Raw genomic sequence first — 122,526 nt, forward strand, 5'->3', positions numbered from 1 at the left:
TTCCCTTCAAAAACATACACATGGGGGCTCCTGAGTGGCTCAGTCGGTTAAGCATCCGATTTCAGCTCAGGTCATGATCTCACAGTTTGTGAGTTCGAGCCCCGCGTCAGGCTCTGTGCTGACAGCTCGGAACCTGGAGCCTGCTTCGGATTCTGTGTCTCATTCTCTTTCTGCCCCTCCCCCACTTGTGTTCTGTCTCTCTCTGTCTTCAAAAATAAATAAAAAATGTAAAAAATAAAAATAAAAAAAAAACATATGCATGGCCAATAAGCACATGAGAAGGTGCTCTCAGTCGTTAGCCATTAGGGAAATGCAAATCAAAACTACCATCAGGGGCGCCCGGATGGCTCAGTCAGTTGGGTGTCCGACGTTGCCTCAGGTCATGATCTCACCGCCCGTGGGTTCGAGCCCCATATTGGGTTCTGTGCTGACAGCTCAGAGCCTGGAGCCTGCTTCAGATTCTAGGTCTCCCTCTCTCTCTGCCCCTCGCCCACGCATGCTCTGTCTCTCAAAAAGAAAAAGAAACATTAAAAATGTTTTAAAAAAATAAAAAATTAAATTTAAAAATAAATCAGTAAACAAATAGCATGCATATTTGAAAAAATATACATATACTCTTTGATCAAGGTTGAAAAAAGAATGAGTGTAGACTGAGAAATTCACGGAGGGAGCTTGAGCCACTCCAGTATCGAGAGTCCAGAGAAATGAGAACTTACAAAGACGAAGGACAAGGAATGGCTAGTGAAGTAGGATAATTAAAGCAAAGCATTGTCTTGAAAGTCAAACGAAGAAAGGGTTTCAAGGAGGGAGTGATCAAACTAGGTGAGTTCTAGACTTGACTTTTTTTTTTTTTTTCATTTCAGTAGGCGTCACACCCAAGCACCGAGCCCGGTGCCGAGCTTGAACTCTGAGATCAAGACGTGCGCTGAGATCAAGAGTCGGATGCTTAACCCGCTAAACTACCCAGACACCCCTAGACTTGACTTCCTAGACTTGACTTCTGAATGGAGCAGCCTACAGGCCATTGGTGAATTTTGCAAGAGAAATTCAGTGGATCCCCGGGTGTGAAAGCTGACGGGGGGGGGGGGGGGTGGGTTTAAGAACATAGTGCTTTGTCACCGTTTCATCTGGCTGTTTAACTAAAACTTGCTTTGAAAATTGGCAATGAAAGAAAAATAAATGGGCATTTATCTTGTCTTTCAAGTAGGAAATGGATTTTAGGAGAGTCAAACAGACCAGCTGATAAGCAAAAACTTTATTGAATAACCTAGAACTTGAACATCATCACTTTGCAAATCCTCTGAAATTAAGATTCAAGCAAGGATTGGTTTGAAACCATCGGGAGAACCGGAAGACAGGAAATCGAACATTCACGTAGTGCCAAAGCCACAACATAATGATAGATTACTTTCCAGGCACAAGAGGGGAGTGTTATTTACAAGGGGCAGATCATGCTGTCCTCACCTTGACCCTGGGTCCACCAGTGTTGTCATAAGTGGTGTCCCCAGAGGCTGTGTGAGATGAGACTCAGTATGGAGTATACGTCATTGATCATGTATCTACTCAGAGTCATTTATCTGGAAACGGTTAAGTCTTTACCTCTAACTTTCGGTTTATAAGAAATCCGGGTGATAGAGGAACGAGTTAAAAAGTACCACAAGGGAGCAACCAGACCCATCCAGAAGACAGGACCTGTGGGCTAATGCCTTCAACAAGTTAGTGTCCTGAAAAAGGGAGATTGTGCTGGCAGAGCAGAAGCAACGTGTGGCCATGGTTTGAATCCTGATATGGACACACCAGGTATAAGAGACGTTTCGCGGGCTGCCTGGGGGGCTCAGTTGAGTGTCCGACTTCAGCCCAGGTCATGATCTCTCAGTTCGTGAGTTCAAGCCCCACGTCAGGCTCGCTGCTGTCAGCACGGAGTCCGCTTCAGATACTCTGTCCTCCTCTCTCTGCCCCTCCTCTGCTCTCTCTCTAAAATAAACATGGAAAAGAAATCTTTAAAAATATTTTTTTAAAAATAAAATGCATTTGGGGGATTATTGGAAATTTTTTTATTATGGTTTAGCTATGAGATGGGATGCAAAATGTTTGATTTGGAAAGGCAGAGATGACTGATTAATAAAAAAAGAGGTTATAAGATAGTATGTATGGTATGATCTCATGTTAACAAACCCATACATTAAAAAAATATATAAGTATCTAAAAGATCCAGGTATACTGGAGTACCAAATGATTAACACGGGTACTCTCAGTGTGGTTGGAATATGTTTCCATTTTGTACTATTATTACTTTTTGAAGTGTATTCATGCATTTTTGAGAGAGGGTGGCAGGGGCAGACAGAGAAAGGGAGAGAGAGAAAATCCCCTTCTCTCTGTTAGGGCGGAGTCCAGAGTGGGGTCGTGGGACTCGATCTCATGAACCGTGAGATCATGACCCTAGGCGAAACCAAGAGTTGGACGCCCAACCCACGGAACCACCCGGGTGCTCCTCCATTTTATTATTTTTGCTTACCTACATTTTCTAATTTTCTGCGATGCTCATGTGCGTCTTTTGAAATAGGAGCAGGTTATTTTAAGACACAACACTGAGCATAAAACACCAAAAAAATTGAAAATGAGAAAAATAAGTGAATGGGGAGAGAGGACTACATACCCTTTTTTTTACCGGAAAAGGGAAGAGAGAAATGAGGCTGTAGCTAGTGGAAGAAGTGAGGCCAACTGACTTTTCTTTAAGATAGAAAAAATAGCAGGGACGCCCGGGTGGCTCAGTTGGTTAAGCGTCCGGTTTCGGCTCAGGTCATGATCTCATGGTTCGTGGGTTCGCGCCCCATATCGGGCTCTGTGCTGACAGCTCAGAGTCTGGAACCAGCTTCAGATTCTGTGTCTCCCTCTCTCTCTGCCCCTCCCCTACTCGCACTCTGTGTCTCTCTCTCTCTCTCTCTTAAAAATAAATAAAGATTGGGGCGCCTGGGTGGCTCAGTCGGTTAGGCGTCCGACTTCAGCTCAGGTCATGATCTCGTGGTCTGTGAGTTCAAGCCCCGCGTCAGGCTCTGTGCTGACTGCTCAGAGCCTGGAGCCTGTTTCGGATTCTGTGTCTCCCTCTCTCTCTGACCCTCCCCCATTCATGCTCTGTCTCTCTCTGTCTCAAAAATAAATAAACGTTAAGAAAAAAAATTTAAAAAAATAAATAAAGATTAAAAAAAATTTTTTTTAAAGATAGAAAAAATAGCACCATGACTTTATGCTGATTGGAATAAACCAACAGAGATGCAAAAAAAAAAAAAAAAAATTGATGATGGGGCGCCTGGGTGGCTCAGTCAGTTAAGCGTCCAATTCTTGATTTCAGCTCAGGTCATGAACTCAGGGTTCGTGAGTTCGAGCCCCGCATGGGGCTCTGCGCTGACAGTGTGGCGTCTGCTTGGGATTCCCTCACCCTCTCCCTCTGCCCCTCCCCAGCTCACGGTCTTTCTCTCTCTCTTTCTCTCAAAATAAATAAACAAACATTTAAAAGAGAAAACAAACTGTATGCATCTAATAATATGCAGGTAATGTGACCACTGACAGAATTATAGGAAGAAGCTCAGAAATTCATCGGTATGGTGGGGGACTTACCACGTCTCTATAATAGACACATCTAACAGACCCGTAATCAACTAAGGATAAGAAGGTTTGGGGGCGCCTGGGTGGCTCTGTCGGTTGAGCGTCCGACTTCGGCTCAGGTCATGATCTCACGGTCCGTGAGTTCGAGCCCTGCGTCGGGCTCTGTGCTGACAGCTCAGAGCCTGGAGCCTGTTTTGGATTCTGTGTCTCCCTCTCTCTCTGCCCCTCCACTGTTCATGCTCTGTCTCTCTCTGTCTCAAAAATAAATAAACGTTAAAAAAAAAAAAAAAGAAGAAGGTTTGAATGCACGATTAACTGCCTTCAGTTATTCAATTTACAAAGAACTCTGCCCTCAGTGATCAGAGAGCATGCAATCTTTGCGAGCATGCGTGGAAAACTTATAAAAAATTCGACCCCCTACTGAGCCACAAAATAAGCTTCCATAAAATACCAAAGAGTCAATATCACACAGACCACATTCTCAGACCGCAGGGAATTACCGCAGGTAATTAAATAAGAAGTCAAGACATTAAAATCTATGCATGTAGACATTAAAAAAACCCCGCCACTCTCAAATATGACTTGGAGTCATACCAAGAATTAAAGGGTAACATCTAGAAAAGGGTAAGAGAACACCCATAACCAGGGACGACACCCGCAACGGGCTCCACTCTATTCCAGGCCATGTTGTCTAGGGCATGTGTGCATTTTTGTGCGAACACACACACACATCTTTCTCCCAGTATAGCTTGAGATGAGGCCACTAAGCATGACCCCATCCCCTCAAGGACAACAGCAACTTATCATTTTCCCAAAGTTACAATCATCCACATCCAGGTAATTTACAAAGCAACACCGTGAGGCAGCTAGCCCCAGGAAAACTTTGCCCCTCCCTTAACGACCCTAGAAGAATCTAAACTGGAGATCTTTCCCAGGATCAGGGTTATTAGCAGAGATGAACGTTATCTGAGGAACCCATCTGTCTGCCAGGGCAAACATTTGTTTACCAAGCATTTACCCTTCTTTACCTTCCCGGGAAGTCCCAGATCCTCACCCCTACCCCTTGGTTTGGAGTGACATATACACCTCACTTTGCCTGACTTTCTTTGGAATTTCCATGTCTGTGTGGATTCCCCACGCATACCCTGCCAAACTTGATTTTCTCCTCTTAATCTGTCTCATGTCAATTTGATTCTTAGTCCAGCTAGAGGGACGCTTGAAGGGGACAAGAATTCTTGCTCTTGGACATTCACTTGGGCTTCCTTCCGTGCAGTGAGGCTCTCCCCTGGCGCAAGGATCAGGACAGACTCATGGACACTTGGTTCATTTGTGCAGGCATAGTGCCAAGACCTTTTGAAGCACCTGGCTTTATTGTATTTTGTTTTAGCCACAACTTACCTCTTCGTCAGTCATTACCTTTGCGGAGACTTCTTCTGAGTTCCAGCTCAGTTCCTCCCTCTCTTATGATTTAAAAAAGGTCAGATGGTACAATCTATGTCTAAATCAGTTTTGCATCTCCGGAGCGCCTGGGTGGCTCAGTCGGTTGAGCGTCCGACTTCGGCTCAGATCATGGTCTCACGGACCGTGGGTTCCAGCCCCGCGTCAGGCTCTGTGCTGACAGCTCGGAGCCTGGAACCTGCTTCAGATTCTGTGTCTCCCTCTCTCTCTGCCCGCTCGTGCCCTCTCTCTCAAAAATAAATAAAAACATTACAAAAAAAACTTTTTAAATCAGTTTTGCCTCTCCCAGCATGTGGCTGATGAAGACACGTTCATCTGATTTTTTTTGAAAAGAATTTACTGTGTTAAAATACATGTAACATAAAATTTACCACGTTGGGGCGCCTGGTGGCTCAGTCAGTTAAACATCTGACTCTTGATTTCGGCTGAGGTCATGAGCTCATGGTTGTGAGATTGAGCCCCACGTGGGGCTCTTCCTGGAGTGTAGAGTCTGCTTGGGATTCTCTCTCTCTCTCTCTCTCTCTTTCTCTGCCCCTCCTGTGGCTGCATCTCTCTCTCTCTCTCTCAAAATAAAATAAAACTTAAAAAAGTTTACCATCTTAACCATTTTTTAGTGTATTTATTTATTTTGAGAGAGAGAATAACACCTACCCTTAGGGAAAGCGTTTCGTGGGAAGGGTCTATGAAAGCACCGTACTTGGCCATTGGTCCAGAGGCTGTGCTGTATCTTGCTGAACGAGTCCATACAGGCAAATGACAGAACCAGCAAAAATCACGGGTGCCGTCGTGTAACTAACTCTCTGGGCAGTGGAGTGAATTCCTCGGTCCCTGTGATCTACCTGCTTGGATGACTGCTCTTGTACAGCCGGCGTCCTTCAAGGCTGTCCCAAAGAAGACCAGTGGGTAGGGGCTCCTACGTAAACATTGGTTTACGGGGATTTGTTCAGACTGAGCCCTGAAGTCTCAGGGTACCGTTTTTTACCATTTTTACGTGGATGGAGCCTTCCAGCAACATTGGTTTAGGAAGATCTCAGGTCTCTATTTGCCAGAATGATATATTTTTTCTGGTGCTACAATTTGCATAGAAACCTTGCTGGCCCGAGCATCCTATTTGTGGGTGTCTGATATGAAGCCCAAACCAGAAATCTTATCTTTCTTTGACTATTCCCAGGCCTGGTAAAGAGTCAGGAGTAAGCTTGCCTCGGGTGCTCTGCTCATCTATTTCAATTCCTCTCCAGTTAAGGGTCTTGGCGCCAGGGTGTGAACGGTGAGTACTGGGGGGTGGGAGGGCCTGATGGGAGCACTGCTCCTCTAATCGGCCTTGGAAGGTTAACCCAGCGCTTTTGCATTCCACAGCTCTGTGGCCTTTAAAAATTTTTAAGTGTTTATTTATTTATTTATTTATTTTTTTGAGAGACAGAGCATGAGCAGGGGAGGGGCAGAGAGAGAGAGAGGGAGACACAGAATCCAAAGCAGGCTCCAGGCTCTGAGCTGTCAGCATAGACCCCAAGGCGGGGCTCGAATTCATGAACCGCGAGATCATGACCCCAGCCGAAGTCGGACGCTTAACCGACTGAACCACCCAGGCGCCCCTCTGTGGCCTTTTAAAAAGGAGGCAATTTCAGGAGAGCCTGGTTAGCTCAGTTGGCTAAGCGTCCAACTCTGGATTTCCGCTCAGCTCGTGATCTCCTGGTTCGTGGGATCGAGCCCCGTGTTGGGTTCCGTGCTCACAGCGCCGTTAGTACGGAGCCTGCTTGGGATTCACTCTCTCTGTCTTTCTATTCCTCTGCCTCTCTCTGCCCTGCTTGCTCTCTCTCCAAATAAATAAACTAAACTAAAAAAAAAAAAAAAAAAAAGGACTAAAAGGGAGGCAATTTCACATCTGTCCAGCAGAGGGGGCTCAATGGAAGCTACTTCAGAGACACCTGAGGTTTAGGGGTTTTTTTTTTTGCTTTTTTGTTTTTTTAATATTTATTTATTTTTTGAGAGCAAGAGATAGGGAGAGGATCCCAAGCAGGCTCTGAGCTGTCGGCTCAGGTCCGGACATGGGGCTTGATCCCACAAAATGTGAGATCATGACCTGAACCCAAACCAAGAGTCCGATGCTTAACTAACCGAGCCACCCAGGCGTTCCTGTTTCTATTTCCTTGCTTCCTTATCATAAATCCCCCACCCCCCCAGCAGCCCCAGAGATCCTTTCAAGATACAGGTTCATTATGTCACTCCTCTGCTCAAAATCCCACGATGGCTTCCCATTTCTTTCAGAACTTGGTCCGCCATGACCTGCCTGACCTCTCCTACGACTCTCCCCCTAGCGCTTCCCTCCTGTTGCTCGACCATCCTGGGCACGTTCTTGCTCTGCCCCGTTATGTCCACGGAGCTCGCTCCCTGGTGTTTGGTTTTCCGCGTCTCTGTTCCAAGCTTGCCTTTTCCATGACTCTTGCCCTGAGCATCGCATTGAAAATTGCAATCCTTACTTCCCACTCTCCCCAAACTCCTTACCTGGTTCCATTAGTTCCTTTATAGGACTCAGCACCTTCTGACACACTGTTCTATTCTGACCGCAACGAATTGTAGCCGTCGTGGTAACAGACAGCGAGTTGTTTGTGCTGTTTCCTGTTTATCGCCTCTCACCTTCCTATGGTTGGAGCTCCTCGAGGGCGGGGACCTTGGTGTGCCTGTTGGGTTCACGGCGCCGTTCAAAGGAAACCCACAGGCCCAAAATGGCGTTCCTTGGGCCAAGCCAAGTCACCAACCCAGGCCTTCATATTTAGTCTCGTGGCAGCTTCAACCTCCCTCAGAAATGTCAGTCAGGAATTTTCTGATAGCACCAATGAGGTCATTTGGTACGGAGGGGCCTTCCCCATCCCCCAGAGGAACAGAAAGTCATGTGCATAAGACCCTTTGTGCGTCCCACTGAGGGAAAGTGACCTTGCCCTGGAACAGTCCTTTTTTTTTTTTTTTTTTTTTTTTTTTTTTGCTTTTGCTTGTACCTTCCTCACCCCGCCCTCCTTCTATAAAGACCTTCGATTTTGTACCGCTGTTTGGAGTGGCCCCCTCCTGGCGAGGTGGATGCTGGCACAATCGTGAATCGTTTAACAAAGTCAACTTAGACCTTCAAATTTACTTGGTTTATTTTATTTTATTTTTTGTTTATTTTATTAAAAAAAACTTTAATGTTTATTTATTTTTGAGAGACAGAGAAAGGCAGAGCGTGAGTAGGGGAGGGGCAGAGGGAGAGGGAGAGAGAGAATCCCAAGCAGGCTCCACGCTGTCAACCCAGGGCCCAACGCAGGGCTCCATCCCTCGATCATGACCTGAGCTGAAATCAAGAATCAGACACTCCACCGACTGAGCCGCCCAGGCACCCCAACGATTTAAAAAGTTTCTTTAAGGGGCGCCTGGGTGGCTCAGTTGGTTAAGTGTCTGACTTCGGCTCAGGTCATGATCTCACGGTCCGTGAGTTCCAGCCCCGCGTCAGGCTCTGTGCTGACAGCTCAGAGCCTGGAGCCTGCTTCGGATTCTGTGTCTCCCTCTCTCTGACCCTCCCCCGTTCATGCTCTGTCTCTCTCTGTCTCAAAAATAAACATTGAAAAAAATAATAATAAATAAAAAATAAATAAAAAGTTTCTTTAAGATGTTTCTTTACTTTTGAGAGAGAGTGTGCATACAAGCAGGGGAGGGGCAGAGAGAGAGGGGGACGGACGATCCGAAGCAGGCTCTGTGCTGACAGCCGAGAACCCACAAACCGTGAGATCGTGACCTGAGCCAAACTCGGTCACTTAACCAGCTGAGCCCCCCAGGTGTCCCAGGATTTTTTTTTTTTTTAAGTAATCTCTACACCCAACACGGGGCTCAAACTTACAATCCCGAGATCGAGTCACATGCTCTGAGATCTGAGCCAGCCAGACGCCCCAACGTTTACAGTTTGTGCCAAATAACTATGACTCCCAGCTGAGCCATGTAGTTTATCAGGATGACATTTCTTTTCTCCTGCACTTTTCTGTGTTGCCTGGAATTAGTCGTCTCATTTCTTCACTTGTTTCATTTTCTTTGTAGCTGCGACTAACCCTCCCCTCCCCTCCAATGACTCTTCATCGTGCTTCTCCCCAAGGGCAAGCCTGTCCTCCCAGAAGCCCTTCACCTGCCTGCTGCATCTAGCCGGGGGCTCTGCTGTCGCACTGTCGTCTTCACTCTCCTGTGTCACCCTCCTGTGTAGAACGCCCCGCCCCCTGCTCCTCTTTGCGGCAGAGTACTTCCCTTACCCAAAAGGAAGGTTTTTACACGTACACACTCTTTTGCACTTTGCTTTTTTCACTGACTACGTCCTGGCCGTTGCTGTATATCAGTTCAGCGCAAACGTCCTCTGTCTTTTGTTACCGCTGCACAGGACTCCACTGTTATGGATGTGCTGTGATTTCCCTTTTTTTTTTTTTAATTTTTTTTTTTTTAACGTTTATTTATTTTTGAGACAGAGCATGAACGGGGGAGGAGCAGAGAGAGAGGGAGATACAGAATCGGAAGCAGGCTCCAGGCTCTGAGCCATCAGCCCAGAGCCCGACGCGGGGCTCGAACTCACGGACCGTGAGATCGTGACCTGAGCTGAAGTTGGACGCTTAACCGACTGAGCCACCCAGGCGCCCCTCCCTGTTTTTGTTTTTGAGACAGAGAGAGAGAGCACGAGCAAGGGAGAGGGGCAGAGGGAGAGAGAGAGAGAGAGAGAGAGAGAGAGAGAGAATCTTAAGCAGGCTCCATGCCTAGAGCAGAGCCCGACTTGGAGCTCCATCCCACCACCGTGAGACCTTGACCTGAGCTGAAATCAAGAGCCGGATGCTTAACCGATTGAGACCCCCAGGTGCCCCTGTTCTGTGATTTCTTTAGCCAGTCTCCCATGTTTGGGCATTTACGTTGTTTCTAAAACTTTGCTACTATAAATGATGCCAGAAAGCCTTGTGTGTATGTTTTTTCCCATATTGTTGGGGAGGGTGATATTCGTGGGAAATTCTAGAAGTGGGATTGCCAGGTCTTGTTTGTTGGGCATTTCCCAGTCCTTCAACACAGGGGCCATTTTGGACTTCCAACAGTTAGGCGAAAACTTTCCTCTACTCACTTCTGACCCCAAACGTGCTGGAATGTTCCCCACAGCAACCAATTCTCCAAGTCTCTGTTCACCGACGAAGTGTCCTACCACTCACATCTGTTCTGACCCCAACTCCCCAGTTCGTGCGGACCCCACGGGTTGAAGGCTCAATCCCACAAAACTAGCCCCCCCCCCTTCAGATACCCATCCTTAGTTCAGGCCTCCCACCCTGCTGACCCAGCCAGCTGTATATTGGGGATTCCCAATCCTCAGGTTTGATAATTTCCTAGAAGGGCTCATAGAACTCAGGGAAATACAACCCTTAGTACCGCTGGTTTATTATAAAGGATACAACGCAGGAGCGGTTAGATGGGGGGGTACGGGGCAAAGCATGTGGGAAGAGGGGTGAAGCTTCCACACCCTCTCCAGGCTCAGCCGGCCCCTCCGTGTGTTCCCCAACCTGGAAGTTCCCCAAACCCCTCTGTTTAGGGTTTTAATGCAGCTTCCGTTACACAGGCACCGTCCGTTAAATCACGGGCCATTGGTGATTAATTTAATCCCCACACTAGGCTCTCTCCCCAGACGTAGGGGTGGGTGGGATTCCATCCTGAGGTTGGTCCCTCCGACAGTCAATCCCATCCTCCCAAGAGTCACCTCACCAGCATAAACTCAGCACAAACTCCTTTCACACCTCCCGCTCGGGAAATTCCCAGGGTTTTAGGAGCTCAGGGTTCAGAACCTGCGGCAGAGACCAAATATATATTTCTCATTATGTCACATCAGCAACGTGTGAGAGGACCTGTTTCCTTCCCGCAGAGCCTCGCCAACAGACTACGGGTCAAGCCTTTGAATTTCTGCCAGTCTGATAAATGAGGACTGTGATGACGGCGGGCGTTTAATTTGCATTTCTCAATGCGTGGATTGAACGTATTTTCAGATCTTTAAAGGCCATTTGCAGATCCTTTTTGGTGTGTGAGTCAAGCGTGTCCTCGTGCCTTTGTGCGCTTTTCTTTTCTTTTCTTTTTTTTTAGTTTCAATTTTAATTTTTAAAAATTTACATCCAAATTAGCATATCGTGCCACAATGATTTCAGGAGTAGGTTCCTTAATGCCTCTTCCCCATGGAGCCCATCCCCCCTCCCACATCCCCTCCAGGAACCCTCTGTCTGTTCTCCATATTTATGAGTCTCTTCCGTTTTGTCCCCCTCCCTGTTTTTATATGATTTTTGTTTCCCTTCCCTTATGTTCCTCTGTTTTGTCTCTTCAAGTCCGCACACGGGCGAAGTCATATGATTTTTGTCTTTTCTCTGACTGACTAATGTCACTCAGCATAATCCCCTCCGGTTCCATCCACGCAGTTGCCCATGGCAAGATTTCATTCTTTTTGATTGCTGAGTAATACTCCATTGTATAGATATACACCTTCTTTATCCATTCATCCATCGATGGACATTTGGGCTCCTTCCATACTTTGGCTATTGTGGATGGTGCTGCTATAAACATGGGGGGGCACGTGTCCCTTCGAAACAGCACACCTGTATCCCTTGGATAAGTGCCTAGTAGTGCTATTGCTGGGTCGTAGGGTAGTTCTATTTTTAGTTCTTTGAGGCACCTCCGTACTGTTTTCCAGAGTGGCTGCACCAGCTCGCATTCCCAGTGCCCTTTTCTAACAGGGAAGGATCGTGGCAGAAAAAGATGCTGTCTAGGGGCCCATGTACCCTAATGTTTATAGCAGTGCTTTCTTTTTTTTAACGTTTTATTTATTTTTGAGACAGGGAGAGACAGAGCATGAACAGGGGAGGGTCAGAGAGAGGGAGACACAGAATCGGAAACAGGCTCCAGGCTCTGAGCCGTCAGCACAGAGCCCGACGCGGGGCTCGAACTCACGGACCGCGAGATTGTGACCTGAGCCGAAGTCGGCCGCTTAACCGACTGAGCCACCCAGGCGCCCCAGGCAGTGCTTTCAACAATAGCCAAATTATGGAAAGAGCCTAAGTGTCCATCAAGTGATGAATGGAGAAAGAAGATGTGGTTTATATGCACAATGGAATACTACTTGGCAATGAGAGAGAATGAAATCCGGCCATTTGTAGCAACGTGGATGAAACTGGAGGGTATTATGCTACGTGAAATAAGTCAGTCAGAGAAGGACAGATATCATATGTTTACACTCATATGTGGATCTTGAGAAACTTAACAGAAGACCATGGGGGGAGGGAAGGGGAAAAAAATAGTTACAAAGAGAGAGGGAGGGAGGCAAACCATAAGAGATTTTAAATACAGAGAACAAACTGAAGGTTGATGGGGAGTGGGGGAGAGAAAGGAAAGTGGGTGATGGGCATTGAGGAAGACACTTGTTGGGATGAACACTGGGTGTCTTATGGAAGCCAATTTGACAATAAATTACAGTAAAAAAAAAAAAAAAGACGCTGTCTTTGTTAAAGGTCTTTGCTAAAAGGCTCAGCTGCTTTAACAAAGAGGCCCACAGCATAGCGGTGTAGTCAGACCAAGATCATTTCTTTCTCTCTCTCTCTCTCTTAATCTGCCCCCTGATATATGAAATGACTAGTATGCTATTATTATAGAAAGGACACTGGGGTAGAGAGCAGTCAGTTAATTTGTCTGGAATCTCCCAGGCAATAATGATGGAGCCAGGACAGCCTGTTTCTGAGCAATACTCTTAAGTCGCTATTTTATTCTGCTTTCTGGATCATGTTTAGGTATTTTGAGATCTTGTTTTGCTTTCTGAGACCAGAATTGCCTTTCCTCTACCACATAAATCTGTTTTTCAACTTTCAGACATATGACGCTCATACACTTTTACAGAAATGTTGTCATGTTTCCCAGTAAAGGACTGCCTTCCCGCAGAGGCAGTCTTATGGACCACTCAGTCACCTTCCAGTTCCCACACGGCCTGGCCGTTTGGTGGCTGATACTCCTGTCCTCCTCCCTTCCCTGTGCGTCCTGATAATAACCCCCACTACCCAAGTAACTTCAGTGTGGCTCAGGTCCTCGATACTTGCAAGATCCAGAGCTCACCTCCTTGTGTGTGAGGCTGGGAGTCTGGCCTTTGTCTCGTGCATGTTGATGTGCCATGAAGTGATCTGGGCTGGGGGAAGCCAGGAGCAGCCCCGTGACTTAGAAGCATCCTTAGGTAGCAGGCGGAAGAGAGGAGAAATAAGGAGGCCCATGCGAGACCTTAAGAGTGGGAGGAGGCAGCAGATTCTAGGGATGTTTGGGAATTTGGGAAGTGACAGGTCACAAGAGAGTGGAGAGAAGTCTAGGGTGGCCTTCGGGTTTCCTGGGTGGGTTGGATGGTGTCATCAGTCAAGTTAGAGAGACGGGATGCCAGGGCGGAGCAGAGAAGACATTCTTTGTGGGGTGCTGGATTTAGGCTCCTGAAGCACCTCTGGGTGCAGGTGTCTCACGGGCAGCTGTGTGTGAGCTTGTGAAGCTCAGACGAGAGAGGTCTAGAGGCAGATTTGGGAGGCATGGGGTATGGGGGAGAGCCACGACTAAGAAGTGGGAGTTAATGTGGAAGTTGAGAGGGTCAAGAATGGAATTGTAGGAGGGGCGCGCGCGTGGCTTAGTCGGCGGCTCAGCGGGTTAAGCGTCTGACTCTTGGTTTCGGTTCAGGTCATGATCTTGCAGTTCATGGGATCGAGCCCCAAGTCGGGTGACAGCGTGAAGGCTGCTTGAGATTCTCTCTCTCTGCCCCTCCTCAGCTCACACGTGTGCACTTGCTCTCTCTCTCTCTCTCTCAAAATAAATAAATAAACATTAAAAAAAGAAAAAAAGTGAACTCTTGGGACCTCATCAAAATAAAAAGCTTCTGCACAGCAAAGGAAACAATCAGCCAAACTAAAAGGCAACCAAAGGAAGGGGAGAAGATATGTGCAAATGACATATCAGGTAAAGGGTTAGTCTCCAAAATCTATAAAGAACTTATCAAACTCAACACCCAAAAAACAAATAATCTGGTGGAGAAATGGGCAAAAGGCATGAACAGACACTTCTCCAAAGAAGACATCCAGATGACTAACAGACACATGAAAAGATGTTCAACATCACTCATCATCAGGGAAAATACAAATCAAAACCACAATGAGATACCACCTCGCACCTGTCAGAATGGCTCACATTGACAACTCAGGCAACAACAGATATTGGCGAGGATGTGGAAAAAGAGGATGTCTTTTGCATCGTTGGTGCCAATGCAAGCTGGGGCAGCCGCTCTGGAAAACAGTATGGAGGCTCCTCAAAAAACTAAAAATAGAACTACCCTACGACCCAGCAATTGCACTACTAGGCATTTATCCACGGGATACAGGTGTGCTGTTTCGAAGGGACACATGCACCCCAATGTTTATAGCAGCACTATCAACAATAGCCAAAGTATGGAAAGAGCCCAAATGTCCATCGATGGATGAAGAGATAAAGAAGATGTGGTATATATACACAATGGAATACTACTTGGCAGTGAAAAAGAATGAAATCTTGCCGTTTGCCACACGTGGATGCAACTAGAGTATGTTATGCTAAGCGAAATAAGTCAGAGAAAAACAAATATCATGTGACTTTGCTCATATGTGGAATTCAAGGTACACAACAGATGAACATAAGGGAAGGGAAGCAAAATTAATTTTAAAAAAAGAGAGAGAGGGAGACAAACCATACCTAAGAGACTCTGAAATACAGAGCACAAGCTGAGGGTTGTTGTGGCGGGGGGGGGGGGATGGGCTAAATGGGCCATTGGCGACAGGAGGGCCTTTGTTGGGATGAACACTGGGTGTTATAAGTAAGTGATGAATCAGTAAATTCTATTCCTGAAAAGAAGAAGAAGGAGAAGGAGAAGGAGAAGGAGAAGGAGAAGGAGAAGGAGGAGGAGAAGAAGAAGAAGAAAGAAGAAGAAGAAGAAGAAGAAGAAGAAGAAGAAAAGTCGGTCAAGAATGGAATTGTGGGAGGGGCACCCGGGTGGCTCAGTCAGTTAAGAATCCAACTCTTGATGTTGGCTCAGGTCGTGATCGCACAGTTCGTGAGCTCGAGTCCTGGGTTGAGCTCTGAGCCTGGGAGTCTGCTTGGGATTCTCTCTCTGCCCTTCCCCCCCTTGTTGTCTCTTTCTCTCTCAAAATAAATAAATGCACTTAAAAAAAAGGGTGGAATTGTGGGAACTCGCTGACCTTTACTGAGTTTCTGCCAGGTGCCAGGCACCAAGTTAAGGACGTCCTTTTTATGCCTTCATGTCCTTTAATCCTCAAACAACTCCAGTAGGTGGTATTGTTATGATATGTGGTATTAATCATACCCTGATACGGGTGTTATTATCATAGTCCCCTTTTCAGGATGAGCACACAGGTTCTGCCTCATTAAGTGACTTGCTCGAAGTCTCGAAACAACCTGGTGGCAGAACCGATCACCTGCCAGTCCATTTGTACGTAGTTTACACACAAATTACACTTAGGTGGGAGGTGCCCAGAGGACAGAGGGGCTCTGCTTTCCTTGTCTCACCCCTGCTCCCCTGGACCTCGCCCCTTCCATTGGCTCAGCGCCGTCCCTTTGAGACACAGCTGCTGTGTCTAAGTATCTGATGTCATGGTCCTGGGTATGTGTGACTCCCCCGGACGTTGGGGCCGTTTGTGCGGCTGGGTCAGGCCTCCCTCTGGTTTGGCCAGAGCATCACATTTTTGTTTTTCGAATGGGAGTTTCTTCGCCATCTGCCCCACCTGCCTCTCCAGATGGGTCTTGGGCTGTTCGCCCTTTGCTCATGCGCCCAGAATCCCTTTCCTCCCGGTGCTGCCTGGAAACCTCTTGCTCACCCTTCAAGGCCCAAGGTAAATGTCACCTCATCTGTGATGCCTTCCCCTGTGGTTCCAGACTTCTTCCCGTTCCCCCTGTGCTCCCACAGAAGTCGGTACACACAGCTATTAGGGTAGTCATTGTAGTCATTGCCCCCAGCTGTAATTGCGTGTTATGTGTGTGCAGCAGCCGCTCCAAAATGGGGGTTGCCCATTTGTACCCTCTTTGTGTCACCCTTTGTTCCGAGAGCGTGTGCATGGTGTCTGGGACGGGTGGGGGCTCAGTGAATGCCAGTGAAGGAGCGGTGGGGTGGGCTAATCGCACAGGCAGGGGCCTCCCCACCTGCACCTTCCGGGCACAACCTCTAGAGGGCAGTCTCACACCACGCGCCGCTTCTCCAGCTCCTGCCCAATGGCTGCCTTCCCATCCTTGGCAACTGGACAGGCGCAGGTGCCCACCGCTTGTCCAAAGCCATCAGGCCACTTTGCTCTTACAAAAGACCTTTATAAGTACCTGTTTTCACTCACTGAGAGAAACCCAAAGGGTATCTTTGCTTTTATGAAAACAAGTGAAAACAGCACTCGCCCAGCGTTAGTTTTGCGGTGAGCTGAGAGTCTGTGGAGGCAGCGAGCACCCCCAGCAGCAGAGTGGCCCCGCCAAGCTCCCCGGTCCCTCCCAACCACCCTCAGCGTCCCAACACCGAGCCTCCAGAGCTCTGCCCTGACTGTGGGGATCTGCGCTTTATCTCCATTTGTTTTGTGCCTCCATTTGCAAGAAGTGCCCTAAGGTATCAGAAAGGCTGAAATTCTCCATATAAATTACTGCTAAGGGCGTCTTCACTTTATGCCATTTTGGCTTACAGAAGGTTTCATAGGATCGTTCCACTTTTGGATAGTGGGGAGAAACCTGTAGATAGATAGATGACAGATAGATAGATAGATACATGATAGATAGACAGATAGATGATAGATAGATGATAAATAGATGATAGATAATAGATAGACAGACAGATAGATGATAGATAGATAGATAGATGATAGATAGATAGATGATAGATAGATAGATGATAGATAGATGATAGATAGATAGATAGATAGATGATAGATAGATAGATAGATGATAGATAGATAGATAGATAGATGATAGATAGACAGATAGATGATAGATAGATAGATGATAGATAGATAGATAGATAGATAGATGATAGATAGACAGGTAGATGATAGATAGATAGATGATAGATAGATGATAGATAGATAGATGATAGATGATAGATAGATAGATAGATAGATAGATGATAGATAGATAGATGATAGATAGATAGATAGATGATAGATAGATGATAGATAATAGATAGATGATAGATAGATAGATGATAGATACATAGACAGATACATAGATAGATGATAGATAAATAGATGATAGATAGATATATAGATGATAAGTGATAGATAGATAGATGTTAGGTAATAGATAGATGATAGATGATAGATAGATAATAGATAAACAGATAGATAGATGATAGATAGATAGATAGATGATAGATACATAGATAGATAGATAGGAAGATGATAGATAGATAGATGATAGATAGACAGATAGATGATAGATAGATGATAGATAGATAGATAGATGATAGACAGATAGATGATAGATAGATAGATAGATAGATAGATGATAGATAGGTGAAAGATGATAGATAGATGGTAGATAGATGATAGATACATAGATACATAGATAGATGATAGATAAATAGATGATAGATAGATAGATAGATGATAGATAATAGATAGACAGATAGATGATAGATGATAGATAATAGATAGATAAACAGATAGATAGATGATAGATAGGTAGATAGATAAATAGATGATAGATAGATAGATAGAGGATAGATAGATGATAGATAAATAGATAGATAGATAGATGATAGATACATAGATAGATAGATAGATGATAGATAAATAGATACACAGATACATAGATAGATAGATGAAAGGTGGAAAGACCAATAAGACGCATGTGGTCCAGATGGGCTCTGGAGTTGACAAGCTCTGGGACCCAGGATCTAACCAACCTGGTTTAGGCACTGGAGACACCGCCGCCCATCCCTTAGGCTTAGGCTTCGGCCGAGCGACTAGGGGTAAAGCACGGGAAAATGCGATTGATTTCAAAATGAAAAGAGGAAATTGCAAAACGGAAACTCATAAATAGTTAAGCAAATGGCTGCAAAACAAATGGCCACAGAACACCAACCGATCAACTGCAACCCCACTTGTACAGAGTGTGGAGATAAACCCATCTCACGTGGGATGTGTGAGGGCATCTTAATATTCTTGACATGAGGGAGGCGTTCCTGAAGTGTCAAGGGCCCTCCATGCCCTCGAAAAGGCCCCGGGGAGGGAGTAAACCCAACGGAGTGTTCTGCGGAGGCCCAGACTGCCCGCCAGAGGGCTCCGGGGGCTGTTCGTGAGCTCAGCCGCCGAGTGGCCGGCCGGGCCGGGGTCCCCTCTTCCTGCGAGGGCTCTACCGCCAAGCCCCGGAAGATAAGGGTCAGGAACAACGGCTGCCCCCCACTCCCATCTTGCTTGGTCTTGAGGTAAGATTTAAGAGGGGTGGTATTTCCTGCACTTAAAAGTTCTTCCGCTGGGGAGATGCCAAACAGGAAGAGGTGCTGTCCCTTCAGCCTTCAAGGGGCAGAAGGGACAGGAGACAAGAACAGAACTGAGGGTCTAGGAATTCGAGTCTGAACCGGTCGGCGTCGGGTAGGGGACACAGGTAGGCTTCTGGGAAGAGGCAGCATTTTGAGTGGGCCTTGCCGGCCGAGTCAGCATCCCACAGGCAGTAGGTGGGATGGAGCAGGACGGAGGGAAAGGGAAACCCCAAGGCATGTCCTTCGGGCCTTACAGAATTCCTGCGGTGTTTTGGCCTCCAATTTATACACGAGGGGACTTCGTGTGTTTTTGACAGACAGAGTGGTAGCAGGGTGGCAGGGGAGGGGCAGAGAGAGAGGGAGACACGGAATCCGAAGCAGCGTCCAGGCTCTGGGCTGTCAGCACAGAGCCCGACGTGAGGCTTGAACTCGTGAGCCGCAAGATCATGACCTGAGCCCGAGTGGGATGCGTAACTGACTGAGCCACCCAGGTGCCCCCACAAGGGCCACTTACTGAGCGTTCACCTCCAATGACACCCTGTGCTAAGTCCCTTACCCATATTGTCTCATTTAATCCTCTCAAGAACCCTAATGAGAGGGAGATGTTGTTGGATTCGTTTTACAGACAGGGAAACTGAAGTTCAGAGAGGTTAAGGAAGTTGCTGAAAGTCAGGATTCAAGGCTGACTTCAAACCCATGCTCTTTATGCTCTAAATGCTTTACACATGTCAACTCATCGAGCTGAAGCAAAGACTGTCACGACCATTGCCAAAGGGGGACACCAAGGTAACTTGCCTAAGACTGTGGCCGGGAGGTCTGGTTCCAGGGTCTGGGCTCTGGACCACGAAGCTCTGCTGGCCCCAGTGCTCTCTGGAGACACAGGTATAGGGTTGTCAAAACTCAGGGCCAGTGACAGACCCCGTGGGGTACAGAAGGGACGGGACAGATGTGGCCGTGTAGGAGGTAGGGAGAGGAGGTAGGAGCCGAAGGACAGACCGACCACAGGAGACACGAGGTGTTTTCCTCTGCAGTTTGCTCGCTAGGAATTCAATGCTGAGTTCCCATCAACACTACTGAATGCATAATTCCCCCCAAATATGTCTTCCTTAAAAGGTCTTTTGCTGGGGCACCTGGGTGGCTCCGTCCATCCATCGAATGTCTGACTTCTCCTTTCCGCTCAGGTCACGATCTCGAGGTTCGTGGGCTCGAGCCCCGCGTCAGGCTCTGTGGTGATGGCGTGCAGCCTGCTTGGGACCCTCTGTCTCCCTCTCTTTCTGCCCCTCTCCCCTGCTCTCTCTCTCGCTCTCAAAAAAAATAAAAATAAAAATAAATAAAGGCATTTTGTTGAAGTGCTTTTTAATTAGCAAATACAGCCACGTTGAAATAGGGGCTCCTTTGTCTAGGGCCACACCACCCTAAACGTGCCAGATCTCGTCTGAAACAGGGGCTCCTTTTTCCCTTGTGACCAGGGCTGCTGGTTCTCTGGAGCTTTCCTGAATGGCTCTCACGGTCCCCCAGTTCCGGTTAGGAAACCTCTTTGTTGAGAGGGACGAGAGCAGGGCAGGGCTGTCCAGGGGCAGTGGCTGGTGTGGACGCGGTCAGAGATTGAATTGAGTGATGGGGAGGAAACCTTCCTTGGCTCTGGCTCTAAAATATGTGTTTGGGTTCTTCGGGACCCGTTGTAGGTTTCCTGGGTCAAAGGGGAATAAAGGCGGGTTTATGGAGGTGAAAACTGCAGGGAGACGCAAAGCGTTAATAATTAAGCACGGGGGCTCTCAAGTTGGACTGTCTGAACTCAGATCCCAACTCCGTTACTGTATGACGTTGGGCAATTGACTCAACCTCTCTCAGCCTGGATGTCCCGTCTGTAAAATGGGTACATTAATGATCTCTTTAATCATTAATTGTTCATATGTTAACGATTCGTGGTTTGTTGTGGGGATTGAAACGACCAAATACAAAGTGCTCAACACAGTGCTTACCATGCACGCTTTCGAAGCCCACGATTTTGTTCAAATCAAAAGGAAATATTATACGGTAGATGGGGAACAACAACAAAAACAGCCCCATTGTGCGGGATGTATTAACAGAGACGGATGTCGGATGTCGGCTACAGGAGGAATTTCCCGACAACAAAGGATGTGAAGCCCCGAGCAAACAGTAAAAGCTCCTTAGTTTCTTCCCAAGGGCGATTTTTCATCTCAGGGGTGGTCACTTCTGGAGGCAGGGGACTGGAGGGGTTGCCCTGGTGACGGGCGCTTCCTGAATCCGCGGCAGTTGATAAACAGACGCTCCGTTTGGCAATCGCCCGGGGTTTACACGCAGGAGACGGAGCGCTGGCCTTGCCAAGATGCCCATTTATAGCAGTTTCCTAGACCCGAGTGCGTTTCTGTTTTACAAGTACTCTTTGCCGCCCTGCCTAAGTCTCCCCACTGCTTAACAGTAACAGTTGATTTTCTGGGGCCGAGTGGAGGCTGTGAGCTGCAAAAACTCCCAGAAGGCAGATGGGAAGGAAGGGAGAGGTGGGGTTGGGTGGGACGGCAGGATGGGTCCCCCTGATGGGGATGGCGGACCCGGATCTGGGCGACTGTAGGAGGATTTGTCCTGACTTGAAGGTAGGCTGGAAAGCCTGGCAAAGAAAGAGTTACGGGGCGGGGAGGGGGTGGGGGGGGGAGAGACATGGTGAGGGGAGGCCCCCCCTCTGGCCAAGCAGTTCTTATCTTTGGGAAAGTTTCAGGGTCATTGTCATTTGCAGGGAATTTCCTGGACTATGAACTTTTATTGCAGAAAGGACGGAATGGCTGGTGAGAGGAAGTTAGGCTCAGCTCCACACCCAGCCCTCCCCCTCTCCCACAGCGGGGATTTGCTGTTTCCCCAAACAGGATAGTGTTACAAACCTAAACCCTGGTTCTAGCCCCGCCCTCAGCCACCCGCTGTGTCACCTCCCCACCCCCCCCACCCCCCCCCCCACCCCCGCCCCAATCCTCATCCTCATTAAGCCTTGGCTCCCTCCGCTATAAAAAGGGATAGATAGAGGCACCTGGGCAGCTCAGTCAGTTGAGCGTTCAGACTCCTGATTTCTGCTCAGGTCACGAGTTCGAGCCCAGCGTCTGGTTCTGCGCTGACCGCACAGAGCCTGCTTGGGATTCTCTTGCCCTCTCTCTCTCTCTCTCTGCCCCTCCCCTTCCCCCCTCTCAAAATAAATAAACTCTAAAATAAGATAAAAAGGGCTTACAGGACTTACTTACAGGAAACACTCAATGTGTGTCGGTTTTAAATAATGTCATAATAATAAACGAGGCGTCCTGGGGTCACAGATTAGCACAGAGGGGACAGAACAGACTGGCAGAGTCTGTCCCTGTTCTTGGAAGCTGATTAGAGCAATTGGAAAATACCTTTGCCAGCCAATGTGGGGAGCAAAAACACAAATATTGGGAACGATTCCTAGTTAGGCTTTGCACTGTATTTCGTCACATTTCTGCATTGGTTTTTCTCTTCCTCATCTATTTTGAGATGCTGTTCAGTTGAAGATGTGTCTCCCAGGGCTCCTTCATGGTGACGGTGGGAAGCAGCTAGTCGGGAAGCAGAGGGCGGCAAGCCAGACATTTGGCTAGACTCTGGGCCCACTGACGGATACCGGGGGAATTGACCATTTACATCCAAAAGCACAGAGGGACCCGCGGGGATTGGATTGTGCCGGCCGGAGGCTGGGCAGGATCACTGAATTCAACACAAGGCGGCCAGCGTTGACCGGGTACCCGAGTGTTCAGCAATCCGGGAAGGCTTCCAGGTGGAGGCGGTTCTCCTTGTAATTTAAGAGAGTTTATTAGCTCAGGCAGAAGCTAGAGGATTTAAAAAGGAAAAGAGGATACATGCTGAGCAGCATTGAGGAGGAAGCGCCTCTGCCCTGGGGGCTTGTAGAGAGCCTCTTTTGGGGGGGGCATGGGTGGGGGGGAGACCATGAGGGGGTCCGAAGTGGGAGGGCAGAGACAACACCTCCCTCCCGGAGCAGATGTTGAGGTTGGATGACCACGGATGTGAAATATTGACCCGGGGAAAAGCGCCTGGTGTTTGTCCAGGTCAAACAGGTGCAGCAGCTTCCGTGGGAGGAGGTGAGGAAAAGTGTCCCTGGTCAGGAGGGTCACATTCCCACAGGCTTGCAGGGGGAGGGGGGGGGTGGTAGCCTCACCGAGGTCCGGAACTCAGGCCCCCCAGCTGGGGACAGGCCCTCAGGGAGGACTGGGAGAAGGATACTTACGACGGGAATCAAGGCAGGTGCCTACACGCATCCATGTGGACACACATGTGAATGAACGGTCTTTTTTTTTTTTTTCTTTTAAGCTCATGGAAAAAACCGGATGGAAATGTGAGTGATTGTGTTTGCTTCATAGAACTATACTTGAACTTCTTAAAATGTGATTTGTTTTTTAATGTTTATTTATTAAAAAAATTTTTTTTAAATGTTTATTTTTGAGAGGGAGACAGAGTGCGAGCTGGGGAGGGGCAGACGCAGAATCCGAAGCAGGCTCCGGGCTCCGAGCGGTCAGCACAGAGCCCGACGCGGGGCTCGAACCCACGAACTGGGGGATCATGCCCTGAGCCGAAGTCGGACGCTCAACCGACTGAGCCACCAGAGCATATGTGGGTTTTTTAAACGGGAGAAAGTAGACGTGTTTGCATGTCTGTTCAATTCCCAGTCAAAGGTGTCTTTCCAGCCCTACCCTCCTAGTATTTAACACTATTGGGTGAATTCCTTTTCTGAAGCTGTTTTCTCGCTGGCCTTTCAGCCTGCCACTTCTCTCCCGGCTTTTCTTCCCGTCTTGGATGACTGCCCACCCCCTACGGTTGATGTTTTTCGGGGTCTGTCCCCACCGTTTCCATCTCCCCTGCCCAGGCTAGTGCCCTCGCCGTGCGGTTTCAGCGAGACTGCCCTATGTCAACAATGACTTTCGTCTCCGGCCCAGCCCTTTGCCGACACATTTCTCCCACTGCCTACTGACTGTCCCCACGAGTCCCTCAGAGTCAGCATGCTTAAAGCTGAAATTCCCTCCCCGCAAGCCCCTCTTTCTTCTGTGTTGTCTACCTTGGTGGCCTGGGTCAGAACCCTAGTACTTATCCTTCCCTACCTTCCGGGAGTGGGTTGAATGGTGCCCCCTCCCCCGAAAAGAGACGTCCATGGCCCAGAACCTGTGACTGTTACCTTATATAGCTAGAGAGCACCGCCTTATATGACAAAAGATGTGATTATCTTTTATCTTGGATTATCCAGGTGCCCCCTAAATCCAGTGACAAGTGTCCTTAAGACACGGGCAGAGCACACACACTGAGGAGGTATTGTGACCACGGAGGCAGAGATCGGAGTGAAGCCACAAGTCAAGGAATGCCAACAGCCACTGAAAGAACGGACTGTCTCCTACAGCCTCTGGGAGGAGCATGGCCCTGCCCACGCCACCTTGGGTTTGCACATCTGAGGGCTTCCAGAACCTGAACTATGAGAGAATAACTTTCTGTTGCTTGAAGGCACCCGATTCGCGTTCATTTGTTACGGCGGCCCTAGCAAATTAATATGCCCTCATTCTTTGGCATCTAATGGGTCACAAAAATCCTGCTGGTTTCAACTCCTTAAATAGCTCTAGTTTGGGGGGCGCCTGGGTGGCTCAGTGGGTTAAGCATCTGATTTCATATCGGGTCATGATCTCGCCGTTTGTGAGTTCGAGCCCCGCGTCGGGCTCAGTGAGGACAGCTCGGAGCCTGGAGCCTGCTTCCGATTCTGTGTCTCCCTCTTTCTCTGCCCCTCCCCGCTTGTGCTCTGTCTCTGTCTCAAAAATAAATAAAACATTAAAAAAAAATAGTTCTGTTGTTTTTTTTTTTTCCTCCCATGTCTATCTCCAATCTGGTCCAGGCCTTGACTGCTCTCTTGAACCACTGCGGTGGGTGGTCTCCTGCAAAAATAGAGATTAAAAAGAATAATAAAAATTAAAAAAAAATAACAGAGTAGCTGAAAAACCCAGGCCTGCAGATAGCCACCATTCTACATTATGCTGTCCGGGCGGCAGAGTCAGCTTCTAGAATGAACGAGAAGTGTGGAGTCAGAGGCAGAGGAGCAGGATAAGCTGATAAGGGAAGTTAGTTCTGGGCCGCCTAGAGCTCCAGCCCCGGATGCTGGGAGTCCCGAAGCCTGGGATTCTGAGACACTCCTATACCCTTCTAGCCACCGTGCTCCCCCCACCCTCACTCCTGTCTCCTGAGCTCCGATGAGCGTGTTAGACATGATCCACCTAGATTACAGTCTTCTGGGACAGAGGCTGGTCCCTTTTTATATTCTAGTGCTTTTGGTTCAGAGTCCTTTGCATTCTGGGCCCCTTCTCTGACTTCCCTTCTCCCTCGCCCTGTTTAGAGACCCTCAGAATACAATCCGGGTTTTGCCTGCCACTTCTGTCCCTCAACCTCTTAGAAGACATCACTAACTTAGGCTTCGATCACCCCTTCATGAACACTCTGGTCCCGCAGCCCTTACTTACGTCCTTACGTTGCTGCGATGGCTTCCCTTTTTTTCCTGTCCTGAAATTGCTTTTGGGGGTGGCCGTCTCTTTTCCCCGTCAGATTAGGAGACCCCTGAAACCTGAGACCCTCCGCCAGCAGTTGAAAGGGTTCCCCGAGGACAGAGGGAATGTCTTCATTAATCTCGTAGATGCCTCAAGGGAAGAACTTTTCTATTTTTTAAAATCCTGGCCCTGTGCTAGTTCTGCCCACCGTGGGTGCTCAATAAATGTTGATTGACTGAGTCAACAATAGACTGAGTCCCCAGAGTGCCATATGCTTTCTTTCCACAGGGAGAAAGTAATAACATTAGGCAGAGCAGGCTGGATCCCTTAATATGATTATCTGAAATTTGTGGCTGGTGACTCTCTCCCCCAACTTTATTGGGGACATTCATTTCCACAGAATAGATATTCCCAGAGACCACTAATGCTGCCGGCCAAATGGTGGGCCACTATTAAATGCCCTGACCCCGTTCATCTTGATTCCATCACCACCAAAGCTGCTGCCTGCCTCCGGCCCAAGGTGGGGGGAGAACCCAATACCGTTGTGGCAGCGGGTGGTACCGAAATAAGCATACTTCGAACCAAGTTCAATAATGTGGACCCAGCTCCCTAGCTGTACTCAAGATATTCTACTGTGAACCCGCGGATGACCTTCGCAAGCTTTTTGACCTTTTAAGAATACAACAGCTTGAGACAGAATTCGTAGAGCACACAATTCACCCATTTAGAGTGTGTGATTCAGGGGCTCCTGGGTGGCTCGGTCGGTGAAGCGTCCGACTTAGGCTCAGGTCATGATCTCGAGGTTCGTGGGTTCTGGCCCCGCGTCAGGCTCTGGGCTGACAGCTCGGAGCCTGGAGCCTGCTTCGGATTCTGGGTTTCCCTCTCGCTCTCTCCGCCCCTCCCCTACTCTCATTCTGTCTTTCTCTCTCTCTTAAAAAATAAACATTAAAAAAAATAATAAAGTAATTCAATAAAATAAAGTGTGTAATTGTGCCACTATCTGCACAATAAATTGTATTATTTCAGAGAGAGGGAGAGAGTGCAGGGGAGACGAGCAGGAGGAGAGGGAGAGAAAGGATCCCAAGCAGGCTCCACACTCAACACAGAGCCCGACGTGGGGGCTTGATCTCGTGACGCTGGGTTCATGACCTGAGCTGAAATCAACAGCGGGACGCTCAACCGACTGAGCCACCCAGGCGCCCCTTAAATTTTATTCTATTAATTAATTTTAATGTTTTATTTTTATGTTTGAGACAGAGAGAGACAGAGCATGAACGGGGGAGGGTCAGAGAGAGAGGGAGACACAGACTCTGAAGCGGGCTCCAGGCTCTGAGCTGTCAGCACAGAGCCCGACGCGGGGCTCGAACTCACGAACTGTGAGAGGACGACCTGAGCCGAAGTCGGTCGCTCAACCGCCTGAGCCCCCGCCAGGCGCCCCTTAAATTTTATTTTTAAGTAATCTCTATACTCAATGTGGGGCTCAAGCTTCCAACCCCGAGATCCAGAATCGCGTGCTTTACCGACCGAGCCAGCCAGGTGCCCCTCAATTCCTTTTTGCTCCCAAATAATATCTCGTCCCCTAGACAGGCCGTTATTTCATTCGCCCACTCATCAACCGATGGGCATTTGGGTTGTTTCCACGATGGGCAAGTTATGGCTCCACGTTTCAACTTCTTCCTCTACAAAACTGGGAGTTCAGAGCCGTTTCAGAGATAACTGAAAGTCTGCGTGGAATACACGAACGCGGTCCAAACGATAAACCGCTACATGCAGGTAAAGACAATTATATTAATATTTATAGGAGGTCAACTAAGGAGAGCGCTGGGGCTCGCCTAACTTCCCCGAGCGTGTGGCCCCCTGTTGGTCGCCTCAGGGGAATTAGGTGAGTGTCTCTTTGGGTTTGATCCCCACGGAGAGTCCACTTTGCGTCTTTTTTTTTTCTACGAGGGGGACTGCAATCGCTCAGCCGGGGCGGCTCATCGCATTGCCATTTGTTGCTAGGAGACCAGCTTAGAGCGGGCTCGGCTCGGTGCAGTCCCACGGCCACTGCAGAAAACCACCCGAAATCATAGAATGATATTTAAACATCAGGGCAGTTTCATTTCATCCCAGGGCACAGGGCTGAAGCTACAGGTGTTCTTAGGGCCCCAGGCTCTCGGACTGCCTTGCCGACACTCACGTCCCGGATTTTCACTAGCTCTCTCTTACCACGCTCTCGCACACACGTGTGCCGGGTGACGGAAGCGTGCTAAATAGTGCAAAAACACCTTCATATTAAGACCAAGAGCAAGTGAGTTAGGAGGGGAAACTGGTTGCCATGATGGGTACGATTCTAAAACCCAGTTGGGCTCTAGATACCGTTTGCCCCCGTTAACTTCCTGCTATTTTTTTGCGGGGTATTTTACGGCTCTAAAACGAGTGGGTGCAAGGAGGTGAGAGGGGAAAGGCTGGGGTAAGGAGTGGGTTATAGGAGAATGATTGTTTCCTTTCACCAGGAGCCGCCTGGAGCATAATTTCCCCTTCAAATCCTTGGTAAGAGCAGCTGGGGATAACGAACAGTGGTTAAAGATGCTTTGTTTTACGTCCAGCAAAAAAAGGATCATTAGCACCTTTTTTTTTTTTTTTTGGTATTCACTGATTTGGATCATGTGCACCACTGCTCTTCGCCATTCATGTGCTTAATTAAGAGCTGATGAGTGCAAAATAAAGGAAACTGCAGCTCTCCACTGGAACTATCTGGGGAGCGGCAGAATTTCTGCAGCGAGGAAAGGGATCTGCCAGGAAAACGGTGTTACCACCTCCCCGTTACGTTTCTCTGCCAGAGCTCCTCTTAATGTCACATCGGAACCTTAAGGGGCGAAAGGCTGGGCGTCCAAGAGACAGCTCGTTGAAATGCTGATAGGGGAGGAGGAGAAGCAGGAGTACAGTTTCATGTTCGTTTTATCAAAGGAGAAATAAAGACAAGGAGCGGTGACCGGGGCAATATAGCTGGTCTAGGGCCGAACTCCAATCACGTAGGGAAAACCCCGGAAGGAGGCTGGCTCAACCTGATTCGTGACATCATGTCTTACATCATTCTGAGGTTTTTGTACAAGTCTCTATGGTGACCCGCTGGTGGCCTGCCTGAGAGTCCTTTCCATTTGTTCCGTCCCTGGAGGGGGAGAGAAAATGGAATTGCTTTCTTGTAGTTCAATTAGGCAAATCTGGATGGAGGGACTAGAACCTGGTTCGCGAAGAGTCCACACTGTTCCCTTTCAAAAAGTGCACGGAAAGCTGGAACAAGAAGAGCCCTAGATTTCTCAAACTAATGCTCCGTCACCTTGCTCTCCGTCTCAAGACAAGGGCCGGGACACTTTTGTTGACTAGTTCAGACAAATGAAGGGAAATCGCTGCTGGGGCCTACAAGTCCCACAGGCCTCTTGGTTACCCTTTTCTCCTAAGCTTAGAAATAAAAGACCGCAAACTCAAATTACCAAATTGAAGTTACCCACGTCCCTGAAACAGAGGACTAGTTTATTTTTAGTATTAAAGAGATTAATAGCTCTCATTATTCTGACTTCTCCATATTCAAAACTCACCTGCTCAGAAAGTTGCAAACCCAGTTTCTAACAGGTCCTACTAATCATTACGAAAGGACTTACAACACTAAAAGTTACGTGCATAGGAAAGATCGAAGAGTAGAAAATGCCAAACAGAGGTATCCAGAGAGAGAGAAGGCCTGTGATTGAAATACTATTTTGTGTCCAGGGTTCAGGAATAAGATGCTTCTGCTGGGAGCTGTGAAACCTTTGGTCTCCAAATTGGATGACTGAGTTCTCTGCAGTGACATTTTTGCCCAGTTTAATGCCATCAGTGGGAGGAAGGGACCTGAGGAGGAGGAGGAGGAGGAGGAGGAAGAAATTCTCAACCGCTGCTCAATCACCAGCCGCAGGCTTAAGACTCAGAACTGAGGGCAAAACCACTCAAGGCCTGACCTTGAAGGGCGCTGGGACAACTCAGAAAACGAATCACTTAGCACTCGAGTCAAGCCGGTCAGTTCCGTCCCAGGGCCCTTGTGCTGGAGACCCTCGGAAGGCTGGGCGCCAGAGGGGAGAGCAGGCCACGGCTAGTTATGGGATTTAAAAAGTAGTTGTAACCCACAAGGATGGAAGTAACAGCCCTCACCACATAATCAGCATGACTCCACCCTTAGGGCAGCAGGACTGAGTAAACCCCTAATAATTTCACGTTAGGCAGGGTCTTGGGTCATAACTCCAAGTAGAAGCTATAGGTTCTACCCTATCAAAATCTATGTACGGTATAGATCCAAGAGGCCGGAACACTCAGAGACTGTGGCAGAACACGTGGTCTTCGAAGATCTGCTTCTCTTTTGCTGGGAAGGTCTTGTCACAAATCGGACAACTCAAACAGAGGGGCTGTGGGCGTTGCTGCTCCGAGGTGAAATCAAGAATGTCGCCAGCGAAGTCGGATTTGCAGGTGGGGCACTTCTTGACGGCGAGCTGGGAGGAAGGGCAAAGAGGTCAGCACAGAGGCAAGCTCTAGGTAACAGGGGCCACGTCCCGTGTTCTACGAGATTCTCAGCACGGAGCATAATGCTCGGCCCATGGCAGGTGCTCAGGAAACGGATGACGAACGAACCGAATTCACGTTTGGAGGCCCTCCCCGGGGCTTTCTCTACCCCAGGGGTGAAAGGATCCACTAGTGCTAAAGCGGTCAAAGAGCTTCCAGCCCAGGAGGGACACGGGACATGCCCTGTTGGACCGGCTGCCTTGTTCGTATCTCCTCCCTAGTTCCGGTACCTCCGTTCACAGGTGGAGATCTACCCACCAGAAAGCTGGCGGACGGACCGGGCTTTCCTCTCCCTGCCTCGACAGGCTCACTCGGCTTCGGGTTTTGACCCAATCGATCCAGCTGACTTCCGGAATTATCACAACGAACCAGGCTCCCTACTTCTCCCATGAACTTGAGCAGGGGGGGACATTTCTCAAGGATTTGATGTGGGCACTCTCGTGATTCACGTACTTACCAGGCTTGGGGCAGAACTTTCCTGGATACCTGAGGATAATAACAAAGATTTCGTTCAGTGAAAGAAATACCATCCCTAAGGTTCTCCAACCGTGATGCAGCAGCTGTTTTCTGTAACTCTCTTTGTTCCCCTTTCTCCCCACTGCGTCTCTTTCTCTCGCCCATGTACCATTAACTTCTGACAGAGGGGATCCAGGTCGACGATAAAGGGAAAAGAGGAAAAAAATAACGAAGTGGCGTTTGTGATAGCCATGCATATTTCTATACAGTCAGAAAAAACAAATAAACCTCAGTATGGGCAAGACGAGATTTTAACAAAAACAGCCACGATTTGGGAAGGACACAACTTGAGAATAGGTTTGAAGACTGAATCCGTGCAAACAGGTATTTTTAAAGGAAAGGCTTAGAAAACAGTTTTTAAAGAGGAAAACAAAGGCATACCCCTGCCTGCTGTAAAGATTTGACTGGGGCTCTTAAGGGAACACGGCTGCTTTAAACTGCCCAAGAAAAGGCAATGAGGTCTTCTATTGCTTTTGGAGACAAAGGAGGAGAAGTTCCCTGTTCCCTCGTGCCTGGCAAGGGCACTCTGACCCTTCAGTCCTTGAGTGACAAGACTGGCTTTCACCCCCACTTCTGTCCTCCAAACCACCCCGGGGTCTCTGTGGTGCACGTTCCTGCCACCCTCGGTCAGGCCATCGAGGTGGCCGCCATAACTGCCCATTCCTGGGTGGCGTACCCCACCTCGTGTGCTTCCATTTCCAAACCTTAATTAGCTTCCTCGGCTTTGTGTGTGTATATCTTCTACACAGAGACATTTCTCTGATTTATATATTTGGAATATAGCCACGGGACTCAATTTGTGTCTGCTGCCTCTAGGCGCATGATCTGATTTGCGTCTTCTAGATTCAGATTTATTTCTCAATTAACACTTCTCGCCTGGCAATCCTTCTATTGGGGGTCCTCAGCTTCTGCCCAGCAAGTCTTAACAATGAGACTGGTCTTAATTAGCATCGCAGGCCAAAAAGAATCTTAGTGGGGGGAAAAGGATGCGGGCAGGGGGCCTTCGGGCTCAAACGGCAGTCGTCTCTTACCGGAATAGGGGTTTCCATAGACAAGGGCCGGGTTTTGTCCCGCACCTCCTTGATCTGAAGTCGGCGCTTGGTATGGCAAGGAGTCAAAATCCAGACCCATGTAACTCAGCAGTCTGCTGTTCTCCCTCTTCAAAAGCTAGGGACAGAACGTTGGAGAGACAGACATATTGAAAGACGACGACAAAGAATGGCCACAAGCAAGTGGAGAGGGGATTGCCCGCTTGGCAAGGTGGGAAGGCGGGAAAGAGGTAGCTCTCGATGAACAGCGGGGCCCTGGGGGGTCCCGGGAAATGATCATTTGTAATTCTTCTCCAGAGAAAGCAGCGGCCTCAACACCCTGAAGATCTCAGTTCTTTAGACCTGAATTGAAATATACGCTGCATTTTGTTTAGATGAACTCAAAAAAAGAATTTAAGCCTCTAAGTTACACACCAGCTGAGGTGGGGTACAAAAGTTGGGTGTCTACAGGAGGGCGGCAGGAGCTATATTAAGGTTGAAGCTGTTGGATGCTATTGAGGGTAAAATGGTTCTTTTAGTCTCCGTCCCACCTTCCCAGAACGATTTTCTTACACAGTGTGAATACTCATCTGATATGACTTTCCCGTCTTCATGTTTTATCCTTTCAGATGGATACACCAATAGAGAGAGAGAAAGAAGGAAGGGAGGGAGGGAGGGAGGGAGGGAGGGAGGGAGGGAATAATGGGAAGAATGAGAGAGAAGCTACGAGGAGGACAGACAGCGTTTAAAGCTCTTATAATTAGTAAACTGCCCCTTGACATCTTAAAAGGGCTTTACTATTGGTTCTTAAGAAAACTTTCAAATATCAGATCTTGGGGTGCCTGGCTGGCTCAGTTGGAAGAGCACGGGACTCTTGATCTCAGGGTTGTGGGTTCGAGCCCCACTATGGGGGAAGAGATTACTTAAAAAAAAAAAAAAATCTTAGAAGAAAAAAAAATCAGATCTTTTTCCCTGTTGCAAATTGTGTGTCGTCCCTTCTTCCCATGAGCCTACATGGGAAAACAGAGACTGCAAAGTCAAGGTGTATTCCTCTAAATCAAGAGGATGAGAATAACAAGACCGGAAACAGACTCCAAAGGTCCCTACAGTACTGAAAGGGGCATAAATGGCATAATCAAAGCCAGAAAAGATCACTTGGAGGCACAGCCCGGGAGGGTTTCGGAGAGGGGAAAGATGGAGAACCACGGGAGGTGTGGATCCAGGAGTAGAAGCCAGAATGCACCGACACCTTTGATGCAAGAGCAGGAAAGTGCCTTTGTGTGCAGCTTCTTTTAAAAAAAAAAGTTTTGGGGCGCCTGGGTGGCTCAGTCGGTTGAGCGTCCGACTTCGGCTCAGGTCATGATCTCGCGGTCCGTGAGTTCGAGCCCCGTGTCGGGCTCTGTGCTGATGGCTCGGAGCCTAGAGCCTGTTTCAGATTCTGTGTCTCCCTCTCTCCCTGCCCCTCCCCCGCTCATGCTCTGTCTCTCTCTCTCTCTCTCTCTCTCTCTCTGTCAAAAATAAACATTAAAAAAAATTTTTTTTAAATAAAAAAAAGTTTTAACTTACTGTTTTTAATAATCTCTACACCTACGGCGGGGCTCGAACTCACAACCCCGAGATCACGAGTCCCATGCTCCTCCGACTGAGACATCCAGGCGCCCCCAAGTGCAGTTTCTTTATTTAGGGCCATCATCCTCAATCAACAATAACTTGTGTTTAACCCACAGCAGAAAATAAATGTTGGTTGAATGAATGAAAGAATGAATGGATGAATGAATGAGGGCGCGAATGAATGCACAGCATTTTCTTAAGGGCCCACCAAGGGTCCAGCGATAGTACAGACCATCACTTCTGCCCTGGTTTAGTGGCAGAAAAAAAGGAGAAAGTTGTGGCGAAGGAAAGGGGTCCCTCAACTAGCACAAAAAGGACGTAGGATATGATTCCTCAAAGACAATACCTACAATAGGTATGAAGTTAAGAGTAAAATTAATTTAGATCTTGATCAAGGCTGTTCGTTTCTTGTTGATTCCTGCCACACCAAGCAAGTTTCGGTTGGGGAACCAAGAGAGAGTTCATGGGAGGTGAGGAAACCAGACTAAATTTGCTCTCAGGAGCAATGGTCTCACCCACTGTCCCAGAAAGGGCTCTTTTATTTACCTCTTGGTCACCACATCTCCGGGTCACCCTGCTCCCTCCCCTTAAAACCTTGAGGTTTTCGCCCTCCGTACACACTCACATCATTTTCTCTTTCCAATCTCTCTTTCTCTTTCTGCAGAGCATCATATATAATCTTGTTCTCACTCAGTTTTTTTGACAGGCCAGCGTTCTCGTCCTATCGGTAATAAAAAACAATTAGGGTTAGGATCACATGCTGTCATCTGGATCCCAAGTGGGGGAAAGCGAGGGGCCTGTAGAGGACCTGCTTTCCCAAACTGGTGGGACTCGGGGGTGGGGGGGCAAGGGAGCTGGGGCGCAGAGGAGGAGACGCGGGCGGTGTCGGCTTACAGAGAAGTGACTTAACAAGATGCTGGGAGGCCTGGGCCGGCATCGAGATGCCGATTTCTTTTGGGTTAGTGGCAGTGTAAGCGACCAAAGATGGAAAGGGCGACAAGCTTGGGAAGAGCCTCCAGACGGACGTATCAGGATGAGGGCTAAACGGAACCTTGTTCGACCGCACCCAGCCACGGAAATGAGCGTCTCTGTCTCGAATGAACATCTCGCTCAAGGCGGCGCGGGGCGCTTAGGCTGGCGTGACCCCCTCCCAGGGAGGAAGGGCCTCTGGGCTCAAGTAACACGGAGGACGGAGGAACCCTGGAAGGCATTCCTCCGCGGCCACCGGGAACCCAGGCTGAGGTCCTGGGCTTCCCAGGATGATGACCTATGTTCAAACACCCCACAACGGGTAGGCTTGCTCCCACCTCCTGCCTCCACACACACACACACACACATGCACACGCCTCACAAAGACACTTAAGCTAGTCCTATCAGTTGCGTTTTTGGTTTTGGTTTTTTTTTTTTTCCAAGATTTTTTTATTTGAATGCTGGTGCCCGGACTGCCGTGTGCTTCTAGCCAGCCCTGAGGTAGTAATGCGGGAGGGACTACCCGACGACAGTGCTCACTGCTGGCTCCTGGCTCCCCATCCCCATGGGCTCTTGCTGGCTCTTCTGATCCTGCTTCACTTCCTCAAAAGGCAGAAATAAGAAAGGACTATCTGAGTCTACGCAGACACCTGCTCGGTGGTTACAAAATCCTTCCCTGAGATCTGTGCCGGGGGCCGAGATTTCGGGGGGGTCCCCAGACTGGTTTCTGGCCGTCCACGCCTCTTTTTAGCAGGAGATTTTTTTTTTTTTTTTTTAGAAATGTCTCTCCTGAACAAGGATGGACAGTCCTCTGGGCTCTGGGCTTGGTCTAAGCACCACAAACCTTCACACCCCTTGCTGCCTGGGCCCCTTATTTCCGTCACCTACCAGCGCAGCAGCCCTGAGTTGCCTGATCTGTTTGTGGAGTCGTTGACACTCTTTGTACTTCTCTAAGAAACAGGCTTTCCCGGCCTCTACCTTTGCCTGGAGGCGCTCCACGTCTTGTTCCTAGGCTCCTGAAGCATAAGATACGTGGTCCTCATAGCTGGGGTTCCTTGGGATAGGTGGGGAATGAAGAATGGAGCGCCTGGGTCTTGGAAAACACTCCACGAAAACCCAGGGAACCCACACCCGCCACAAGGACGTTCAGACCCCTGAATGGCCACGGGTCATTTAAACGAGCGATTCCTGGGGCGCCTGGGTGGCTCAGTCGGTTGGGCGTCCGACTTCGGCTCAGGTCATGATCTCGCGGTTCGTGAGTTCGAGCCCCGCGTCGGGCTCTGTGCTCAGAGCCTGGAGCCTGCTTTATATTCTGTGTCTCCTCCTCTCTCTGCCCCTCCCATGCTCATGCTCTGTCTCTCTCTCTCTCTCTGTCTCTCAATAACAAATAAACGTTAAAAAAAATTTTTTTAAGTGGGAAATATTCCCATGTTGAGTGGTTGGTCACCAATTCAATTTCTGAAAAACATCAGTGTGGCCAAATAAAACATTTCTCTGGGCGGCCGATTTGGTTCGGGAACAGAGTTCAGAGAACTTTGTTTTCCTCCTTAGCATGCGAAAATATATGGTCTCTCATATATACTGGGACTCCATAGTTGACCAAGTAATGACTGAGTGAATGCATGATGCCTGTGTGATAGGATTTATAAACCCAGCAGCTGGATACCCTCCAGACATCAGGGTTTCTCATACCCTTCTAGCAATTGAGAAAATGGGGCTTCTTGGTACCTGTCATCACCACGAGGCCTCTTTTCCAACATTCTATTCTACTATAGGAAAAGATCAGACGGTTAGGCTTTCATTACTATATTATTATAGCTCAGAATAATTTAGAATGCTAATTGCTAATATTATAGTTACAACAAAATCTGTTTTGACTGCTGCCATATCCTCTAACCGTACAGCTTAGCGCTACAATTGTTAATTTGTCTGCCCCCATAAGAACTCTTTAAGGAGGGAGTCGGGTTACTCTGGGTCGTAACCTAGTCCAAGGTTGTGTTTACCACAACCTGTCATGTGGTTTCACTTTCGGTATCGCTCTGCCATTCACCACACCGCAGAAACGGCCACCTCTCTGAGACGTTTTGTAAACGACAGATTCTCTGTCCTCTTCTGGGTCGAGAGCAAAACATCCGGAGGCGACCGCTATCCCCTTTTTTGTCCTTTCCGTCACCTGAAAACAGACCCTTCCCCTTCCTTCCCGTAGGCTCCCTCCCCCGAAAGCCATCCGAAGACAGACATGCCTTTAACGCTTGCTGTTTCTTCAGGGTGGTTGTTTCTTCCTGCTTCAGCTTCTCCTCTACCGTCTGCTCCAGCTTCTTCTGGCGCTCCTTCTGCACGGAAATAGATTTCAGTACCGCCGCTGCGGAAACACGGGCACACGCGCACTGGGGAAGGGCCCGCTGAGCCGATGAGCGAGCCAGGATGCAGAGACAGAGGGGAGTCTGCCCTTGCTGGCTTCTGAGAACAGCCACGAGGCCCCTCATTTCAGGTGGCTTCCTCCGAGGCCTTTCCCGGAGCCGGCGATAACCCAGGTATACGACAGAGTAAAGAAAGAACATACGCTTTCCCGCGAGGGCCTAAAAATGTTAGTTTCGTCTGTGACTCTACCTGCTGGGTTAGAGTGAGAAGAAGCTGGCTGTTTTCCTTGTTCAGTCGCTCCAACTGCTCTGTCTTATCTTGATCTCCCTGGACGAGCTTCTCCATTTCCTTCTCTCGAGTTGACAGCTGGGCCTAAAGCAAGATGAGTGAATATAACCAAGATATGAAGGGACCACCGAAGAGGGAGACAGTGCTAGTTAATGAACGCTAACACAAAGGGGTGTGTGTTCCGTAGCAACTCCCAACTGTCAGCCAGACACCCCTGGAACGTTTTCTCTTCAGCTCTGCCTTACACCCTCAGTAGCCGAGACTCGAATGAGGACAATTCAACCAGCCGCTCTTTAAGGTACAGCTTCCTCAAAACAAGAGTGATTCAGCTGCTATCTGCTTTACGTTCTAGGCTTTTGAGAAAGACTTGGCTTGCAAGGATTTTATAGCTAAAAGAAAAAAGTCTGGAAACCACTGGGAGAGCTGACAGTCCCCCATCTTTAAAAAAAAAAAAAATATATATATATATATATTTTTTTACATTTGTTTATTTTTGAGAGACGGAAAGACAGAGCACAAGAGGGGAAGGGGCAGAGAGAGAAGGAGACACAGAATCCGAAGCAGGCTCCAGGCTCCGAGCTGTCAGCACAGAGCCCGACGCGGGGCTCGAACCCACAAACTGCGAGATCGTGACCTGAGCCGAAGTTGGATGCTTAACTGACTAAGCCACCCAGGCACCCCCCAGTTTTTTTTTTAACGTTTATTTTTGAGACAGAGAGAGAGAGAGAGCACACGTGAGCAGGGGAGGGGCAGAAAGAGAGGGAGACACAGAATCTGAAGCAGGCTCCAGGCTCTGAGCTGTCAGCACAGAGGCCGAAGCGGGGCTCGAACCCACGAACTGTGAGATCATGACCTGAGCTGAAGCTGGACGCTTAACCGACTGAGCCGTCCAGGCGCCCCTAGTCTGATGTTTTGAAAGGCACGCTTCGGGCACTCACTACGGTGCAACGTAGCTTTCTCTCTCTGGGCCGCCAGGCAGGCATGGTGGCAAGGGGAGGACAACGCACTCTGGCAAAGGTCCGGCATCACCTACCTGGAGCTGCTCCACCCTGACTCCCATCTTCTCGTTTTCTGAGGACATCTTCTGGTTTTGTTCTTTCAGTCTGCGGAGGTGAAAAACACGCCGATCGCGGGTCAGATCCCCCAGGCCTTCAATGATTTAAGGCCGCCTTGGCCCTAGGGCCGCGGAGTGAGTTTAAGATCCACTCCTCTTCCGTCCCGTTTCGGCTTCCTGACCTCAAACTGCCTGCATTCGACAACTTTCACGTTAATACTGGACTTCAGGTCGTGTCTCCTTACCATTCAGATCCTGTCTAACCTAGAATCATTCCTATCACTGTCCTGATGGCAGGACTGTTTTCTAGGGAGTTCTGGAGAACTGATCAGAGCCCGGCCAAGGGTGTCTACAACACGCAGCTCCTCCCGGCCGGGAACCACACTTACTGAAGCAGCTCCGTCTCCCAGCCGTCCTTCTGTGCCTTCGCTTCCTGTTCCAGCTTCTGAGCGGTGCTCTTTAGAATTTCTAGCTCCTCCTGCAGAACGTCAAAGGAACCGACCATTTCTAAGCCATTTTTTAGTATCTCAGGCATCCAACAAATATTCACAGGACACTTACTACGTGGTAGGCACTTGCTATGTGTCATGACACAACAGTGAATGAAACGTCCGAGTAAGGGGATTTCTGGATTAACATGTTCTCAATCTGTTCTTTCCCCAAAACGTACGCACCGTAACTTCTCTTCCCCTGGAGCTTGTATCTGTCCATTAATTCACTAAGCAAATGTTCAGTGACTGCCTAGGAAGCACTGTTCCTGCACTGCGGACACGGCAGTGGGTGAAATAAAGTGGCTTTTCTCTTTGAAAGGTGCTATCCAATACATTCATGAATGCTGCACACGTAATTAAGAGTCAAGTAGCCACATTCAAAAAAGTAAAAAGAAACAGATACAATTAATTTTATTAACGGCATATTTAACCCAATAGGCCTAAAATATTGTTTCAATACGTAAATAAAAAGGAAATATTTTACTTTTTTTTTCATACGAAGCCTTCAAAATCTGTTATATACTTTATGCTGCCAGAGTATCACAATATGCCCTGTTTCAAGTGTTCAATAGCCACCTGCGGCTAGTGGCCACCGTACTGGTCCCAGACATTTGTTTTTTCTTCCCCAACTTCATTTTGCACTGAAGCCAAGCCAGCGTATCAATAATAACTCGCTGCTTTTATTTTTTTAATTACTTTTTGCCTCGCTGCTTTTAGCTCCAAGACTTACAAATGCATAGTCTTTTAAAAAAATAATTTATGTTTATTATCTATTTTTGAGAAAGAGAGGCAGACAGAGCAGGAGCAGGGGAGGGGCAGCGAGAGAGGACGACACAGAATCTGAAGCAGGCTCCAGGCTCTGAGCTGTCAGCACAGAGCCCGACACGGGGCTTGAACCCATGAACGGAGATCATGACCTGAGCTGAAGTCGGACACTTAACTGACTGAGCCACCCAGGCGCCCCATTTTTCTTTTTAATGTTTTATTCACTTATTTTGAGAGAGCGTGAGTGCATGCAAGTGGGGGAGGGGCAGAGAAAGAAAGAGAGAGAGAGAGAGAGAGAGAGAGAGAGAAGAATCCCAAGCAGAGACTCTCCTAACAGCACAGAGCCCAGTGCAGGGCTTGATCTCACGAACTGTGAGATCATGACCTGAGCCGAAATCAAGGGCTGGACGCTTAACTGACTGATCCACACTCACACGCCCCTGAGCTGCCGGGTCATTTTAAGGAGTAAGTGAAGCGATAGGCTTAATTACAGTGGCACACAGTAGGTGTTGAATATTGGCTTGTGTTATCATTACAACTGGTAGCAAGTAGGTAGGCGAGCTAACCCAAGAACCCAGACCTTCTGATTCCTTGGCTAGAACCTGGCGGGTGAGCTCCTGGCCAGACGCTGATGGTCAACAGAGAGCTTGTGAATTATATACCTATGCCACCCCTGTTACCTCACTGCCTACGATTGGCCAGATCTGTATCTTGGACCTGTCATCCACACTTCTATACCAGCCCAGGGCCGAGGACATCATGGGCACTTGTGTGACAGCAAGGTATAAAGAACGGTCTGTCTGGGAGCGAAGAGAAGTGGGTTCTAACCCAGTGGGATCACTAAATTGACCTCTTCCTCTCTCCTTTGGGCCTCGGGTTCCTCACCTGTAGATCAAGGGCTCTACAGATGGTGACTGCCAACGTCTGCGTGTTCTGGAAACTTCTAAGACATGACCTCAGGGTAATTAAGTTTATAGTCTTTAGAGAAGATTCTCCTCTTTAGCTCCTTGCATGCTCAACTCTCATTTACCACCTGCTGTTTTGAAGGATGTTTCAAAAGAGAAGCAGCCAGGACTTAGGAGAACTTGCAACCTTGCCTCCATCCTCTCTTCTCCCTCGATGTCCGGATCCAGCTAATCAGAGAAAATACTTTATATTCTCCGTACGAACTAGGAAGACGCCACACCGCCTGAGTTTGAATCCTGGCTCCACCATCACTGATTAGCTGTAGAAGGGAGCACTTGCCCTTCAGGCCTCAGGTTACTCATCTGTAAACTCGGGGTAATAACAGTGCCTATTCCAGAGTTGTAATAAGGTAATCCACAGAAAACTTTCAACGCTGTGCCTATTCAAAAATATGAGTGTGAGGGAGGGAGATCACAGGCCAAAGAGAAAGTGGTGCCGAAGAAGAGACACCACCCGCTTGTGACCTCTGTACTCCAGGCTCATTACACGTTTTGCTTGTTTGTTGAGTTGGTGTGCAGGTTCACGGTGAACCAGTGGCCATACCTGCGTCTTGTGGAGCTCAGCCTGCGTGTCTGAGTTCTGCTTCTGGAGGCTGACACAGGTGTCCTTCAGCTCCTGGTTTTCTTTGCAAAGCTCCTTATTGCGCTGCTCGATTTCCTCCACCTCCCCCTACGAAAGAACATTCCATCAGTTCGTATTTGACCTTTTGTAGCTCGACGGATAGTCAAGTGCCGCTGGCGGAACGTTCCCACAGGCTGGGATGCTGAGGGTCTGCTGGCTTCCCACTCACTATTAGGGCATCTGTGAACCTCGAATGGGAACACCTCCTCAGGTGGGAGGGGAAGGGGGCCGTGTAGGCATGTCTGGATAATTGCAACACGGAGCCCGCCATTACCAAGAAAGGCAGGCAAACAAAATGAAGACCATAAAAAGCGAAAGAGCGGCTCATCTTTCTGGGGTGGAGGGTTGGCTCCGACCGCATCCCCGTGTTTGTCTCTGCGTGCCTTTCCCACTGCCATCACTGCTCTCCGTGGCCACTCGGCAAAGGTGACGGGCTGGGCTTCCCTTGGTGGGCTCCTTGGGAATGCGTGAGGGGACGAGGGAATAATGGCAATGACCCAGCAGGGACTGGGGACCCAGTCAGGAAGCCCAGAGGAAGGGAGATTAAACAAACAGATGTCAAGACCCACTAACAACACGTGTGAATCCGTCTCAAGGCTGGGACAGGATATGGGGTGCAAAGAATCCAGTTTTGACCAAGTGGTGTATCAATAAAGATATCATCTCAGTACTGGTTTATGTTTACGTTCCGCTGACCCCATGGGTGAAGATACGCTTGACCGTTCCTCCGCCTGAGTGTGTCCCAGCCCATCCAATGCGACGTCACCGGACTAAGAGATATGGAGATCAACACAAGGATTTGGAGAGGTCTCCCCAGAATTATTAAAAGCCTGGACTAGATCTATTAGGAAAGGTACATGGACTGTAAGGTGCTTGCCCAAGAAACTGCTCAAGAAATTTTAGGATTATAACCAAGATACATGGGGTTGGAAAGTGGTTAAGACTTCAGTAAGAAAACAAGTTAAATACGTTTCAAGAGTTTATTTTTAAGTGAGAAGCGATTCACTGTAATGACTTTTGAAAATATTTTTTTTATGAACCCCAAAATATATTTCTACTTAAAAAAAAAAAAAAGTTAGGGGCGCCTGGGTGGCGCAGTCGGTTAAGCGTCCAACTTCAGCCAGGTCACGATCTCGCGGTCCGTGAGTTCGAGCCCCGCGTCGGGCTCTGGGCTGATGGCTCGGAGCCTGGAGCCTGTTTCCGATTCTGTGTCTCCCTCTCTCTCTGCCCCTCCCCCGTTCATGCTCTGTCTCTCTCTGTCCCAAAAATAAAATAAAAAACGTTGAAAGAAAAAAAATTAAAAAAAAAAAAAGTTAAAAGGGGGAATGACAGAAGAATGTGGATTCTTCTTGCAAATGCTTAGTATCGTTGGTCTCTCCTATTGGACGAGCTTCGGGACAGTAAGTGATTTAATCCATTCTTCCCTGCCCGCCACGGGGCTGGATGGAAAGAGGGCATCCTATGAAATAACTGGGTAAGTAAATGAATCTAATACTCATGTGGACCTGGCCCTGGGCCAGAACTAACAGACACAAAGAATATTTGGTGTGTGCCTCCTCAGAGGAGCAGAGTCATTTACTGTGGTGCTAAGATGTGATGACAAAAATTAAGCGACTGGAAAAGTGAAGGGAGTAACTGAACGCCAACGGAGTTACAGAAGTTTTAGAGAAAGGAGAAATCACTTCTTGTGATTCTGTTCAATGTTTCTACGTCATTCCTGAGTAGGTTTGAGTGGGTACTGGATACATTTCTCCCAATAGCATCTGTTAAGGCATTCAGTAAAGGCTTATTTTTTTGATTCAAATTTTACCCTATCCTGAAATTAGGATTTTTTTTTTTTTTTTAATTAAAGTAGGCTCCATGCTCAACGTGGGGCTTGAACTCCTGACCCTGAGATCAAGAGTCACATGCTCCAGGGGCTCCTGGGTGGCTCAGTCGGTTAAGCCTCCGACTTTGGCTCAGGTCATGATCTCACGGTTTGTGAGTTCGAGCCCCGCGTCGGGCTCTGTGCTGCTGACAGCTCGGAGCCTGGAGCCTGCTTCGGATTCTGTGTCTCGCTCTCTCTCTCTGCCCCTCCCCTGCTCACGCTCTGTCTCTATCTCAAAAATAAATAAAACATTAAAAAAAAAAAAAAAAAGAGTCACATGCTCCACCAGCTGAGCCAGCCAGGTGTCCTGTGAAATCGCTACTCTTAATGGCGGGAAGGGCTCGAGGTGAGATTTACAGACCTGAGTGGTAACAACCAGGATGTCCTCTTCATTTTCTGGACGGAACTGGAAAGGGATACTTGCTCCCCGGACCACGCCGTCCTGATCCACATAGCAGAACTGGTAATACTCATCATCCTTGGGCAGGTAATAAGCTGAAGACGCAACATGATTTTTAATTCAAAATTAGGTCTAGTAAGAAAGCTGAAAATCTGGAAGTCTTTTTATCTGCCCCAGAAAGCTTAATTAAGCTCAAGGGAATCCGTGTTGGCTGCGGTCTTCAGCACCTTTGATCCGGTATTTATTTTCCTTACCTTTGAACTGGACCTCCTGCTGTTTGGCTGAGTGGCTGTTTAGGTCAACGGGCAAAGAAACCCACATGAAGGTGTAATACTCCCGGGTCGTCTTCCAACCCACCTGCAATGACAAAAGGTTCTCATTCAGCATCTCAAACTGCTCAGGGGAGAGTCCTGATTTGGGCTCTGTCTTCTCAAAATACACTTGCTTTTGATTTGTTGATGTTGAAAGTAAAATCCACCCACCATTGGATCAGATCTTTTTATTAGTAAGTTTTTTTAATATTTATTTTTGAGAGAGAGAGAGAGCGTGCGTGAGCGGGGGGAGGGGCAGAGAGAGAGGGAGACACAGGATCCGAAGCAGGCTCCGGGCTCCAAGCTGTCGGCACAAAGCCCGACGCGGGGCTCGAACCCACGAACCGTGAGATCATGACCCGAGCCAAAGTCGGACGCTTAACCGACTGGGCCACCCAGGCGCCCCCAGGTCTTGCTTTTTGACTCATGACAACTATATGTGGTACAAGGTCTGATACAATTAGAAACTGGCCTGCACACCTGTACAGTCCAGAATGCCTATCTCAGAAGGAAATGTAAACTGGCCGCTCCACACCCAGGACAAGAGTTCCAAAAATTATTAACACCAAGTCAGACAGAGAACGGTGAGTGACTGGGGAAAATCTGGGGTTGTGACTCTTGATCCCGCTGTCTTCTTACAACGCTTCCTGGAAATTCTTAATCAGAAAGCCCTTCTGATCTGCCTTCTCCACTGGTCAGTCCTCTCCTGTGTCCAGTCCAGTCTCGTCACCCAGACTGACCTGGTTAGACTAGCATATCTTTAAAATGCACTTTTTGAATAATGTGCATGTTGCGGAGTAGAGGGGCCAAAGGGTTCTGAGATGATGAGGCCCCAGGAAACTGAGCCCCGTCTATAGAATTTTCTTTCTTCAGTGTTTTTCTTAACACGCGCTTAAGGAAGGCCTTTTGGTGCTTCTGGTGGTCATGAAGGCCCCTTCCAGGTATTGAAAGCATTAAGTCATGATATACGGATACTGTAAAATATGCCTCAGAGCAGGAAGCCGGTTAAGTGGAAAATATTCTCAGTAAAGTCGAAGGAGGGTAAAAGATGGCTCAAATCATATCGAGACGGTAAGGGCACACCGGAGAATAGAAAGGGAGCCATTGTGTCTTCAAGGGGAGAACACTCAGCAAATGAGAAGCAGAATTACATCTATTGCCGTATTTTGACCCTGCCTGAGCCCAGTGGGAAGAAGAAGAAAAATAAAATTCCGTTTTTATATACGAAGGAATCAGTGCAGGGTTGAAAAGGCGACACTGAACGCTCATCAGAACATACCAGGGCATGTTTTAGTGTCTCATTAACACGCACCCCATCGCTGGAAGCAGCCCGGAGCCAGCGTGGCCTGTGGTTGGTACAGGAAGCAGGAATTTTATGGAGTCTTCATTCACATCCTGGAGTTTCTTAATGCACTGTGACCAAAATATCTGGGAAGGCCTAAGAATTACTGCGGTCTTGGAACCAGGAGACAACTTCTGGCCGCCTGTGATTTCTGGCCTTGGGTCCCCCACCTGAGCCGCGCTGGTCCGGTCGTGCTTCTCGGACCTGTCCCCTCTCGGAGACCTTGGGCACAGGTAAACGCCCAGGTAAAGGACAGCCTGGAGCACAGGGCCACGTGCTGAAGGCAGGGAAGCTACCACCTGCTTGAGGCTCTATCGGTGCGGGCAGCTTTCGCTTTATTGAGAAGACGAAGCACAGTGGACGCTGAAACCAAGTTCGCGAGCGCCCGCGCCGTGCCAGGAAGGCCCAGGGTCAGGGCTGGGGAGGAGCTGAGGACTATGGTCGAGACTGCGCCGCAAGAAGGCTCAGTTGGTGGAACGTGCGACTCTTGACCCCGAGGTTGTGAGTTTGAGCCCATGCGGCGTGGGGTTTCCTTCAAAAAGACCTCGTTGCAAGAACAAACACCGGGAGGGCTTTTTCCGAGGGAGAGGTGAAAGATGACACTCTACAGGCAACTCTTCGCTCTCTAATATACCATCTGCTGTTCGTGTGAACTCAGCAGAATAGCGCAAAGGTTTAGGCGTCCAATACACTTGTTCCCCACTTACTCACTGGGAGACCTCAGGAAGGTCACGGTCTTGGGTCTATTCATTTTTATTCACCTGTGCACAAGAGGGAACACGCCCACCTGAGGGTGCAGCTGTGCTGTCAGGATCAAAGGGCACACGCACACGCATGCGCACGCATGTGCACCCATGCACGAGACCTCATCAGGGGCCTCTGGGGGGCTCAGCCGGTGTAGCGCCCAACTTCAGCTCAGGTCATGATCTCGCAGTCTGTGGCTTTGAGCCCCACGTTGGGCTCTGGGTTGACAACTCAGAGCCTGGAGCCTGCTTCGGATTCTGTGTCTCCCTCTCTCTCTCCCCTCCCCCCTACCCCCCTACCCCCGCTTGTGTGCTCCCTCCCTCTCAAAAATAAATAAACGTAAAAACAAAAAAAAACCTCATCAGAGACATAGCACACTCTATGTTCTCAAGAAATTTGTGCTCTCCTTATGAGCCTTACAGCTGTCTTTCCAGGGGCGCCTGGATGGCTCAGTTGGTTAAGCATCTGACTTCAGCTCAGGCCATGATCTCATGGTCTGTGAGTTCGAGTCCCGCATCGGGTGAGTTCCACTTCTCTCTCTGCCCCTCATGGGATTCTCTCTCTCTTTTTCTCTCTCTGCCCTCGTTCACTTGCATTCCTGCTCTCTCTCAGTAATAATAAAAAAAACCTTTCAGGCTCCTGGGTAGCTGTTCAAATCAACAGCTTTATGAACAATGAATATTAGAAGCCATTCTTTGATTAACCATGCTTTCTTCATGGAGTCATGGCAATACCTCTGAGATGCATGAAGCATTCCAAATATAGATGCATTAAAAATATGCCTTTAAACATTCGTTTTTAAAAAAACATAAGATTTTCACTTGGCTTATGGTTAAGTCCTCACTGGAAGTTGCTAAGTGCTTGGGAAATATAATCAATCTAAGCAAAACAGAAGGATGACCGTGTTGCAAAAAAAGTTACAGATCGCATTTCAAAGGCTAGTTTTTTTATTGCCGATGTCCGCATTGTCCAGTACGATAGCCACTAGCCACAGGAGGCCATTTAAATTTCAATTAATTAACTTTTAATTAATTCACTAGTCACATCTTAAGTGCTTGACAGCCACATGGGGCTAAAGGTCATTGTCCTAGACAGTGAACGTGTAGCTGAAGGTATAGCTCCCTTGTAGAAAGTTCTACTGGCCAGCTTTGCTACATACAGGGAAGAGAAAAACAACCACTAACTTCTTTTCAAAATGGGAAACACTGATGTGTCAGTTTTCTGAACATCCTGTATTTTTTTTTTTTTTTGATGTTTATTTATTTTGAGAGAGAGAGCAAGCACAGGGGAAGGAGGGAGAGAGAGAGAGAGAGAGAGAGAGAGAGAGAGAGAGAGAGAGAGACTCCTAAGCAGGCCCTGTACTTTCAGTGTGGAGCCCGACTCGGGGCTCAAACTCACAAGCCGTGAGATCATGACCTGAGCTCAAGTCAAGAGTCGGACGCTCAACCAACTAAGCCACGCAGGCGCCCCCAGAACATCCTTTAGTCTAACAGTTCAATATCCTTCGGTCTCAGGAGGTGTCATGATACTTGCCAGGGTCTCTCTGGTTGTCTACTATCCCTGCCTCTAAACACCAGCTTCCATGGCTCCATCAGTTAGCTTGGAATTCCAAACAATTAAGGAAAAGTGGCTCCATGAGGGATGTGAACAAACGCCAGCTCCTTCCCTGTGTCGTCAAGAAGGATGTCTGATTTCAGGACGAACATTGGCAAACAAGCACATGACATACTGAGATGTCAAAACAAAGGTCACTGACGTTGGAACTCAGCGATGTAAATTACTTAAAATTTGACCTTTAGCTCCTGTCTCTGGATATAATAGGAAGATCTGTCATTATGATGTGTGTGTGTGTGTGTGTGTGTGTGTGTGTGTGTGTGTATGTGATGTGAGAGACAGAGATACAGATGGGGGTGGGGAGAATGGGAGGCAGAGAGTGAGTGGACTATAATAAAAAAGTACCACTTCTGTACTTGAACCAGCAGGGTAATTAGACACTAGAAGAGGTCCCTGAGGGACCTCAGAAAAATTCCTCTCCCTGGAAATCTTTACAAAGAAGCAAGACGTATTTATTCAGGAACAAACTTCTCGGGTGCAGGATGTCAAACCGGGTAACTTCTCAACATCCTTTTCAGATCCGTAATATTCATATTAAAACACTCTACTAAGTTGGAAAGCAATACTTAAGGTCACGGAAATTACGGAAGGGGCCACTCATCCCAGTCAACTCACAGGTGGACATTTCAAAATAGGATTAATTTTAAAACATTTACATTTGGGGGCGCCTGGGTTGGTCAGTCGGTTAAGCATCAGACTTCGGCTCGGGTCATGATCTCACGATCCATGACTTTGAGCCCTGCGTTGGGCTCTGAGCTGTCAGCACAGATCCTTTTCTGTCCCTCTCTCTCTCTGTCCCTCTCTCTCGAAAACAAATAAACACTTAAAAATAAATCAAGGGGCGCCTGGGTGGCTCAGTCGGTTAAGCGTCCGACTTCAGCTCAGGTTACGATCTCACAGTCTGTGAGTTCGAGCCCCGCCTCAGGCTCTGGGCTGATGGCTCAGAGCCTGGAGCCTGCTTTCGATTCTGTGTCTCCCTCTCTCTCTCTGCCCTTCCCCCGTTCATGCTCTGTCTGTCTCTGTCTCAAAAATAAATAAAAACATTAAAAAAATTTAAAAAAAATAAAAATAAATCAATAAAACATTTACATTTGGTTTTTGAGCACTTACTCTAAAGATGCCGATCCAATCCTTTCGACGGGGAATGAACTGTTGGGTGAGTGTATAATAGCATGTGACGTCCCCTCCAGGGACGTAGAACTTCTCCACGCTGTTAAAGATGACCTGAGAGAAATGACAATGATCCAGCAAGACAGCGGATGTGGGGGGATCTTCTACGGTTTCTTCCATGGTGGGCGTCCTGTTATGAGACAGGGGACAGAATACGGCTCAGAAACGGTTGTCTGAAATCTGTGAGAGGTTTCTAGGAACATTCCATTCGAGGCAAGTCAGGAAAAGCAAAAGCCTGACAAGGATTGAGATCATACAACTTGTTTTCTGTTTCACTTTGAGCCATTTTGCATTCAGAGCTTCCCATGCTAGAACTTTGTATGAATGTCTTTGAGCTCCACCACCCTCACATACCTTTATTCTCCGCTCATAGCTAGCTTGGGCTACTTTTTATTTTTTTTTTTAATTTTTACTTATTTTTGAGTGACAGAGAGCATGAGTGGTGGAGAGACAGAGGGAGGGAGCGACACAGAATGTGAAGCAGGCTCGAGGCGCTGAGCTGGTAGTACAGAGCCCGATGTGGGGCTTGAACCCACAAACTACGAGATCATGACCCTGAGCCGAAGTCAGATGCTCAGCCGACTGAGCCACCCAGGTGCCCCTAGCTTGTTCTGCTTCTAAATGTCTTAAATAAGTAAGGCAACCTAGAGGAAAATAACCTGAGCTGGGAACTAGAAGACCTAGAGTTTAGATTTTTCATCGCAGCAAGTCCTGTGACTTCCAGAATGTCGGTTTCTCAAGCTGTCAGCTTCTCCATTCAGTTGCATTTATCCTATAATTAGTGAGTCTTTGCATGTATTCACTCTGCTAGGAGCTGGGCAGAGGTGCAGGAAGAAAGATAGGGTTGAGAGCAGGGGGTTATTTGACTTGCAAGGGGACAAGCATGGGTTCTGAAATGAAGTTCAAATTCCAGCCTTGCCACCTATTAGATGCGTGAGCTTGAGCAATTCACTTCATCAGCTAGGCCCTAGGCCTGTTTCCTCACCTGTAAAATGGGGCTAATAACATCTACCTCACTGCCAAATGGACAGAATCCGTGCAAAATGCTCTTGGGTTCAAAAGAGGAAGATAAATAAACTTAACATTTTTGTTTAATGTTTATTTGTTTTTTGGGGGGGGAGAGAGAATGAGTGGGGGAGGGGCGGGGGGGGGGGGGAGTCAGAATCAGAAGCAGGCTCCAGGCTCTGAGCTGTCAGCACAGAGCCCGATGCAAGGCTCAAACTTGTGAATGAGATCATGACCTGAGCTGAAGTCGGACACTTAACCAACTGAGCCACCCAGATGCCCCAGGAGATAAATAAATTAAAAAAAAAAAGAAAGAAAAAAAAAAAAGGGACGGGGTGCCTGGGTGGCTCAGTTGGTGAAACATCTGACTCTTGATCATGATTGGCTCAGGTCACGATCTCATGGTTCGTGAGATCAAGCCCCGCATCAGGCTCTGTGCTGACAGTGTGGGGCCTGCTTGGGATTCTCTTCCTCCTACGTGGGCACACTCTCTATCTCAAAATAAATAAACTCAAAAAAAAACCAAAACCAAAACAAAACTCCACCCAAGTTATCTTAAAACAACAACAACAACAACAACAACAAAAACAAGAGGGAGAGATGCCAATGGTTAGAGAGAAGAAGAAAGGCTTTGAGGAGTGAGTAGAGTCCTGGATGATCCCTCAAGGAAGATGAACGTTTTGACAAGCGGGTTTGGGGGTGACAAAACTCCAGGTAAATGAAATGGCACGCATAAAAGCAACGAAACAGAGAAATGCTGCCCCCCGTTTGGAGGACGGCAAGCGAGTTGGATCCCTATCTATAAAATTGGGGATAAAACCTGTATATCACCTTCGCAGGTCACGGTACAGATAAAGATGTACTCAAGGATTAGAAAGTATTTGGGAAGTAAAACAGTATATAAAAGAAACAGAGTCCTTTGAATTGTTGAGACCGGCTATTTCCTGCCTCTCAAAAGTCACCTGCTCTTCCTTCTAAACGCCACCCTGGTCTAACATTTAGTGAGTCCATCTATGGTCCTCAACCCAGGGTTTCACTGGGCGATGGAAACATATTCAGCTGTACACAGCACATGAAGGAGAGCTGAATCCACGGGAATGCAATACCTTACAAATTTGGCTGCTGGAACATGCTAGAAGATTGTATACACTCAACTTCTTTTTATTTATTTTAGTGTTTGCTCTTGAGAGAGAAAGAGAGAGAGCGCGCACGTGCAGGGGAGGGGCAGAGAGAGAGAGAGAGAGAGAGACAGAGACAGAGAGACAGAAACCAAAGCAGGCTCCAGGCTCTGAGAGGTCAGCACAGAGCCTGACGCGGGGCTTGAACTCACAGACCATGAGATCACGACCTGAGCCGAAGTGGGACGCTTAACTGACTTAGCCACCCAGGCGCCCCATGTATGCACAATTTGTAAAAATAAGTACAATAACCAAAAACATAACTCTTCTAGCCCTGCCTGACCCTATTTATTTATTTTATTTTGGACTCTAAGCAACGAGGCCCCTTCTTTCAACTCCTCCAGTAGGCAATTTTTCACAGAGAAGGCGAGAGGACTTCGATGGCACTGAACTGCCTAGTCTCGGGATTGAGCTAAGGAACTGAGACATGTATTGGCTTTCTGGTTTGTGACACAGTTTAGCCACATCCGCAACCTCAAACCTCAGATCGGTTTTTCTGAGGAAGGGGGAGGTCAGGTCCCCGTCTAGGTCAGAACCGGTTCCTTTACGATAAGCGGCTGCCTGTGTGATCTCTTGGGTGCTACGGGAGGGTGGCCACGGAGGGCTTTCTCTGCTTGCGGACCTCTCTCTTTCCTAGGGGTCTCGAGTCATACTGAGGTCAGCATATTCCCTCTGTCCTCGGCCTGGAACGTTTATCTGAGCTTGTAAAGCGACCTAATCTGTGATCTGTGGATCATAAAGAACACGCGGGTAAGAGGGGCTTCAGGGCCTGTCTCTCAATTAACCTGAGTACCCAACTCCGTCTTCTTTTACTTCCTAACACTATCACCCCAATGTACATCACATAATGCCTAGCCCATAGCAATTGCTGATTAAGTATTCACTGAATAAATGAAATGCATGAGATTCATCAAAAAATGAAAGGAAGGCGCTTTGTAGGCAAACAATGGTGTGAATGACGATGCGGCTCATTTTTTTGAGGCCCTGCTCTTAATTTTGTTGGAGACCCTTAGAGAGGCTGCTGTTTCTCAGCTTTCCCTTTTCTGAAACAGGGTGAAGAGATGATTATCTCCAAGTGCTATGTCAATTCTCGGTATGGCTGGTTCAGCTGGCCTAGCTGGTTCAAGAGCCAAAAAAACAAAAGGCACAGATTTGATTTCCTTCAGGACCCATAAAATTCACACTCCATTACCCACCTTCTACGCACTCAAACTCTGGCAAGCTGTTTTGCAAATGGATGTTACTCTGAAAGGCAAGACCAGCCAAGGGTAAGAGGGCTTCATGTGATCTCTTTCCTTACTCGAGAAAACAATCAATCAATGAGCTCGTGAACAGAACACTGAAGAAAGGACAGCGCGCATGCGCGCGCGCACACACACACACACACACACACACACACACACACACACACAAGCTCATGTCCTGAGGCTTGAGAGTACAGCCGGTGGAAACTCTCTCTTAACATTCATCTGAACATCTAATCATCTGCCTGGAAAAGTCCAACAGTCTTGGTTCCTTGCTTATCAAAAATGTAAGACCCCGTGAAGTTTCCCATTTCAGAGATCTCATCACCTTCCCAAGATGACTCAGAGGGCACCTATGGCTCTCTAGGCATTTGGAACTCAGTTGTTCTTGAAATAGAAAACTCTCCTCCACAGAGACTGAGAAAGGGGTTGAGGAGGCAGGCAGACTGGAGAACAGCAATGGCTCTGTTGAGGCCAAAGCTGAGGACAGAAAAGGCCATGGGTTAATCTAGAGCATAACCATGCCAATCTGAACTGGGTCAGTAAAGAGGTCGCTCATTGAATTTTTTCTGGAAGGAAGGTATCTACCACTAATTTTTAAGGTCAGTTGATTCTTTTTTTTTTTTTTTTCTAAGTTTATTTTGAGAGAGACAGAGACAGTGCGAGCAGGGGAGGAGCAGAGAGAGGGAAAGAGAATCTCAAGCAGGCTCCGCAGTGTCAGCACAGAGCCTGAAGCCGGGCTCGAACCCACAAACCATGAGGTCATGATCTGAGCAGAAACCAAGAGTTGGATGCTCAACCAACTGAGCCACCCAGGGGCCCCAAAGTCAGTGATCCTTGAACCCTTCCTCCCCCCCCCCCCCCCAGTGATTAAGTTGACTGTTTATAGAAGGGGCGGAGAGGATATGGAAGGAAAAGTAGAATGATTTAAGCAACGGAAGGAAAAGTGGAAGGATTTAAGCATCAACTTCCCCTTCTTTTTTTTTTTTATTAAAAAAAAATTTTTTTTAAGTTTATTTATTTTGAGAGAGAGAGAGAGAGAGAGAGAGAGAGAGGGTGTGAGTGGAGGAGGGGCAGAGAGAGAGGGAGACACAGAATCTGAAGCAGGCTCCGGGCTCTGAGCTGTCAGCACAGAACCCAACACGGGGCTCAAACTCATGAACTGTGAGATCATGACCTGAGCCGAAGTCGGACGCTCAACCGACTGAGCCACCCAGGCGCCCCCGACTTCCCCTTCCTTAACCACTCTTCCCCCATAGAACCACCATCATTTCTAATGATGTCCATCATCATTTCTAATTCTGATCATATCCAGGGAGGGAAGGAGAAAAAACAGAAAAAACGTAAAAGTTAAACGTAGAAGCCTGGGGGTGCCTGGGTGGCTCAGATGGTTAAACATCCAACTCTGGATTTCAGCTCAGGTTGTGATCTTGTGGTTTTTGAGTTCGAGCCCCACCCCCATCAGGCTCTGGGGTGACAGCGAGAAGCCTACTTGGGATTCTCTTGTCTCTCCCTCTCTGTCTGCCCTTCCCAGCTCGTTCTCTGTCAAAGTAAACAAATAAACAAACAAAAATGTAGAAGCCTGGAGAGCTACTGAGTCATGAAAAAGCAGTGGGATGAAATTAGGTCTCCTAGAAATCACGGGCTGGTATTCCACTTAACTCCTTCTTCCTACCCTCACACCAAAGACTAGCCACATAAGGAGTGACCAAGGGGCGCCTGGGTGGCTCAGTCGGTTAAGCATCCGACTTCAACTCAGGTCACGATCTTGCGGTCCGCGAGTTCGAGCCCTGCGTCGGGCTCTGGGCTGATGGCTCAGAGCCTGGAGCTTGCTTCCGATTCTGTGTCTCCCTCTCTCTCTGCCCCTCCCCCGTTCATGCTGTGTCTCTCTCTGTCTCAAAAATAAATAAACGTTAAAAAAAAAATTAAAAAAAAAAATAAATAAGGAGTGACCAAGGCCAAGAAGGGATGTCTACAAGCAAACGGTCGAGTATGGGAAGATAACGCAGAGATTCAACAAACCGTCAGAGGCACTTTACTTGGACTGTGATTTTTCAGCTCAGTTTCCGAAAGGATTAGGGTTCTCAGAGGATGTATGCAATAACAGGCAATGTATTTTCAAATGAGTCCCCTGAACTGGCTTCTGGCTTCTAAGAAAACCTGACACATTTTCATCTAATGAGCTTTTCAAGCCTAATCTACTACTCCCAGGACTGTTCCATGAGGGCATAGATTCTGTTATGCTCTCCTGAAAAGGAACAGCTAATTCTACTTCGGCTCTCTCTGAGTGAATTCATAAAGGACACGGATATGCTTTTTAGCAGAAAAATCCGAAAATACTGCAACGCTTCCTGGTTCAGATTCTAACAATGCAAATACTCAACCAAATCAACTCACCAATTTTTCTAAAGATTCTCCCCTTGTATGCCTAACCAGGAAGAAGAAATAATCTTAAAAATAAAAATAACTAAAAAAAAAATAATTGAAGTTCTGTCGTAGAGTATGCCCAACATTTTTGCATCAGCCTTTCATACCAGTGGGCACATGTTTAGAGAAATAAAGACTATCAGTAGTGTCTCTGGATTAGTGCCCAGAAGGAAACCAAATGTTTCCACAGTGAAGAGAGAAATGCAAACCAATTCTTCATTTGGGAACAGTAAAAACAAAGATAAGCAAAAAAACCAGACCACATTTACTCTAATTCCTTCATTCTGCTTATGCAACTTTCTAAACTAGTAGCAATTAGCAAAATGCATGAACGGATTTGAATCCCACTCCTCCCAGGCCCAAGAAGAGATACATATTCAAAACTACCCTTAGAGAACATGGGACAGTGGTCACTGTGGGTGTAAGGATGGCCATGAGCAAAAGCAAAGACACACAGTCACTGGTCTTCAAACTATTGAGCCACTTGTTGGAATCCAAAATTTCCAAGTTCAGGGGCACCTGGGTGGCTCCACTGGTTAAGCATCTGACTCCTGACTTCGGCTCAGGTCATGATCTCATGGGGTTCCTGAGTTTGAGCCCCATGTCAGGCTCTACGCTGACAGCACGGAGCCTGCTTCGGATCTTCTGTCTGTCTCTCTCTGCCCCCTGCCCGCTTGCACTCTCTCTCTCTCAAAATAAACAAACTTAAAAAAAAAAAAAAAGACTATTAAAAAAACAAAACAAAATTTCCAAGATCATTCTAGCTCTTTTTTTTTTTTTTTTTTTTAAAGTTCGTTTATTTTGAGAGAAAAAGAGAGCACACACACGTGTGCACCAGCAGGGGAGGGGCGGAAAGGAGAGACAGAATCCCAAGCAGGCTCCCGGCCAGCAGCACGGAGCCCTATTCGGGGCTCGCGCTCATGAACCTGAGATCAAGACCTGAGCCGAGATCAAGAGGCGGGCGCTTAACCGACTGGGCCACCCAGGCGCCCCTCATTCTAGTTCTTTACCTAAAATCTTTCAGAGTACCTTAGAAAACTTGTGGACCTCCCGGAGGCTTTTATTTTTTATTATTTTTATTATTTTTTTAATTTTTTGTTAACGTTTATTTTTGAGACAGAGAGAGACAGAGCATGAACAGGGGAGGGGCAGAGAGAGGGAGACACAGAATTCGAAACAGGCTCCAGGCTCTGAGCTGTCACCCCGGAGCCTGACGCGGGGCTCGAACCCACGGACCGCGAGATCATGACCTGAGCCGAAGTCGGAGGCTTAACCGACTGAGCCACCCAGGCGCCCCATCCAGGAGGCTTTTAATATTCCTCATTAACAACGGTTGGGATTGGCTGCCCAGCTTGTGCTAAGCAGGCCCTCCACCACACCCCACACCAGTAGAGGCAACGGTACCAGGGAAGAAAAGAAAAATCGTTCTGGGACAGGAGATGCAGGCAACCAGAAGAAACCGTTTGAGAGGCTCAAAGCCGTGTCCTCCACCTCTATAACGAGATGGTACACTTTTTCCTTGAAAGGGGTGACCGTGCTGACCCCTGAAATGACATGGGTGGGGACAGCGTTTCAAGTGTAGTGGGAAGGGAGGGAGGCTAGGAGCCAAGGGGCCTGGGTTCCTGTCCTAGCTCTGCGATCTTGACCAACTCACACTCCCTCCTTTTAGGCCTCAGGATCCCCATCAGTAAAACGCATGGATCAGGCTAGAAAATCTCTAAGAAACTTTCCAGCGATCATGGTGATCCTAAGTGAAAGAAAAAGAAAGCGAAAGAGGTCATCTAAACGGCCTCTCTTGTCATCTAAGGAAAGAAGGAACCATGGTGTGATATCAACAAGCACAAAGTTTTTAAAGAGCCCTGGATGTACCACCTGACTTGAAAGATAATACAGCTTGTCGACACTAAGTAACTCTCACTGTCTCTCTCAGGGGTCCTTTCCACTCCACAGCTGTCATACCTGCTCAAGGGTCGAGTTTCAGGTAGAGGCCCTTTGAAAATACCCGTGAAAGTGAGTCACCTGGGTAGTTCCTAGTCATGTACTCTCCATAATCTACGAAGACCGACTGCATTAAGAGTCTTTTGTTTGAAACGGTTTTTGCCAACGGGGGAAGTTAAGTTATAATACATAGCATCTGTGTTATTCTACTCAGCTCCAGCAAAGGCCACTTGTTGGCTTGCATCAGGAACAAAGAATCCAAGTGATCCGGAAAAGTTAACACGCCTGGGCGGGGTTGAAATCCTAACGGGGAACATTAGCACCTACACTAAATTGGGGTGACGGCAGCGGTGAGGAGGGGCTACAGGAGATCAACCGTAAAAAAGCAGGTCACTACGCTCGTTCTTCTCGGCTGCCTAGAATATCTCCAATTACAGAAGGCCTCATCTGAAGGAAAGGGGCTTTGGGGATCACAGACAGGGAAACTGAGGCCCAAAGAGAAAGTAACTCGCCTAGGGTGACCGGGCAGAGCGCCGCCGCAGCCTCGAAGCAAACAGCGATGCTGATGTCGTCAAGGATAGGGATTAAGGAACTGCCAAGACCTCAGCCCACTGGGGGGGTGGGGGGTGGGGTAGATGACGCTGTGACGTCAAGACCCTGACTCGCCGTCAGAGGGGTCCCTTCTGCTCAAGGAGCCTGCCACCCGGCCACAAGCGCTGAAGCTCGGCCCTCCTCGGGAGAAAACTGCCCCTCAACCCTCCAAGGCCACGGGAGGGGCCCCAGGGGCTCCATGACGCCACTCACACTTACTGTCACCCTAGAAAGATGGAAGCTAGTGAAAACCGAAACTAGCCACATCTCTGCCTGCCCAAGGTGCCTCCTCAGGAGTGGAAGTCCGAATTTGGGGAACCCGAAGGCCCAACTGCCCCTAATTGCCCTCCTTTCACTCCAGGGACTCACCGGGGGTAGCAGCCGGCGTCGGCACAACAGCAACAGGGCAGGGCAAGGGACAGGGGCGGGGCTAAAAACTCCTGGGACCGCAGATCCCGTCTGATCCCGCCCACCACGTCACAACGGCTACCAAGCTCCGCCCTCGCCGCGATGTTTGCTGGGACTTGTAGTGCTCAGGTGACTGAGCCCCAGGGGCGCTCTGCGGCTCTTTGTGCTTTTCGCCCATCCCGAACAGCATTCTCACCCCAAGGAGCCTATTTTTCCCTTAGAATGAGCTGTTTACTTACCTTAAAAAAAAAAAAAAAAGCCCAAAACTTTACTTCTTCCAGTCCTGAACGGGAAAGGGCCATCGAGAGGTCATCTTCATTTTTCTCCTGCCCCCACATCACACTTCCCTAAGAGTCTTATAGATGAGACCCCCTTTGGCATTTAATCATGCCTCCCGCCTGCCCCTAAATAAAGGAGATCCAGCAATCTCCCTATGTGCCCCACTTCCTGTGTCTCATCATTCCCTTTCTATAATGAAATTATTTTTTAGTGTTAACTCTGTCAAGGTAGTTCTTACTAAGCATAAACTCAGAATCCTGCAAAGTCAACTTAGAGGGAAATTCTCACCCTTGATAGCTGATCGACGGCCTGCCTTCAGCAAGAATTCTGCTAACAGGAATCCCCTCCCACCCTTGATGTCTCCCTTTAGTAATTTTTCATGCACTTGTCCTTATCGTATTTGGAATTGAGCACCATATGTCTCCTCTGTTATAACGGTCCCTGTGGCAATAGTCCTGAAAATTATGCTTTTCCATTTTAAACTCTGTCTACAGGGATAAGTGCCCTCAGTATCCTGGATACATCTCCCTTAATTTTACTTAGTGGCTTTCTAAAAAGCCCTTGGAACTGAAATCTCCTACCCCTACATACCTTAATGTCTATATTAACACAACTATTTCATGACACTCTTGCGGGGAGGTTAAAAATGCAAATGAGGGGCGCCTGGGTGACTCAGTCCGTTAAGCGTCCGACTTCGGCTCAGGTCATGATCTCGCCATCAGTGAGTTCGAGCCCCGCGTCGGGCTCTGGGCTGATGGCTCAGAGCCTGGAGCCTGCTTCCGATTCTGTGTCTCCCTCTCTCTCTGCCCCTCCCCTGTTCATGCTCTGTCTCTCTCTGTCTCAAAAATAAATAAACGTTAAAAAAAATTAAAAAAAAATGCAAATGAATCCATTGTGCATTTTAGGAACTGCCTAAAAGAACCACTGATTCTTTAAGAGAAAGCATCACATGATGATAGACTCTAAGAGCCCTTGGCCTCAAAATCCTTGCTTGGCTGTGTCCACCCATAGTAAACTATTATATCATGACCCTTACCCTACCCTAATCAACTTTTGCCTCTATCTTTGTATTGAAAAATCCACCCACCCCTTCCCCAAACCAACTTCAGAGTCTCAATAAACACCACCATTTTGTCCTTCTGCCTCTGTGCTGCGGCTACAACTTTGGCAAGAAGGTATCCTTGTGGGGTGCCTGAGTGGCTCAGTCAGTTAAGCGTCTGACTCTTGATTCAGCTGAGTTAAGCGTCTGACTCTTGATTCAGCTGAGGTCTTGAGCTCAGGGTTGTGAGTTCAAGCCTCACGTAGGGCCCTGTGCTGGGCAAAAAGCCTACTTAAAAGAAAAAAAAAAAAAAGACTGTCTTCTTCCTCAGTAAGGTAAGAATGATCTCAGTTTTGTCTTATCAACAGGTTGTTTTGTTGACATTTTGGGAAGCTAAGTTCGATAGCATGGAATAAAAAACATTGATTAGTTTGTGATTTATTTCCAATAGAAGTGTCAAAGGGAAGGCTGCAAGTGGAACCCTTTATAACTGGATATTGAAGGAATGGGAATCAATATTCAGACCTACAGAGAAAATCCTCCTCTCCTATCTTCAAGTGTTAGGAAGGGAGACCAAGACTGGGAATGGGGGTAGTTACTCTGTGCCTGACACAGTGGGTTTTCTCATTTAATCGTTACAAGGGAAGCACTTTTTATTATACCCTTTTCACAGATGAGACAGTTGAGGCTTCGAGACGTAAAGTTACTTGTGCAAGCTCACCCACATAGTAAGTGCCATCAGAAGACTTTGAACTGAGCATTCTGACTCAAATGACTGTGCTCTTAATCGTGACTCTCACCATATTTATTCTTCATGAGAGTTCGGTAATCCATAAGGGAAGACAAATGCATAAATGAGTATGATACCCCATGGTAGTGGCTTCAGAAGAGGAATTTACATAGTGCTAAGGTAGCATAGAATTCATTTTTCCTAGGGGCAAGAAGGAAGGTTTCATAGAAAAAGTGGTAAAGAAAAAAAATATTCTGAGGCCTATTAAAACAGAAAGGAAAACTTTATTTGGGACGGTTGTAATAGGAGCATTACAAACAGAGAGAGAGAGATTGTACCCAGTTCCAAAAACAGTAAGGACAAGTGGGGATTTACAGCCAATCAAGCAGAATGAGGGAGTCAGTGGTGGAAAATTACTAAGAGGAGAAGACATCAAGAAAGGGGGGGGGGGGTTCTTGCCAAACTGATTTAATAGGATTCTTGCTGAAGGCAGGCTAGGGATGGATCAGATAGGAAGAGTAAGGATTCTGTCTAAGCTGATTTAAGATTTTTGTTGAAACCGGACTTGAAAGAGGACCTCAACTACCTCCATTTTGACCTCAGTCTGTACTTTCTAATGAAAGTTTTCTTTTTCCTGCTTATCTCTTAATTCAGGCAAAAGAACCCGCAGGCAAATCATCGTGATGGGAACCAAAACTACCCCCTCAAGCAACAACGACTGCCCTGAGCCAGCAAGACCCCAAGTGACCTCAAGACAACAATGACCTGACCTTCGCTTTCCACCTGTGGTACTCTCTGACCTCTGTCCCACATTTTCCTTACAAAACCCAGAAGTATTTTCGACACTTTGGAGGTTGTATTTCAGAGGGTCCACTGTCTTCCCGGTGTCGCCCTTCCCTGAAATAAATTCCTTCCTTGTTCCACCACCTGTCTTTGCATTTTGTCAGCGGTGAGTGGCTGAACCTGGTCTGTTTGCCCCCACCCCCACCCCCTCACCCCCTCACCCAGAGCCAGGTGCCCTGGCACCCCTGCACCCCAGCTGTGGACTTGGCAAAGGCAGACGTAGAAGCCCAAGGTTGAAGCCTAGTCAAGAGGGTTCAGAGGAGCCCAACCAAAGTTTGGTCAAAGAGTCTTGGTCAAAGGTGACATTTGATTTATTTTGAATAACAAGCTTGGCCCGCAGGGAAAGGGATGGAGGAGAAACGACGTGGAGAGAGGGAATAGTCCTCCCCAGTAGTGCTCTCCAGTAGGATTCTCCGCAGCGAAGGCAGTGCTCAGTAACTGTGCTGACCGCATGTAGCTGTCGAGCACTTAAAATGTGGCTAGTGCACCGGGGAACTGGGTTTTCTATGGAGTATTTACTTATTTATTTGGAGAAAATCAAATTTAATAGCATATGCAGGTACGTATGGGGAACCCACACAGACATGGAAATTCCCTATGAAATTGAAATTTAAATAGATATGTGTCAGCACAGTCCTGGCTGGTGCAAAGCTACAGTATCTGGGCGACAGGGGTGTGGACTATGGGAAGGAGAGGCAGGAGGCAGCCTATAAGATGTCCAAGCGGCGGCTCACTTTTACCCCTGCGCTCGCTCCAGCCCTGTCCAGCGCTATCCCGTGGCAATGACTCTGGCGTTTAGACTCTCCACTCCCTGGAAAAAGACAGAGGAATTTTATCCCTTGAAGCTCGCCGTCTCTGTAACCACCTGAGACTCTGCAATTGGATGCCTTACAGAGTACAGAGTTTCTTTTTTAATTTTAACTTTATTTTTTAAAATTTACATCCAAATTAGTCAGCATATAGTGCAACAATGATTTCAGGAGTAGATTCCTTAGTGCCCCTTCCCCATTTAGCCCATCCCCCCTCCCACAACCCCTCCAGCAACCCTCAGTTTGTTCTCCATATTTATGAGTCTCTTCTGTTTTGTCCCCCTCCCTGTTTTTATATTATTTTTGCTTCCCTTCCCTTATGTTCATCTGTTTTGTCTCTTAAAGTCCTCATAGGAGTGAAGTCATATGATATTTGTCTTTCTCTGACTAATTTCACTTAGCATAATACCCTCCAGTTCCATCCACATAGTTGCAAATAGCAAGATTTCATTCTTTTTGGCTGCCGAGTAATACTCCATTGTACAGATATACCACACCTTCTTTATCCATTCATCCATCGATGGACATTTGGGCTCTTTCCATACTTTGGCTATCGTTGATAGTGCTGCTATAAACATGGGGGTGCATGTGTCCCTTCGAAACAGCACCTGTATCCCGTGGATAAGTGCCTAGTAGTGCAATTGCTGGGTCGTAGGGTAGTTCTCTTTTTAGTTTTTTGAGGAACCTCCATACTGTTTTCCAGAGTGGCTGCACCAGCTTGCATTCCCAAGTACAGAGAGTTTCTATGCCCGGCTTTGAGAAAGAGAAGAATTGAATAACCAATGGCAAGAAGGAGACTACTAATTAGGTTGGGATACCATTAGGCTTTCAACGAATGCAGGTTGGGTGTGCTGCTTTTTTTTTTTTTTTTTTAAACGTTTATTCATTTTTGAGAGACAGAGAGAGAGCATGAGCGAGGAAGGGGCAGAGAGAGAGGGAGACACAGAATCTGAAGCAGGCTCCGGGCTCCAAGCTGTCAGCGCAGAGCCCGACGCGGGGCTCGAACTCATGAACTGCGAGATGATGACCTGAGCCGAAGTTGGACGCTCAACCGACTGAGCCACCCAGGCACCCCGGGTGTGCTGTTTTATAAACTTTTGGAGAAACAGGAGCCAGGTATGCCTCACATTAACCCTGTGTTTCTAGAATGTGTGGGCAAACCAAATCACCTATTGAACATTTCAGGGGATATTATATGGTCCCTGTAAGAATTTGGGAGGCATATCTTTGTTTTAACAAGTTACATTAAATAAACTAAAAAGAAAGAGACATTTCATAATCCTACACATATTTTCAAGACTGTTGTCTGTAGAGAAAAAATCTCTCTGTTGGACACCCTTCCCTGAATTAGCCAATTTGAACTGATTCTATGGGAAGTATTTTACAACTCCGTAAATTGTAGGTAACTGATTGGCAAGGAATTTCTGTCTGATCTGATAGAGGTTGGACTATTTTGCCTCCTTTCCTTGTGGAAGAAAAAGCAGTTTCGCGTCCATTTGCAATTTCTTTCAACGTTCTTTTTTATCAGACAAATTGTGCCGCTTTTTTGGAACCAGCTGAATCATCTGACTGACTGGCTCCCTGCTGAGTTACATAAAATCTTTAACATGCGTTCATTTTTATATCCGTAGGAGAGTCATGCTTTTCCTTTCCTTAGAAAGTTCTCTTAACATTTCTTTCAGTTTTTTATGCATACAAATGCACGTTTGACACGATTATAGTCATAGCCTTTGCAATTTTTTGTTGCTGTTGCTTACTACTGTTGGGTTAAACACCATTTAAAAAAAAATTTTTTTTTTAATGTTTATTTATTTTTGAGGGAGAGAGAGACAGAGTGTGAGCAGGGGAGGGGCAGAGAGAGAGGGAGATACAGAATCAGAGGCAGGCTCCAGGCTCCGAGCTGTCAGCACAGAGCCCAATGTGGGGCTCGAACTCACAAGCTGTGAGAGGTCATGATCTGAGCTGAAGTCAGATGTTCAACCGACTGAGCCACCCAGGCGCCCCCAAACACCGTTTTATATTGCTATAAACCATATGCTTATTGGTTTCCTTTTTGTTGTAATAAGTGATTCTACCATAATTTACTTCACCATTCTATACCCATTGAATATTTAAGTCAATCATTAAACAATTTTGTAAAAAGCAAAGATTCAAGGGGCACCTGGGTGGCTCAGTCGGTTAAGTGTCAGGTCACGTTCTCCTGGTCCGTGAGTTTGAGCCCCGCGTCAGGCTCTGTGCTGACGCCTCGGAGCCTGGAGCCTGCTTCTTATTCTGTGTCCCCCTCTGCCCCTCCTTTGCTCATGCTCTCTGTGTGTGTGTGTGTGTGTGTGTGTGTGTGTGTGTCTCTCTCAAAAATAAATACACATTAAAAAAAATTTTTTTTAATTAAAAGATAAATAAAAAGCAAAGATTCTGCGTGAACATAACTGCTTGTCAGTCCCACTACATTTTTCTGGGCCTCGATTTCCTCTTCTAATTCTTTTTTTTTTTTTTTAAGTGTATTTTATGTATTTATTTTGAGAGAGAGAGAGGGCAAGCAGAGGAGGGGCAGAGAAAGGGAGAGAGAGAATCTTAAACAGGCTCTGCACTGCCAGCACAGAGCCCGACGTGGGGCTCGATCTCATGAACCGTGAGAGCGTGACCTGAGCCGAAACCAAGAGTCAGGTGCTTAACGGACTGAGCCCCCCCCACCCCGGGCGCCTTTCAATTTCATCTTCTAAACACAAGAGAGATACCAGGTGGCCTGTAAGATCTCTTCTGATTGAAAAAGAACTCTGATTCTGTGACTCTCAGACCTTGCAGACTTAAAGCAAAAAAACAACACAGAACCAAAACCAAAACCTGGGGTATGAGAAAAAAAAAAAAAGGTCTTCTAAGAATCTTTGTTTCATTTCCACTCCCGACGCCATCATCCCTGGTACAGATACCAAGACTTGCTTTGTGGTTGTGTGTGTGTGTGTGTGTGTGTGTGTGTGTGTGTGTGTGTTTTCAGTTTTTTATTTTGTTTGTTTTGCTCCGTTGAGAGAATGAGAGACAAAGAGTGAGCGGGGGAGGGGCAGAGAGAGAGGGGGAGACACAGAATCTGGAGCAGAGCCGGACGTGGGGCTCGAACTCACAAACTGTGAGATCGTGACCTGGGCCGAAGTCGGTCGCTTCACCGACTGAGCCCCCCAGGTGTCCCATACCAAGACTTCCTTTGACTGGTACAGGCAGAGGCAGGACTTTCTTTGTTCCCCCATCAACTACTTAGAGGAAGAGTCCCAAACTGAGAAAGAGCCTGTGTGTCAACTGCAGAGCAAACAACATTCTGAGGGGAAACTGTCTTACTATTTAGTCAGGTGGGTGCCTTGGGAACAAAAAGCCCGTGAAAACAAATTTCATACCTGTGCCTGCAGTCTCCCTTGCGCACTCTTGCCTCTGAGTTTGAGTTTCGGGGGAGGGGACGCGGTCCAACTTTTCTGACGACTGAAGGAGGCTCAACACGCCGCTTCAACCTTTCACACCCAGGCCCAGAAAAACCCTCGGTGTTTGCCTCAGGGATCTTTCTGTTTGGGGTTTGCCTGGCACAAATCACGGATGCTTTCTGATTTCCTGGCCGTCCCTCCGGCCCTGGAGGGGATGCTTTGCTCTACAGTGGGGGCAGTTCTACTGTTTCACCCCCTTGTCAGCACCCCTGAAAGGACAGGGGTGCCAGACTCTGGCCTATTAGCTCCCACTGTGGCCAACCCTCTCGTAAATAACCAGTTGTCAGGGATTTTAATGGAAACCCTCTGGAAGTTGTAAATCTTTGCCACTCCCTCCCGCATCCTTTCCCTCATTTCCATCACAATATCACTCCAGAGGGACCTCAGACCAAAGCCCGAGCTTGGCAGAGTAGATTGGTGGGACACTGGGGGAAAGAAAGAGGCTGGCAGGGGGAGGGGAACAGAGCCGGACGGTTGGTCTTAGGGAAGCATCTGCTCTCGGCCAGTTGATGACTGGTCACCTGGGCCTCCAGGGCCCTGGAGGTGGGGAGGGGCGCGATAGCCCAGGGCCACCTGGAGGGAAGGGGGACCGAGGGAAGAGGTAGAAGATGGGATGGCAGGGAGGTTTCTGGAAGAGCAGCAGATGGGCCCCTGGTTTCACCTCAGGCCCTCCAGCGTGAATTTAAGCATCACTAACCAGGCTTTCTTTGTCCACTTGGGGCTAAGCCATGCCTTTGCCTCTAGGCTCCGGCCTGGGCAGATCAGCTGGTAAAGGGACAGGGTCCTGTGCCGGGAGGAAAACTTCCTCCAGCAACTTAGGTCAAAAGGTTAACAGTTTATTTACAGGCATATGAGAGCACTCAGTCGTGAGTAACTGTACAAACAGCTAGGCATAAAGGTTTATTATGTATCAGTTTTATAAGGGGGGGGAGGGTTGGGGGGGTGATTAGGGCTTCAAAATGGGCTTCTGATGAGACTTGTTTACACAATTTTTGGAATGTCCAAGTGTCCAGGAACAGAGCCTCCCTGGGGACATAGGGGGTGTGTCAGGGAGAGGGGCAGCGGACTGTTGTAAAGCTCTGCTTTATTCAGATAAGAGATCAGAGGCCAGCCCGAAGTCCCAGGCACATGGATCGGACACAATGTTCCCAATGAATCTGCTAAAACCTTCATCCTCTCGGAAACTCTCCCGGACTAACTCCACATCCTCCACATCAGCGAGGATCTTGCCTCTTCCACTAGTCCTTTTGATTACAGCTTCTCTGGGAAGGGCCTGTGTCTCCTCTGTCTCCCCTCAACCGAGGGAAGAGAACTCTATCCTCAGCGTGAGAGTTAATGTTGCAGAGTCTTACCTAAGTCTTACTCCTTGGGACTGAACAATCCTTTCCCGCAGGAGCAGCTACATTTCAGGAACATCAATTCAAGCATCTGGAAATCTGCAGAATGAAGAACAATGGATATAGGCAGCAAGAAATCCCCGGCGCCATCCATAAGGGAGTTTCCTAAGAACACTGTGGTTCAGGAATTTTATTTATTTATTTATTTTTTTTGAAGTGCTTTTTAAAGTTTATTCATTCATGTCGAGAGAGAGCGCGCACAAGAGAGAGCAAGCGGGGGAGGGCCAGAGAGAAAGAGGGAGAGAGAGAATCCCAGGCGGGCTCCATGCTGACAGCGGAGAGCCCCATTTGGGGCTCGAACTCACCGCCCGTGAGGTCATGTCCTGAGCCGACCAACTGACCCACCGCCCCCCCCCCCCCTTCAGGAGTTTTAAATCGATCCTTTGGTCTTTCCCCAATCCTGAACGAACCCAGGTAGAAACAGCTCTACTGGCCGCCAACCCTTTGCAGGCCCGCAGGAGTCTGGGCTGACACAGGCGGAAACGGAAGGAAACCACGATCATGTGAATCCAGTCATTACTCTCTGATTCCCCGCCTGCCAGAGGACAGTCAGAATGTCGCTGTGCGAAGCCAAGACCCCCGAGCCCTGCGCGGCCGCCTCTCTCGGCCAGGGGCTCGTTCGGTAGAGGGGCCACGACCCCCCCACTCTCTGAGATGTCATGATTCAGTAAGCCAGAGCGGTTCCTTGCAGGTTTGCGGTATCTACTCTACCGTTGGAGAAGCTAAACCCGGAGAGATGATGTCAACTGCCCATGATTACACATGCCTGAGATCTTGACTTGGGTCTCAATCCAATGCTGTCTGCGCGGGTCCCCTCTGGTCCCGGTTTCGGCTATTCACCCCTCCCAGAGCGCCAGAGGACGAGACCGCCCCGCTCGGTGCACCCCACCCGCCCCCCTCCCCCCTTCCCCCCTCCCCCCTTCCCCTCCCCCTCCCCCTTCGGGGCAGCTGGAGCTTCCGAGGCAGACAGTTCGGATCCGCTCGGCCCCGAGGCTCCAGCTGCGCCTGCGCACGACGCCCCGACGCCCCGACGGCGCGGGCGGGGGAGGGCGGGGACCCGCGCAGGGCTAGCAGTGGAGCCGCCCCGAGCGCCAGGAGCGCGGCCCAAGCGTCCTCCGCGTCTCCCGGGACGACCTCGGGCGCTGGCCTCTCAGAGCAAAGGGGCGGTTAATTGGATTGGGGGGGGGGGGGCACGGCCGCCTGCCGCTGGGGCCAATCGAAGACCTGGAAAGCCCTATATGCAAATATATGTGGGCTGGGCGCACCCCAAGTTAGGAGGGGCGCGGGTTGGGCTTAAGGGTTGTGGGGCAGCCAATGGGACCTTGTCTCCTTAAGTCTTTTGAGGAGGGGGCCCGAAAGTGTGGCTGCGAACGATACGGGCAGCAGAGCGGGGGCAAGACGGGGAGATAGGAATTGCGGGTAAGAGCCCCCCCCAAACCCGTTGCTGGCCCTAGATCGCGGCCTCCTAGTGTCTCCCCACGGAAAACCTGGTTCTTCATACCCCCGAAGTCCCCCTCGGTGCCCAGTTCACCAGGGTTACTCCCTCTGTCCTCCCTGGTGGCTCTCTATGGCCAACGCCACTCGCCCTCCCAGTCCCTGCTCCCTCTTGGCGCCGCAGTTCATCTCTTCCCAGCTCCGTACTGGCGTTCACCCCGGAAATACCCTCGCTCCCTTTCTCATCCTCAAGACCCCGATGCCAGGACCTTGCCCTCACTCTCTTCCTTTTCTAGCTCCATACCCCCTCTTGTCCCCGCTTCTCACCCGAATCTGGGACACCCTCACTTCCTGCCCTGGATTTCCCAAACCCCAGGGAGCTGTCCCTTAGATACCGGAGATCCCTGGGAATCGCCAAACTTTCTCTGCCTCCTCCTTCCCCATCGCTGGGACTTTCTCCTGATCACCTTTCTTCCTCTGCCTGGAGAAACCTTCCAGAAAGACACTTCTGTTTTGGATAGCCAGCACAGCCCTCAACAAATGCCCCTGCCCCTCCTTTTCAGCTCCCCCCTTTTCAGTTCCTATTTCTCACCTCCTGAGGGAGAATTCTTCTAGGCTTGAGGAACGTTCTCCTTTGGGATTTGAACCCTAGGAAAAATGTAACTCATATTTGGGAATGAGGTGAGAAGGGAGCTAACCTTTACTAAGCACCGGTATGTACCAGGCTCTACATTCAGTAAGTTATTTAATAGATACACCAATCCTGCTGTTATATTTTCATTTTACATAGCTTTTATTTTAAACCAAGCACTGCTTTAAGAGCATTATAAATGTTAACTCATTTCGTCTTTAAATAACCCCCCAAGATAGATAATTATTTTCCTCATTTTCCTCATGAGGAAACTGAGGTACAAAGAAACTCAGTTTCTCACCCACAGTCACCCACTAGGAAGTAGAGCTGGGATCTGGATCCAGATCCATCTGTCTTTGCTGGTGATGCAGAGTATTGTGCAGAAAATGACTGGGCGTGAGCCTGCCCTGAACAATGCATCTTCCCCTCAGTTTCTGGCAGAGCAAAAAATGGATTCTAAGTCAGCAAATTCTGAGTGTTTCCAGAGAATATGGCTGGTCACTCTCAGCACTTCTTACTGGCACAGCCCTTAAGCAGTTGAGTGCCCCCATCCCTCCCTTGTTAATCCACATCTTGCTAAGAACCCATTTAGTCCCTGGGCTGAAATTCCAAGGGTGGCTAGAATGAAAAGGCAAAAGTTCATAAAAAGCATCTCAATTTATTCTGCCTGCGTCAAAGCTCAAAGCACTTAAAATTTTTTTTTATGTTTATTTTATTTTTGAGAAAGAGAGAGACAGAGCACAAGCAGGAGAGAGACAGAGAGAGAGGGAGACACAGAATCCAAAGCAGGCTCCAGGCTCTCAGCTGTCAGCACAGAGCCCGATGCGGGGCTCGAACCCACAAGCAATGAGATCATGACCTGAGCTGAAATCGGCGCTCAACTGACTGAGCCACCCAGGCGGCCCGCACTTTTCTTTTTAAAATATATATTTATTTATCTTTGAGAGAGAGAGTGTGAGTGGGGGAAGGGCAGAGAGAGAGGAAGACACAGAATCCGAAGCAGGCTCCAGGCTCTCAGCTGTCAGCACAGAGTTGGACGCGGGGCTCGAACCCACGAACCGTGAGATCATGACCTAAGCTGAATTTGGATACTTAACTTGACTGCGCCACCCAGACACCCCAAAGCACTTTTCTAGATGTGAAGTTTTTATCTTCTGGTGGTCCGGTAATCACAGAAAAGATAGGGAATAAAAGATAGGGAATGAAGGTGAACCTGAAAGCAATGTAACATTGTGTGTCAATGACACTAAAAAAAAAAAAAAAAAAAAAAAAAGGGAATGAGGGAGGCGATATTACTTGGCTTCTTATGACATACAAAATCAAAGAGGCAAAGCTGAAAGCAAGATCCAGAGGTCTAACCTCCCCATCTTCCCCAATCTGCTTTCAACCTTTTCCAAGAGCTAGCCACTGGAAGCCTTCAGAGGGATGCTTCTGGTAGAGGAATGAGGACCCAAAGTTGTAAAAGGGAGGAGGTGCGGGAAAACATATTATTTGGGAGAAGAGAAGCTAGTCATCCGGCAGACACAGTAGGATGGCCCTTCAGTGCCATATGTAATTCTACAGACTGAAAGAAAAGTCCAGGCTCTGAAGGTCGGGATGAAAAAACTTAGTTACAACTTTAAACATGCTCCATGATCTGTTCGTAACCACCAAATAATTCTTTTCTCCAATGTATTGACACCCGTATTAATTCCGCCTTGCCAAAGAAAGCGCTAGATATTTTCCGTGCACCTCTAGGGGGAAGAAGAGGAGTCAGCATGTATAGTCTTTCAGAAGTGGAAATGAAATACGCTCCCTGGTGTGAGATTTTTCCAAATAATCTGCAGTGTGTTTGCATGAAGCCATCCCAGGGCTCATTCCCTCCCCCTGGTGGCCAATGAAGGGCATTTTCATGCTGTTTAGCCAGATTTGGTCGGTTTTGCCTGGCGTGGAAGCTTCTCCAAGATCAAACCCCACACTAAAATGAGAGGAAACATCACTGTTTGTAAATGGTCTTAACTGTCCTCTTTGGAAAGGTGAACTAAATGTTTCTTGCATCATTAAGTAAAACCGAAGATAGTATTTACTCTGTTTGCTACGTTAGCACAAGTCAGTTGCCTTAAACGTTCTCCAAAGCGCTTAGTCCGCATTGCCTGTCCATTCACCTGGCGTAATGGAAAGATGAGCAGAGGGTTCGGTAGCCAGGGCTTTGGTCCTGGCCCTTCTGACTCGCTCTCTGGCTTTGTGCGAGTCCCCTCCTCTAGCTGGCAGGGGCATTTCAAAACTTCTAAAAAGCAAACAGTTTGAACTAGGTATTCTCATGGTCCCTCCCAGCTGTAATATTGAGGAATTCAGTAAGAGCTGAGAAAGTGTTCCGGGGGTGCCTGGGTGGCTCGGTCGGTTAAGCGTCTGACTCTTTTTGTTTTTGGGTTTTTTTTTTTTTTTTTAGTTTATTTATTTAATTAATTTACCTCCAAGTTAGTTAGCATCTGGTGCAACAATGATTTCAGGAGTAGATTCCTTAATGCCCCTTATGCATTTAGCCCATCTCCCCTCCTACAACCTCTCCAGTAACCCTCTGTGTGTTCACCATATTTATGAGCCTCTTCGATTTTGTCCCCCTCCCTGTTTTTATATTATTTTTGCTTCCCCTTCCCTTATATTCATCTGTTTGGTATCTTAAATTCCTCATACGAGTGAAGTCCTATGATATTTGTCTTTCTCTGACTAATTTCGCCTAGCCTCACGACCTCCAGTTCCAGCCACACCGTTGCAAATGGCGAGATTTCATTCTTGTTGATTGCCGAGCAATACTCCATTGTCTATATGTACCACATCTTCTTTATCCATTCATCTGCCAATGCACATTTGGGCTCTTTCCATACTTTGGCTATTGTCGAGAGAAGTGTCTGACTCTTTTTTTTTTTTTTTTGGTGCAAAAAGGTGATTTTATTAAAGCATGGGGACAGGACCCATGGGCGGGAAGAGCTGCTTATTTTATTTTTTTGGTGAAGCGTCTGGCTCTTGATCTCAGCTCAGGTCTTGATCTCCGCGTCATGAGTTCAAGCCCTGTGTCGGGCTCTGCGCTGGGTGTGAGGCCTACTTTAAAAAAAAAAAAAGTTGTAATTATACCCCCAAATAAGAGCCCACGTACAACGTGGACTTTGGTGACGAGAAGGGCAGGAAACGGAGAAAATAAATACAAACTCGAAACAGTAGAGTTGTTCCCAGGTTATGGCAAATCTGGGGAGATCCAGGCCCCTAATGGAGGTGGGAATTTGGAAGCAGTTGGCTTTAAGGAAAATGGGACCAACTGATTGTTAAGGGACTGAGGTCACCAAAACCGCTTCTGGGAGCTGGGAGACCAGTCGCTTCACTTTCCGGTCACACCGTTTATGAGTGATCAGCTGAGAGGGAAAGGCAGCGTGTGGCGTGTAGAAGAGAGATAGGCTGTGGAACCCCAGCTATGTCTCCTGCCTTTGCCCCCTCTGTGCCTCAATCTTCTCCTCTGTAATGGACGCAAGAGAATGTCTATGACCTGATGGTCTGCTGAGACAGTACCTATGGATATAAAATGCTTCAGTACAATGTAAATGCTTAGTTACGTGGTAAGTAGGTTGTGAAAAGTAGCTACGGTTACTCATGAGTGACACGAAGTGTTGGAAGTGCCCTCTTCAACCCAAGGCCAGTGCTTGAAAAACTGCTATTTATCTAATGCTCACAACAGCTCTTCTATTATATAGATGAGGAAAGCGAACGGCAAGCTAAATTAGTCCATGAATCTATTCATTCTTCCAGTCTGATCATTCGGGAAGCTTATAACCCTCTGGTATCTGCCAGACCTCGTGGTAGGAGCTGAGCATTCACAGACACTGTCTGTTCCATCAGGGAGGTCACAGTCCAGGGCCACATAGCTGGTGCTGACAGGTAGCCTTTAGTGAGCACTTACTCTGCGCCTGGCACTGTCCTAAGCACTTTGTATTATCTTAACTCCTTTTAATTTCCGTAACTGGCTGGGGCAGACCGTTTTACAGATGGGGAAACTAAGGCAGAAGGGGCAATGAACAGGGGAGGGGCAGAGAGAGAGGGAGACACAGAATCCGAAGCAGGCTCCAGGCTCCGAGCCATCAGCCCAGAGCCCGACGTGGGGCTCGAACTCACGGACCGTGAGATCGTGACCTGAGCTGAAGTCGGACGCTTAACCGACTGAGCCACCCAGGCGCCCCCAGAGCCGGGATTTCAACCAAGGCAGACAGGCTCCAGAATCTGAGTCCTCAGCGACTTCACTTCCGCTGCCTCTTAGCAGGTGACTTAAAGTCACATCTCTCACTGCAGCGGCCCTCACGCCAGGATGTACGTATATCTCGGGATGCCGGCAGCCCCCCTTCACCCTTTTATATTCTCCTTAGCCCCGTCCTTCGAATTTGCTGCCTCTCCTTCTCTGCTTCCACAAGACTGCGAGACTACTTTTGACACCCGAATTGTTGGGCGGGAGAGAAGGGAGTGGCTGCTGGCACTGGGTAAGAGGAGACTGGTAGAGTCCAGTAAGACCCGAGACTCTCTGGAGGAAGCAGCTTCTGTTCTAACTCACAGCGGCTCGGGGGCCAGAGAGATGCCAGAAGAGGGCAGGCAAATCCGGATGTCAAGGGCGCCTGGCTTGCGGCCCGGAGAGAAATGATCTGGACGTACGAAAATGTTTCCTCTCTCTTCATGCTACTGTGAGAAAAATAACAGCACAGGCGCAGCTGTTTTGTGACTCTGGTGTCACGGAGACCACAGGGACCGGACTGGGGCAGGTTGAAAAATAGCTAATGAGGGAGGCATTATTTGGCTCTGGCGGATTTCTGGCATGAAGCACTGGGGACCTACTTTTCCAGAAGCAACAGAAATCTGGATTTTTATGAGAAATCCACATTTCCTACTTATTGGCAACTCCTTTATGTATCTGTTCTTGCTAAGTTTTACTTATTTGTTTTGAGAGCGCCATGCGCGCCTGCAGGGGAGGGGGGGAGAGAGAGGGAGAGAGAATCCCAAGCAGGCTCTGCTCTGTCAGGCTGTCAGGGCAGAGCCCGGTGCCACGGTCGAGTTCATGAACCGTGACGTCAGGACCTGAGCCGACACCAAGAGCCGGACGCCTAACTGGCTGAGTCACCAGGCACCCCAGCAACGACTTCTATTTAAAAAAATTTTTTTTTAACGTTTATTTATTTTTGAGACAGAGAGAGACAGAGCATGAACGGGGAAGGGGCAGAGAGAGAGGGAGACACAGAATCCGAAGCAGGCTCCAGGCTCCGAGCCATCAGCCCAGAGCCCGACGCGGGGCTCGAACTCACAGACCGCGAGATCGTGACCTGAGTTGAAGTCGGACGCCTAACCGACTAAGCCACCCAGGCGCCCCTACCTCTATTTAAAACTATAACAACTACACACTGTGGTGGGCCAAGTAAACATTTCTGCAGGTGGATTCAGCATGTGACCCCAGGCACACACCCCCCTGCCCCCCCCTTCCTCCCCCTGGCAAACTTTAAGCACCATATTCTCTATCAGGGACCTTTGAGAGAAGTCAGCGGGATTTAGCCTTGGGGAAGAAACAGGACGGAGAGGGCTGGGGGAGGAGGAAGCTGGGAGACCAAAGGCAAAGCAAAAAATAGACACATGGGGCATCGACTGCTCTCTGCCACCTTGCACCTGACTCAAGCACCATTCAACTGGTTCTCGGGTCATAGATAGCCTAGAATACAGGGGGAAGGCAGGTGGGAACCAATGCGGTGGCGATCAGTTCCCTGAGAAGTACATGGGTTCGGTTCCCTGGTCCATGTGCCTGAGGCCCTCTGGGACAAGAGGAAACAGAATTTGATCTTGTTGTTGTTGTTGTTGTTTTTCTCTTTGAGGCAGGCAGACAGCGGCAGCCATGACTTGTTCTTACCACTTGGGCAAGGACTCGAAAGACAGCAGAGACAACTCGCGACTCCAGAGGCCACGTTCAGGGTCAGTTTTGTCTCCTCGAGTTAACATTAACCTTTGGGTAAACGGAGCCACTCCTCCACGGCTTGGTAAACAGAAGCCGTTGCGGAGGGCCAGGGGAGCGGAACGGGCTGTTTATCTGAAATCAAGGGAGCAGCCCCAGGTCAATATTTCACGTACCTCGGTCCTCTTGGACTTTGCCAAGAATGTGCCTGTCCACTGGGCAACACGGGCTCACGAGGCCCAGGTTTCGTCGGGTGGTTGTGCCGAGTACAACTCTGTCTCCCCTTTTCAGGTGTCACCATAACTGGGCTTGGGAATAAGTGACAGCCCCCCTTTGGCAAGAGAGAAACCAGGGGCAGTCCCTGGCTGACTTAATAATTCTGCCCTTCCTCTTGGCGATGGCTGTGAGCTTTCAGTGTGATGGTGGGTGTGATAATTCTCTGAAAACACTAAAGAAGTACATACATATAAGGGAGGCTTTTTTTTTTTTTTAATTTTTTAACTTTTATTTATTTTTGAGAGAGAGGGAGAGACAGAGCACGAGTCGGGGAGAGGCAGAGAGAGAGGGAGACACAGAATCGGAAGCAGGCGCCAGGCTCCGAGCCATCAGCACAGAGCCCGACGCGGGGCTCGAACCCACAAACCGCGAGATCGTGACTTGAGCCGAAGTCCGACACTCAACCGACGGAGCCACCCAGGAGGGCGGCTTTATTACTGAGTTATTCATACGTAGCCTCCAAGTTAGAGCCCTCTACTCCCCAATTTTGGTGTGGGAAAGGGGCAGAGAGACACGGAAGGATGCAGTTATGTTAAAAATGTGGTGACAGGTACAAAAAATTGTCTAGAATTAGCAAGTTTGGGTATGGAGGGAAAGTGATTCCCATGAGATTATGTGAGTTGGTGAGCCAGCTGTTATGGTATATTGCTGGAGGTAGGCCAAATTGTTGGGAGTCCCTCTGGGAAACAACATGGCAAGATAGATAGATAGGTAGATAGATGATAGATAGATAGATAGATAGATAGATAGATAGATAGATAAAATAAAACTAGAAGCTAATTTCTATATTAACCTAGTAATCCTGGCTCCAGATATATACGTGTCCTTTTCTAAACTTCCTTTAATGTTATATTATGTCATTACTAATAATATGTTATAATAAGGTATAATAAACACATTAATACATTTTTTAAAAACCAAAGCGTTTATGAGGGAAGAACAAGTGGTAGGTAGGAAGGGCATCAAAGGACAGGGGTTCCAATGGTGAGAAGGTTGGCAGGGATTTGGAGGTAAAGAGGGGAAGGGCCCCAGAAGATTGGCTTTATGGTCATAGAAATCTTGGAGGTGAAGGTGATGAATCAGTTCATTGGATCTGGGCTGTTCTGGGTCACCCCAAGCAAACTAAGCACATTCCTAAGGATTATTGAAACTAAGGCATTAAAAATCATTTGAAAACCTTGGGGCACCTGGGTAGCTCAGTCGGTTAAGTGTCCGACTTCGGCCCAGGTCATGATCTCGCAGTTCGTGAGTTTGAGCCCTGCGTCGGGCTCTGTGCCGACAGCTCAGAGCCTGGAGCTGCTTCAGATTCTGTGTCTCCCTCTCTCTCTGCCCCTCCCCTGCTTGTGCCCTGTCTCCGTCTCTCTCTCTCTCCCAAAAATAAATAATTAAAAAAAAAACATTAAAAAATATTGAAATTCCCAGCAAACAACGAAGAAGTCATCATGGGGATAGGAGGAGGGACAAGAACTCTGCTGGACTTCCTTAGTGCTATTTTACCGTTTGGTCTTGTTTTTACGTTGAATCGCAGGGGGCGGGAGACACTGTAGCCTTTTCTGTGGTTGGGATCTCTGAAGGGCTCCCTCTGGCCCTGAGCTGGGTATGTGTTCAGTCAGCTACAAATTGACCCTGTGCTCTGCTCCCTTTGCATTCACGGTCAGGCAGCAGGTTGGGCGTGGGACGTTCAGCGTCGTGGGGAGCCAGTTAACGGACCTCCTCAGAGCGCCTCATCTACACCCACTGGGACTAACTCCCTCAGCTAGGAAGGCTTAGGCCTTGGTTCCGAGGCTGTCTCCAGGCACTCGCTCACTTTAATAAGATTGTTTACCAGGTGCTATGCATAGCATCTCAGCCTACTCCTGAAAAATCCCAGGAGGGCAAAACCAAAGCCAGGATTGGCTGAGCGAGTCCCCAAGGTCAGAGTCAGTGGCAAAAGGTGGAATCGGCTCTCTCCCCGAGCTGGCACCCACCGTGGAGGTGGGGTGGCATTTTATAAACTGCAATCTGTCCCCTGGTCTCTGAGTGGGTCTACCACCCGCATGAGCAAGGGAGGGGGTCCCCCTGCAGGTGGATTCAAGTAACTGCCGCTCCTTCTGCCCTCTCTCCAGGGTGGGCCGGGATTTGCCCCCAGCCTCCTCCCAGGCTGGGGAGATGCTCCAGTGCCTGCCTTTGGAGGGCGAGGAAGGGGCAGACTCAGAAGAGCAGGAGGACAGCTCCCCAGAAGAGTCGAAAGAAATCGTCACCCTGGTTTTCATGAGCGAGAACGCTGGGGTACAAGAGAGGCTTCAGAATGCCCCGCAGCAAGGCAAGAAGAAGAGGAAGAAAAAAAGGTTAGGACCAAAAGATGGGGAATGGGGTTCCGTGTTGTTGGGAGCAGAGGGGACCCGGAGGGAAGGGGGCCTTGGCCGCTAATGAGAGGGTAAAAGAGGCTGTCAAAATCACACCCCTTTCGGTTCGGATGGAAAGGATCCACCTGATGACCTGTTGCATAGAACCAAACGACGGTGTTCGTAATCTTAACCACACTTTGTCCTAATCGTCCTTCTATTTGTTGTTTAGCATGCCTTTTTTTTTTTTTTTTTAATTGTGCGGAGAGAGACAGTTTCCTTGTTTTAAGGAAGTGCTTATTGCCTTGGGAACTCAGTACATTTAAAGAAAATTTTAAGGTTTATTTACTTTTGAGAGAGAGGGAGAGACAGAGCACGAGTGGGAGAGAGGCAGAGACAGAGGGAGACACAGAATCGGAAGTAGGCTCCAGGCTCTGAGCTGTCGGGGCTCGAACCCACAAACCGCGAGGTCATGACCTGAGCTGAAGTCGGACACTTAACCGACTGAGCCCCCCGGGTGCCCCAGTACATTTTAAAAATAACAAGACTGATGCCGATTTCCGGGATCCGACTGTGGCTTCTGTGTTCTGGTTCCCATTTAATATTCTGTCGCGCTTCGCCTCTTTTGGGGAAAATGGATCAGTCCTCAGACTCACTGATGTGTGACAGCTTGTCCACTTTCTAACTCACAACTTCCGTTAGTGGGGGCGGGGGGGGGGGAGGCAAGAGGTGGGCGACCATGAAGTAATTTGGCCGAAAAGATTTTTACTTCCTGCTCCTGATGGGCCACTGGAGTCAAAGGATTGAGGAGGCAAGGTTCATAGGAAGCCAAAGCAGAATTCGTTACAACCACAATGCAGAATTTCGACCTCGTGGGCTGGGTAATGGTAGCGCCCGTGTTTTTTCTGCCTCTCTGCAATCCTTTGGATTCGTGTCTTCAGTAGGGGTGTAGTCAAACCAGGCTGGGTGCGACTGAGTAGGCTTGGACCCGCCTGGGGTGGGATGCTTCTGGGTGCGGCCACGTGTTCTGGCAAGTGCGTCTGTCTCTGTCTTGCCGCTTTCCTTCTTCTCTTTTCCAGATGATTGGTGATCAATCTCTCCACCTGCCGATACGAGAGCGGTGAGCGCCTGCATTCGAGGGATCCACAATGGGGACCCAGTGGATTGCCCCCAAAGGGTTGGGAAGGGTCACTTGTATCTTCTTGGGGGTGAAAAGGGGGTGTCTCCAAATCCTCACGTTTCCTTCACCCAGCTCAATTAACTATTTGAGGAAGGGAATCTCACTCCAAGAAAACGTGGGTTTTGACCATGGTGGTGCCATATTTCAGTTCTCTGTAGTTCTGATGTAGGGTTCTTTGGGAATCTGTAGAAAAGACAGGGGTTGGTCCTTGTTAGAGCAGAAGTTAGACACTGGCAGCCTACAGACCCACGTTGGACTATAGAGAAGTGTTGTTGTCATTATATAATTCCGAGTTTGAGTAAGTTTCAGCCTGGTCCTGCCTTTCCTGGTCACTTGCAGGCACTTCTTCCTTTCCAGGCCTTTTTTTGTGTGTGTGTGTGTTTGCGTTGGAGTGAGCTCCCAGTTCCAAATACTAACAGGGACAGAGAAAGAAGGATGTGATAGCATATAAGTGTGGGGTTTTTTTTAATGTTTTATTTATTTTTGGGAGAGCGTGCACCCGCAGGGAAGGGGCAGAGAGAGAGGTGGACAGAGGATCCGAAGCGGGCTCCGAGCTGAGGCAGAGAGCCCGATGTGGGGTTCGAGCTCACGAGCCACGAGATCATGACCCTGGCTGAAGTCGGACGCTCAACCGACGGAACCGCCCAGGGGCCCCAGCCTATATGTGGTTTTGAAATGCATTGTATACTTTTTTTTTCTGTTAGCTTCCTACTTAAGCTTGACTCTGGCTAATGTTAAGGATTAGTTTACATTCCCTGAACACAGAGTGCTTAGTGTTTGGAGGAAAGCCAGAAGCCTACTTCCTGGCAAGGGAAAGCCAGGGCAGGTAAAACATTCTTCCCAGATAACCTTCCGTGGGGTTCACCGGGTATAGGCTGTATTCCTCCGCAGATCTCCCTGTGTCTTTCTTGGCAAAGGTATGTCCAGACCAGGCAAGATGGCCGCCAGTTCCAACGAGCTGAGGTGTCTCTCTTCAGCACATGGTCTGACATGGTCTGAGACCGCCTAGAAACATAGCCTCCCCACCCCATGCTCCTTCCCCACTTCCGGGGCTAACAGGCCTTTCTTTCTCCAACTCCATGGCAGTGCGTAGGGCTGCCCAGCGGTATGGCCTTCGCGAGGGAGGGGAAACCAATGACTGGACTCTCTACTGGACAGACTACTCAGTGTCGCTGGAGAGGGTGATGGAAATGAAAAGTTACCAGGTATCTGGGGCAGAGCTGGTCCTCAGTGTAAGTGTGGCATCTATCCAGCGGGCTCCCACTTTTAGGACCGTCCAGCAAGGGGATCTCCTGGGTTCTCCCGTGGCCCCCATTATTCATGAATTCTGGCTTCCTTCACAGAAAATAAATCACTTCCCTGGGATGAGTGAAATCTGCCGAAAGGACTTGCTGGCCAGAAATATGAGCCGCATGTTAAAGATGTTCCCTAAGGATTTCCTCTTCTTCCCTAGGACCTGGTGTCTTCCTGCCGAGTAAGTGCCCACCTGTGCACCCTTCTCCACCCTCCACCCCCAATTTATGTTTCCGTCTTGCTCTTGATTCCCTGGTGCCACTTTCCCTTCCCAAAGGATCCCCCATCTATCTCTCTCCTTTTCAGGAAGAGAAGGGAAAAAGGGTGTGTCCAAGGTTGAGAAAACACAAAGCTCTGCTGTAAAAAATTAGATGACATCTCGGGGCTGGGTGCCTTGGAGCTTGGGCCTGTAGTTGGGATGAGAATGGGCTCTGACCCTGAACGCTGTTGATTTTGAACTTGTTCCAACCTTTTAAGTGTGCAGTTTCTGGATTTTGAAGGACCATGAACACTTCTGGAGGGAGTGAGATAATGGTTAGTGCCCAGGTTGGGAGCAGGGAGGGACGCCTGACCTCTGTCCCACGGCAGGACTATGGATGGCAGGCAGCCTTTCCCCATCCCCCTCCTCACTTTCTCCGTCTTGAAACTGGGCATCCATTCTCGGTACACAAATTGCTCTGGACCACACCACCAAGGAACAGAAGAAACGTGAGATGACATAAATGTGACCTGGGTACAACCTGGTCTTTGGGATGAGGTGGACGGGGCAGAGAAGCGTTGCCATTGGAATTATATTCACACAGCAAGAATCCTACTCTGTCCTCTGCACCCAGTGCTTTTCCTTTTTTTTTTTTTTTTTAATGTTTATTTACTTTTGAGAGAAAGAGAGAGAGCATGAGCAGGGGAGAGGCAGAGAGAGAGAGGGAGACAGAGATTCCCAAGTGGGCTCGGCACCGAGAACGGAGAGCCTGAATGCAGGGCTCGAACTCACGAACCGTGAGATTATGACCTAAACTGAAGTCGGACGCTTAACCCACTGAGCCACCCCGGCACCCTCCCAGTGCTTTTCCAAACCAGGAGCTCCAAGATTCCCAGACTTCCTCAGCTTGTCTGAAACAACTTTCGGGACTTAGTAGCAACTCAGAAGGAAACATGTTTGCCTTTAAGCCACCGGGCACATCCAGATGTCATGGCCCCTAAGGAACTTGGCAGTCAAGTGACTTCTCTAGTGGTCACAATGCAAATGAGTTAAAATGCAAAACTAGTGTAGCAGGACTGAGCTCTGTAATGCATCACATTGGCTTCTTTCTTCCGGATACGCTTTCTTCAGAGCGGAGAATACTGTTTGCACCTTGATGCTCTGGCTGGAGGAGAGGTGTTATCCGGGAAGAGCTGGGACCTAGAGTAGGGAAGGAGACGGGTTGATCCGAGGTCACAACACTTGTCAGGGCTTGAGCCAGATGCAGAACGTCACATCTCCTGTCTGCAGACCCGCAAGGCCAAAACACTCGGGTCCCAGCTCCCTTCGCGGGGCATGCAGTCTGTGTTAACACCTTGCATGCCTTCTGTCATGTGATCAACCACCGTACAAGCCAGGTGTCGTGACCCCACGGTGTAGGTGATGGGAGTAAGGCTTAAAGAGGTCAAGTCCTTGCGAAGGGTTACACAGCTGTGAGCGGTGTCGCCTGGGTTTAAATCCCGGCCCAAGTTCCCCCCAAAGCCCACCCTCCCTCCACCGTGTGCGCGTGTGCACGGCTGTCTCTCCTATTGCCAGATCTCGTAGGTGTGTCTGTTAGCTCGAGGGCTTTTTCACATTAGAGAGCTTTAGTGTTTCTGTTTTGGTTTGGCTTTTGATGTTTTTTTTTGTTAATAAAGGGCTAGGCTTCCTTTGCACTGCTCCCCCTCTAACGGCGTATTTCATTCCCTTTCTGCCGCTCTGGTAGCTGGGGAGATTTGCAGAACTACAGCAGGTCAAGAAAAAATAAGACGTACATTTGTAAGCCGGATTCGGGCTGCCAAGGGAAAGGTATATTCATCACCCGGACGGTGAAAGATATCAAGCCAGGCGAGGATATGATCTGTCAACTCTATATTTCAAAGGTACTTCTTCCTTGGGATTATTTATTTCTTGCTACAGCAACCTCATGCTCTAGCTTCACTGGACTGTGGGAAATGAGGGGACGGGGGCTGGCGATGGGGGCTGAGCCGAGTCGTGTCTTCTGCCCTGGAAGGTGTCAGAGCAGGCCTTCGGACCAGGGATGTGATGTGTGCCTGGGCAAGCGTCTCTCACCCTTGTGCCCCTGTAGCTGGTCTAGCCTTACTAGGCTGGCCCTTGTCCTCCAACAGATGGCAGCTGGAGGGCACCTTTGGTCTGTGGGTGCCCCGCTTCATTTGGGAGAGGGGAATCGTCCTGGAGAGATCATGGTGACCGGCTTTACTCCATGGCTGGAGGTCAGAGGTCACAGTGGTATAGCCCACCGCAGGGAGGGAGCCCTCTGGGAGCGGGCGCGGATTGGGAAGGCCCGGCCAGCCCTGCAGGAAGCACTCTTGCAGAAGTGACATGGTGACAGCATGTCCCTCATCACAGGACTTTATAATGGCACTTTGGTTGCCTGGAGATCTCTGGGAGGTGGTGAGTTGTGCTGTAGAAAACGGAGGCACAGCGTGGTTTAGTGACTTCCACAGGGCGAGTCCCCCTCCCTCCCCCCTCCTCCCCAACCCGGGCCAAGACTGCACTCCGTAGTTTCTGGCGATGATCTTCAAGTCTGCATCTCTCCTCTGAAGCCTATGTGACTCCTGTTCCCTCCTCACAGCCCTTTATCATTGATGGGTTCAAGTTTGACCTGCGGATTTACGTGCTGATGACGTCCTGTGACCCCCTCCGGATTTTTGCATACAACGAAGGGCTAGCGCGCTTCGCCACCACCTCCTACTCCCACCCCTGCGCAGACAACCTGGTGAGCTCAGGGGACGTGCCTCCTCCCCCCCTCCTCCTTGGGGGGACGAAAAGCCCCCAGTTAAATCCACGTCCTCAAGACGCTGTGGCTATGGGCTGTCATTTGTTGAACACTTACTGCGTGCCGGGTTGCATCCGTCCCTTCACTTGGCCCTTTTAGGAGCCCTCGGAAATAGGGATTATCATCTCTCCATTTCACAAACGCGGAAATGAAAACTCAGGGTGTAAGGGACTTGGCGGAGGTCGCAGAACGAGGAAGAGAGGAGGCTGGGACCCGTGGCCAGAGCTGCCCTGCTTCAAAGTTAGCGCTCCAGATCTGCAGGAGATCCAAAGCTAGCGCTCCAGATCCGCCCACACCTTCAGACCCACCCCCCCCCACCCCCCACCCCCGCTCCAGGACTCCTGAAATGTCCCTCAGGCAGTGAACCACCCAAACGCAGGAGGGGTTGGACTCTCTTCCGCCCTAGGCTGCGGGATACCACTTGACTTCCCCTGTTTTGCCACTCGAAGCAAGCCCAAGGCCTCCCCTGTCTCTTCTTTAAGACCTAGAGGCCCCGGGAGGGCAAGGAGAGGAAGTGGGAGACCCCACAGAGTTGCGTCTCTCTCTCTCTCTCTCTCTCTCTCTTTCCCCAGGATGACATCTGCATGCACCTGACTAATTATTCCATTAATAAGCACAGCTCCAATTTCGTTCGAGATGCTCAGGCCGGAAGCAAGAGGTAAGGAAGCCCCTTCACTTCTCTCGTCTTGCCCCACCAGGCTCGGAGCCTCCGTCTGCGATTCTACCCAAACCCCGTCAGTCCCCCTTGGTGGTTCCATCTTGGGTCACATGGTCTCAGAAACTATTTCTTGGCCTCCGTAGTCTCTGCCCTCTGGCTGTTAATCATTAAAAGCAGGCTACCTCGTAAACCCTAGGAGGTTGGGAGGAGGAGAGAGAAACATGTACTGTTTCCCCAGCAGGATACACACACACACACACACACACACACACACGTACGCACACACACGTACGCACGCGTGCACGCCAAAACATATGCCTGGTACGTTGGGCCCTTCTGAGATTTCCAAACCAATAGATATTTATCGATCGCTGGTCTGCCACGCTAGAAGGACAGGTCAGGCAGATGTTCCTTGGGCCTGTGGTTTCCTGGGGTGTTGTTCCAACAGAGATTCTCAAATGATAAGTCACGATGTGTGTGGCATGTGTTGACATGACTGTGGCTGGCCGGCTTTGAGAACCACCCCCCCCTCCGCCCCACCTCCCAGGAGCAGGGAAATGAGAGGAATGCCTGAGTATCTTTCCAGTTACTACATTCATGTGATCGGCTAATCCTGTCTCATTGGAGTTTTAGGAGAAAGGGGGAGCTGAAGGAAGGGAGCCTGCCAGGCACAAGGGGAAGGGAGAGTGGTGCCTCCTGTGTGGTGGGGGCCGTGCCGGGCAGGGGGGGGCTTTGTTTACAGTTTTCCCCCCACGAATCTTCAGAGCACTACGACAGAGGAGTTATAATCTGCCCTTTGTAGGTGGAGAACTATGAGTTAGGTACTATGTCCATTTTACAGACAAGGAAACTGAGGTCTCTGAGAGGTTAAGCTGCCCAAGGCCCCACACCTGTCAGTGCTAGAGCAGGAGGAGAAGGTAGGTCTGCCAGATTCCAAGGCTCCCGCTCTGCCCCCTGCCTGAGGCTTCCGAGGGCTGATAAACACGCAATCTGTTTGGCTTTGGAGCCTCAGGGAGGCACGTGAGATTTCACAACTCCCTTGGTGGCAGAGTTCCAAAAAGCAAACGGAAAATCACTAGCTGAAGCCTGCTCGAAGGGGAGGCCTCCCCTGTTTCCGAGGGCGCCCCCCCCCCCCCCCCCGCCGCTCCCCACCTTGACCGTGGACGCCAGCTCAGCCTTGGGCGCCCTTGCAGGTTGAGTGACGGTGCTCAGTGAGGCCTGGCTTTCAGTCCTGGCTCTGAGTCTCGCCAGCTCAGTCGGCGTGGGCAGCGATCTTTGAGCCTCGGCTTCGTGGTGTGTAAGATGTGGGCAGAGAGATGCCCTGCCCACCTCCCACAGTCACCCCCATGAGACTCAAATGACCTGTGGGACAGTGCTCAGGGTCACTGTGACTTTCCCTAAGGGCCCTCATTTCCCTCCTCTTATGAGAAGGCAATAGGCTTTGCGCCCTCGGGCCATGACGGAGGGGTGGCAGGGGGTGCCGGGACTAAGGGGAGAGTGTGTGGTATGGTTCTGCCACTTTGCACCCCCCTTCCTCCTTCCTCCTCTGTTTCCTCAACTCTCTTTCCCCCCAGGCCAGGCCTCGCCCCTCTGCTCCGCTCCCCCGCCCTCCCCCCTGCCCTCTCTCCCTGAGTTCCGGGCTCATCCCTCCCCAGTGCACCTGGACATGTCCTGTTGCCTACGACTCAGCATTTCCTCACCCCTCGCTCCCACCCCAGCGTTCCAGAATGGTTCCCCTGCCCAGCTTCCCCATCTCTCCCTCCTGACCTGCAAGATTAGGGAGTTTGGTGTCCTTGAATCCCGAACATTCCTCCTTCAGAGGTCCCTGTGTCCCTTCCTTTCCACCAGACCCAGACCTCAGACCCAAGGGCTGCTCGGCCCCCTGGCTCTTCACCCTAAATCCAGACTTTAACCTCTCTGTACCTCCATTTTCTCATCTCTAAGATAATTTAGTAATCAGGGCGCCTGGGTGGCTCAGTCGATTGAGCGTCCGACTTCGGCTCAGGGCATGATCTCCACGTTCACGGGTTCGAGCCCCACATCAGGCTCTGGGCAGACGGCTCAGAGCCTGGAGCCTGCTTCCGATTCTGTGTCTCCCCCCTCCTCTCTGCCCCTCCCTAGCTCGCACTCTGTCTCTCTCTGTCTCAAAAATAAATACACGTTAAAAAAAATAAAAAATAGGGGCGCCTGGGTGGCTCAGTCGGTTAAGCGTCCAACTTCTGCCCAGGTCATGATCTCACAGTCCGTGGGTTTGAGCCCCGCGTCGGGCTCTGTGCTGACAGCTCAGAGCCTGGAGCCTGTTTCAGATTCTGTGTCTCCCTCTTTCTCTGACCCTCCCCTGTTCATGCTCTCTCTCTCTCTCTGTCTCAAAAATAAATAAACGTTAAAAAAAAATTAAAAAATAAATAAATAAAAAGTAAAACGACATGGGAAACTACGAATACTGGCTGGCCAGCCTCAGATATGCCGTCAAGGACCTATTGAGATGACGTATGTGAATAAGCTTCAAAAACAATAACCCCCACGCAGGTGGGTGCTGTTATTCTGTATTCTGTATACAGTAGTCCCCCTTACCTGTGGTTTCCCTTTCCGCGGTTTCAGTTACCCGCGGTTAACTGTGGCCCCGGGAGCAGATGATCCTCCTGATGGAGGATGGTCAGCCTAATGTTGCGTCACAACGTCCGCGTCACTCACCTCATTTGTCTCATCGGGGTAGGCATCGTATCTCACATCGGCTTCGTAAGCCGGGTGAGCGCAGGAAGGTGTTTCGAGAGCGTGCAGGAGAGACCACAGTCACACAACTTTTATTATGGTATATTGTGATCATCGTTCTCTTTTATTTTTCCTTGTTGTTGTTCATCTCTCACTGTGCCTAATTTAGAAACTAAGCTTCATCACGGATGTGTCTGAATAGGGGAGAACATAGTACCTGCAGGGTCTGGTGCTCTCCATGGGTTCAGGCATCCCCTGGGGGTCTGGGAATGTATCCCCTGTGGATAACGGGGTGGCGGGGGTGGGGGGACTTCTCTACTCATTCCTGGAAAATGGTAGAGCCAGAGTAAAACTCCCGTGTCTGCCCTGAACCCCCAGGCCATAGTCTGTGCTATTGGTTCCATGGGGTTCTACCAGGACGCTCTTTGGCTCATATTCCGTATATAGGCCTTGCTCGTTCCCACTTCTCCATCTTTGCTCAGCTCCAACCAAAACCATGGGGGAACATCCTCGAAGGCCCGTCGGGCTCGCTAAGCTTCCATACTGCCTTCTCCGATCTGGTTCTAGGTTCTGGTGCAGCCATATAACTAACCACTGTGAAACCAGTCGTCTCTATGGGCCTCTGTTTCCTCATTTAATCAGATGAGAGGATTGGGTTCCATCTCTGAGGATGGACTATGGGATCTGAGTCAAGCCACCCACCTTCCCGTTTCTGGACCCCCACCACCCTCTGGTCAACGTCAGCCATAGCCCGTAACTGCTCTGGGTTTGGTGCACATGTTTGTCTTGTGTCCTTGCTTGTACTTAAGTTCCCTGAGGGTTAGAGCGATGCCCTGGCCTTCTGGGCGCCTCCCATGTTGCCGGGCAGAGTCCTTCTTTCCTTCTCTCCCTCCTTTGTCCTTCGCTCTTCTTCCTCTTCCCCACCTTCTGAGGTGATCTGCTTCTTACGCTGACTGCCTTACCCGCCCCCAATTCCCCTGTCCCCAGCTCGAGGCCAACTGCACCCCCGGTAAGTCCCCCACCAGGTGCACACTCAGCAGGAACAGTGGAGGGGAAGACAGAACAATGGGAAACCTGGCAGGGCTGGGGGGGGGCGGTGCAGAGACCAGGCCCTCTTCATCTTTCCAGGTGCCTGGCACATAGCTGGTGTGTTAAATTGAATTGGTAACCACTGGGCATTATGAAATTACACGATAATGTATATTCATTGTGATGTGCCTGAGTCATCAAGAAGAGGTTACGCCATGATTTGCAATGTCTGTTATAAGAAGTGTATAATCTATTTGGGGAAGATTTATTTCCCAATTAGGCAAATTAAATACATTTTTTTTTTTTTTTTTTTTTTTTTGTACTTGAATGGATTGGCTTCAAGCGATCTGGAAAATTCATTTATGGGCAACACTTTATACCCTGACAATGGCGGGGGCGGGGGGGGGGGGGAGGTGGGCCTCTGTGTGCAGTGGCCTTTGCTAATCTGTCTTTACATGAATGCATCCTTGGTTGGTCGTTTCATATGGGGGTCGACTCCCCAAACGGTCCTTGGCTTCCCATGGTCGCGGGATCGGTTTCCAGGGGTCCTCTCACTTCATGAGTTTCGCATGTTTAGCAGACCCTCGGCAAATGTGCGTTGACTGACTGCCCCCGCTTCCTCCTTTTTGGCCCCGTTGGCTGGGGTCCCGTGAGCTCTTGGCACTGCCTTGTGAGCCCCTGTCTCTTGGCTTGTCTTCCCCTCTGCTCTTCCCGCCCCCGTGTCTCTCCCTCACACATTCCCACTTCAGCTCCGTGTGTGCATGCGTGTGCATGTGAGCGGGTGGCTGTGTGTCCCCACCGTCGCCTCTTAGACCTGTCAGCTGTGCCCTTTCTCTGGACTGCCCAGCTCAGAGCTGACCAGAGCACCCCTTCAGACGTTTCCTCACGAACCTCTCCACACGGGGTAGACGTCCTCTGATCTGTGTAATAGGGTGAACAGCGGGTGACTGAGGGGGTTTTCTGGGATGTGAGACTCTCAGTTCTAAAATCAGGACTGGGGGCGCCTGGGTGGCGCAGTCGGTTGGGCGTCCGACTTCAGCCAGGTCACGATCTCGCGGTCTGTGAGTTCGAGCCCCGCGTCAGGCTCTGGGCTGATGGCTCGGAGCCTGGAGCCTGTTTCCGATTCTGTGTCTCCCTCTCTCTCTGCCCCTCCCCCGTTCATGTTCTGTCTCTCTCTGTCCCAAAAATAAATAAAAAACGTTGAAAAAAAAATTAAAAAAAAATAAAATCAGGACTGTCCTAGTTTGCCTGGGACAGTTGGTAACCCTCTCTGTGGCGGTGCCCTGGGGCTGCCTTTTCCCTGTGGACAGTCCTAAAGCAAAGTTTCTGTGAATCTAGTGTCCCCAGAAGCCCCTCAGATGGCTGGCGTGGGACCCAAGTATTGGTGTTCTTAGAAGGCTCCCTACGTGTTCCTAATGAACACCAAAGGCTGAGAAACCATTTGCCATCAAAGCCAAACCATAATGTAGGATGTTGGGTGGGTTTTTTTTTTTTTTTTTTTTTGCACCCATTAAGCTTTCCACCCAGAATACCTTGTCCCTGCCCCGGCCTCACGGGTGTTTTCTGGGTCACAGTGAAAGTGCCCAAGCCGGGTCTTATGTGTCATTTTTACCTGCACCCACTTCAGGGCCGCAGAGGCTTGAGGGCTGTGGCCCTATATCTCCTGCAGGCCCCTCCTGAGCTGACACAGCCCTGTTGTCGCCCTGCATCCTGGGCGTCCATCCCCGTTAACTCCCGGGACTTCTCCAGAAGTTTCTCGGTTCCAGCATGAGATGGCCTTAGCTGACCAGAGGGGGGCCGCTTTTGCCTCACGGCCTGTGGTTTCCTTCCAGGAAGCTCTCCACCTTCAGTGTGTACATGGAGAGCCATGGCTACAACACGGAGCAGGTCTGGAGAGACATCGAGGACGTCATCATCAAGACGATCATCTCCGCCCACCCCATCATCAAGCATAACTACCACACCTGCTTCCCCAACCACACACTCAACAGCGCCTGCTTTGAAATCCTGGGCTTTGACATTTTGCTGGACCACAAACTCAAGCCCTGGCTGCTGGAGGTAGAGGGGTTGGGGCGAGGGGCGAACACTGGCCGCTCTTACTGGGGTCGGCGGGGGTCAGGCTCATGCCTTCAACCCCCCCGGCTCAGCCAGATCCTCGCAATCAACCTCCCGGCCAAGCCAGTTCATCTGCCCGGGGCTTGCTGCCCGGGGCTGAGAAGTGGCCACCAGAGGGGGTAGACGGCCAGGGATTAGCGAATTCCTTGTGCCTTCTTGAAGTCCGCCCAGAGCGGGGGGTGGGAAAACCGTTGATCTCAGGCGCAGAAAGCCTCGAAAGACAGCTTTGTCTTTTGTAATAGAATCATCTCCCAGAGAGGGGGTGTTGTTCATCAGAACTGGGTGATGATATTCGAGATCAGACAGGAGCTGCCGGGCCTGGCTGTCGGGGGCTTGGGCCACTCGGTTCCAAGCACCAACACAGAGTGGGCTGGTGTCTGTGGCCACGGGAGTGGGTGGAGAGCCGCTCAACGAGTTTCCTGTCTCCCCCAGACCCATGGCAGGGAGCCCCGCAGCACGTTACGTAGGGCATAGGGCGTCTAAACAGGACGGACTTTTCCGCGAGCAGGAATGAGTTCTCTCCCACCTCCACTGGTCTCCCCCTCAATCCTGCTCAGAGTCCCGAATGCATCGCTCTGGTTTCTTCCCCACCTCCCAGCCTGACCCTTTGGACTGGGTGTGGGTCAGCCAGACCCTCTGGCTGGTCTCCCAGCCAGACCCTTCCATCTGTCCTATGGGATGGCATGTACCTGAGAGAGCACGCACACCAGGGGGAGGGGAGACCAAAGACAGGGCACCCCTGATGCTTCTCGAGAGGAAAGGCCTGATGGGACAGGCACCTGGGTGGCTCAGTCAGCTAAGCGTCAGACTTCTGCTCAGGTTGTGATCTTGTGGTCGGGGTTCGGGGGACAGAGCCCTGCACCAGGCTAGGCACAGTCAGTGAGGAGCCTGCTTGGGATTCTCTCTCCTCTCTCTGTCCCTCCCCTCCCCCTCTCAGAATAAATAAACTTCTAAAAAATCATAAAAGAAAAAAAAAAAGAGGAAAGGGCTGAAATATACGCTGGTTAAACCAGAGGATATTCTCCTTCCTCCTTTTCTCACTCTGGCTGCAGTGCGGACTCCCTCTCCCTGTCTCTCCCCCCTCACCTGGTAGCCAGGGCCCCAAGCTGGGCTGAGGCTGCTCCCTGGAGGTGGCATTTTGGCCTCACTCCCTGCCTCTGGACAGCCCAGCCCTCCCCCTCCCCCCGGTGCCTTCACAGGTCAACCACTCTCCGAGCTTCTCCACCGACTCCTGGCTGGATAAAGAGGTGAAAGACAGTCTGCTGTATGACACTTTGGTCCTGATCAACCTGGGAAGCTGTGACAAAAAGAAAGTCTTGGAGGAGGAGAGACAACGGGGGCAGTTCCTGCAAAAATGTTCTCGGCAGACCAGGTACAGAGGTGCCCCGAGACCCTGGAGACCCCACTGTCTGTGACTTCCCTGCTCCCAGTAACACTGGCCTGGCCTGGTCCTCGACAGCCTACTGGTTATGTGGCCTTCATGTCACTTCTCTGAGCCTCAGTGTTCTTTCTGTGAAATGGAGCCAGTGATACCTAAGTGGAATTAAATGAGATAAAAGTTCATCACAGTGCCTGGCACGATAGGGTATGTTAGAGACCGTGAGGAGTCTTGCCTGCTGGGGGCAGGCAAAATGAGTGAAGGGGGTTAAAAGCTACAAACTTCCATTTATCAAATAAATAAGTCATGGGGATATGATGTAGGGCATGGCGACTATAGTTAGTAAGACTGTATTGCGTGTTTGAAAATTGCAAAGAGAAGCACCTGGGTGGCTCAGTCGGTTAAGCATCCGACTTCGGCTCAGGTCGTGATCTCATGGTTCGTGAGTTCAAGCCCCACGTCGGGCTCTATGCTGACAGCTCGGAGCCTGGAGCCTGCTTCCGATTCTGTGTTTCCCTCTCTCTCTCTCTCTGCCCCTCCTCTGCTCGTGCTCTGTCTCTCAAAAATAAATAAACATTTTTTTTAAGTTAAAAAAATAAAGAAAGTTGCTAAGAGAGTAGATCTTAAATGTTCTCATCACAAGAAAAACATTTTTGTTAACTGTATGGTGATAATGTTAAGTAGACTTATCGTGGGGATCATTTCATGATATATAACAATATCGAATTGTGTTGTACACCCGAGAACCTAACAGGGTGGTATATGTCAATGATATCTCAATTAAAGCAAGTGATTGCATTTAAAAAAAGAATCTTGTCCCGAGTTGGTGGGGAGGGAAGTCAATTCTAACAAATGATAATCCTATTTGGAAAATTAGCTTATATGTGCAGAAAGGGGCCTTTTGAACATTTTTACCGTGAGCATTTTTTTTTTTTTTTTTGTACTTAAAAATAGGAGATTGGGGCACCTGGTGGCTCCGTCGGTTAGGCTCCCGACTTCGGCTCAGGTCATGATCTCACAGTTCGTGAGTTCGAGTCCCGCGTCTGGCCCTGTGCTGACAGCTTGGAGCCTGGAGCCTGCTTCGGATTCTGTGTCTCCCTCTGTTTCTCTGCCTCTCCCCCGCTCACGCTCTGTCTCTGTCTCTCAAAAATAAATAAATGTTGGGGCACCTGGGTGGCTCAGTCGGTTAAGCGTCCGACTTCAGCTCAGGTCACGATCTCGCGGTCCGTGAGTTCGAGCCCCGCGTCGGGCTCTGGGCTGATGGCTCAGAGCCTGGAGCCTGCTTCCGATTCTGTGTCTCCCGCTCTCTCTGCCCCTCCCCCGTTCATGCTCTGTCTCTCTCTGTCTCAAAAATAAATAAAACCTTAAAAAAAAAAAAAGAAAAAGAAAAAAAATAATGTTAAAATTTTTTAAAAATAAGAGATTTAGTTATAGACAGAACTATATCCCGGATATGAGTTCATTAAATATAAGATGAAGATTCAGGGATCACCAATCCCCAAATTAAAACCATTCCTTCATTTTTGCCGAAAGACCCATTGGTCTGTCCTACCCCATGTTACCTGTTGGCAGGAGCGAGCGCCCCCTGCTCCCCGAGTGGCAGCACCTGCCTTTAAACAGGGGCCTTCATTCTGCGGAGCGATTCTCGTGTCTGAAGAGCCTGAACTTGGTGGAAGAAATGCCTTTGTGGCTTTTCAGATCCCCCTGAAGCCCCTCTCTTTCCATGAGCAGAACCAACCCTTGGGGGGGGGCGGGGTTGGGCTTCTGACGCGGAGGCGATAGCATCTACGTTGTGACAGCACTGTGTTTCTCAGGGCACTTTTGCGGGTGCCCCGTCTTCCCTGTGAAGACAGGTGGGTAGCGGGGGGGGGGTGTTATATGGTCCTGTCGTTGGAGCTAAGGAGACCAAGCGTCTGGGAGGGGAACTGACTTGCACGAGGTCGCCCCGCCGGGAAGTGACAGGTCTGGAGCCAAGAACCCAGGGAGCGTGCCGCTTGGGACTCCTCCGGGCTGCCTTCCACTGAGCTGGCTCTGTCTCAACTTCTCCAGGAGGAGGCAGCCTCCGTTAGGGAGGAGCCGGGGCCCTCCCCTGAATCATCCTCTTGGTCATGGCTTGGCCCCCGGATAAGCTCCGTGCTCTCGGTCTCCCTGCTGTAAAAGGGACTCATCATTCCTCCCTCTCTGACCTCCAGCTCCCCGAGGGGCTGTGAGGGAGAATGAGATCATCGCAGCTCATAAAAGCTCAGCCAAAGAAGCCCTCACATTTAGCCACCTCTCCAGAGGAGGGAAATCAAGGCTGCAAAGGGGGACGTGGCCACAGTCCGCCTCCTCCGACCTGAGCCAAGGGGAAACTGGGATCTTGTATGACGAGAGACCTTGGTGAGCAGTCGGAAAGACTGTCCTAACCAGCGTTTAGTGCCTCATGACAACGGCTGTCCCGAGAGGGCTAGAATCAGTCCCGCACATTTATTTAGCAAATACGGGTTGACTGCCGTTGTGTGCGAGGCCTCCGCCTGGCCCCAGGTGACATCCAGCTTGGCACGTCCCTTCCTAGAAAATCTACAGCAGCCTTGCATTCTGTTCTCCAACAGGATCGAGGAGGTCAAGGGTTTCCAGGCTGTGTGGTTAGAGAAAACTGAGAAGTACGAGAAGGAAAACTGTGGAGGGTTCCGCCTGATTTATCCTACTCTGAATGCGGAGAAGTATGAGAAGTTTTTCCAGGGAAACAGCTCTCTCTTCCAGAATACTGTTGCCTCCAGGGCTCGGGAGGTGTATGCCCGGTAGGAAGGCTCTGGGTGAGGTGGGTGGGTGTCGGGGTGGGGGGGACATTATACTTGACCTTTAGGGTGACTGGCCTGGCACAGCGAGGAGGGTCTTTTATTTATTTATTTTTTTAATTGTTTAATGTTTATTTATTTTTGAGAGAGAGAGACACAGCATGAGCAGGGGAGGGGCAGAGAGAGAGAGGGAGACACAGAATCCGAAGCAGGCTCCAGGCTCTGAGCTGTCAGCGCAGAGCCCGATGTGGGGCTCGAACCCACAGACTGTGAGATCATGACCTGAGCTGAAGTCGGACGCTTAACCGACCGAGCCACCCAGGAGCCCCCCCCCCTTTTTTTTTAATAAAGTTTATCTATTTTTGAGAGAGAGTAAGAGAGCGAGTGGAGAAGGGGCAGAGAGAGAAGGAGAGAGAATCCCAAGCAGGCTCTGCGCTGTCCACACATGGAGCCCCATGCGGGGCTCCAGCTCACAGACTGTGAGATCACGACCTGAGCCGGAATCAAGAGTTGGACGCTTAACTGACTTAGCCACCCAGGCGCCCCACGAGAAGGGTCTTTGAGCTTCAGTCCCCAACCTGGGAGTTGCCAGGGATATATTTGCTTTGGTCTTACAAGGACCAGGAATGCTAAGATACCCCGGTGTGGGGCGTTAAGTGGATACGTGGCTGTTTCTAGAAACTCGCCCCTGAGAGAGGCACCCTCACCCCTCTCCAGAATTCCCAGTCCTTCAGAACTCCTGAATCCCCACAGGTAGGAAACCTAAGAGCTGGAAGGGACTCATCCTGTCCCGTCTAATCCCTATCTATCACTTGTTTTATGGAAGGGGAGGTCAGAGCCCAGAAGGGGTCGCATAGCAGGTGATGGCAAAAGAGAGATCGAATCTCTGTCTCCTGACCCGGGTGACCAAGTTAGTCCCACTACGTCATTGGCCAGAGAGGTGTAGTGGTCCAACACGGGGGCCCCTTGGTTTGGCCGCCTACCCCGACCCTCTTCCCGGCACCTGCCACGCGTGGCCTTTGGCCCGTTGGGAAGCGGAGACAGAGACAAGGGGGTGGAGCCCCGTAGAGCCGCTTGCTTTGCGTGTCTCCCTGGATGCTGTTCCCCAGGCTGGGAATGGTCTGGTGGGAGGAATGCCTCCCCCCCCTCCCCCCACCTCCTGCTCTGTGCCCTGCAATGTCATGGATGCAGGCCGGACGCGCTGGGGGAAGGACATGTGGAGCATTGCCCTTCTTTGCCGAGTCTCATCCCCCCCCCCCCTCGGGGGACAATAGCCCGCATTTGCAGCCCACCCCTCACCTCCCTGACGCTCGCTGTTCCTCACGGACAGGCAGCTGATCCAGGAGCTGAGACTCAAACAGGAGAAAAAATCCTTCCAAACGAAAGAGAAGAAGGCAGAGACGCAGGGGGAGTCGGCCGGCGAGCGAGCGAGGGGCAAGAGCGCGAGGAGCTGGCCACAGAAACCACAGCAGGAACACAAGGCCACGGCCCCCGTCTCCAGACAAGTAAACCCGGCGGGGAGGGGCGCCCGTGTGCCCAGCACCCTTCCTCGGCTGGGGCCGGTCCGTGGGGGGCTGCTGAGGAGGCCCCTGCCCAGAGCCCTGACGCACTAAAGGAATGGGGGGCTGCATGGAGGGCTGGGCCCCAGGAGGCAGGGGGGCCTGGAAGTCACAAGGAGCCCGGCGTCCTTCAGACGCTCACCAGTCCTCCAGTGGGAGTGAAAGCAGCTAGGAGGCCAGGCACGGTCCCCATGTAGGCCGCGGGCTCCGGGCCCACTTGTACTCATAGGTCCCACCTCCAGCTTGGGTTGGAATGCTCGCCTCCAGCAGGCCAGGGGCACAGCTGGGGTGGGGGTGGGGGTGGGGCGCAGAGAAGAGCATTAGGGACACAGGACCCTCCCCGTTACATGGGGTGACTGACCACAGCTGGGTCCTTCCAGCTTGCCTGCTGCTCAGAGTGATTGGCCCAGCCCCGGCCTGTGGGCCAGCTGTCCAATTGTCCTACCCTCTGAATCTTTGGATTCCCCCTCTCTGCCACACTGTCTCTTCTGGCTCGGTGGAAGGACTCACGCTGGCTTTTTGGACCATCTCCTTTTTCTCCAACACTCGCCTGAAGGGGCAAGATTAGAGCAGGATCTTTTTTTTTTTTCTATGTTTTTTATAACTTTGTTAGGGTCGTAGGCCCTTTGAGAATCTGATAAAAGCTATGGAACCTCTTGCCAGAAAATATACAAAGGTACAGTTTTAAAACTGCAGTCTTTGGGGCGCCTGGGTGGCTCAGTCGGTTAAGCGGCCGACTTCGGCTCAGGTCACGATCTCGCGGTCCTTGAGTTCGAGCCCCGTGTCGGGCTCTGTGCTGACCGCTCGGAGCCTGGAGCCTGTTTCCGATTCTGTGTCTCCCTCTCTCTCTGCCCCTCCCCCGTTCATGCTCTGTCTCTCTCTGTCTCAAAAATAAATAAACATTAAAAAAAAATTAAAACAAAACAAACTACAGTCTTAAGTGGCTCAGAGATGCCATGAAACCATCCATGAGCCCTCTAGAACCACGGATTAGAGACACTTTGGTACCAATTGCTTTCCTTCTCTTCTCCTTGGCACCTACCCTGGGTGCAGATGCATCTGGAAATGGACACAGCTGGGTTCCCACGGGCCGTGTTTGGTTTCCTCCCTTCCCAGAATCTCCAGCCATTGACGTTAGTGTCCTGCACACCTGAGTTGCTCTTGAGTGTCAGAGATGCAAAGACAAATGAGACAGACAGCAGCCTCGCCCCGGAGGCCCCCACAAAAGAGGCCGGCCCTGCACGGCGGCACACCTCTGCACCTGACCTGAGGCACTCGAGCCTTCTCGGCTGCCCGGGGCTGGAGCTCAGTAACCCCCTCTCCAGAATCAAGGAGGTCAAGTCCGCCTCCACAGTGAACATATTCACCAGCACTGAGGTGAGTAGAGTCCTCCACCTCCCCAGAGGGCTGAGCTCAGGGGGCGGTGGTAGGAGGAGTCTTGCTTTCTGGTCCCTTCTCTACCCCTGAGTCCTCACTGTCTGTCTCTGAGTGAGCTGCTCAAGCCTCGATTTCCCCACCTGGGAAGCCCGAGTTGTGGAATAGCATACCTGCTAGGAGAACGGACCCTTACTTCTAGGGCTTTTCAAATGTTAATCACAGGCCCACCAAGCGCTGGGTCACGACTGTACTTTAACTACTGGAAAAGCTTCAGCGTTGTTGGGCCTCGGCTCGGCCCAAGTGCAGTATAGAGCGGTGTAAGTGTTTTTCAAGTTTCTAACCATAGCCCACAGTAGAAATCCATTTTATTTCATCCGTACGTAGACACACACTGAAAAAAAATTTTCCAGAAAAGTGCTTAGGGGGGGCTCCTGGCTGGCTAAGTCGGGGGAGCAAGCGACTCTTGATCTTGGGGTTGTAAGTTCGAGCCCCATGTTGGGTGGGGAGATCACTTAAAAGTAAAATCTTAAGGGGCGCCTGGGTGGCTCTGTCGGTTGGCCGTCCGACTGCGTCTCAGGTCATGATCTCGCGGTTTGTGAGTTCGAGGCCCGCGTCGGGCTCTGTGCCGACAGCTCCGAGCCTGGAGCCTGCTTCGGATTCTGTGTCTCCCTCTCTCCGCCCCTCCCTTGTGCATGCTCTGTCTCTCTCTCAAAAATAAACATTAAAGGGGCTCCTGGGTGGCTCAGCCGGTTGAGCGTCCGACTTCGGCTCAGGTCATGATCTCGCGGTCCGTGAGTTCGAGCCCCGTGTCAGGCTCTGTGCCGACAGCTCAAAGCCTGGAGCTTGTTTCACATTCTGTGTCTCCCTCTCTCTCTCTGACCCTCCCCTGTTCATGCTCTGTCTCTCTCTGTCTCAAAAATAAATAAATGTTAAGAAAAAGAAATTTTAAAAAAACATTAAAAAAATTGTTTTAAAGGTTAAGATGGTAAATCTGTGTGTGTGTGTGTGTGTGTGTGTGTGTGTGTGTGTGTGTTTATTTTACTGCAATAAAAAAAAAAAGAATAAAGAGTATGAATTAGGATCCGGCTGCCTCTGTTTGGATACTTGGATCCTGGAGTCTCCTACATGACTTTTGTCTAGTCACTCTTATCTCCCCAAGCCTTAGATTACTCATTGAGAAAAATGGTCATTTAATAATAATAACTACAGAGGATTACTTTGAGTGTTAAATGAAAGAATTGATGAAAATATTTCGGGGCACCTGGGTGGCTCAGTCAGTTACGTGTCCGGCTCTTGATTTGGGCTCGGGTCATGATCTCGTGGTTCATGGGATCCAGCCCCACGTCGGGCTCTGAGCCCGGTCCCTGCTTGGGATTCTCTCTTTTCTCTCCCTCTCTTTCTGTCCCTCGCCAACTCGCACGAGTGCTCCTGCGTGCGTGTTCTCTCTCTCAAAATAAATAAACTTAAAAAAAAAAAAAGGGAAAAAGAGGTTTAGAGTGGTGCCTGTTGCACAGGACTCTGGAAGCATTAGCTGTTATTTTAATATTCGTGTGACTTCTTTTTTTTTTTTTTTTTTTTTTTATTTTTTTTTATTTTTTTAAATTTTTTTTTTTTTAACGTTTATTTATTTTTGAGACAGAGAGAGAGCATGAATGGGGGAGGGTCAGAGAGAGGGAGACACAGAGTCTGAAACAGGCTCCAGGCTCTGAGCTGTCAGCACAGAGCCTGACGCGGGGCTCGAACTCACAGACAGTGAGATCATGACCTGAGCCGAAGCCGGCCGCTCAACCGACTGAGCCACCCAGGCGCCCCTCGTGTGACTTCTTAAGACTGCCTCTGTTCTCTTCTCATTAATCTAAGACTTTAAGCGGTACTGCTTACTCTAAAGAGGTTTTCAAAAAATAAGGCAACAACATTTTATTGTCTTTTTTTTTCTTTTTTGGATTTCATATGCAGAGGGCTGATTCAGTAAAAATCCTTGGTTCATTCAAAGCCTTTGTGTCTTTCATTTACTTATTTTTTTCTTTTTATCTTTATGCTTATTCACCATCTTTGGTTAGTGTATTTCTTGGCAAAGTAGAGTTTTTTTTTTTTAATGTTTATTTTTGAGAGACAGACAGACAGAGTGTGAGCAGGTGAGGGACAAAGAGAGAGGGAGACACAGAATCCGAAGCAGGCTCCAGGCTCTGAGCGGTCAGCATAGAGCCCGACACAGGGCTCGAACCCATGAACCGCGAGATCATGACCTGAGCTGAAGTCGGTGCTTAACCCACTGAGCCACCAGATGCCCCAGTAGAGATTTTTTTTTTTTTAATGCATGCACTTAAACTTTATTTAAATGTGATTGGGTTATTTATCTCATTCTATGACCCAGTCTTTTTCTTGTTGAGCCCTGTTTTTTTTTTTTTTCTTTTCTTTTTTTAAGATTAAATTTGGGTGCATTGAAATGCTCAAAATTTTTTGAAAAGTTTATGTACTTAAGTAATCTCTCTACCCAATGTGAGACTTGAACTTGAATCCAGAGTCACATGCTGTTCTGACTGAGCCAGCCAGCCACCCTGAAATGGTCAAATCTTAACTGTACGATTCTGATAAATAAACACATCTATGTAACCTCTATCCCTGTCACAGTGTAGAAATTTCTGACATCTCCAGAAAATTCCCTCCTGCCCTTTTCCTGGCAATTGTCCCCCTCACCACCCCCCCCCCCACCCCGTTCCCTGTGTCCGTCATTCAAGGACAAGGGATCCTGACCCTGGCTTTTTTGACCTTGGACTATTTTGCCTATTCTAGAATCTTATATAAATGGAATAAAATAGTACATATTCTTTTGTGTCTGTCTTCTTTAGCTGAATATTATATCTGAGATCCATTCATGTTGTTGGGTATATCAATAGTTGGTTCTTCACTGCTGAATTATAATCTATTGTACAAATCTACTGCAGTTTATCATTCTCCTGTTGATGGACATGTGGGTTGTTCCCAGTTTTTATTTTTTTATTGCTACTGTGATTAAAGTTTCTATGAACATTGCTGTACAAGTCTTTGTGGACATATGTTTTCATTTCTCTTGGGTAACTACCTAGAAGAAGTTTGCTAGGTCAAGGTGTAGATCTATGTCGAACTTTATAAGAAACTCCAAAATCTTTATTTAAAGTGATTGTATCATTTGTACATTTCCACTGACAATGAATGAGAGTTCCATTTGTCCCTCTGTCCACATTTGGGGTTATCTGCTTTTTAAATTTCAGCTACTCTACTGGCTATTTGTGATTTCACTTTGTAGTTTTAATTTGCAGTGCCCTGGTCGTTAACTGTTTTGAGACTTTGTCAGGTGCATGTTGGTCATTCGTATTATCTTTCTTTGTGAAGAGTCTGTCAAGTTTTTGCTTCCCTCTCTTTTAAAAGTTAGGATTTTTTATCTTTTTATTATTGACTTGTAGGAATTCTTTGTATATCCTGGAAACCTGCTTATTCTTTTCCTTTCCTTTTTTTTTAAGTTTTTTTTTTTTTTAATCTTTATTTTTGAGAGAGAGAGGGACAGGGCACAAGCAGGGGAGGGGCAGAGAGAGAGGGAGACACAGAATCCGAAGCAGGCTCCAGGCTCTGAGCTGTCAGCACAGAGCCCGACTCGGGGCTCGAACTCACGAACTGCGATATCATGACCTGAGCCGAAGTCGGACACTTAGCTGACTGAGCCCCCCAGGGGCCCCATGGCTTCTTTTTCTTACTCGTGCCTTTGATTCGTGAAAGATTTTAATTTTGATGAAGTTTATCAATTTTTCTCTTATTGCTTTCTGTGTCCTATTTAAGAAATTTCATGTACTTCCAGGTCATAAAGATGTTCTCTTAGTTTTTTCCTAAAAGCTTTACAGCTTTAGCTTTGTGTATAGGTCCATGATCCATTTCAAATTAATTTTTGGGTATGCTTGGTGATGGGAACCAGGGTTTGTTTTTTCCCATATGTGTTGCTATTTTGAACACTATTTTTAAAAAATTTTTAAAAAGACTTTTTTTTTTTTTTTGAGAGAGAGAGAAAGAGAGGAGGCAGGGGAGGGACAGAGGAAGAAGGAGAGAGAGAATCTTAAGCACCCTCCATGCCCAATGTGCAGCCTGATGTGGGACTTGATCTCATGACCGTGAGATCATGACCTGAGCCGAAATCAAGAGTCAGACGCTTAACCAACTGAACCACTCAGGCACCCCTCTAACACTGTTTATTGAAAAGGCTTTCCTGTGGGGTGCCTGGGTGGCTCAGTCGGTTAAGCATCTGACTTCAGCTCAGGTCATGATCTTACGGTTCATGAGTTTGAGCCCCACATCAGACTCTCTGCTGTCAGTGCAGAGCCTGCTTTGGATCCTCTGTCTACCCTTCTTTCTGCCCTCCCCTGCTGGTTTTTTCTCTCTGTCTCTCTCAAAATAAGTAAATAAACTGGAGCTCCTGGGTGGCTCAGTTGGTTAAGCATCTGACTTCGGCTCAGGTCATGATTTCCCCATTCGTGGATTCGAGCCCCGTGTCAGGCTCTGTGCTCTTTTATTAGGCACACGTTTGCAATTATTTTGTCTTTTTGGTATATTGACCCTTTTTTCAATCATGAAATAAAATCCTCCTTATCCCAGATAATACTCCTTGTGTAAGGGTCTATTTTGTTTGACATTAATATAACCACTTCAGCTGATTATGGTTAGTATTTGCATGGTATATCTTTTTATTTTCAACATTTTTTTCTCATTATATTTAAAGAGTATCTCTTATAGGCAGACATAAGTGGATCTTGCTTTTTTTAATTTTTTAAGGTTTATTCATTTTTCAGAGACAGAGACATAGTGAGAGTGGGGGAGGGGCAGAGAGAGAGAGGGAGACAGAATCTGAAGCAGGGTCTGAGCTGTAAGTACAGAGCCCTGTGCTGGGCTCGAACTCACGGACCATGAGATCATGACCTGAGCCGAAGTCAGACGTTTAACTGACTGAGCCACCCAGGTGCCCCTAAACTTTATTTTTAAGTAATCCCTACCCCCACTGTGGGGCTTGAACTCAACCCTGAGATTAAGAGTTCCATGCTCCGATCACCTGGGTGGCTCAGTCGGTTAAGTGTCTGACTTCGGCTCAGGTCATGATCTCATGGTTTGTGAGTTCGAGCCCCGCATTGGGCTGTGAGCTGACAGCTCAGAACCTGGAGCCTGCTTTGGATTCTGTGTCTCCCCATCTCTCTACCCTCTCCTGCTCATTCTCTGTGTCTCTCTGTCTCTCAATAATAAATAAACGTTTGAAAATTAAAAAAAAAAAAAGAGTTCCATGCTCCACTGACTGAGCCAGCCAAGAGCCCCCCAAATTTTGCTTTAAACAGTCATAATATTTAAAAGAATTAAGAGGAAAGACTTAAAAAAGAAAAGTTCCATTATCTTCCCATCTTCTTTTTCTTTTTTTTTATTTACTTTTTTAAAATTTTTTAACGTTTATTTATTTTTGAGACAGAGAGAGACAGAGCGTGAACGGGGGAGGGTCAGAGAGAGAGGGAGACACAGAATCTGAAACAGGCTCCAGGCTCTGAGCTGTCAGCACAGAGCCCGACGCGGGGCTTGAACTCACGGACTACGAGATCATGACCTGAGCCGAAGTCGGATACCCAACCGACTGAGCCACCCAGGCGCCCCTTCTTTTTCTTTTTTTGATGAGAAGTCAACGGTATTCATAATATTGTCTGCTGTATATAATGTGTCATTTTTCTCTGCCTGTTCCCTTTATCTCCAGATTTCAGCTCTTTGACTATGATCTGTATGGGTATCATTTCCTTTTGGAAGAGTTTCTTTTTTTCTTTTTTTTTTTTTTTTAATGTTTATTTATTTTTGAGACAGAGAGAGACAGAGCATGAATGGGGGAGGGGCAGAGAGAGAGGGAGACACAGAATTGGAAGCAGGCTCCGAGCCATCAGCTCAGAGCCTGACGCGGGGCTTGAACTCATGAACGGTGAGATTGTGACCTGAGCTGAAGTCGGACGCTCAACCGACTGAGCCACCCAGGCGCCCCTCTTTTTTTTTTTTTTTAAAGAAATCTCCACCCTCATTGTGGGGCTTGAGCTCACAACCTCGAGATCAAGAGTCGCGTGCTCTTCTGACTGAGCCAGCCAGGCGCCCCCATCTGGATGCCATTTTATTCGTATTCGTTCTGCTTAGGAGTCTTGAGCTTATTGGTCTTGTAAATTGCTGTCTTTCACCAGGTTCGAGAAGTTTATGGCTACTAGTTCTTCAAATGTTTCTTCTACCTTATTTAATTCCTCTCTATTTTACTGCCTCTATGACCACTCTAGGTACCCCAGAGAAGAAGAATCATACAACGTTTATACTGTTGTGTTGGACTTATGTTACTTAGCATCACATTTTCAAAGTCTGCGCATGTTGCAACATATATCAGAATTTCTTTCCTTTTTAAGGCCGAATAGTATTCCATTGGATGCATGTGCCACATTCTGTTTCTTCTTTCCTCTGTTGGTGGACAAATGGGTTATGTCCACCTTTTGGCTATTGTGAATAATGTTGCTGGGAACATTGGCGTATACACTTTTTTTGAAAAGGAGCTATCTAATAACTCATTCGGTATGTATACCTAGAAGCAGAAATGCTGAGTCATACTGTATTTGTAATCTTATTAACTGTTTCTAGATGGTTCACCAAAATGGCCATATCAGTCTACCTTCTCATTGGCAGTGCCTGAGTGTCCCTGAATACCTATTTTTCAGATGAGCAATCTCGAGTGTTTAAAATCTCTCTTGTATTAAAAACAACAACAACAAAGAAAGTTCTGTGGACGCCCCCCCTCCCCGATCCTCTGCCCTAATGTTTGTTTAACCAATTCCTGGTGAGGAAACCATTTGACTTAATCTTTCTTGCTGCTGATGAGCTTGGCTGACTTTGTTGGAATCCAGAAGGCATAGGAAGGAGCCCTAGGCTTCGACAACCTCATTTTGGGCTATTTTTCTCTTCCAGCCCTTAACCTCAGTGGAAACCTCCCCAGATTCCACCACCCAGGACTCAGACTCCCCGGAGTCTCTGCCTAGCATGACCGCGAAAACCAGCTCTGAGTGCAGTAGCCCCAAGACGGACAAGGCGGTCTTGAAATACAGGCAGCACCACATCTCCCAGCACCTCCTCCAGGGGAAAATCTCGAAAATTTCTCTGCCGACAAATTCCCAGAGCTTCTTAGGAAATCTGAACCAGAGCTGGGCTTTGCTGAAGAGTGACACGAGGAAGCAGAGTCTGATGTCAGAGCTACTCACCAGGGTTCCCCTGAGGGAGAAGCTGTCCCTGTTCCCAGCTCAGGACAACCCAAAGCTGGTGCTGAGTAACAAGTCACGTGAGTGCCAGCGTGCATGGCATGTGCCAAGGGCCTAGGGGGTGGAGCCACCAACGGAACCAGTCCTCCTCTTTGAGGAGTGGCCATTCTGGGGTGGGGGACGCAGCCCCTGCCCTCAGGCAGATGGGAGACCCCAGCCTGATGGTGGAGTCATAAGCCGTGTCCTTAAGGAGTCTCTAGTCTTACCAGAAACACAAAAAAAGGCAAAAAAAAAAAAAAAGTATTTTTCTTTTAAATGTTCATTTATTTATTTTGAGAGAGGGACAGAGAGGGAGGGAGAATGCGAGCGGGGGAGGGGAAGAGAGAGAAGAGAGAGAGAGACCCCCGTGAACTGTGAGATCATGACCTGAGCTGAAATCAAGAGTCTGATGCTTAACCGACTGAGCCACCCAGTGTCCTGGGACCTTTTTTTCTCCTTTTAATGTCTTATTTATTTTTGAGAGAGAGAGAGAGAGAGAGAGAGAGAGAGAGAGCAAGCGGGGGAGGGGCAGAGAGAGAGGGAGACCAAGGATCTGTCTGGGCTGACAGCAACGAGCTCGATGAGGGGCTCGAACTCGTGAACCGAGAGCTCATGACCTGAGCTGAAGCCGGATGCTCAACCCACTGAGCCACCCAGGTGCCCCGCTCCCCCCTCCCCCCTCCAATAGAATGCTTTTGACAAGTACCCTGTTCAATTTCCTGCTTCTCATTCAAATGAGCTGCATCCAACTGAGTCACAGGGTATTGGGTGAGGGGCATTCAGTCTGGCAACAGGAAGAGAAACTACTTGGAGGAGAGGAGCGGTGGCTGATTCGGATTGAGGAACCTCAGGCGGTTTGAGGCCAGGGGACCCTAGTGGGAGGTGTGCCGAGTCCAGCGGCACACGTCGACGATGCCAATGACTTTGCCTTTCCAGAAAACCACTCCCTGCCCTGGGAGTGCTGCTGGGGCGGCCAAAGCTCTGGCAGGAAGAGGCGGCTGCACGTGTCCTCCCTTGTCCTCCTGCACCATCGTCCGAGCTACAATGTTTCTCTGAAGGATCTGCTGGTGGTCGCCACCCCAGCCCGACTGGATCCGAGGCCTGGCCGAAGCCACCGGGGAAGCGTCCAGTCACAGCCCGATCGCTGGCCCAAGAGGATGTGAGCGGAACTAGGTAGGTCCGCCCATATTCCCTTCGCGTGCTTGCTGATTGGCGGGCACCACAGGTACGTATTTCTGGAATGTCGGATGGGCAGGTGGACGGCTGGAGTGATAAAGGATACGCGTACTAGAGCAGGGGTCCGAGTTCTGGGGCTTTCTTTGGTCAGTGTCATACCTTCCACACGTCAAGGCGACGTACCATATCTCACGTGATCCTCAGGTCACATGCTGCGAGGTTGGCACGAAGACATCATTACTTTGTCCTCAACTGGCAGATGAAGAGAATCAAGGCTTGGGGACATTAGACGACTCGCCCAACCTCACACAAGTGATGGGTTCTGGACAAATAACCCCGTGTTTCTTCCTCTCTACCGCGCTGCTGTGAACGGAGAGCCCATCTTGACCCGTGGGAAGAAAGGAGCCCTGCCGTGTTTCTACTTAAATCACTATGATCTCATCATCCTTCCTCTGGAGCCACTTTCACAGTGGATGGGTCACTGAGTCGAGGCCTTCAGAGGTGTCAACCGTTGAGTTTTTGGGAGATCCGTAGCCCCTTGTGTAGATTTTAAGATGATTAAGAGAGGGGCACCTGGGTGGCTCAGTCAGTTGAGCGTCCGACTTCGGCTCAGGTCATGATCTCGCGGTCCGTGAGTTCGAGCCCCACATCGGGCTCTGTGTTGACAGCTCAGAGCCTGGAGCCTGCTTCAGATTCTGTGTCTCCCTCTCTCTCTTACCCTCCCCTGCTCACGCTCTGTCTCTCTCTGTCTCAAAAAAAAAAAAAAAAAAAAGTTAAAGGAAATATATACACATCTTTTTTTTTTTTTTTTTTTCAGAATCAGACCGGATCTCTGCCATTGTTTCCCTTTCCACGTCGTATTCCCAGGAAATGATTTATCTTTTCTTAAAGTGTCTACAACGTCCATAGGATCAACGGAAAGTTTTATTTCCTCATCTAGATATCCTGGTCTTACAACTACCTCCCATTAATACCAGTGGGCCAACAGCCTTGCCTTTTGTGCCCTCCCAGTTAGCTTCTGGTGCTGAAGGACCGTGACTTATGAGAAGTATTGGAGCTGCCCCAGGATCCACCCCAGCTGCCCCACCAGTGGCATTCCTACGGGTCCCTCAGATGGCATCGTCATCCAGAACACTCCCCTCCCCCACCCTCCCCTCCCCCCCCAGGTAGAGCAGTGTGAAGGGAGGCATGTTTCAGGGAAGGACTCAAAGCTTCCAGGGATGCAAAGCCCCCCATCCACCAACAGGCCTGTGTCAGTTGGCTTTCAACCTCGAAGAGAAAAGACAGAGAAAGGGCCAGGCCTGAATGGAGAATTCTGAGCCCTGAATGGAGAATTCTGAGCCCTGAGACCAGACCTCCTCCCACCCCAGCCACCTCTGTGCCACCTTTGTGCCCCCTCCCTCACCGGTCCACATCGATCCTGCTGATGGAGAAAAAAGTGAGGCGAGAGTGCCCAGCGTGCAATGTTTCTTCCATCAACCTGCAGAAATGACGCATCTTCCCCTCAAGTGTGCATTAATAAATTGCCACGCTCAATGCTAGGGGTGGTGAGCCTGATCCAGAGGGGGGATGGGAAGGGGGAAGGGGGAGAGATCGTTCTCGCAAGCAACTCCTTGGTAAGAAAGCTCCAAACTCACTGAAAATGCATCAGGAGCCTTTGAAGAATTTCTTTGGATGAATGGTAGGCCCTGCCCTCCTTGCTGGGAGGCTAGTGCCCAAGGTGGCCCTTTGCGCAGGGGGCGGGGAGCACGGTGGCTGCCGTGTGCCTGTCCAGCATCAGTTCTGGCTAGACTCCGGGTGTAGCATTTCATTCTGCCAGTTCATTCTCTACCCTCTCCAAGGAATGTGATCCAAGATTTTGCCCCTCTTGTTCTTCCTGAGAGCCCAGGAATGAGGAGCTTTGGAGGCGGGGCGGGGGTGGGGGGTTGGCGCAACGGTGGAAGAAGGGTGAGGTCCCAAGTCAAGAACCTGCTTCCCAATGTTGATGCAGCTTTGCTTTATGAATTCCTACTGGCACGAATTTCTGGCCTCAAGGATGCCAGGGGGTTCTGGGATACTTGAAGCACACACAGCTCTCCTCACTCAGTTACCCAAAAGAGTGAATGGAGAAGCCATTTGGGTCCCGCTGTGAAGGACACGCATACACAACACCTTCATCCCCGCCTAGGCGCCTGGCGGGCTCACTCAGAAGAGCATGTGACTCTTGATCTCGGGGTTCTGAGTTTGAGCCCCACATTGGGCACAGAGATTATTGAAAAAAAGATTAAACCCCCTTGGCTCGCCCTTTCCCAATACCATTGAGGACCCTCCAAGTAGATGGACTCAAGGCCAATTTTTCCATTGTCAATTTTCAGGCTATACGGATCATAGCCTGGCCCACACAAAAGATGTAAGCCTTGCTGAAATAGGGCTTTCTGGAACGTCTACAATCTCTCCCCTTTTCTCCCTAGTCACCAGCCCCAGCCAGTCAAGGTTCCTGAGCTGATAAAAAGGAAGTCTTTTAATGAGGTGAAGTCAGAACGATTTGTCTTTCTAGGGGATGATTTGGTGCCCACACCTTTGATCCCAGAAACGGGCTCAGCTTCATGGGCATGCAGTCTGTGTTGTCTCACATGGCCTTGCACTTGGTTAGATGCTCTGTTGTCACCCTCTTGAAATTCTATTTTTTTTTTAATTTTTTAACGTTTATTTATTTTTGAGACAGAGAGAGACAGAGCATGAACAGGGGAGGGGCAGAGAGAGAGGGAGACACAGAATCGGAAGCAGGCTCCAGGCTCCGAGCCATCAGCCCAGAGCCCGACGCGGGGCTCGAACTCACGGACCGCGAGATCGTGACCTGAGCTGAAGTCGGACGCTTAACCGACTGAGCCACGCAGGCACCCCTTGAAATTCTATTTTTAAAAAATGTTTATTTTGAGAGAGAGAGAGAGAGAGTGAGCAGGGGAGAGGCAGAGAGAGAGACAGAGAACCTCAGACAGGCTCCGCACTAACAATGCAGAGCCTAATGCGGGGTTCAAACTCATGACCCATGAGATCGTGACCTGAGCTGAAATCAAGAGCTGGACGCTTAACCGCCGGAGCCACCCAGACGCCCCTGAATATTTTTGAACAAGGAGGCCCGCATTTTCATCTTGCACCCACCACGTTATGTAGCCAGTCCTGCTTAAGAGACTTCAACAGCTCTGGGTTATCCAAAGAGAAGGCAAAATGGCAGGCCCCACCCACTCCTGCCGGTTCACCCATAGGGCCCCCGCCGAACAGCCGTCCGCCAAATGCTCCTGCGGGACAAAATAAATGCTCGTGGCAGACGCCCCCGTGGCGTGTGCAGTGGGAGAAGACAAGCCCACAGACAGCTAGCCTGACTTAAGTGCCACTAATAAAGAGTGTCGTTAGATGAGAGGGGGAAATGCCCTCCCACCCAGCAGGGAGGATCAAGTCCCCTTCTTTGGAAGAGGTGATATTTAAAATGGCAGGAAAAGAAGATGTTTTTGGGGCACCTGGCTGGCTCAGTCGGTAGAGTATGCGACTCTTAATCTCAGGGTCGTGAGTTCAAGCCCCACAGTGAGTGTGGAGCCTACTTAAAATTAAGGGGAAAAAAAATTAAGGGCGGGGGGAGATAAATATGATTTTTAAAAGTGGAGATGAGGGGCGCCCGGGTGGCTCAGTCGGTTGAGCGTCCGACTTTGGCTCAGGTCATGATCTCACAGTTTGTGGGTTCGAGCCCCGCATCAGGCTCTGTGCTGACTGCTTGCTCAGAGCCTGGAGCCTGCTTCAGATTCTGTGTCTCCTCTCTCTGCCCCTCCCCCGCTCATGCTTTGTCTCACTCTGTTTCTCAAAAATAAATAAATGTAAAGAAAAAAAAAGGGGGAGATGAGGTGTGGTACCGAGGCACAGCAGTGTGGAAGAAAATAAAAACACCCCCGAACGTGGTCAAGAAGTAAAGTCTAGGGGCGCCTGGGTGGCTCAGTCGGTTGAGCGTCCGACTTCGGCTCAGGTCATGATCTCACGGTCCGTGAGTTCGAGCCCCGCGTCGGGCTCTGGGCTGACGGATCAGAGCCTGGAGCCTGCTTCGGATTCTTTGTCTCCCTCTCTCTCTCCCTCTCCCCCCGCTTGCACTCTGTCTCTCTCTCAAAAATAAACATTAAAAAAAAATTTTTTTTTTTTTTTTTAAATAGACATCTTGGACTGGGCAGCTTGTCCAGGCTCAGAAACCACCGGGGCAGCTTCAAGATATGTGTGCTCCCGGTCCCCGAAAACCAGAGTAGTCAGTTGACCTGGAGGGTGTTGACCTGGATTAGAGAACTCCCTCAGAGGGCTCTAATGCATCGCCGTGTTTGGGGACCACTTCTCTGGCTCACCCCACACTGGACAACGCCTAGCCCACCTCCAACAGGCCAGGCGGGGAAACCTCTCCGTAGCCTTAAAAGGGCAACCGCAGATTCTAGTTCTCCATCCACTCTAGCAGGGACTGGAAGTCAGGCCGATTGGCAGCTGGCTCAAGCGTCCTCCCCCACCCGCACTGGATGATTACATGAGCCCAATGTAATCATTCACAACCCTTGTCTTTACAGCTGGCATGTCGCTTAGTTTAATTACAGCACACAGCGGCGTTTCAATTCAAGGAATCGAAAAAAGCAATGAAATGGGTTTTGCAAATTGTTAGGAAGGCAATGAAGACCGTGGAGCTGCAATTTACGAAGCATTGCTTTCAATTATTTTGCATTCTTCAGCCATGACTCTACGTTATTAACCAGCAGCCTAGGAAAGCCAAGCAGGCAGTGCGCCGTGGCCAGGCTATTTTGTGACTCCTGCGTGCGCCCTGCGGGCTGGGGAGGTGGCTGGAGGCTCCGGGAGCTGCCTTGCGGTGGGAGGATCGTGACTGCTCTGAGCAGATGTTCTCCCCATCAGGTACTTGCTACCCACTTGCTATCCGCCGCTACTCTCCAGACGCTCTGACTGGTCTCGGGTGACCTTCAGCAAGGGTCCCCCTTCCTCTTTACTCTGGAACCGTCTACTATCCCCAGAGAACATGAGGAAAGGAATGGGGGGAAGCAAAACAAGTCCTTTCTTTCTTTCTTTCTTTCTTTCTTTCTTAATGTTTATTTTTGAGACAGAGAGAGAGAGAGAAACAGAGCATGAGCGGGGGAGGACAGAGAGAGAGGGAGACACAGAATCGGAAGCAGGCTCCAGGCTCTGAGCTGTCAGCACAGAGCCCAATGCAGGCCTTGAACCCATGAACCCAGAGACCATGACCTGAGCCGAAGTCGGACATTTCACCGACCGAGCCACCAGGTGCCCCTGATTTCTTTTCCTGGCTTACTTCCTGATTTCCTCTCAATCCTTGAGAATGTACTTCCTGGGCCGCCATTTGAAGTTTTTCTTAGTTTATTTATTTTGAGAGAGAGTGAGAGAGAGCACGAGTAGCATAGGGGCAGAGAGAGAGGGAGAAAGAATTCCAAGCAGGCTCCACACTGTCAGCACAGAGCCGGATGCGGGGCTTGAACTCACAAAAACCATTAGATCGTGACTTGAGCCAAGATCAAGAATTGGACACTCAACCGACTGAGCCACTCAGGTGCCCTTTATTTTATTATTTTTGAGAGAGAGAGAGAGCACTAGAGAGTGTATGTGTGAGCAAGCAGGGGAGGGGCAGAGAGAGAGGGCAAGGAAATCCCAAGCAGGCTCTGCGACAGCCTGACGTGGGGCTTGAACTCACAAACCCTGAGATCATGACCTGAGCAGAAATCAAGAGTCAGATGCTTCACTGACTGAGCCATCTCAGGCACCCCCCCCCCCCCAGACAACCATTGTAAAGGGAAAGACTGTGGGGCTCGTCAGATCGAGCCCCGTGTCTCACTCACGGAGCCAGCTTGGGATTCTCTCTCCCTCCCTCTCCCTCTCCCCCTCCCCTGTTTGCTCACTCTCTCAAATATACTTTAAAGTTTAAAAAATAAACTTAAGGGGCGCCTGGGTGGCGCAGTCGGTTAAGCGTCCGACTTCAGCCAGGTCACGATCTCGCGGTCCGTGAGTTCGAGCCCCGCGTCAGGCTCTGGGCTGATGGCTCAGAGCCTGGAGCCTGTTTCTGATTCTGTGTCTCCCTCTCTCTCTGCCCCTCCCCCGTTCATGCTCTGTCTCTCTCTGTCCCAAAAAAAAAAAAAAAAAAAAAAAAAAAACGTTGAAAAAAAAAATAAAAAATAAACTTAAAAAAAAAGGTGGGGGGGGGGTGCGTAAGACTGTGCCGTCTCCCCACCACCCTGCTTTCCCAAGTCTAGGAGTCTTAGGAATGAAAAGGGCCCCCCCGTCCATCTGCAAAGGGGGGAGTGGAAGCGGCAGGAAGTCAGGCAGGCAATGCCGAGACAGATCCCGCTTGCCGTGAGCAACACTGGTTAGCGGGGTAATTGGGAACAGAATGCCAGCTGCCTCAGCAGTCATGCCAGGCGGGAGAGCAAACAGCCAGATCCTGTTGGCAAACCCAGCAGGGCCATCACGACCTGGCCAAAGCAAATAGGGGCTGAGGCAGGCCTGCCGCGATGGACTCTCGCTTCCCCTGGGATCTGGCCGAAGGTGAGACGGAGCCAGCAGGGTCACGTGTCAGGACATCAAGTAGCCTTGCGGACGTTCATACCATCTCTGGGTGAGGGCCCAAGCTGGATCCTCGTTTTCCTTGCTGTGATCCCCTTTCAATTGGGGAGAGGCCAAGAAAAGTCTGATAATGATAAAGCTTTTCACGTGTATTATTTTGTACAGCCTTCACAGAGGTCCTGTGAGATCAGTAGTATCCCCATCTCGCAGATGAGAACACTGAGGCCAGGGGCCATCAAAGGCACAGAGCCAGGACTTGGGCTCCGGGCCTCTGACAATGCGTCTGTTGCATTTCCCATTTCCTCTGCGCTCCCACCTTTCCACCCTGAACCCCTCGATGTCAATTCCCACAGTCTAAACGGGACTTGAGTTCTTTCCATTTCCTAGCTGAGAAGCAGAGGCTCAAAGGAGGTGTGTATGTGTGTGTGTGTGGGGGGGGGGAGGATATTTTGGTTTTCAGACCAGAAAAATAGCTAGTTGACATCCCTGATTTTGTCTGCCACTCCCACCAACCAAACACAGGCCCGGTGAAATGAATATATTTATGCATATTTCCAATTATTTGGATACTTCAAAAGTGTTTTTCCCTTCTTTATTTAAAAAAAAATTTTTTAATGTTTATTTTTGAGAGGGAGAGAGAGAGACAGGGTGTGAGCAGGGGAGGAGCAGAGAGAGAGGAAGACACAGAATCCGAAGCAGGCTCCAGGTTCTGAGCTGTCAGCACAGAGCCCGACATGGGGCTCGAACCCGTGAACCGTGAGACCATGACCTGAGCCGAAGTCAGACGCTCAACCGACCGGGCCACCCGGGAGCCCCTTCCCCTCTTTATTTAAACATAAAAGATCTGGGGCGCCTGGGTGGCTCAGTCGGTTAAGCGGCCGACTTCAGCTCGGGTCATGATCTCGTGGTCCGTGAGTTCGAGCCCCGCGTTGGGCTCTGTGCTGACAGCTCAGAGCCTGGAGCCTGTTTCAGATTCTGTGTCTCCCTCTCTCTGACCCTTCCCCGTTCATGCTCTGTCTCTCTCTGTCTCAAAAATAAATAAACGTTAAAAAAATTAAAAAAAAAACATAAAAGATCTGAATCAAAATCTCTGGTTTCCATGTTGTAATTTTGTTGTATTTGGAGGTAGCCTGAATAGACCCCCTTATGGCCTGTGGGTGGTTTTAGGGCTCAGTGTACCTATAAAAATTCATATTCCTTGCAGCCTGGCTGGGAAATTTATATTTCACGGAAAGATGCACAATATTTGTATTCATATCTGATGGAGGGACTGGGCTCCTATGGAAAGGGGAAAAAAAAAAAAAAGCCAGCTGTTGGATTGCTTGTTCCCTTCTGGGTCTCCATGCCTCAGCAAATTTCCTGATTCTTCGAACATTCTGGATTATTTTCCAAAGTGCCTGTTTGAGGGGAGGGCAAGATAGAAAGAAAAAAAGAATCTTTCATTAGTCTCACACCCACAACGGGTCCTCTTTCCCTGGCATTGTCATTTGCCCCGCATCTGGGGGCCCTGCAGGGAAATGTGCACCAGAAGGGGCCTGGCAAAGTGGAGGTGGAGGGCGTGATTGGAGCATGGCCTCCATTTCCCATCTCCGGAGAGGGGGGCTTAGAGGGCAGGGGGAGAGGGGGGCTTAGAGGGCAGGGTGGGGTTGGGGATCCCCCGGGGAGAGAGAGAGCGCGAGAGGCCTATGCGCAGCTGGTTTAGAGGTTCCTGTTGGAGAAGGTGAGCGCGGAAAAGGCGCGTCCCAGTGAATTTGCACGAATTTGGAGTTGAGGACGCACGGAGAGGAAAACCTCGCTCACCCAGGAGCCAGGTCCGCCTTCGTGCTCCAAGCGACCGGAGGAGTTCGGCAGATCCGGGGCGCTGAGCCCCGCGCTCTTGGGCGGGGAGAAACCCCGGGGGGACCGTTGCTCCCTGCCTGTCTCCCCCCAACCCCCCGACGCCGCTGCGCCTCCGCGCGCGGCCCTGCCGAGCGCATCCCGGCTCGGGCGCCAGGACCAGAGACCCGGCTCGGCCGTCCGTCCACCCAAAGGCAAGCCGACCTTCGCCCCAGCGGGGTCCCAGGAGGATCCGCTCCAGGCTGGAAGAAGTAGGACGGAGGTTGGGGGACCTGCGCCTTCCCCTCGCTGCTCTACAGGCTGTGGGCAACCCAGCGTCTCCAGCTCAGATACCCCAACGCCGCAGGGGTAAAGCCTCCCGCGGGGGGGGGGGGCGTGCAGTCGGCTTCCTTCCTCTGGTATCTACTTAGGAATATACGTCTCTGCTGTTTATTTAGTGCGGACCAGGTGTCAGGCACAAGGGGCAAGTGCTCTAGGAACTTTATTATACCCAAACCACCCGATGGTGGTGGTGCTGGTGGTGATGTGTGCCCGTGTGGGGGGTTCAATCCCCCTTTACAGATGAGAAAACCAGGCCCTGGGAAACCCAGTAATGTTAGAAGCAATATGGGTGGGAGGCAAGACTGAACTCCGCCATGACTCCAAGGCCACCCGAAACCTCAGTGAGGTCCTTCCAGGGCCACGGTTACTTGAACTTGACCTGCACCCTTGCAATTAGTTTCCGGCGTGGAGATCAATGTAATACCACGCAGGGGAACAGAGCATTCTGTGCAGTCACCTCCACTCTGTCACTGTTCCCATAAGCCCCCCCCCCCCCCGAGGAAGACAGGGTGGGAGCGGGTAGTTTTACAGAGTAGGAGCGGGTTCAACCACATCCAGGCCATAGCTCGTTTGGAGACCAGCTCCAAGAAAAGTCTTCTGCTGTCCTAAACCCAGGAAGAGCTTTCAGCCAGTCCCTCTCCTGAATTACTTTCATTTTAAAAGGAAACAGGGTGCTGAAAACAGGCTGTGGAGTGTCTCCGGACCCTAGTAGCTAAGACCTCCCTCTTCTCAGAGCCATCGGACTCCTTGGTGTGGAGCTCTACCACCTGGGTGCTGGAGGAAAGGGAACTGAGCCGCCCCCCTCGGGTGGGTGGCGGGGGTCGGGGGGATGCTGTGGCAAAGGAGTAGAGTATGACTTCTTGAGTCCGGCATCAACTCTGTAGCTGTTAGTATCAGCCCTCTTTGCTGGGGGGGAGACTTTGCTGGGGGGGGGAAGGGGGGACTTTGCTGGGGCAAGGAGACTTTGCTGGGGGGGGGGAAGGGGGGGAGACACTTGCCGGGGCCTGAAGCCAGAGGGCACTGGGATCCAGGTCTATGATGGATCTGTGTGACTCCACAGCTCCTCTCCACCCGCCTAAGGATGGCTTTGAATTGGGAGCTCTACACAGGCTCTTTCCACGCCGTCTTAGCGTTAACAAAAGAGAGCTGTGGCGACCACACGGTTCTTAAGGTTTAGTGACCCCCGTCCCTCCCGAAGGAGTGAGGATGTCATTTGCGCCCTGCTTCCATCCATAACAGCTCACAGATGCCCCGTGTCCCTTCAGAGGGGTATTCTTCCGGTGATCCTGGGGGGAATGGGAACAGGGTGGCCGCCTCTCAGCCCCTTCCTGCTCTCCCTTGCCCCCCAAGTCTGGGACCTCTTCCAAAGTGGCATTTCCAAGGTTTGAATGAAGGGATTCTTCATCCAGCAGGAGAGAAACATCGCCCCACGGGATGCGCCTTCTTCGGCCTCCAGGAGGCAGCTCAGCTGACACCCCCTGGACACCCCCTGCTGCCCCCCCCCCCCCCCCGCCAGGAAGGCCATCCCTGCATTCCCGGCTGGACACAGGATTTCAGAACTTGCCGTCTCTGGGCCTCTCTCCTAACCCCGCTCCCTCTCCCGGCCATCCCCTTGCCTTTCTGGTCCCACCAGTTTGCCAAGTGCTGAGGATGTTTACCCTCCGGAGCGCGGCGGGCTAGGGGCTGAGGTCAGAAGCCTGATTCACCGCAAGGAGGCACCCCGGCCCGGCCCCCACCCAGCGGTCCCCGGCGAGCGCGGCGGCGGGTGAGGCGATCGAGGCTGGGAACCGCCACCCCGCCCGGCCCATAAATGCCTCCGCGACTCCCCAGCCCCGAGGGCATCCCTCCGGCGGCCTGCCCTTCCTCCCGCCTCGGGCCGGCTACGCCCCGGGGGGCGCGCTACCCTGGGGGGGGGTGGGGGGGAGAGGGCTGGGCGCCCCTCACCCCCAGTCCCCGTCCCGATTGAGATCGAAGGCTGCGGAGAAGGGGTGCCCATAATCCGCTCCACCTCACCCCCAATCCACTAAAAGACTTTGGTGACCCTGACCGAGGCGCCCCCTGCGGAAAGGCTACAGGTCTCTGCTCTCAGCACCGCCCCCCCCCCTTTCTCCACGTCCTCCAAGGACCGATGTCCCCACTTCAGAACCCAGAAGGGGTTAATATTTCACCAGCTCGCCACCCCCCCTTCCTTCCACCTGGAGGCCGGGACCACAGCCGCCACGCGGTCCCCAGCGTGGGGGCGGGGCTCCTCACCTGCGCAGCCCCGGCCCCCGTCTGACCCCGACGCACCGATAAGCCCCCAGACGGCCAAACATCGTTAACTTCTTTGCCTTTTTAGACTTCTCTGCCTGTCCTTTCTCCGACCTCGGGCCCAGGGGTCGCCTGGGTGTGTGCCAGTAGGTCCTCCAGGAATCCTACACACCACACATCGGGCCTCTCCCCTCCCCCCCCCCCCCCACGCAATCTCCTTCCTCCCTATCCTCAGGCTTTTGGCCCAAGGGCCGACTTTCTGTGCCACTCGGTGGATGTAAAATAGTGTTCCCTCGCCCTCTACTCCGCCACAGCTCCTCTTGCCTCTTTGGCCCCTGTCTTAGAAGACTTCCAGGAAACCGTAAAAATCAAGAGAGAGAAAGGGGGGGGTTGTTGTCGGAGAATGTCAACAACGATTTCAGAAACTGAAACTTAGTTTCAGCTCAACCCTGAATGTGAGGGGCCGGGGCGAAGGGTTGGATTTGTCCTCTGGGACCGCCCTGCCGAATAATGTTCTGTTTCTCGGTTCCCTTTGCCTTTTAAAAAAACTTCACGCACACGCGCAAAAAAGGAGATCTCAGACGGATCAGAGACAGGGTCTACACCCCAACCACCGGTTGCTGGGAAGGAGCGGGATGGTAGTTTTCCCCTGGTGAGGGGGAGCACGGACAAAGTGTGGGTCCCGGCCCCAAGGCCGCAGACCATCTGTCCAGGGTGGAGGGAGCCAGGCTTAGAAAGCTGGTCGTTCATGTAGCAGCCTCTGCCACTGGCGACATGGCTTCTGCCTTCAAATCCTTTCTTAGCTCTCTTCTCCCCATCCCTTCTCCCAAGAAAGAGAAGGCTCCTGGAAAAGACCCTTGGAAGACAGGCTCTGGTCACAGAGGCCAGGTGGGGGTGGGGTGGGGAAGTGGCATCCACGGGAGAGGGCATAGGGGTGGGGATGGGAGCTCATCCTTCTCGGAGGGGCCACCTCCCTTTCTCCACAGGAACTGAGGTCTTAAGTCCAATTGCGAGGTTGATACCAATTCCAGCAATCACTTGGATGCATTGGAACATTTTCTAACTTGAGTTTTTTTAACATTTGTTTTTGAGAGAGAGAGAGAGAGAGAGAGAGCACACAAGTGGGGGAGGAGCAGAGACAGAAGGAGAGACAGAATCGGAAGCAGGCTCCAGGCTCCGAGCTGTCAGCACAGAGCCCGACGCGGGGCTCATACTCCCCAACCGTGAGATCACGACCTGAGCCGAAGCCGGACACTTAACCGACTGAGCCATCCAGGCGCCCCAACAGTTCCTAACTTAAAATAATGCAGTCGTAGGACCAAAGAGTGAAATGTCGTTTGGTCAGAAATTAGGTAATAAAAGCCCTTAGACTTCTCCGGAGAGACAGAGAGATCTTCTGACAAAAAAAAAAAAAAAAAAGAAAAGAAAGAAAGAAAAAGAAAAAGAAAAAAAAAGAAAGAAAAAGAAAAAGAAATAGATAATAAGTTATTATCCCATAATAACGTTCTTAAAAACCTTCAACGTTTAACACGCCCACTCTAGATGTCACTTCCAACAATTCTGAGGGGATCAAACTTAATAACAAAACCTTGGGGGCACGTAGATCTCATTGTCAAACCTTAAACACGGCCCTGAGACATCCGGATTGGAGACCCCGCACCCCCGAAGTTGTTAGCAAGTTCCTGGCATGCTGTAGGTGCTCAGAAAATGTTTGCAATATCCTCTCCTCGCTGCGCCCGCCTGGCTCCTATCCGCGCAACTCTGCAGGATCCGAATTCTCTGTTGACCTTTCCTCTAAAGATCTGCTAGGTTTTTTGCCCAGTTTCTTGACTGCTATCTTAGGTACCATAAAGGGACGCAAACCATTCTGTCTTCCAAAGAATTCCTGGAAGTGGTGGGAGTGCGAGGCTGAGCAGTGACCGCCCCCCCCGCCGCCTCCCCCCTTACCCAGCTGGCTACCGCTCCAAGGTTCCCCGATGACTGCGACTGAGCCTGGGACATCCGAGTTGTGTGTGGCACGATTGGAGGGGGGGCTGGTCAGCTCACTGCAGGGACCCCTTAGCTGAAAGAGCTGTCTCTACAGCCCCTCCAATCCCTCTGACTCCTCCTTGCTCGCCTCCCTCACCCCTCCCAACTCCAGCCCCACCGACCCTCCTGTCCCCAGCCAGTCTTTGCTGTCCCATGTGTTCTCCGGGGTCATAACAAGCTTGTGGCGACCACTGGGTCATGGGAGGGAGCGGCTAAGTGCCCTGGCTGCTTTTTCTCAGTTCCCCAGAAAACTGAAGGCTGAGAAGGCAGACCATCACCCCTCATGGAAGGGTGGAACTTCCAGAAGCCCATCTGCCCGGTGCCTGGAGGAGCCACATCTTAGACCCCAACCCCACATTCTAGTGTTGGGTGAGAGTCTGGAGACCTGGGTGGGGGGTTGCCCTGGGCTTAGAGGGAGCGAGGCTGCTGCGGCAACACTGGGCCTGAGGTCCCAGTTCTGCAGTGCTGAACCTTCCATCACTGTCCAACTTGGGACTTTTCTGTGTCTTCTAATCTGAAGGAGAGTCAAAGAAGAGGAGATAATGATTAAGAAAAAAAAAAAATCTCCCTCCATTTTCCAATACGGGTGGAATTCTGCAAGAGGAAATCCAAGCATGCAATAGTCCAAAATCAACACCCCATTCCCACCATTCTGTCCTGAATCTCCAGGAAAAAAATGTCGGGAACGCTCTGATACCTTATAGATGGAAAAACTTTAAATCCTCTGTCACATTTATAACCCTACCAACAGAACAAAACCAGAATCTTACATTGTAATAAAGTACCGTAAAAACAAATTAGTAAGACTCTAAATCAACAAAGAGCAATAGAAAATGGGGAGGGGGGAGACAGGAAAAGATAGTTCTCTGAAAAAGGACATGCAAATTGCTTTTAACACTGTGAAAATAAGTTCAAACTCAGAGCACATTAAAAATGCACAAGGCTTTTGATCCCACCCGTCTCCAAGAATATATCCTACAGATACACTTGCGTATATACACGGGGTCGTGTATATTTCCTATAGTGGCGGGGGGGGGGGGGGGGGGGGGGGGGGGGGGGGGGGGGGGGGGGGAAGGGGAAGGGGAAGGGAACATTGGAAACAATTTAAATCTCTCTCAATAGTTACCTGCTTAAACTAGTGATGGCACATCCATACAATAAAATGGAGCCATTAAAAAGGAGGCGTTAGTAAACATACCGAACCATTATCAACATGATTAAAGAATAAAAGACAAAAATACAAAGCCTTGCGTATTTACCAGCTGCTGCCCTTTGTGTTAAGGGCTATATTTGTAAGGGTACAGAAAACTCCGCACAGTGGTTGCTTCTGGGAAGGACCCGAGGTAAGAAGCCGGACAAAGAACTACTTTTCTTTTCAACGAATGTCCTTTGGTCACTTCTGCATTTTTCCTTTAGCCAACATTATCCATTTAAAAAAAAAAAGACAAAAATCTGGAAATTATTATTTCGATAGTGCTCCTTTTTAGTTACACAGGTAATAGAAGCTCCTTACGAAAAAAATTTTGAAAATAGAGAAACTAAAAACGAATTACATTTCTGTTTGTGAGGTCTCGTGTACTCCATCTTGGCAATCACTAAAGAAAGGGTGGACTTTTCTCAGATCAGCAGAACTGACAAAAATCAGGTCATTGACTTAATTCCTTACAAAAATATAAAAACAAAGTCATTTGTTTCTGAAGCAAGTTTGCAGAGTTTAATGCAACGAGAACGATGCGAGAGCAGCGACTTAACCGGCAGACCGGGAGAAAAGACACATTCGGTGGGGGGGTGGGGGGGGGGTCGCTCCCAGGCCAGGTCTACACAGCGGAGACCCTCCGAATGAAGAAGGGAAAGGAAACACCATTTGCGCCATTCAGACCAAGAATGAAGCCAAAGTCTAACCGTTGGTTTTTAAGTGGAAACCCAGGCACTGTGTGTGTCTGTTGGGGGGGCTCCCCGACTTCCCCGGGGCGGCGTGGCTCTGTAGATCTCCCCACCTTCCGTCCCCCCTCCCGGGCCGCGGGGATGCTGCGGCGGCGGCCACTTGGGCCGCTGGGCCGCGGGGGGTCGGGGGCCCAGGACGTCTGCGAAAGGAGCCGGGGCAGGGAGAGCGTGCCTCTACCCCTGACGGAAAGAAATGATTCCTCTAGGGAGATACCCCCGCTCCGCGCCCCTCTGCGCCCTCCCCCGACCCCTCAGGAGAGAGGTGAGCCCAGCCCTCCCCGACGGGCCCCCGCTGCGGCCCGCCTCGGGCAATCTCACCGGGTTGGGCCGGTTCCCGCGCCTTATTCGAAAGGGGGGGGGGCGGTGCGGGTTTTCCAAGGATTTGGTGAGGAAGCCGGCGGGCCCGAGGTTCTCAAGCTGCCTGTGAGGAGCTGGGCACCCCCGCCCCCCGGATAAACGTGGGGCGAGCGAGGGGCGCCTGTGAGTACGCTGCTCCCACCCTTTTCCGTTGGGGGCGACTCTGGGCGCTTTCTTCTTCTCCATGTCCCTGGAGTGACCAGCGACCAACTCCGAACCCCCCCCCCCCCGCCGTGCGCGGGCCTGGGGTCAAACCCCCTCCCCACCACTCGGCCGGCCCACATCTTTCCTGACCAGACCGACGACGCCTCGGGTAACTTCTGGGTCTCCCTCGCTAAAAATAGAGGGAAACCGAGGCACAGAAGTTGAAAGAGATGTGCTGGAATTGGGTTAGGAGATCTTGGGGATGGGTTTCTTGGTCAGCGGGATCGTTGGCAAGTCTGGAAGACGCATTGGGTGAAGGGGAACAGACAGGTAAGGGTGGGCCAAGTTGGGGGTGAGGAACATAAGGGCTGGGGGTGGGGGGACTGGAGGAGAAGAGATCCCACCCCCAGGAGCCCCGACAAGGAGCCCTGGGGAGGAGGACTTTGACTTGAGAGCCAGCAGACCGACCTCCCTGGCTCCTGGTGTCCTCTCAAAAAGCAGAGGCTGAAGTGACCCAAGCATTACAGGAATTGTAAACGGACTGGATTTACCCTCAAACCAGCAATTTCCTCTCTTTCCTCCTTTCTCTCCCTTACTGGGGATTCTGCTCTCCGAGGTCAGTTCCCTCCAAAGAAACTGCTAAATGAAGGAAGATTGGCTCAGCTGAACAGGGCCCTTGGAATCTTTTTCCTCTGTCACCTTCCCCTCCACTCCCCCCCCCACTTCCCCCACTGGACTGGTGTGGCTAAAACTGGGAGCAGTGGCAGTGGAGGGGGGCGGCGGGGGGGGGAAGCTTGGAATCTGAGTATTTGCCCAAATGCTCCGGCTTTCTTTGGGTAAATGTGGTTGGGGCTGTGTCACAGTAAACAGAAGGAGAGGATCAATCATGAGACTAATACGAAAAATAAAAACAAAACCGCATCGGCTTTGGGGGACTCTAAAATTGTGGGTGGGCCTCTGGTCTTGCTTCTGAACACACGATCAGAGTTGATAAAACTTCAGGATCACTCTGGATTGTTTGGTTTATGGGCAATGAACTTTCTCTCGGATGTTCAATCAGTAAAGGTGAGAGATTTCCCCCCGTGGGGGTGGGTGGGTGCGGGTCTCCTCCTGGATAAGGGCGATGGGGGGGGGGGCTGACCAACTCCCCTGCAGGAGTTAACAACTCAGGTAAAGGGAAAATTCCAGCCAATCAATTATTGTTTGGTCAAAGAAAAGCCAAACAGTGACTCCCTGGCTCCTTTCTCCCAGAATTGGCTGCACTGGCTGGTTATTTTGGCATCCTAGAAAGCCAGCCTAGCGGGTGCTGAACTGGGTGATGTGTACCTGTGTCAACGTGGGTGCTGGACGATCTCAGCCCCTGCTGCCCTCTCATCCAGCTTGCTAGGACGTTCCTTTGCTCAGTGTGCACTGAAATTCCCGATTTTTTAAACTTCAGTGTTCATCCCACCCCGCCCCCCATATATGCTTCTATCTTTTCCTCTCTCTGTCTGTCATAGACTGAATCCGTTTCTCTGGGGGTGGGGTTCCTCTGGATTCAGTCCCTCGGGTCTGGTGAAGGAATTAAATGGTTCCTGGTTAATTGGCTCCTTCAAATGCCGGGTCAGGGCGTCTGTGTGTGAGGACGCAGCTGCTGTCTGTGGTTCTGTCAGTCTGTCTTTTCGCGGGGGGGGGGGGTGGTGCTTGCGGGTAGGGCTCGTCTTCATGGGAAAGGTAACCCACTACCACCTGCGTTTATTAAATCCCCACACACTTTGAAATGACCCCAAAATTTCTTTTCTCCTGAAACGAAAAACTCGAGTGAGCCAGAGACAGAAGAGGATTTTCTTTTGTTCCAGCGTGTAGCCTCGTTGGCCTGGTCATGAACGGGGAAAAAAAAATGTCCAGGCCAAGACTCCAGCTGAGATGCAGACTTTGCCTGCCACTTGGAAGGACGCGGGGGACCTGTAGGGACCCGCTAGGACAGACTTCTGGAGGCCAGAGGGAGCTGAGGGGTTTTTGGAATCCGGTCTCCCTTTTACTGAAAAATACGTAAGTTCTGGCATCCAACTCAAGGAAGGAAATTGAAGGAAGCAAAAGGGAAAAAAGAACCTGGAAGAAAAAAGCTGGGGGGGGGGGGCGGTTGCTTTCTCAGCTCAGAACTGGCTCAGTCCAGGGCCCCTGGCAGGGCCTTCCACACTCAACTTGGGGGCCAAAGACTGAGAGAAAGTGTCCTCAAGTCTCTCCTTCCTTTTTCCCCCCCTCAAAGACCCAGACGCTTCTCTGGGGCAGGAACCCAAGACACAATGCCTGTGTCTCCCACCCCCTCTATTGTTGAACTCTGGGGGGCTGGCTTGAATCCCTGCCCCTCTCTTACATTTTCTCCCCACTCTGCATTGCCTTGGTCAGGCAGAAGGAGCCTGTCCCACAGGGGTGACGGCCAAGAGTCCCTGGACTGCCTCCTCCCCCCCCCAACCCCCCACCCCCGCCACTGTATTTCCAGATTCTCTTTACTTTTTTATCCTCTTTTTTTAAAATGTGTATTTATTTATTTTAAAAAATGTTTTTAATATTTATTTTTTGAGACAGAGACAGAGCACGAGTGGGGGAGGGACAGAGAGAGAAGGAGTCACAGAATCTGAAGCAGGTTCCAGGCTCCGAGCTGGCAGCACAGAGCCCGATGTGCGGGGCTCAAACCCACAAGCCGCGAAATCGTGACCTGAGCTGAAGTCGGATGCTTAACCGACTGAGCCACCCAGGCGCCCCAATTTTTATTTGTTTTTGAGAGAGAGAGAGAGACAGAGTGTGTGTGCCAGTGGGGGAGGGGCAGAGAGAGAGGGAGACAGAGGATCCGGAGTGGGCTCCGCGCTGACAGTGGAGAGCCCGATGTGGGTCTCAAACTCACGAACCTTTGAGATCCTGACCCGAGCCGAAGTCGAGTGCTCCACCGACTGAGCCACCCCAGGCACCCCCAGATTCTCTTTAAAGAAATAGCTTCAGCTTTCCAACCCCAGCAAGTCCAAAAAAATTTTAAAAATGTAGATTCCCTGATTCCAGGAACCATCCCTGCAATGCTAATGGCTCTATGGGGATCCTGCCCTCCTAGGAAGGAGCTTGTTTTGTAGATGGGGGGGAGGAGCCAGAGGAGTAAAGAGCGTTTAAGTTAGTTGGAAAGGAGTTTAAATCCCAGGCAGAGACTCCACGCTCAACAGCCGAGACCTTTGTGATGTATGGCCGACGTGAATCTTGGATGATAAAGACCCAGAGGTCGGACGAACTGCTGCCACCAGGTCAGCAGAGGCAAAATTCAGCACAAATTTCTCTTCTGCAATGAGATGGCTACGCGTGTCCCTTGCAGATATTGCAAAACAAGTGAATAAGGAATATAAATATATCCGCGAGATATATACATATATATATCTCACCAGATTTTCTTTTTTTTTATTTTAAAAATGTTTGTTTATTTTTGAGAGAGACAGACTGCCGGCAAGGGACGGGCAAAGAGAGTGGGAGACACACAGAACCCGAAATGACCTCTGAGCCATCAGTACAGAGCCCGAAGCGGGGCTCGAACCCACGCACCACGAGATCGTGACCTGAGCTGAAGTCAGACGCTTAACGGACTGAGCCACCCAGGTGCCCCATCACCAGATTTTCTAAGAAAGAAATCCTATCAGATAAGTAGTCGAGAAAACAAGACTCAATGTCTTAATCCCCTT

At 49.6% G+C, this 122,526-nt stretch overlaps 2 protein-coding genes and 2 long non-coding RNA genes across 8 annotated transcripts; 2 read left to right on the forward strand and 2 right to left on the reverse strand.

Moving 5' to 3' along the window:
• The first annotated feature begins 18,649 nt into the window (after positions 1–18,649).
• Positions 18,650–19,804, forward strand: LOC107179985. Its single transcript, XR_001510727.2, has 3 exons — positions 18,650–18,714; positions 19,215–19,375; positions 19,771–19,804. It is a non-coding gene; the product is annotated as an uncharacterized LOC107179985 (long non-coding RNA).
• A 4,632-nt stretch (positions 19,805–24,436) lies between these two features.
• LOC122233413 lies at positions 24,437–25,902 on the reverse strand. The gene is made up of 2 exons (XR_006210958.1): positions 25,111–25,902; positions 24,437–24,654 (listed from the first exon to the last, which is right to left on the reverse strand). It is a non-coding gene; the product is annotated as an uncharacterized LOC122233413 (long non-coding RNA).
• A 2,709-nt stretch (positions 25,903–28,611) lies between these two features.
• On the reverse strand, positions 28,612–65,191 carry CALCOCO2 (calcium binding and coiled-coil domain 2). Of its 3 annotated transcripts, none has more exons than XM_042965442.1 (13): positions 65,129–65,191; positions 47,762–47,951; positions 42,895–42,997; positions 42,602–42,735; positions 40,296–40,421; positions 37,920–38,008; positions 37,510–37,579; positions 36,438–36,560; positions 36,071–36,160; positions 33,484–33,579; positions 31,251–31,386; positions 30,161–30,189; positions 28,612–29,633 (listed from the first exon to the last, which is right to left on the reverse strand). In XM_042965442.1, the coding sequence occupies exons 2-13, from the start codon at positions 47,939–47,941 to the stop codon at positions 29,457–29,459; spliced, it is 1,353 nt and encodes a 450-aa protein (XP_042821376.1). In that variant the 5' UTR covers positions 47,942–47,951; positions 65,129–65,191; the 3' UTR covers positions 28,612–29,456. The 3 variants fall into 3 exon arrangements, with proteins under 3 accessions (XP_042821376.1, XP_007085785.1, XP_042821377.1); XM_007085723.3 differs by lacking the exon at positions 65,129–65,191 and adding an exon at positions 56,574–56,680; XM_042965443.1 differs by lacking the exon at positions 65,129–65,191 and adding an exon at positions 56,126–56,150.
• A 1,169-nt stretch (positions 65,192–66,360) lies between these two features.
• Positions 66,361–104,902, forward strand: TTLL6 (tubulin tyrosine ligase like 6). Of its 3 annotated transcripts, XM_042965440.1 has the most exons (17): positions 66,361–66,592; positions 73,113–73,205; positions 75,567–75,788; positions 76,868–76,905; positions 78,052–78,170; positions 78,309–78,439; positions 80,202–80,358; positions 81,072–81,215; positions 81,848–81,933; positions 87,507–87,732; positions 88,989–89,161; positions 91,759–91,947; positions 93,275–93,449; positions 94,620–94,880; positions 101,865–102,231; positions 103,127–103,363; positions 104,184–104,902. In XM_042965440.1, the coding sequence occupies exons 2-16, from the start codon at positions 73,129–73,131 to the stop codon at positions 103,351–103,353; spliced, it is 2,592 nt and encodes an 863-aa protein (XP_042821374.1). In that variant the 5' UTR covers positions 66,361–66,592; positions 73,113–73,128; the 3' UTR covers positions 103,354–103,363; positions 104,184–104,902. The 3 variants fall into 3 exon arrangements, with proteins under 3 accessions (XP_042821374.1, XP_042821375.1, XP_007085787.2); XM_042965441.1 differs by lacking the exon at positions 91,759–91,947; XM_007085725.2 differs by lacking the exons at positions 66,361–66,592; positions 73,113–73,205 and having other exon boundaries at positions 75,746–75,788; positions 76,865–76,905.
• The last annotated feature ends 17,624 nt before the right edge of the window (positions 104,903–122,526 follow it).

The sequence above is a fragment of the Panthera tigris genome, chromosome E1 (genome assembly GCF_018350195.1).
Source record: "Panthera tigris isolate Pti1 chromosome E1, P.tigris_Pti1_mat1.1, whole genome shotgun sequence".
In the NCBI taxonomy this organism is placed as follows: Eukaryota; Metazoa; Chordata; class Mammalia; order Carnivora; family Felidae; genus Panthera; species Panthera tigris.

Coding starts and splice junctions, on each gene's coding strand:
- CALCOCO2 (XM_042965442.1), bottom strand. CDS start 47,941: ATGGAAGAAACCGTAGAAGATCCCCCCACATCCGCTGTCTTGCTGGAT. Junction 42,998..47,761: donor ATTGGATCGGCATCTTTAGA/GTAAGTGCTCAA, acceptor TTGTCATTGCAG/GTGGGTTGGAAGACGACCCG. Junction 33,580..36,070: donor AGAAACAGCAAGCGTTAAAG/GCATGTCTGTCT, acceptor TATTACCGATAG/GACGAGAACGCTGGCCTGTC.
- TTLL6 (XM_042965440.1), top strand. CDS start 73,129: ATGACTTGTTCTTACCACTTGGGCAAGGACTCGAAAGACAGCAGAGAC. Junction 81,934..87,506: donor GCTCAGGCCGGAAGCAAGAG/GTAAGGAAGCCC, acceptor GTTTCCTTCCAG/GAAGCTCTCCACCTTCAGTG. Junction 89,162..91,758: donor AAATGTTCTCGGCAGACCAG/GTACAGAGGTGC, acceptor GTTCTCCAACAG/GATCGAGGAGGTCAAGGGTT.